General features: G+C 42.1%; 2 protein-coding genes across 3 annotated transcripts; both read right to left on the bottom strand.

Annotated features, from left to right (window-relative positions):
• Window positions 1-32,655: 32,655 nt before the first annotated feature.
• On the bottom strand, window positions 32,656-83,761 carry Gabrr2 (gamma-aminobutyric acid type A receptor subunit rho2). Its single transcript, XM_020173702.2, has 9 exons — window positions 81,584-83,761; window positions 74,667-74,773; window positions 44,377-44,444; window positions 42,684-42,907; window positions 41,894-41,976; window positions 41,596-41,736; window positions 38,580-38,732; window positions 37,079-37,275; window positions 32,656-32,967 (listed from the first exon to the last, which is right to left on the bottom strand). Exons 1-9 carry the CDS (start codon window positions 81,769-81,771, stop codon window positions 32,656-32,658), a joined length of 1,473 nt encoding a protein of 490 aa, XP_020029291.2. The 5' UTR covers window positions 81,772-83,761.
• Window positions 83,762-84,334: 573 nt separating this feature from the next.
• Ube2j1 (ubiquitin conjugating enzyme E2 J1) lies at window positions 84,335-109,442 on the bottom strand. 2 transcript variants are annotated; one of them, XM_020173710.2, is made up of 8 exons: window positions 109,270-109,442; window positions 101,407-101,480; window positions 100,389-100,520; window positions 97,341-97,425; window positions 96,972-97,077; window positions 94,105-94,234; window positions 92,466-92,588; window positions 84,335-86,958 (listed from the first exon to the last, which is right to left on the bottom strand). In XM_020173710.2, exons 1-8 carry the CDS (start codon window positions 109,298-109,300, stop codon window positions 86,692-86,694), a joined length of 948 nt encoding a protein of 315 aa, XP_020029299.1. In that variant the 5' UTR covers window positions 109,301-109,442; the 3' UTR covers window positions 84,335-86,691. The 2 variants fall into 2 exon arrangements, with proteins under 2 accessions (XP_020029299.1, XP_020029300.1); XM_020173711.2 differs by lacking the exon at window positions 109,270-109,442 and adding an exon at window positions 104,379-104,400.
• Window positions 109,443-109,816: the final 374 nt, after the last annotated feature.

The raw sequence follows: 109,816 nt of genomic DNA, 5'->3' as shown, positions 1-109,816 counted from the left end.
AGTTGCTAGGGACTCTTGCTTGGCTCTCCTGCATGGTTCCTGCTTCCTTTCTCATCACGTGACATCTCTCCCTCTAGCATGTGCTCTGGTCGTGTTGCCCTCTGTCTTGTAATATAGCCAGAAGCCCCTTACCAGAGGCTGCAATGACAGAGCCACCCTATCTTGGATCCTTAGCCTCCAAGAAAAGCTAAAGAAACCTCTTCTCCTTGTACATTACTTGGGCATTTTGTGATAGCAGCAGAAAACACACTAATGATTACATAGGAGTGAACAATTGATGAGGGTTATTGATGGGGTTATTTAGAATATTATTAATTTGTCTTAACACTCTATTTTATTTCCTAGCTACAATAACAAGCTCTTCCTCACTTCTTATGCTATCTATAATTCACAATAATAGTAAATTCCTTTTTGTAAGATAAAATGAAACATTTTTAAATGATATATGATTCCCACTAATACAATTCCCCTCCTCCAACTTCAGAAACATCCAATCTCCCTCTCTCTCTCTCTCTGATGGTACTGGGATTTGAACTCAGGGCCTGGAGCTTGCCAGACAGGAGCTCTACCAGTTAAGCCACAGACCTAGCCCTTTTTGCTTCAGGTATTTTTTTTAATAAGGTCACATTTGTGCCTGGGTAGCCTGGACCGAGATCCTCCTATTTATACTTGCTGTGAAATTGGGATGACAGGCCCATGCCACTGCTTCCAGCCTTTTGTTGAGATGGGATCTCACATCTTTTTGCTGGAGCTGGCCTCAAACCTCCCAGTCTGTGGCCTCCCAAGTGTCTAGGATTACAGATGTGAGCCACTGCTCTTGGCAGAAACATTCAACCTCCTTATGTTTCAGAGCGATATAGCTATTTGCATAGGCTCACTTAGAATCTGTCTTACCGTATGCCAGGATATATTTGGAGGAATCAATTATGCAATGAAGCCCTTGCCTGGAATTTCATACTGGAGGACAATGCCCATTGTACTAGGTTTACCAGCCATTTTAAGGATCAAGGTTTGGCTGTATTTATGGAGTAAAGTCTACAAAGTTCTCCCCTGCCCTGGGTCCAGTTGATAGGGCGCAGGCTTACAGGTAATAAGGAAGGTAATTTCCAGCTAATTTCTTGCCAATTTTTTGAAACCTCAGGAAGAAAAGAATTCACCAAATGCAAGTAAAATTTGGTAGATTTTTTGGGCTTTGTTTCCTAGCTTCACTAGAATAATGATGCTTTTAAAAGTCAATCTATAGGGTGAATTTGACCAAAGTGCATTATGTGTATGTTGTAAATATCTCAGGAAACCCCTTTGTGTAATTAATATATGCTTCTAATGTTTTTAAAGTCAATCTAATCCAGGTGTTGTGGCACGCCTATAATCCCAGTTTCTTGGGATTGCAGTGTAAGGCTGACCCTGAGTAAAAATGTATGACACCCTATTCAAAACAAATTAAACAAAAAGGGCTGGGGGCAGGGCTCAAGTGGTAGAGTGCCCGCCTAGCAAGCACAAAGCACTGAGTTCAAACCCCCATACTGCCCCTCCCAAAGAAGGCAATCTGAGGTTTGTTATGATAACTTCTAGACAGAAGCTAATTTAGAATTGTTCCGTATCTCACTGAAGGAGGCCTCTAAGGCGAAAAACAGTCTTTGATGAACTTATGGAAATAATCAGTCAAACCTAAAGAGTCCAGTCTTGTGTGTGTGTGTGTGTGTGTGTGTGTGTGTGTGTGGTCAAGAATAATCTTTTCTTTGAAATTACATACAATTGCAAGGGAAAAGAAGTTAGGAAAAATTGTCAGACTCGAAATGGGTACAAGATATTACTGGGTCATTGCAATGTACCGCAGAGCCATGATTCCTCTCCGTCCCCACACACACCTCCCCACACACACACAGCTTTGGGGAAGGAACCAAGGCCTTGAGCCTGCTAGGCCAGTGCTCTACCACTAAGCTACGCCCCCTCCAGCCCTCTTTGATTTTCTTTGACTAGGCTATTTTACAATTCTGTAAAGGTAGACATTAACACGCAAAAAATTGATATTAATGTATATCTTTCCTATTTGGAGCTATCCTAATTGCTCTTTCTGTCCAGGAGAGAATATAAACCTCTGTAAATCAAATCCTAATTTGAACCATTTATTACATCTTTCTGGTTCCCTCACTAATTAATAAACTAAAAAAATCTTTAATGTCTGTTCATTTTATAGGTAGATGGGAGTCTATCTTCTTATATAAATCATCCTTTACCAGCACTGTTAATAGATGTTGAAAGTAATTCAACATATAGAAATAAAGTCAGAGTATGTGTTGTCTCCAGACGGCCATGCACGGTTAGATACTTAATCTATAGTGTCTTGCTGATCTGAAAACCAAGTGGCAAAGGTGATATTCTGGGGCTAAGTACATCAAAATGTCTAGGATTATAAGGCATTAAGTTGAGGACTAGGGGGCATGAATGGATTTTCAATGCCAGATTAGAAAATGCCTTTCTTTGCTGGTGTGGTGTTACACACCTATAATCCCAGCTACTAGGGAGGGAGACGTAGGAGGATCAAGGTCCAATGCCAGCCCAGGTAAAAGCTTCAAAACCTATCAAAAGAAACAATAACCCTGAAACTAAAATACTGGGGACATGGCTCAAGGGATAGAGTGCTAGCAAGCACAAACCCTAGTACCATCACAAAAAGAAAAAAAAAATGTCATTTTCTTTTTTCAGTGGTACTGGGGTTTGAACTCAGAGATTCACACTTGCTGAGCAGGACTCTATGCCTTTCTTTTTTGTTTAGAGGATCCAGAACCAGCTCACAATAAAATGCATTATTTTGTAGAATTCATACACACTAATAAAAATACTGAAAAAAGTAGGCTGATCTACTTTCTGTGTTCTTGGTTCTGATGGAATGTGGAATGTCTAAATACACTTTGTTTTTAGCCATACTACATGTCTTCATGTTATATTCTGTCCTGGTGTGTACAAAGCAGTGTTTAGCATGATGTGGGGGGAAAGCTGAACTGTACATGGAGAGCTCCTTTTTAAATTTCAGTTTTTATTCATACCATAGCTTGACTAAGACAGCTGAAGGAATTTATTAAGCTCAGTTTTATGTAAGGAATGTTTTTGCAAGAAAGACAGAGAGAAAGAGAAAGCAAGGAAGGGAGGAAGGAAGGAAAGAGGGACGGAGGGAGGAGGAACCTGTGTGCACTTTGCTTTGTGTTTTCAATAAACTTCATTTCCACATGACTATTGCAGAGAATATCTGTGCCCTCTTTGTACAATGAAACCATAGGCGGAAGTTGTAAAGAGGAAGTGCAGCCTGGGAGAAGCAGGCAGGACTCACACCAGAACTTATTGAAGATCCAGACTGACTTCGGATTTCCATTTCAAGACCAATTTATAAAAGTTTCAAGCAAATTCTCTTTCCTCAGTATACCAGTCTCTTCTCTTTTTCCTCTTCTTTTCATTGCACAGCCAGTGCAGGGACTCCTGTTAGCAATTCCTTCAGTGGAAGGAGTGGAAGGAGTCATTGGCTACAGCTGACACCCACAAGGCCTTTAGTGTCCCCTTGCCTCCAGCCCTCACAGCCAGCCCAGCACCAAAGATGGCCTCATGACTGACAGGGCAAGCCTCAGACTCCACACACTGCCTGCCTCTAGGACCTGGCCCAGGTGCTCACCAATGGTTTTCTTTTTTTTTTTTTTTTCTTCTAGAATTTTTATTTATTTATTTATTTATTTTTCATTTTTCTTTTATTATTCATATGTGCATACAAGGCTTGGTTCATTTCTCCCCCCTGCCCCCACCCCCTCCCTTACCACCCACTCTGCCCCCTCTCTCTCCCCCCCCAATACCCAGCAGAAACTATTTTGCCCTTATTTCTAATTTTGTTGTAGAGAGAGTATAAGCCATAATAGGAAGGAACAAGGGTTTTTGCTGGTTGAGATAAGGATAGCTATACAGGGCATTGACTCACATTGATTTCCTTTGCATGGGTGTTACCTTCTACGTTAATTCTTTTTGATCTCACCTTTTCTCTAGTACCTGTTCCCCTTTTCCTATTGGCCTCAGTTGCTTTAAGGTATCTGCTTTAGTTTCTCTGCGTTAAGGGCAACAAATGCTAGCTAGTTTTTTAGGTGTCTTACCTATCCTCACCCCTCCCTTGTGTGCTCTCGCTTTTATCATCACCAATGGTTTTCTAGCACACTTCTAACTACAAGCACACCAGCATTTCCTTCTGGCTCTGAACTCAGGGCCCAAACGTGGTCTCCCAGCACTGGACTGGATTTTGTAGGTGGGGAACCAGTAAAAGAGCAAAGGAAAGGGATCTGATGAAGCGATGGGCAGCAGTCCTCTTTCCATTCCTGATGCAGCCATCGCTGTATTACCTAGCCTGCAATGTAAGGTGCTGCTATGACCAAGACATTCATTTTAGTCAGCTTTCCATCACTATAACTGGTGCGAGCTTTTTTTCTCACTGCTAGTTATTACTGAACCTAACTGGGACTAACTGGGTGGTAAAGGGAGATGCGGAAAGGATACAAAATAGAAAGTTGGGGCCAGGTGTGTTGGGTGCTCAGGTTGAGATGCACAACCCTCATTGCTTCTTTTCTCTATTATTCTCTTCATTTTACTCTGCTTCTTTTCTCTACTTTTAGTCTTTCAGGCCTTACTCCTTTATAGTTCTTTAAAACCTTGCTTCACTAGTCTTTAAAACCTCTTTCCTTAGACTCACTCTGTCCCATGATTTCTCTTAGCTTGAGATGATCTCTCTTAAAATCTTTGCCCTCAGACTTGCACTGTCCCATGTTCTCTCTGTAGCTTTTCTTTAGCTTAGCTTTTCTAAAGCCTATGTATAAAGTTCTCAGTGCAGACTTTCTATCAAACCCTCTTTAGCAATTCCCCTTTGGCAATCCTCCCTTCAGCAATTTCCCTTCAGCCAAAAATCCCCCATCAAAAAGCCTCCCTTCATCCAAAAAGCCCTCTTTCATCAAAAAGCCAAAAGCAAAAGCCTCACGTCCTCCTTCAGTCTTTTATACCCAATGGTAAACAAGGAGGTAGAGCAATGGTTCTCGGGGAGGAACATGAGATCGTAACAAGAGGAACCTGCTTTCTATCTCTCTGAAAGTAAACAACTCAGAAAAAACAGCTGTTTTGCATTTTCCTCTTCTGTAGCTGGGGCTGTACCAATCTCAGCCTGCAGAAACATCTTAGGAAAAGCAGCTGCTCTGCATCTTATTCTTGCCTTATTCTGTGGCCCGGGCTGTGCCGAACTCAGCCTACAGATCATTGGGTACAGCTGTGCTAATGTCCTCATAGGCTTCTCATAATCAGCTCTCAACATATAACAAACACCTGTGATAATCAAACCTGTAAAGAGACAAGGTTTATTTTGGCTCAGAGTTTTAGAGGTCTTAGTCTATGGTCTGTTGACCCTGCTGCTTTGGGACTTTGGTGACACATCATGGTGGCACTACATGGTGGAGCAAAACCACTCACCTCATGGCTGGAATGTGAAAGATAGAGAGCACAACCTCCAATAACCAAAAGACCTCCCACTAGTCCACACCTCTCAAAGATTCTCAATATCAACATGGGCCTTTAACACATGGACCACTGGGTGACATGCAAGGTCCAAATGACAGCAACATTCAAACATCAATAAACAAGATAGAATAAAGTGTTGTACACCTATAGTGCCAGCACCTAGGAGAGAGATCATGAGTTCAAGGCCATGTAGCAGGGAGGAGGATCAAAAGAAAACAGTTTAGGCCTGAGTCCTGAGAAAGTAGCAGGAGGTAGGGATGGCATAGCAGAGAGATAAAACCTGAGAAATCTAAACAGGAGGAAGGTCATGTAGCACTGAGGAGGGAAAAAGTCACATAGCTAGAGTAAAGTAGCCAATAAAATTAAATATAACCATATATGGATTAGACCTTGCTTTTTGCTTCTGTAACCTGCTTGCAAGTGTATATAAGGTGAGACCCCTTTGTTCTCGTGGCTCAGCCTTTGGACATGAGTCCGCTGAGTCTGGGCCAGCACAATAAAATGTTGCTTCCTGCTAATTGCTTCAGAGTCCCATATCTCAGCTAGCAACCTCCTGCAACAGCCAACCTGGCTTATAAAGTGAGACCCTGTCTCAAAACCAAAAGATAGAATATTATTTTTTATGTTCAGACGTGAGTGGTTCAGACTAATGAAAAAAGACTATTCTGAGATAAAGTTCCTTCCATCCTGTCCCTTCTTAGGGTGTGGTCGTTTATGTACATGGTTAAATTTGGGTTGCCACTGTAACTCTAGCGCAGACTATGGGAAGAGGCAAAGAGAAGAAATCAAAGGCAAGTGACTTCCTTTTAAGAAAGTGACATAGGGGCTTCCCTTGTCATGTCTACTCTCATTTCATTGGCAAGAACTTGGCCCCATTACAAGGAATCTGAGAAATTCTGTATATAGAGGAGTTAATTTCTATCTAGCAAAAACTATAGAAAAAAGGAGAACAAACTTGGGGCAGCAATCATGACTGTTGAACTCTCCAGTTTTTCTCCCCATCCTGAGCCAGGCAGCAGTGACTTGAATCCCAGCTTCTATTCCTATAAGCCTGATATGCTGGACTTCTTTTCCCTTGACCCACTTTGTATCTGATCAGTCAGAAGATCCCAATAAAACACAGTGGTGGCATATCCAGCAATCCCACTCCTGGGGATATACCCAAAGGTCTGTGACTCAGGTTACTCCAGAGGCACCTGCACACCCATGTTTATTGCAGCGCTATTCACAATAGCCAAATTATGGAAACAGCCAGGATGCCCCACTACCGACAAATGGATCAGAAAATGTGGTATTTATTCACAATGTAATTTTACTCAGCCAAAAAGAAGAATGAAATTTTGTCATTCACAGGAAAATGGATGGAACTGGAGAACAGTACCTTAAGCGAAGTTAGCCAGGTTCAGAAGACCAAAAATTGTATGTTCTCCCTCACATGCAGATTATAGGCCTAAAACAAATGCAGTAATATTATTGGACATGGGTCACACACTAAGGGGAGACCGTGCATGGGAGGGATAGGGCAAGGAAAGGAAACCAAAAATTTGAATATTTTGATATGCTTACTATATAGAAGTGACTATATAGTAATCTTAAACTGGCAGAGGCCACTGCGGGAAGGGGACCAGGCAGTAGTGAAGAGGTCAGGTAGAGATGAATCAATTCGGGTTGTAATACACATGCATGGAACCAATGCTAGGAATCTCTCTGTATAGCTATCTTTATCTCAAACTAGTAAAAACGCTATGTCTTTCTTATTATCCCTTATGTTTTCTCTTCAACAAAGTCAGAGAACAAAAGGGTGTAACAGGTTCTTCCTGGAAGCCGGAGGCGGGGAACATAGTGGGAAGTAGCCCAAATAACATATATACATGTAAGTAAATGTAAAAATGATAAAAAAAAAATTTTTAATTTTATTATTAAAAAAACCAAAGGGAGCAAAATGTTAGTTGGACCATTCATATCAGATATTTCAGGAAGCTGTGGTATTTATAGTGTGCTTCCAAAGTAGCCACCCCCATTCTGCATCTGCTATTTTAATTCAGATCAGATTCCTTGATCTCTAGGTCTTTTAATGGCCATCTGTAAAGTGCTGTCTTTGTCATTTCCCTATCATTCCTTCCTTGCTGAGTTACCAGTGCAATTAAACCAGCTAGTGTCACACTGAGCGCACTTAACTCACTTAACCCAAGTTACTGAATATAGTGATGACCACAGGCTATTTGGAAACTTACTGCCATCTAATTGAAGTTTTCATGATTTATGGGAAATCTAAAGGAACAAGAAACTCTAACTAACTTTATTTTTAACAGTCTAAGCTTTGTGGTCTGAGCACACTCAGCCCAGTTTCCCACCGACTGCTCTACCCACAGCAACAATGCAAGGATCAATAGCCTTTTGATATCAGAGTCTTGATTTTTTTCCCATCGTAACTAAGGTAGAATGAAGAAAATTAGAGGAGATAAACCAATACATATATACATGGAGATATCACAAGCATACTTCCTCTGTAGCTACCTTTATCTCAAACAAGCTAAAATGTCGTGTTTTTCTTTTTATCTTTTCTTGTTTTTCTTCTTATCTTTTCTTGTTTTTCTTCTACAGAATTGGAGAACAGGAGGACAGAACAAGTCTTGCTTGGGGCGGGGGAGAGGGGGAAGCTGGCATCCGTAGTCGGGGGGAGGTGATAGGGAAAGGGGGTAGGAGGTGAATAGGGTACAAAAAATGTATACATACATGTAAGTAAATGCAAAAATGATATCTATTGAAACTACTCCAGGAAATGGGGGAGGGGGTACAGGAGAGCTGGTAGAGGGGGGGTGAATTCATGTATGATACATTTGATACATTGTAAGAACTTGTGTAAATGCCACAATGTACTCCCACCCAGCACAATGATAAAGGAAAAAAAAATCATCACAAAGTTGGTATCTGATATTTGGTAGAAATCAATAAATATTTTCTGCATGAATAAATATCTGTGTGTAGGTATTTTTCTCTGCTTATGTGAATATCCAGTTGTTCTAGCACCATTTGTTGACAAAGCTATCCTTTTTCCATCAAGTCACCTTTGCGCCTTTGTCAAAGATCAGTTGACTGTATGTGTGTGGGTCTGTTTCTGGGCTCTTTGTCCCACGGATCTATTGTCTGCTTTTTTTGCCAATGCCACACTGTTTTGATGACTCTAGTTATACAGTAAGTCTTGAAGTTGGGTAGTGTCAGTTATCAAACTTTGTTCTTCCCCTTCAGTATTGTACTGGTTAATAAAGAAGAATGACACCATGTGGTTTGAAGGTAAATGAACGCAATTGGAGGACATAATGTTAAGTGAAGGATGCCAGGCTGAGAAACACAAAGACTACATGTTTTCTTTCATATGTGAAAGACAGATCCAAAAGATAAACATACACACAAAAGCAAGCATGATCTTATACAATCTCAGATGTAGAGTATGTTTATAACAGTGGAACTGCACTATGGAACTCAGGGGAAGAGGGAAAGGAAAAGAGAACAATAGAGAGTCAGCAACATTGAAATACATGACATCTACACAGGTAGAGGACATAACAATGTGTACTGAAAACTGTTGAATCATGGAGGTAGGAGGGAAGAGGTAAGAGAGAGTAATGGAAGGAGTTGAACTGAGCAAAAAAGTATACCCACATTGAGAAATCCCTTTTAACACTGACTTTGGAACGAATAACAAAAGACAGGACTGTAAAACAGGTACAGTGTGTGTGGGCGGGGAGGGGGTATTTGTGGGAAGGGGGAGGAAGAATGGAGGAGATTAAGGTGAGGGAATATGGTTGATGGACTTCATATACATACATGAAACAGAATGATGAAATTTCTTGCAATTGCCTTAAGTGGTGTGGGGAAGGGGTTGTGGGGCAATGGTGGGGGCAGGGGAGATGTGGGGGTGACCTAACCAATAGATGTGTAAAGTTATTTGGAGTTGTCACAATGAATACCCCCTGTACAATGAATATATTCTAATAAAAATGGAAAAATATTGTATTGGCTAACCTGAGTCTTTTACCTTTCTATGCAAACTTTAGAATCAGGTTGTCAATATGTTAAAAATAAAAATTAAATTCTTTACCTAAACTTTGTTCTCTGCCCAGCTTCCCAACTTTACCTGGTTTTCTGCAGGTCTCACTCTGCTCTAGACCCTATGCTAGATGTGATGGCTTCCTGCTGTGCTGATTAGTTTAATGTGTCAACTTGGATAGGCAACAGTGCCCAGTTACTCAAGCTTTGCTGTGAAAGTATTTCATAGATGTGGTTAACACCTACAATCAGTTGACTTTACATAAAGGAGATTACCCTTGATAACATGGGTGGGCCTCATCCAAGCAGTTGAAAGTTCTTAAGAGCAAACCTGAAGTTTCCTGAAGAGATTCTGCCTCAAATCTACAGAATCAGCTTCCGCCCAAGAGTTCCAGCCTTCTGGCCTGCCCTGTAAATTTCAGACATGTGGGTCCCACAACCACATAACCAAGCAGGCTGTGTAGTTTATATGTAATCTCTCTGTCCATCTATCCACCCATTTATCCAACATACAACTATATATCTGAGCCCTCAGAGTTACCCTGGCCCTGCCTGGAGCCCTGCTCCCCACTTTGAAGGACTGGCTCTGCTCATTCTTCAGGTCTCCACCAAGCATTGCCATTTCAAGGAAGCCCTCCTTGGCCCCTTTAAGTAGATTTTGTGTGCACTCTGTCACTTCAACCCCCTCATCTCCTTTGAAACGTTTCTAACTGCTTGTGGATTGTCAAGCTTCTTAAGGTGTTAATAACTGGCAAGCTGTGTCTGTTTTGCTCACTCTTAGAACCTTCTCCAGTTTACAGCAGGTGCTCAATAAACGTTTACTACATGAGTAAATCATCTGTCAAATGATTTTTATTATTTCAATTATTTTTATTAATTTGTTTATTTTTGGCAGTATAGGGCTTGAACTCAGGGCCTCACGCTTGCTAGGCAGGTGCTGTATCACTTGAGCCCTATATTTGTTTATTTATTTGTTTGTTTAATTTATAATAACTAAAAGCCTGAGGATTGATCCCAGGGCCTTGTGCAAGCTAGGCAAGCACTCTACCATTTGATCCACACCCCCAGCCCAAAGTCTTTATTTCCTAAGGAAGAAAATATACAAATATATCTTTTTTCTGAGTTGAATTTTAAAGCATTTCAATGTATAAGAAATAATTTCAGATGCCCATGTGATAATATGTTTTAGGAAACTTTTCAACAGGTCTTAAATAAAAAGTATTTCTGATTGAAATTTTTTAAAAACTTAACATCATAATTGTTCTGGTTTTTCTCACCTTCGAAAGTCCATCGAAACCCAAACCAGAGGTAAAACCGTCTCTTTGTGAAGAAAGCTCTCCTGAGCACACAGCTAATTGTGAGCAATCTCTCTGTGCATCGTTGGCACTTATGGGGTCCCACATAACTTTAGGGCTTAATTAGCTACTGCCTAAAATGTTGGCCATTGTGTCACATAGTCTCAATGTTTATATCACCACTGTGGTACACTTCTCAACATCACACCCTACCCAGCACAAGGTTAAGGTATTCTGTTGGGTGAAAATTTACATTTCTTTTTTTTATTCCTTATTTCACATAATTATGGTCAAATACTAGATGTTTTATGACCAATTATCTATCGATTATCCATCTCTTCACTTGGCCATAATCCTTCCAAATTATGCATTCATCTAGGACTAAGTATAAAGAGTAAATATTTGGAGAGTGCTGTGTCAATGAACAGAATAATATGAACAGTTCATAGCTCACAGAAATAATATCAGCCACATCCTCAACAAGTGACCCATGGGAAGTGAATAGTGTAAAGTAAAAAGTAGTGGTTCTCAGCCTCTGTTTCAGTCCACTGTGGGCTTCAGGGAGGAGAATAAGAAGTAAAGTTTGGAAGGAAGATTCCAAGATGTTGGCTAGAGGGAGGAAGCAGAAAGTGGGCCTCCTATAGTGAAATCTTGGAGAGACGCTGGAGACACATTTTGCAGGCATAATCACCGAGAAAAGGCATAACTTTGACCCCTCCACATCTCCAGCCGGCGCAGAGAATCTCCACTCCACGTTAAACGGAGAAACCAGGAGGGCCCCTGGGCCACCACTCGCTGGCGCCCACACGGCTTGGGAAGACGCGAACCAGGTGAACTTCGCAGTACCGTGGTAGCCCCACAGACAAGCCTGGGCCAGAGCAGCATAGCCCCCTGGACAGACTGACCTCCACCTGGGGAAAAAAGGGGAAAGTGAGTAATAAGCAATAAGAACAGTTAAGACATGCTGGAAAGAGGGTGGGGTGCCCTGAGCGCTGAAGATTGGGGGAAGGGACTCCTTCCCAGGACTGTAAATAAGCAAGCCGGGCAGGCCGGAGAGCCTCTGGCGGGAGCGGGGCGTGTGCCCAGCAAACAGGAGCAGGGAAGCTTGTGAGAGGAGGGAAGACCCACTTCCCACGTGAGCTGTAAACAAACATGGCGGCTGGCAGGAGAAGCAGCACCACCCAGTAATCAGGAGCAGGAAAGCTTGTGAAAGTGGAGGTGGGAGGAGAACTGCACAGGAGAGGGAAGAAGACCCACCTCGCACATGAGCTGTAAATAAACACACAGGCCTGAGAATGCGGGTGCAGTGTCACCTTTCCCAGTGCTTGGAAAGGGGAAAGCTTGTAGCAGAGGCTCACGCACAGGAGAAATCTGAGCAAACAAAGCCTACAGGGCCAGGTGAGTGCTAAGCTCACCCCAGAGATCTGCATAAATAACACCTCCAGCAACACCAGGCTGACAGCAGCAGGCAGGCAAGCCACAGTTGCAGATACCATTCTCAGAACTGTCTCCAGACTCTTTTTTTTCCTCTTTTTCTCCCTACCTTTGATGAGAGAACAACCAAATTACACCTGCATGCTGAAAAACTTACTGAAACTGTATTGCATTTGAACTTGGAACACTTGGTGGGGTTATTTTTGTGTGGGTGTGTGTAGTTTTGTTCTATTTTATGCGTCCCCTTTGATGAGACAACTACAGAACAACATCTGAGGTACCATCTCCAGGATTTGAGACTGAGACTTCACTGCATTTGAACTTGGAGGTTTTTTGGTTTTTTAAAATTTTCTATTTTTTCATTTTATTTTAATACATTTTTATAAATAGATTTTTCTTTCATTTACTTATTTTTTATTTTTATTCTTACCTTTTTTTTTCTTTTTGATTTTCAATCCTCTCTCTGTCTCTCTAATGTCTGTTCAGCTTACTGTCGAGTAGTACACTAAAGCTCCCTGTTTATGCCTTTGAAATCTTCTTGTCTGATACCTTGTTCTGTTTTCTCCCTCCAGTCTGTATGTTTGTTTTTCCCATTTCTTTAACTTCTTGCTTTCCATCTCAGCTCACCCTTCCATTCTAAATATTACCATTGTTATTATTATAAGCTACAAAATACTTAATTGCACACAACACAGGGACAGTAACAGCACCAAAGACAATGACGGGAAGACAAAAAAAATAGGGAAACCAGTTTCCCCACAGCAAAAACTTAGTACAGGAACCAGAGGGGAATGAAGAAAACAGGTACTCAGATCCAGACTTCAACAAAATGAAGATAAACTATGCCAAAGGACCCAAGGAAGCCCACAAGAATAATTTAAAAGAAGACATACTACAGGTACTCAATGAGAATTTTATAGAGATGATACTGGATAGGGTCAACCAAAATGTACAGGAGACACTCAAGAAATTCCAGACAACAAAAATAGAGAATTTGAAAAAGCAAAAGAAGAAATAAAGGAAACCATAGAAGCACTGTATAAACACCAAAGTGAAAGAGAGAACACGATGAATAAACAGATAAATGAACTCAGGACAAAAATAGACAACATTAAAGAGGAAAACAGCCAGGATATGGAAAACCTCAGAAAAAAGAATGAAACATAACTGCAAAACAAAACGGAGGGCCAATCCAGCAAAATAGAACAAACAGAAGACAGAATTTCAGAACTTGAAGATGAAATGGTAATTAAAGGAAAAACCGAAGAACTCACCGACTCCATCAAAAGACCAAACCTGAGAATCATGGGCATCAAAGAAGGAGAAGAGGTCCAAGCGAAGGGAATGCATAATCTATTCAACAAAATAATAAAGGAAAATATCCCAAATCTAGAGAAAAATATTCCCATACAGATGCAAGAGGCCTCCAGGACACCAAACAGACCAGATCAAAATAGAACTACTCCATGACATATCATCATTAAAACAACAAGTTCAGAAACTAAGGAAAGAATATTGAAGGCTGTAAGAGAGAAAAAACAAGTAACATACAAAGGTAAACCCATCAAAATCACAGCAGACTTCTCAACAGAAACATTAAAAGCAAGAAGAGCGTGGGGTGAGATCTTCCGGGCACTGAATGAAAATAACTTCAACCCCAGGATACTCTACCCAGCAAAGCTATCATTCAAAAATAGATGGAGCAATAAAAGTCTTCCATGATAAGCAGAAACTAAAACAATATGTGACCACAAAGCCACCACTACAAAGGATTCTTCAAGGGATTCTGCACACAGAAAGTGAAACCCAACTTAACCATGAAAAGACAGGCAGCACCAAACCACAGGAAAAGAAAAAGCAAGACAGTAGAGAGTAACCTCAACTTAGGTACACACAATCAAACCTTCAAACAACTAAGACAACTAAATGACAGGAATCACCACATACTTACCAGTACTAATGCTTAATGTTAATGGACTTAATTCACCCATCAAAAGGCACCACTTGACGAAATGGATTAAAAAGGAAGAGCCAACAATTTGTTGCTTACAGGAGACCCATCTCACTGACAGAAATAAGCATAGGCTAAAGATGAAAGGCTGGAAGAAGATTTACCAAGCCAATGGCCCCCAAAAACAGGCAGGAGTAGCAATACTTATCTCTGACAAAGTAGACTTCAAACCTACATTGATCAAACGAGATAAAGAAGGACATTCCATACTAATAAAAGGGGAAATAGACCAAAAGGAAATAATAATTATCAACCTGTATGCACCCAATGTCAATGCACCCAATTTCATCAAATACCCTGAAAGACCTAAAAGCATATATAAACGCCAACACAGTGGTTGTGGGAGACTTTAACACCCCATTATCATCAACAGATAGGTCATCCAAACAAAAAATCAATAAAGAAATCCAAGATCTAAAATATGCAATAGATCAAATGGACCTAGTTGATGTCTACAGAACATTTCATCCAACTTCTACGTAATATACATTCTTCTCAGCAGCCCATAGAACCTTCTCCAAAATAGATCATATCCTAGGTCACAAAGCAAGTCTCAGCAAATATAAGAAAATAGAAATTATACCATGCATTCTATCTGATCACAATGCAGTAAAAGTAGAACTCAACAACAAAAGTAAAGACAAAAAATATGCAAACAGCTGGAAACTAAATAACTCATTACTTAATGAAGAATGGATCATCAATGAAATAAAAGAGGAAATTAAAAAGTTCCTGGAAGTCGATGAAAATGAAAACACAACCTACCGGAACCTATGGGACACAGATAAGGCAGTCCTGAGAGGAAAGTTTATAGCCATGAGTGCATATATTAAAAAGACTGAAAGATCCCAAATCAATGACCTAATGATACATCTCAAACTCCTAGAAAAATAAGAACAAGCAAATCCCAAAACAAATAGAAGGAGAGAAATAATAAAAATAAGAGCTGAAATCAGCGAAATAGAAACCAAAAAAACCATGCAAAGAATTAATGAAACAAAAAGTTGGTTCTTTGAAAAAATAAACAAGATCGATAGACCCCTGGCAAACCTGACTAAAATGAGGACAGAAAAAACCCAAATTAGTAGAATCAGGAATGCAAAAGGGGAGATAACAACAAACACCATGGAAGTCCAGGAAATCATCAGAGACTACTTTGAGAACCCATATTCAAATAAATTTGAAAATCTTAAAGAAATGGACAGATTTCTAGATACATATGACCATCCAAAACTGAACCAAGAGGAAATTAATCACCTGAATAGATCTATAACACAAAATGAAATTGAAGCAGCAATCAAGAGTCTCCCCAAAAAGAAAAGTCCAGGACCTGATGGATTCTCTGCTGAATTCTATCAGACCTTTAAAGAAGAACTGATACCAACCCTCCTTAAACTGTTCCATGAAATAGAAAGGGAAGGAACAGTGCCAAACACATTTTATGAAGCCAGTATTACACTTATCCCAAAGCCAGGCAAAGACACCTCCAAAAAGGAGAACTATAGGCCAATCTCCTTAATGAACATTGATGCAAAAATCCTCAACAAAATAATGGCAAACCGAATTCAACAACACATCAAAAAGATTATTCACCACGACCAAGTAGGCTTCATCCCAGGAATGCAGGGGTGGTTCAACATACAAAAATCAATAAACGTAATAAACCACATTAACAGAAGCAAAGACAAAAACCACTTGATCATCTCAATAGATGCAGAAAAAGCCTTTGATAAGATCCAACACCATTTCATGATAAAAGCTCTAAGAAAACTAGGAATAGAAGGAAAGTACCTCAACATTATAAAAGCTATATATGACAAACCTACAGCCAGCATTATACTTAATGGAGAAAAACTGAAACCATTCCCTCTAAAATCAGGAACCAGACAAGGATGCCCACTATCTCCACTCCTATTCAACATAGTACTGGAATTCCTAGCCAGAGCAATTAGGCAAGAAGAAGGAATAAAAGGAATACAAATAGGTAAAGAAACTGTCAAAATATCCTTATTTGCAGATGACATGATCCTATACCTTAAAGACCCAAAATAGTCTACTCAGAAGCTTCTAGACATCATCAATAGCTATAGCAAGGTAGCAGGATATAAAATCAACATAGAAAAATCATTAACATTTCTATACACTAACAATGAGCAAACTGAAAAAGAATGTATGAAAGCAATTCCATTTACAATAGCCTCAAAAAAATCAAATACCTAGGTGTAAGCCTAACAAAAGATGTGAAAGACCTCTACAAGGAAAACTATACACTTCTGAAGAAAGAGATTGAGGAAGAATATAGAAAGTGGAGAGATCTCCCATGCTCATGGATTGGTAGAATCAACATAGTAAAAATGTCTATACTTCCAAAAGTAATCTACATGTTTAATGCAATTCCCATCAAAATTCCAATGACATTCATTAAAGAGATCGAAAAATCTACCGTGAAATTTATATGGAAACACAGGAAGCCACGAATAGCCAAGGCAATACTCAGTCAAAAGAACAATGCTGGAGGTGTCACAATACCTGACTTCAAACTATATTACAAAGCAGTAGCAATAAAGACAGCATGGTACTGGCACAAAAACAGACATGAAGACCAGTGGAACAGAATAGAGGATCCAGATATGAAGTCACACAACTATAACCAACTTGTCTTTGACAAAGGAGCTAAAAATATACGATGCAGAAATAGCAGCCTCTTCAACAAAAACTGCTGGGAAAACTGGTTAGCAGTCTGCAAAAAACTGAAACTAGATCCATGTATATCACCCTATACCAAGATTAACTCAAAATGGATCAAGGATCTTAATATCAGACCACAAACTCTAAAGTTGATACAGGAAAGAGTAGGAAATACTCTGGAGTTAGTAGGTATAGGTAAGAACTTTCTCAATGAAACCCCAGCAGCACAGCAACTAAGAGATAGCATAGATAAATGGGACCTCATAAAACTAAAAAGCTTCTGTTCATCAAAAGAAATGGTCTCTAAACTGAAGAGAACACCCACAGAGTGGGAGAAAATATTTGCCAGCTATACATCAGACAAAGGACTGATAACCAGAATATATAGGGAACTTAAAAAACTAAATTCTCCCAAAACTAATGAACCAATAAAGAAATGGGCAAGTGAACTAAACAGAACTTTCTCAAAAGAAGAAATTCAAATGGCCAAAAAACACATGAAAAAATGCTCACCATCTCTAGCAATAAAGGAAATGCAAATTAAAACCACGCTAAGATTCCACCTCACCCGTTAGAATAGCCATCATTAGCAACACCATCAACAACAAGTGTTGGCGAGGATGCGGGGAAAAAGGAACCCTCTTACACTGTTGGTGGGAATGTAAACTAGTACAACCACTCTGGAAAAAAATTTGGAGGCTACTTAAAAAGCTAGACATTGATCTACCATTTGATCCAGCAATACCACTCTTGGGGATATACCCAAAAGACTGTGACACAGGTTACTCCAGAGGCACCTGCACACCCATGTTTATTGCAGCACTAGTCACAGTAGCCAAATTATGGAAACAGCCAAGATGCCCCACCACTGACGAATGGATTAAGAAAATGTGGTATCTATACAGAATGGAATTTTATGCAGCCATGAAGAGAACGAAATGTTATCATTCGCTGGTAAATGGATGGAATTGGAGAACATCATTCTGAGTGAGGTTAGCCTGGCTCAAAAGACCAAAAATCGTATGTTCTCCCTCATATGTGAACATTAGATCAAGGGCAAACACAACAAGGGATTGGACTTTGAGCACATGATAAAAGTGAGAGCACACAAGGGAGGGGTGAGGATAGGTAAGACACCTAAAAAACTAGCTAACATTTGTTGCCCTTAATGCAGAGAAACTAAAGCAGATACCATAAAAGCAACTGAGGCCAATAGGAAAAGGGGACCAGGAACTAGAGAAAAGGTGAGATCAAAAAGAATTAACCTAGAAGGTAATACCCACGCACAGGAAATTAATGTGAGTCAACTCCCTGTATAGCTATCCTTATCTCAACCAGCAATAACCCTTGTTCCTTCCTATTATTGCTTATAGTCTCTCTACAACAAAATTAGAAATAAGGGCAAAATAGTTTCTGCTGGGTATTGAGGGGGTGGGGGGGAGAGGGAGGAGGCGGAGTGGGTGGTAAGGGAGGGGTTGGGGGCAGGGGGGAGAAATGACCCAAGCCTTGTATGCACATATGAATAATAAAAGAAAAAAAAAGAAGTAAAGTTTGGCCAAGAGAGAGTGGAGACTGACCAGATCAAATGTCATACAAGTCCCACCTAGGAGATGCACTTTTCAGGAGACATTGGTTGGGAATGCCCTGGGAATCCCCTTTTTGTGGTTAGCTCAGTAGCTGCTATTTCATGATAAAAGGGGATGTCCGTGCAGAAGGCAAATTCCTGTAGCTAATGCATGCGCTGAGGGCTGGGGAACCTGCTCTCAGATGATTCCTTGAGACCTTCCCCACCCTCCACTCAAATCTTCATGCATATGAACTGCCTCTCACACATGTAGTTAAAACAGAATGCATTATGGGTAGGATCATGCACAGTCAAAAATAAGTTAGACAACATCTTCCTGTCCATCAAAGCTGTCAATCTTCTTAAGAAGGGATGCCCCTTCAGCCCACCCCTCAGTCCCACTTTCAGCCTTAAATTATAATCCTGACAGAATCAGGGCCGCGAGCTTCTTCACTCAGGTCTGCTTCCATCTGTGGGAGTGTATTCCACTTGCAATAAATCGATGCTGTGCCTGCCACTTCTGTGTGCTTTGTCTAAATATTTGTTCAATTCCCCAAAACCTGGAACACTCACAAAAGAGAGGCGGTCAGACCCCCGACCCTCAGACGGTATTAGGCTGAAGACCTCTGATTAGCCCTAGGGGAACGAAAGGAAGGTCATTAATCCACCCAGGCACTGTATCTGCTAAGATATTTTATTTGCCAAAAATAGAGGCCTGACTCAGGAGGCTTGGCTCACACTGACTTCAACAGAAATGGAGTCTCTATAGAAGAAGGATTCCAGGTTACAGGTTGGTTTGATTTAGCAGTTCAGTGATGTCATAAAACTCTAGATTCTTTCCTTCCCTGCATCCCCTTTTCCTCTGTTTTACTCCTGTTCGCAGTATGGCAACAAGTGTCCTCACTTTTTATCCAGTGGGAGAGGATGAGTAAACCTCCTCAGCTGGACACGTAAGGTCACAAATTCAGCCCTGACCGGGGGGATATGTGCTGATTGCCGTAGAGTAATCAGGATCCCGCTCTGGACGAAGGCTGGGGCAGATGTTGAATGAAGCTTGCTCCGTCAGGAAGGAGGACAACAGTGTGATACTGAGTCAGCCACGCCTATAGTAGGTGTGGGGCATTGTCTGGATATGTAACACGCCCTGTGGCTCTCGCGACCAAAAAAGCGTAAAGCCATTTTGGAAGTGTAGCTGAATTTGTAATGACCTCTGCCATGCACTTCCTCCACCAGGAAATATTAAAAGTATGACTGCCGTCAACTAAGGGGAAGAGAAGGAAGAAAAGAAGAAAGCTGTCTCTTCATAATGGAAACTTCTAAGTTAAATCAAATTTCCTGTGCAGTCCTGTCTCCCTCTGCTGGATTACAGTGAAATTGTTGAAGACAGCCTTGACTCATTTCCCAATCTGTCTTTAACTGAAACTCACAGGCTTCTAGGCTCACATCTAACTCCACAAAGTTCCCTGCTTGCTTGTTTTCTTTCTTTCTTTCTTTTTGCTTTTTTTGGAGGTACTAAGGTTTGAACTCAGGGCCTCATGTTTGCTAGGCAGGCGCTCTACCACTTGAGCCACTCTGCCAGCCCTTTTCGGGGTTGGGTATTTTTGAGATAGGGTCTCCCCATCTATTTGCCAAGTCTGGCTTTGAACATTGATCCTCCTGATTTCTACCTCCCAAGTAGCTAGGATTACATGTGTGAGCCACCAGCGTTCGGCTCCCTTGGTTTCTTGTTGATGGAGTTTGATGTGCTTGTCCTGTATCCATGGAGTCTCTGTGATAATACTGTGGTGAAAAGAGGAAATGCCGTAAGATCCACTGCAGTACTGTGAGGAGCTCTTCACCAGGAAGCTGCTGTATGAGGAAGAGGGGGATGTGGAGTTTCCTCAGCAGAGTTACAGGTTGTCCGAGGACTGAATACAAAATACCAGACTTCTTGCCCTGTGCTCCAGAAATACTCAGAAGCTGGAGTTGAGTAATAATGGATTGCCTTTGAATAGTCCTTTGGCCTGACAGGATATTTTCATATCCATGATTTCATTTGACCTCAAAACAAACCCTCCAATTCCTCAAAGAAGACATAATGGGGTATTATTTCCACATCATTGATGAGGAACACACGGCCCCTAACATGAAGTTATTTGCCCTGGACACATGGTTAATAAATGGAAAAATTTGTGCTTTTGATTCCTGGGCCTGTACTTTGTTCTCATCAACTTCCCACTCCCCGTCCCTTTCTGAAATGGCTGGTCTGTAAAATGATCTTATTTGTGACACAGTCTTCTCGCTTACCATGTTGCCCAACAAGGCATTACGATAACAACTCAAATCTTTCAGTTAATTCCAGATGACTCCTTGCTAATTAGAGACTGATTCATTTGAAAGAAGCAGAGGCATTTTGCCAGTGGTAGGGATGAAGCCTGAATAAGAAGCCACATTTGAAACTGTCCAATTTTGAAGAAAAGAAAGAATGTGATTTGATTTCATGATAACATAAACAACAGAATTATAATTAAACTCATGGGTAAATGTACAAGAGAAAAACACTACGTGTAAGACAAACTAACACAATGTAAGCAGTGTGATGTCATGCTTGATTATTTGACTTTTTCAGTAGGTATCTGGACTCATAGATTAATTTTGTGATTTCTTCAAGTTGCTTCATTTAAATTCTATTCTCTCTTTAAATCACTTGAAAAGTAAAAACCAAATAGCAAGCCTCAGGATGTTTTTGTCTTTGTTTATTCAGATGACTTGGTTCTTTGCTTTAAGGGAAAGAGAAAATGCTAGGGACTTTCGTAACCCAGTGAATGAAGGATTTTTGTAATTTGTGTCTTCCCTCTGCCTTTTGAAGCCTAGGGTCACGTGTTCCCTAGAGGCTTCTGAAATCACCCTGAATCTTCTCCAGGCCCTCATACCCAAGAGAGCACCCATGACACTGTGGACTTGACATAAATTACAGGTTTGTGGGCACTGCAGTTGATCATTGATGACTGGAGCTTACCTTAGACATCTTACAGAATCATGTCTATTTTAGCTGGGAGAGGTGTTGGAGCTCCCCAGGTTAATCTATCTCGTTTGCCATCAGAAAACTAGTCTAGATAGGTTATTTGGTTTGGGTTGCCTTTTCCAAGGGACTATAAAGCCGTAGGCAGTTCTTGTTCTACTCGTTCCATGTAGACCTTTGTTCCTAGTCAATGCTAGAGAGAGAGCTAGTGGCTCTCTGGTGACAGATCTCTGGTGACATGGATCTGACTTCTGCTCCTAATTCTGTAGAAAATGCTAAAGATAGCAGCCTGGGTGGCTTTCTCAGTTATCTTTTCTGAGTTGAATGTTCAGTAGTTTCAGGAGTTACTAAGTTTCGCTTAATTTAGAATTTTCACAGTCCCAGCTCTGAACCCTCAGTAATAGGGACTTGTAATTTTTAGATGACCATGATTATTTTGCTTAAAATTGTGTTTTACTTTCAGCTCAATTGATCAGTATTCATTAATGTTTAAATGGAAAAGAAAAAGAAGTGCTGCTCTGTCTGACTCCATTGTCCCCATCGGGTCATGCAAGGTACTTCCTGACCTCAGTAATCTACAGCAAAAGGAGGCAGAGCCTGAGGCACTAGGAAGTCTAAAAGAGCAAGGCCAACTGTCCAGGTGGCAAGGACAGAGAGAGCTGAGTAAAGGACAAAATCCTTGGATGTGAGAATGCTTCCTGCTTAGCAGTCCCTGCCACGGGGCATTTTCCACCTCCGTTGGACACCACACCATGTCCTGGGAAGACAACCACATGTAAGAGTTCATGGATCTGTTCCATCAAGTTGGTGGTTCTGCTTGTCCCTTAAATTCAACGGTGGTCATAGTAAGCACAAAGAACATAGCTGAGCACTTGGAGTCTCACTACAAACTTCCAGAAGACCAAAATGGGAAGTTCAGATTTTAGGCGAAATGATCAGCTCTCTACTGTTATGTCTAGTGGATAACACTCCAATGAGTTTGAAGACAGCCAACAACACACACTAGTAAACAAAGGCTGGTGACAGTTGCCGTGAAGTGGGGATGTCTGGAGGAAGAATGACAGCGTCTTTTTAGACAGGCAGTAGTCACAGCTTAGTCTCTAGCCAGTTGTCCCTATGTCCAAATCTCAGGTGTGCCGTTACACCCGATTGACCCTGGGGAGGTAAACCTGTTCAGACCTTAAATTCTTCAGGTGTAAAATGGGAACCTTAACAACAATATATACTGAGTCTGTTTTCTTTATTTCTCCAAAATAAAGAAATTTTGGTTATTTATACAACAGGGTCTTCCCCAGCAGCAAGTAGAAACGAATTATTAACACATATAAGAACATGCGTTAAACTCAAAATTGCTATACAGAGTGAAAAACAGCCAGCCACAACAGAGTGCAGACCTTAGGATTCTGTTTATATGAAGTTTTAGATATGACGAAACTAATCAATGGTAATAGAAGTCAGAGCAGAGGTGAGGTAAGAGTGAGGTGATGGTAGTGGCTGACGGGCTTGAGAGACCCTTATGAGGGGTTGGAAATTGCCTCTGTCTTGATAGCAATGTGGATTGATGGGTATATATAGTCTTCAAAGCTTACCAAAATGTAACTTAAGATCTGTGCATTTTACTGCAGGCAAAGCATGCATACCTTAGCAAAAATTTTCAACCATAGATATCTAATAGCAGTTTATTAGGCTTGGAGGCTTGGCTCAAGTGGTAGAGCACCTGCCTAGTGAGGTCTTGAGTTCAAACCCCAGAACTACCAAAAATGAAAAATGGTAATAGTTTATTAAAAGGCAGCGTTTTCAGAAATATTGGCGTGATTACACATTCCAACTGCTTAGATGCCCAGTAAAATATGCGCAGTAGAAAGAGCAGAATAACATTGTGGAAAACAATAGGTGTCTTTGTTCTTAGACATGATGACCTTAAGGTCAACAGTAACTTACATCTCAGGTGTTCAAACTGTCCAGACTCTTAACCCATTCGGTCGCACATTGTTATTCATGACAGTGTTTTTAACGTTGTCTTCTTCCTTTTATTAACAAAGAGAATCTGGAATATTAACCTGTAGCTATTTATTTTGCTCTGGGTTCTTCTCATTTCTGAGAATACATATTTCATATTTGCATAGTGACTCAATTTCCTAAAGATGTTCAAACTCAAATGAACTGTGGTCATATTTATAGCCTCTTAGCCAATAGGACTGCTCAAAACAGTACACTATCATTCATAAGAGAATGAGGACAACTCAGGGTGACCTCCTCCCGATCGTGGGAAAAATCCTAAGCCCATGAATCACCTTGGAGATCACAAAATATCATTAGCCTTGCCTTGCCGCCTCCCATCTGGTAACCAGGGCCCCCTGAGGGTGTGGACAGTGCCGCTGCTGGTGGAGCGACCTTCCCAGTGATGACAAGAAGACTTTGGGCTTTCCCAGAGCCCCTAAGAAAACTGCTGTGGATCTGCTGACTCCTTTTTCCTGCCCCCAAACTGGCAGAGTTGAGGGGAAAGAAAGACATCTTACACTCTCAAAATAAACTGGCAGGGATTCAGTGCTCAGGTTCTGTTTCTGGTGCAGAAATTGAGTGTCTTTGAGCTCAGTTGTGACGGAAGCTCCTGGCATCAACACCATGCTTTACAAGGGTGCAATTGATCTCTGACCTTGAGACAGGAGCAAGAAGGTATCAGAGAAGGAATGGAGGGAGCAGACCATTCTAAACGTCTTTCTGTAGACATAAAGCTTCCTGGGGTTCACAGTCAGAAAAACCAAGTCCAAAAACCAAGTGGGAGTGTATTGGGTGCTCTGGCAGGGTCTGTGCGTTCCTCTGCTGGATGTTTTCCCTACCAACAGTAAATGCTTTTCCTAGCATTTTTTTTGCAGCTGGATGTGGTCAATAGGAAGTGTGTTGGAGCCTGTTGGATCTTTCCTTAAAAGATAGCTGGCATGTCCCCTCTGCCCTTCTTTGTTCCTTTAACTACCCTGCTTCCTCCAGGGCAGAAAGAGAGTCACATACCAAGGATTTTGGATAGCATCTTATGGGCAAAGGTTAATGGACAGGAGGATTGTTCATGAGTTCAGGTGGGGAAAAGGTGAGAAATTCTAGAGATGCTTCGGGATTTACCTGTCCTTATAGGAGGTTTTCAGGTGTGTTATTGTGTCAGATGTATGATGGGAACAACCAATTTTGCAAGTCTAGTGAAATGGAGACACCATTAAACAAAGGACAGTCAACAGTCGTCTTGGTGACAGCTGGTTTTGAGTCTTCTTGCTTCTACTGTTAGATGAACACAGCTCCACGGTTGCATCAGCCTCTGGCCACCTGCAGGTTGCCTCTTTTTCTCCTGTGTCTGCCTAGCCTACCTCCATCAGGAAAATCCTTCCCACTGCAGCCGGGCTGATGTGAGAACTGAATTAGGAACATAGTGCTTATAAATCTGGCATTTACCACAGGCCTAGTGCTTGGCCCTTTGCACACTTGGTAACTCGAATGTCTACTCTCATCTTCTCTGATGGCTGAGGCAGTATCCGCCCGATGTGTATGGCTACAGAGGGTGCACAAGTCCTCAAGGTGCTGCTTCCCTAGCTCTGTTCTATAGAACATACTATTTATTTTATTTTATTTATTTATTTTGCAGTACTGGGGCTTGAATTCAGGGTTTTCACCTTGAACTTCTCTGCCAGCCCTTTTTGTGATGGGTATTTTCATGATAAGGTCTTGTGAACTATTTCCCCAGGCTGGCTTCAAACCGTCATCATCCTGATCTCTCCCTCCTGAGTAGCTAGGATTACAGGTGTGAGCCACTGGTGCCCAGCTCATAGAATATGCTAAACACTGTCCTTATACAGCTCATCCAAATTCCAATGTAATAGCCTCGGGGAACCAACCATTAACAATGCAACCCCCTTTTGGGCCAGGTATGTCACCATATCATTTTTTAATCCTTCAAAGAATGAGTTTCTAGCAGCCTTTTCATAATAAATAGCATTACTTTGTCTGATCAGTTTTCCTTCTGCTCATCTAAATCATTTGTGATTGAAAGAGAATCATAATCTTTTCTTTTTTGGAGGTATTGGGATTTGAACTCAGGGCCTCATGTTTGTTAAGCACGTACTCTACCACTTAACCCATGCTCCCAGCCTTTTTGGTTTTTAGTTAATTTTTGGATAGAGCCTTGAGTTGTTGCCCTGGAATCCTTATTATCTCCAACTCTCGAGTAGCTGAGATTACAGATATGACCCACTGTGCCCCGACTCATTCTTACATTTTTTTTTCTAGTACTAGGTGTTGGGTCTGGAGACCTAAGGCAGATGAGTGAGTATACCATCCCCCATGGGGAACACTATGATTCCTACATCTTGAGAAGGAGTTGTAAATCTGCATTTCTGCACCCTGAAGAGGAGATACAGGTTCTGATAGGCCTGTGATGGTGCTGATGAGCAAAATGCTCTCAAGATTATTTCCCCTCCACCATAAAGGGCAAACAGACCAGTTCATCTAAGAAAGCCTAGGAATCCAGGGCCAATGAAAAGAGTTAAAATGCCCATAAAAACCCCAGCCTTCACCTGATCAGCGAGCTGCCTGTTTCCAGGCTCTGTGCATGCTCTAGCTGTAGCCTTTCCTTTCTTTCTAATAAATCCTACTTCATATACTGGCTTTGGTTTATAAGTCAATCAGCTGCTTCACAAGCCAGTTCTCTGGCATGTGAAGGCAAGGACCTCAACACCGACCCTCAACACTTCAAACCAGCACGTAGCATAGGGATCGAGCTTGGGGCCTTGTACTTGCTAGGCAAGCACCCTACGTACTTGGGTCACGGCCGTAGTGAAGAGGAAGATAGCCTTGAAACAGGGTTGTAAAACAGGGTAAACTGTCAATTAAAAGCTGTAACCTCAGACAGAGCTGTGAGGAATTGCCCATTAGAGCCATGCAAAAGTTTGGGACCAAGATGAAAGGCACCATGCAGAGATAAGCACCCATTCCTGCCTTCCTTTTTCTCCACTTGTAAATAAACTTTCCAAAGCAGGCTTCCCCCGCTGCTCTTATCTAAACTTTAGGTCTCTAATCCACTACTAGCCCTACTTTATGGGAGAGCACATTCCTTGTAACCTGATACCCTGCACTGCCTTTTAAATATCCTGTGAATCCTTTGTTCGGGGCTCAGACACTGGTACACGTCTGGGCCCGCTAGCGTAAAAATTAAAATCTGAGTTCTCCACTCCTCCGAGTGTTGCTTGGTTTCTCCTCTGACTATATTGCCACAACAGTAGGATCATCATCTTTACCAAGGACAGCCTCCTGCCTACATCTTGTCACATCTGTCTTTACCCTTCTCAACTTTTATGGTTATTATTTCCCCCAGCCTCACTCTCTTCCACTTGAAAGTCTCCCTCCTCCCAGTTTCTATGACACAATAGTCTTCTGTTGACTGATCTATTTGTCAGTCAGTCCTCTTCCCACTTAGATATATATTCCCAAGCTCCTGCCCATAGGACTGCTCTCTTCAGCAGTTTCATCCACTTTCATAGCTTCATTGCATTTCCAATCTTTGTCCCCTTCCAGCCTCAGACCAGCATTTACAGCTTTTTATGTAGCATGTCCATTTCCTGGTCACACTGCAGCTTCCCATCCGCATGTATAACAGCTCTCTGGCCTCCCACTCCTCAGTGCCATCAGCAAGCTGGCTAAGGCTCTCACACATAACTGAAAGTAGCGTGAGCTTTCTCTGCTATTATCATTCATTTTCTTCTGCATTGGTTCCCTCAAACTAAATAGCTTTATGTTTTTCAAGTTCATGGTCTTTCTACAGATGTTTACGAAAAGATTGAACCCAAAAAAAAAGTGTTTTTTAGAGGTTCTAACTTTCTAAACTTGCCCACAGCCCAGTGCTCTGTCATCTTCAACATACACAGCTCAGATCAGAGCAGTTAAAGTTCTTCACCAGGTTTATTGCAAGTGGAAGGAGCCTTGACGCCAGGGTCACAGGCCCTCTCTGCCTCCCTGCTCCCCACCACACACACCCCAGAGGAAATCTGCCTGCAGTGGGGAGAATGAAGACAGAGAGCTGGATGCAGAGATGTCGGGGACATCCAAGCCTGAAGTCCCCAGAGCGTCTCTGCTTCTGTAAATTCTCTATGAGCTCTTATAGTTTCCTTCCAGTAACTCCGCTTCTGTACCATTTTCAATTGGACTTTCATCCGTGGAAACTAGAGGGTTTGAAGACACAGTAGTTTATATTGTCAAGTTAATTGATTTTCAAAAATATTTTTCCCCAGCTTAAAACCCTTCTTGCTCCAACTTACTTTTCCAATCTTATCTCTGTCATATGTTACAGAGATGTCTACTCACTGTCTCCTGAGCATAACTTAAACTTTCCTTTCCTTCTGCAATGTTTTCCCATCCCTTTTCCAGTAGTTGGATGTATACTTATCCATTGTTCAAAATTTACCATAAAGGGCACTCCTCAAATTTTGTGCTTTTCCCTTCTGTGAGCCACGCTCACTCTAGTGTAAGTTCCTAATGCCTACAGGGTGTTTTCCACTCATGTATTTATCTGCCACATTCCATCTTCAGCACTAGGCCTGAAGACAAGAGCTTAATAAATGCTGGCTCCTTAATGTCAATGAAATATGTACAGCCACCAGCTTTTGTATAATATCTATTTCATTCTAACATGCACATTTTTCACAACTTAATATGGGTGATATCAAGATTTATCTTCTAATCATTATCATGCCATGATATAATTAGTAGCATTTTTTTCTTCCTTAGTGACACATAAAATATGGATTCATCTTCCATTTGATTATATCTTACTTTCTGTGAAATAAAGTATCATTGAAGTACTCCTGGTAACAATGGTGTTTGTACCTCTTCTAGCATGAATCATTCCATGTTCTCAATAGTTCCTTAGTTCTATTTTCTACTCCTACTATTATCTTCAGCTCATCTCCTTTAATTTTTACTTTTCTCAAGTAGAGTCAGACTATTATTCCTCAATGAATTGGTGTCAAGTACAATGGTGTTGTTACATCATGATCCTACAAGATTAAAAAAAAAAAAAACCCTTATTGATTCCAGTTATGTTTGCCATAGACTTTAACTCCAATTAACTATGTAAGCTACCAAAAAATAGTCTTTATTTGTTTTGTGAATAGGCAGCCATGTCAGATGAACCACAATTGAAGAGGACAAATAGACTTACACCAAAGCAATATGATTGTTTAATGACAATGTAATTATCACTCTTTGAGCAGCATTGTGGCCTGAAAGAGAGACTCTAGAGATCAAAGGTTTCTAAACAAACCCAGAAGCCCTGTACCACCCAATTATCTTTGTTTACAATCTTTCATTCCTCATTTATCTGCCAGGCTGAGAAATCCAGTGATTTTAGGAGGTAAATTCATTGAGGGAAGATGTTCGAGGGCTCATTAGCCCTCGAATAATGGGGACGTGCCATTGAGCCCTAGCATTGTGGAAAGAGCTAGCTTCTCACCACCTCTTCCCATAGCCTGGGATTCCACCAAAATGAATGGCTTCTTCCACAGACCGCATTCTCTGCAACTCCAAACTTCCCTGTCCCTTCGTGCCTTTGTGCAGGCTGATGCCTCCCTGTAAAGAGTGCTGTTCACCAGAACTTTCTGCCATTGTAGAAATGTTCTACAGATCTGCACTATCTAACACAGTACCTGTAGCTACTGAGCAGCGCATTTAAAGTGTGAGTGCAATTGAGAAACTGTGTTTTCAATTTTATTTAACTTTAATTAACTTACACATGGCTAGTGATGACCATAAAAGATAGCACAGATCTCGCATGTACCTTGTCACAGTTTTCCCTCTGTAAGTCCCCGACCCTCAAGGGGCAACTCAGGGTCTGCTTTCTTCTCCATGAGATCCGGTCTTCCCAGTGGATTCATTGTTTCCTCCTTGAGAATTCTCATCACACATTAAACCATGAGTACAGCCCTGAAACCTTATTATGGTTTGTATGTGCCCCCTAAAATTTCATATGTTGGAAACTCAATCCCCACATTCATGTGTTAATGGCATTTAGAGGTGAAGAGGATTAGTTGGGGTCATGAAGGAGGATCCCCCCTCCCATGATAGCATAAGTGTGTTTATAAGAAGAGAAGGAGAGATCCAAACCAGCATCCTTGCTGTGTCTTGCCTGTGGTGCCCTCCACCACATCATGATGGGGCACATGGTAGCATAAACCTATAATTTCAGCTACTGGGGTAGGGGGAGTAAGGCAGGAGATGACAAATTCTAGAGGTCAGCCTGAATAATTTAGTAAGACTTATTTTGAGACTGTCTCAACACAAAATAAAAAAGGGGCCGGAGGCATAGCTTAGTGTTACAGCACTTGGTTAGCATATGCAAAGCCCTGGGTTCAACCCCAGAGCACCAATAACAGCAGAAACAGGCTCTCAGCAGAGGCTACCACGTGCTCTGGCCTTCACAGCCTCTAACACCGTGAACCCAATACATTTCTATTCTTTACAAATTACCCAGTCTCAGGTGCTTTGTTTTAACAACGCAACGTGGACTGAGACAAAACTTTTCAACCTACAGCTGTTTACTGTGCCATCCTCTGACAGCTCCCTCTCAGAGCTGTGACTGTGCTTACTCTTAATTGGGATCCCACTATACTGAGTATAGCATTGCTTTAAAAATGTCTGTTGCCTGGATATTCAATAGTAACACACAATTAACATCAACAGTAAGGAACTGACAAGGGTTGTCACACAGTAAAAGATTAATCTTGCCTACAAAAAAGATTTGCACCTTGGCCCCTAACTCCTGGAGATAACCGCTAAGCCCTTGAAATGTCCTGCCTCATAGAAGGGCCTGGGACACATTAGGTAGTCTATGCCAACCATGTGACTTAAGCTGGCGGCCTAGAGCCCAGGTATCAGCTCAATTTCTGGATGGGCAAGAGACTAAGGACAGCCATTGGGCCATCAGCAGTATCCATGTGACCAAACTCTGGTAAAAACTGTCGACTGTGCTGACCTTGGACATCTCCCTGTTTGGCAGTCCTCTATGAGCTTCATTATAGCTGGGAAAACAAGTGCAATCCACATAGCTCCAATGGCAGAAGACAGTTCAGAGTGTGCACCTGTCTCTCCTGGACCTTCCCTATGTACCACTTCCCTTTTCTGATTTAATAAACTGTAACCATGAGCACAGTGGCTTTTCTGAGTTCTGTAAGTCCTTCCAAAGAATTATTAAAACTTAGGATGACCTTGGGAACATACCAAACTTGCAATGTATGCCATAATGGTACCTGGAGTTAGCCTAGCAGAGAGCTCAGCTCCTGCATCCCACCCCATCACACAGCCTCCGGAAGCCACAGTTCAGATCAGAGATCTGACCAGAGGTGACAGGTCTGGGCCTCAACGTTGTCAAGAGACTGGTGAAGCAAGCGACTGAGACCAGGTTTATACAGAGAGTATGTAAGGGAACAGAGGAAATGGGTGCAGGACCAACCCTGAGGAAGGAACAAAGAAACAGGATGTGTAGGAAAACCCCGTGGTCGGTCATGCTGAGGGAGTGAGAGGATCAGGTCGCTACAGGCCCCTGAATTGAAGCTCCTGGAGGTTCTGGTACTCATGTGTATCCCAGTCCTCAGGAACTAAGCCAAGCCCTAGGGAGTCAGGAGCTGTGGAGCAGAGGTCCTAGGCCAGAGCTTACTTGATTTAAGACAGGGTTATCTCCTCTCTTTTGCTGACCATTTTTCTACTTTTGACCAAACAGCCGGGCCCTGACAGTAAGCTGGTAGGAGCAGGGAGTAAGAGAACACAGCAATGGTCTTCAGTGAACAAGAAACCCAAGGTGGGCAGTCTCTCCTACTCCCCAAGAATGGCCTTCTGACCCCAAGTGCTGAGCTCTAGAGAAAGAGCCCCTCATTACAGCGATATCCTTCACCACCTAAAATTCTAATTAGAGATTCACTTGTGTTATCTAGCAATCTCTTACAACAGGGTGCAGAGAAATAGCCATTCACAACTTAGTGCAGATTCAGTACATCAGATTGCCATCCTGAGCTTAGCTGCATTAAAGGAAGATCACTAGCTTGTAGAAGTAAGGCCCCCACACTATGGGTAGGATTCCTGGGGTGAGGACTGGATTTGGACACAAAGGTGATGATGGTGATGATTGACGGTGCTCTGCTGGAAGGAAGGGGAGGAGTCCAGGAACAGATAGGATGGTATCTGAAACAGATTTCCACAGCAGACCCATGTCCCCTTCTCCCCAACACCAAGCTGTACTCTCTCCAACTCTCCAGTCCTTATCCTGCCAGCCCTAGGCTTGTCCCACATGAAGATTCCAGGACAGAAGCTGTGAGCTGGGTTTATGAGGGCCCACGAGAAACTAGAGCAAAAGCACTGGTAAATAGAATAGGCCTAGGGGTGAGTGGGCTTGAGGGAGGGAGAGGAAATATAGAGATTCATTATGATGTGTGTAAAATGAGCACAGCTTCAAGATGTTCTCTAAGAACATCTTATTCATCTCCACAGTTCCTGACACAAGGAATGGTTGAATGGAGGGATGGATGGATAAATTTATTTCCTCTAATTTATAAAATGATGTAGGTTGTCAGATTCATGTAGGCCAAATTATTTCCTGTCTAGGATCTGAGATTTTTTCCTTCCCAGATAGGCACTTCTGTTCCTGATTTCCTGCTCCTACCCAAAAAGTCCCTATACTTGACCTTCATTCCCCCTTCCTCTCCAAAACTGAATTCTAGGCTTCATGGGTGTCTCAGAACATCTGGGAGGCATTTGAGCCTTTTTTTTTTTTTAATAGGAGGGGAGTTCTAAACAAGTTCACACACAAGAACAGAAGAAGACAGTTATATTAAGAGAGATGCAAAGTATGACACAGACCACAGAACGAACAAGAAGCAAACCATGAGGTTGGGGGTGAGAGCAGCTGGAGGCCCCTGGACTCCTCAGAGAGTGGAGTGCTGTCCACGTGATCCAGGAGCTGCTGCTGTGTGTGTGGCATGGGGAGCGTGGGCAGCAGGTCCTTGTGTCCACCAATAACTATCCATGCCCTTTCCTAGGCATAGCCTTGGAGCCCCTAGGAAAACACTGACCAATAAATTAAGTTGAAAAATATGTAGGAAGCAGGGAATATCAGCCGGGAGTACTTGTCGATGGTGTGGGTGTTCTGGAAGATTCGGAGCCCCATCTGACCCTTGAGAAGCCCCTTCTTCCTGGAGGAGTTGGACTCAGTGCCCAGGGCCAGGTGGACCACAATTTTGTCTTGTCTTTCTTCTTCTGGCAGAATATGGCTTCTCGGGTACCCAGCCAGGCTGTTGGCCTCAGACTCACTGCAGCTTCCATCCAGCATCATGGTTCTTGAATGAAGCATCCCACACATGCAAGGAAACTACAGGCAGCAAACACAAAAGGCTCAGTGAGGCCTTGTGAGACAGGCAGAGGAGAGCCAAGCTTCATTGCTACTGAGAAGCAAAGAAGGATCTCCAGAGAGCATTGAGCCTGTGATTGTCTACCCTGGTTGCATGTCACAATCAGCAGGGCCACACCCAGGTTCCACTCTAGACTCCCTGAGTCTAAGACTCCCAGGTAAGTCTACCATGCAGCCAGAATTAAGAACCACTACATAAATGGGCAAAAACTGAGACCTAGACAGCTACGCAGTTTTCCTGAGACACACAGCTAGAGCTGGAGTCAGAGGCAAGAATTGAGGGCAGGGGGTTGTTTTGTTTGAGACAGGGTCTTGTTATGTAGGCTTGCCTTGAATTCTCCAGTTTCCTGCCTCTGCCTCCCAAGTGCTAGGATTATAGAAATGCACCACCAGGCCCAGTGGTGCATTAAATTCCAGAGGCAGGAATTTAAGTCCCTACATTCTGATTCCAGTGTATAGCTCTACTTCTTTGTGCATGAATCAAAAGATAATAATTCGAAATGGCTGGGGATGTAGCTCAGAAGTAGAACACGTGCCTCTCCCATGTATGGGACTCCGGGTTCAAACCCCACCACTGCCAAAAAAAAAGATTAGAGAGAAGAGTGTCTTTATTACAAAGCGTTGCATTTAAGAGTAAGGGTCATGCCAGGCAATGGTGGCTCATGCCTGTAATCCTAGCTACTCAGAAGGCAGAGAACAGGAGGATCAAAGTTCGAAGCCAGCCCAGGCAAATAGTTCATGAAACCCTATCTCAAAAAAAAAATCACAAAAAAAGGGTTGGTGGAATGGCTTATGGTGTAGGTCCTGAATTCAAAACCCTAGTACCGTGAAAAAAAAAAAAGTAAGGGTCATAGCACCTATAATGTATTTTTGAGTAGCTCAATTACACCAACAAAAATATGTTTATTTGGGAAAAGAGCACGCACAAACATGGCATAACATTGGATCTGGGTGTACAGTCTATGGATGTATAGTACCCTATTCTTCAATTATTTCTGCAAGTATGAAAATGTTTATAAGAGCCGGGTGTGGTGGCCCATACCTGTAATCTTAGCAACTTGGAAGGTAGAGATTTGGAGGACAAAACAGTTCAAAGCCAGCCTGGGAAAAAAAATTCCAGACCTCCATCCCAACTAATGGCTGGGCGTAGCTGTGACCATGTACCATCCCAGCTACGCAGGAAACATAAGTAGGAAGATCGCAGTCCAGGCCTGCCTGGGCATAAATGTGAGGCCCTGTCTCAAAAATAACCAAATCACAAATTGCTAGGGGGGACATGGCTCAAGTGTAGAGTATCTGCTTAGCAAGCACAAAGCCCCGAGTTCAAACCCCAATACCACCAAAAGAAAAAAAAGAGGTTTTAAGAAATTCTAAGTTGGAGAGGAAGAGATAGTTCCTCTTGACTTCTCCCCACAGTTGTAGTCAGTGGGGGTGGGGCTCCCAGTGGGCACCTAGACTGGTTGGTGTTGACTGAGCATGAAGCCTGCAGGGTATAGCCATTTGGCCATGGCTCATTCTTCTCAGCCTTTTAACTTTAATATGTTTCTGAACTGGCTCTCCCCTGTCTGGTGACTCTGGTTTTACTATCTGGGAGCGTGAAATCATGACATTTCACAACCTGCTTGCTATTGGTGTGGGTCTTGAAATACTCAGATAAACGCCAGGAAGCTTTCAAAGGCAAAAATGACCTGATGCAAAATCAGAATTCTTCCATTGCAGAAATTATTTGTGATTAATCAGGTATCATGATTTCATTATTATTTCTAAACATTGTCCCATCAGTAACAGTAATTCTGTAACACTTCTGAACAGTGAACAAGACTCAGAAATGTAGGGGAAAATGGTTAGGAAGAGGTCATCTGTTTAAGTTTAATCACACTTAGGTTTATCCACCCAAGCTTTGATGAAATTGTGAGGTACTGGCTTTGGGAGTTACTTGCTTATTTAATAAAGGCACAGGTCTTCTTTTCTTTGCTCTATACTGAAATTTGTTCCGTTAAAATGAAAATAGACTTTTTGCCTAAGGTTTGGAGTTAGAATGAAGAAATACCAAAACTTATGATAAATTTCCATAGCTGCTTGTTCTGAAGGAAGGGTGATCGGCTCCTGAGGTGTTAGACAGGTCTGGAAAAGCAGTCTGATCACCCTATTGGGCAGCTGACAGGAGGCCCAGTCTGTGCCTTCACAGTGCTTATCCCCCCACTGGAAGCAGGGGTGCCTGTCACATCAGGTCTGCTTGTTGGAATTGCCAGTTCCGCGATACCATCCCCAGAAATTCTGAATCAATAGGTCTTGGGGCTTACCCTTGGAATCTATTTATTTTGCAGTGCCAGGGATGGAACCCAGTGCCTCTCTCATACTGTAGGCGTTCACTCTACCCTCAGCCTGAATCTTTATTTTTAACAGACTGGAGGTGACTACAGGGCAGTTCTGCCTGGCTACCACTCTGGGAGCCTGGTCATCTCTGGGAGCCAGTTTAATATCATGAAGAGTGGTTCTCTGTCAGGCAGCAGGAGGGAGATTTTGTCTTCCCACCACTCTGTGCCCTTCCTGCCTTTCAATCACATGCTTGCCCACAGTGGAGTCCATGGAGACAGCCTTAAGGGCCAAGCAGCCTTTCCTCACGGGATTTCCTTGTTATTCTTTAAACTGTTTTATAATCCCTGGCAGAGACCAGGGCTCATAGTATGGTAATTTTTTAAATTCTTTTTGTTTGTTTTTTATTTTCTTGCAGTGCTGCGGGCCAAACCCAGCACTTCCTGAGTGCTAAGCAGATACTCAACACATCCTCCGCCCTGTGGTAACATTTTAATGAACTGCCCGAATGCAAGGTATGTGCAGTTAATGGTCGTGCACCTGTATTTGCCAGATGAAGGCTCTGCTATCTTTTTAAGCAGGAAAGTCTAAAGGATCATAAAACAAAAGTACTTAAACATAACCTAAGGGTATTTGATAACAGCCAAAGTGAACGCTATGGAAAAGTCAAATAAGAACTCACATGCTAAAGTAAAAAAATGAAAAAGACAGGATTGCATAGTTTTAAAAGTAAATTCTTAAACAGTCTAGAATATTTGGAGACATTTTGGAAATATTTGGTGGGTATAATGCAGGCATCAAAACACTATTTTTAAAAAGAAACATATCCTTTTTTCTTAAATTATGTTAAAGGATCAATAGTCACCCAGGGGAGCACCAATGTGGGCTTTTCCTGTTTCCTGATCTCTACACCTTTCAGTTGACCGCCGTTCTTATTATTTATTTATTTTTTTGATGGTGGGACTGGAGGTTGAACTCAAGCATGCTAAGCGTTTTGTTTTTTTATTGTGATTAGTAAGAGTTGGAACATGAGTGACATAGGCTTTTCCTCCCTGGGCCGAAAGTCCCTGAGCATTGCTTTGGAAAATTTCCACTTGCATTGTACCTCAGCATGCAATGTGGTACAGTGTAGCATAGATGGCGCAGTGTCACCAGTGACCCTAAACGTTAGAATACTTAGTCTTGGTGTTTAATGTGGCTGAATTCTCCCTGTGCTAGAGCAGCAATCTGTTCTAGAACTCTCACCTCCTCTAAACACAGGACAAGGACAAATTTTCCTTCAACGTGTTCAATAATAATAGTGATCCCTTCTGTCTGCCTAGAACCCTACGGTTTCAGAACAACTCTCACCCACACATCTCAGGGGTCTCATACCCACCCTGGGAGGAGGGTGGATCAGGAACTCTGAAATCCCTTTTTCACAGATGAGGAAAGTGAAGCCCAACGTCCGTGGCAGAGTTGGGTCTAAACCTGTCTTCCTGTTTCCTAATCTTTGTCCAAAGACTGTCTGCCTTCTGGGATAGTCTGTGGTAGAGACTAGAACTCGTTTTCAAACAGGGTGGCCCTCCTTTGCCATAACTGTCTCTCCATTTGCTGCGTGCATCACCCCTGTACCTCCCCTGCCCAATGGCCCTCATTCACATCCAACTGGTAGCACTGGCTGAGAGGAGGAAATGAACAAAATCTCCACTGCCACAGCCCCAGAACGAGAACAGGCTGCGTCGGGCCCAGGCTCCTCACACCACGGTTCAGTCACCTTCTCCCGCAGCTTCCGCCCCTTCCGCTCCTGCACCGTGGTCAGGTAGTTAACGGCCGCGTACTCCAGCACTGAGAGGAACACGAACACGAAGCTGACCCAGAGGTAGATGTCCACGGCCTTGATGTAGGACACGCGGGGCATGGACGCGTTCACGCCCGTGATGATGGTGGACATGGTCAGCACTGTCGTGATGCCTGCAAAACCCAGTCTTAGTTCTACTGCTGACCGCGACCCAAGCTGGTCAGCATCTCCCAGTCACAATTGCACTTCCCCAGACATGTTTCCATCCTGATACCTGGTAGAGGTGTCAGGATCTGCTACCCCAGGATCTAGGCCTGTCTCCCCCAATACCCACTCTCTTCCACTATAGCCTCCCACCCCTCATTAGCTGGCCACCTGGGAAACAGGGTTTCTGTAATGTGGCTGACAAAGTTAAGAATACTTCAGAAAGAACTGATTCTGATATGAAATGAAAAACAATGACTCAACCGGGTGCAGTGGCTCATGCCTGCAAATCCTAGTTACTTAGCAGGTGGAGACTGGGAGGATTGAGGTTCAAGACCAGCCAGGACAAAAAGTTCTCAAGACCCCATCTCAGCCAATGGCTGGATGTGGTGCACACTTGTCACCCCAGCTACAAGGGGAAGCACAAATAGGAGGTTTGTAGTCCAGGCTGTCCTGGCATAAAGGGAGACCATATTTTGAAAATAACCAACTCCAAAAGGGGTGATGGAGTGGCTCAAGTGGTAGAGTACCTGCCTAGCAAGCACAAGGGACCTGAATTCAAATGCCAAGATTGACAAACAAAAGCCAGTGACCCAAGGACATCTCTGAAGGAACATTCCCAAACTTCAAGGAATAAGCATATTGTCCCTTGTTTAAGACACATTTTTCAAGCCCATGAAGACTATAGAAAGTCATGGAAGTGTACCATGCTAATATCTTCTCCACTGTGCCTTGCTGGTTAAAAAAAAAGGCTGATTTTGTCCAAATCATAATGATGGGTTGTAAGTTCTTAGGAATTCAGGGTCTGAGAGGAACTAAAACCACAGTTCTGGGAGGTACAGCCTTCCCTTCCCGAAATCACGTGCTGTGGGCCCTGCCTTAAAACCCTCAGGCTGTCTAAACACAGCCAGCAAATGAAGTTTTGGTATTTACAGATAAATTTTTGGCTCTTGCAGAATCTTCTTGTTTATCTAAGTACTGAGCTCTAATATCGCCAGTTATGGAAGGCTTTATCCTGAACAGGCTATATCTTTCTGATTTGATGCAATCCAAGTGGGTGTTGTTTTAGGTCTCCATGGTTTACATAGTGTGGTGGGGGAAAATGAGTTTTCATATGAATGGTGCAAACAAGAGGCAGGCAGGAAAAGTGCTCTTTCTGACTCTAACAGCCCATCAGTTAGGACTGAAGAATGACTGTACTTCTCCTTTACCTAGTGATCAATTGAAAAAAAAAAAAATAACCACCCTGCCATATCTTATCAAATGCATTTACCCAGTGAAATTCTGGCAGGCACAGCTCTGTGGTCGATCCAGAAGGACACCCAGGACAGCATGACCATCAGGGTGGCAGGGAAATAGGTTTGGAGCAAGAAGAAGAAGATGTGGCGATGCAGAGTGAAATTAATGTAGAGACGATTGTACCAGCCTGGGGACACAGGAAAAAGTCAGTTTGGTTCCGTGTGGGAGGTGTGAATGGACCCCTTCCTGGGGAGCCCTTCTTCCCTGATGTGCTTCTCACCAACAGCAGAAAGTTAACACCTTTCTTTTCTAAAATCTAGGCCCTCTCTCCCACAAATAAGTATCTGTCACTAATCTATTTACTGTCTTGTGGGGAAAGGTAGAACAAAACAGGTCTAGATTTAGTTTTGTTGGAATTTTTTATTTGCAAACTACCACCCCTGTTTACTGAGTGACTACCAGCTGATCAGAAGCAGAAGAGGTTGGAGTGATTCTATTTTGTTGAGGTCAATACCACTGAGACAGGAATCAGGAGAGCTGAACTCTTGTTCCTGTCTTTTGTATTATGAGGTTGGTCACTCACTCTATCTCCACACCATCACAAGGAGGAACAGGCTGTTCACATGATTCTAATGTCTGACCTAAGTTCTATTCTTGACACTCCATCCTCCTTCTGGAAAACTTCTACCATTTGGTCTTTGCTCAGAAAAAATGGTAATATAGGTCTATTTCGTTGTGGCAATTTGAGAATCACTGATTATTGGTTAGAAAAAGGGACTGGAATGACAAGGTTTCAAATGAACCACCAGATCATTACACAACCACTGGGACCCAAGATGGCGCCAAGGACAACGTGAGCGTGTGAAGCGAATCAAAGCTATGTGCACACCCCACGCCTCCCATCTCAACTCAGCCTGATCAGAGAACATGAGAACTAACAGGTGGTCCCAAAGCACGAAGTACACCGATGGCAGTGCAATAAGATGACTTCAGGGGTAGGAAATAGGCTTTGTGTGTGTGTTCATTACATTTATTATTAAAATCATCTTCTACTTATGGCAATTGACACCAATTTTCTATTGGTCATAGCGATGCAAATTTTCTTGTTTTAGTAAAAATAACAGTAAAGTTTATTAGGAGAGGAATAAGGAAGAGAAAAGAAAAAAAAAAAAAGAGAGAAGCATTTCCTGTTCCCCGTGCAGGAAATGGGAGCAAAGAATGTAAACTTCCTTTTCAAAATAAAATCAATTAAGTTGATGACCACATGGTGCTGTATTAATAAAACAAACACGCAGGGGCGTTGTGCAAGTAACTGAAGCTGGGGAAGCCAGATTGAGTTTCTCTTGTTTGGGACACAAGGAAAAGAGTTGCAGATGAGCTTGGATCACCTGAGCTTTCTGATCTCCAGGCCGCTGGTAGGGTGGCTCAAGTGGTAGCACGCCTGCCTAACAAGAGTGAGTCCCTGAGTTCAAACCCCAGTATCACACACACACACACACAAAACCCTCTTTTTTGTTGTTTGGGGCCTTGCACTTGCTAGGCAGGTACTCTACCCCTTGCCTACCCCAAACCTGAGAAACTCTTGATGATTTTGTTGCTTTGAGGTTGGTAAGAATAGATGAGAAAAGAAAGTCGTGTTGCACACATAAGAAGGAGGAGAGATGGATGGAGATGATGTGAGCAGAAGACAATGCAAGTTGGGGCTCGCTCTTCTCCAGCATTTGATGATACGGACAGAGCGGTGTGGGTGGGGCAGGTGAACCGGCCGTGCCAGCAGGGCAGGAGCAGGAGGTAGTATCAACAGCCTTCCCACTAAAGGGCGTGGGTTTCTCGGCACTGGCATGCAGGACAATGAAAGAAGAAACATATTAGGGTCCCATACCCACTGTAGAGCTGCTATGAGTTGAATTGTGTCCCCTAAGAAGGTATGTGGCCGTGCTAACTCCCAATACCTGTAAATGTGACCTTATTTGGAAACAGGGTCTTTGCAGATATAATAAAAAAAAAGTGAGGTCGTACTGGATTAGGGTAACCCTGATGTCTCAATGACTGATGTCCTGATGGAAGGGAAACTTAGACTGGACACAGGGAGAACACCACGTGGGACACACAGACACAAGGAATGCATGTGATGGCAGACTGCAGTGATGCAGCTGAGAGTCACAGAACACCAACCAGCAGAGGCTGAAACGAGGTGGGAAGGGCTCCTCCCTGGGGTCTTCAGAGGAGCAGGCCTTGGACCTCTGACCTCCAGAATTGTGAGAATAAATTTCTGCTTTAAGCACCCAGTCTGCAGTACTTTGTTACAGCAGTCCTGAAAACTGACTCCACAAGTTAAAGGTAAGATTTGAGAAGGGTTGACAAATGAATCCTCACCAAACTTCCAACATGGCCCAGGATCCAAGAAGAGATTCAACTAAGCACTAAAAAAAGGAAATCTACTGGGACTGGGGGTAGAGCACAAAGCTAGCATGTGCAAGATTATGAGTTCTATCCTCAGCACCAAAAAAAAAAGACCTAAAACAAAACAAGAAAACCCAAGCAATCCATAGTCTCAATATAGATAATAAATACCTGTTAAGCAGAGCAAATCAGGTTATGGAATAGTATGCAGCCAGGCATGGTGGTGCATACCTATAACCCCTGCTACTCAGGAGGCAAGGTGGGAGGGTCTCTAGTTCAAGGCCAATGGGAGCAAAGTTACTGAGACCCTATCTCAGAAACAAAACACAAACAAGAGGCCCTGGGTTCAATCTCCAGTACTAAAAAAAAAATAGTATATGAAATATGACCCCATTCTTGTACAATTGCAAAGTTTTTAAAGCAGGAAGTCTTGAAGAGTGCTTATTAAATTGTCACCACTGGAGGTGAGAATCAGGGGATAGCAACTTTTAAACTCTCTAACTCTGCTTCAAAGCACTGTTTATATATTGGGACTATGCATTATTTTAATAATCAAAATTTATTTTCATCGGGCATAGAAAACCCAATGAAGAATTCTAATGTGTTTTCTTCTACATCTGAGTCTGACAGAGGCAAAAGTTAGCTACCAGTGCTGCTGTAGAAGGCCAGTCTGGAAGTCGTGTGGAATTTCTGAATCAGAAACTGAGACAAGGAAATCTTCTCATCTGTTTTCAGAGATTCGTCCCCGTTCTTCCAATACAGCATTAGGTCTTCATCTGTATACGCATCTTTGGGAAGAGGAAAATAGAATGAAGCTGACTACTCTGCTTCTGATGCCCATGAAGCCACAAGGAAATCCCACACCAGAGAAACAGGTCCTGACACCGGCAGGCAGCATCGGTCAGAGAGGGAAGGAGTGGAAGGAATTACAGACACGATACTTACAGCTCTCCAGCTCCAAAGAGCAGGTCTGAGAGTCCAGGGGAAAGTGGCTGAAGTCCATGTTGCACATGGCTGTCACTGTGATCCTACACAATCCAAATACACATGTTGGCTTGGCCATGTCATCGGCACCTGCACCTGCCCAGAGTAAGGGAGACACAGCATACAGCCTAGGGCAGCTGCCTCCTCATGCCTACTTCACAAGCGGGAAACATAGGTAAACAAGTCACAGAACCTTCTAGAGTTTTGTCTTCTGTGCTGAATCCCCTTTACAGCTATTGGGGAGAGTTGACTGATAATGGCTCACCCCTGCATCCTTCTCTGGGGACCGCCCTCAGTCAACAGGGCCACCTGCCCTGGAGATGCCCGGGGGATACCCACACCCATCCTCCACCCAAGGTCAGGAAGTGTCTGTTTTAGCATTTAATTCTGGTGAACTCTACAGGATGTTGAATAAGCCTGCTAAAACACTCAAGCCTGCCCAGAAGCCAGTATGCAATGGCACTCAGTAAATAGTAGCTATTGCTAGCATTTTTATATCTTTATTACCAATTAACTAGAATCATAGACTCTCAGGGATGGAAGACACATAGACATTCGTTATCTCCATCTACTCATTCAGGCCAAAGTGGTCTCACCCCAGTGATAAAGAAGTCACCATTTACTGGGGCAGTCCTTTCATCTTTAGCCAATTCTGAAGGCTCATGCCATCCCAAGACCCAACCACAGTGACGAACTCTTTAGGGCCAAAGGGACCAACTATCCATACTGGGATGACACTCGACGAAGTTACCTCATGCTGTACAGCACATGCCCATCTGGGAACACCCTCAGCATGATGTTGTCGGTGGTGGTATCATGAATGAATGACCTTTTGGAGTGAACAAAGAAGACGTCGGGGACCCAGATCTTCTTCACCAGCCGGCCATCAAAAGTCATGCTTTTGTTGCTGGTGCTGGGGAAAGCCAGCCTTTCGTCCTTCCAGTAATGCCGCAGGTACAGGGTCATGGTGAAGTCCTGTGGGAGCCACGGGTAAGACCACACAGAAATGAGTTAGAAAGCGTCCTTCCTTACAACGGACCATCCTCCATTGCATTAGAGACCCCAGGCTCAGCCTCCAGAGTTGGAGATGACAGCTCCACAGCCCTGGGCACATGATCAATGTGATGGCAGTGAGGTTGGTGTCAGGAGACAGAGCAGCCTGCCCTCCAGGCTTTGTAAGTGACAAGTGATGCCATCAGCCTGGTCCACTGGCCAGCAGGGCAGGGTTTTCCCCAAAGCCCTGCTCTCTCTCATTAGACTCTGTGCACACGGTTCCTCACATATCTGCCTAACCATTCAATTTCAGCTTAGTGGCAAGTCCCAAAATCCTGGGACTGTCAAGTGCCCCTCTCAGGAACATTTCTACCGTTAGACTTGTAAGATCCTTGAAAACAGAAATGTATTGTGCCCACCCTGAATTCCCAGTTACTGGAGAGAGTTGACTGCTAATGGCTAGCCCCTGCATCCTTCTTTGGGCACTGCCTTCAGTCAACAGGGCCACCTGCCCTGGAGATGCCCAGGGGGATCCCACCCCCATCCTCCACCCATTCACCATGAAATGTAATGCCTGGCAAGGCACATGGTAGGTTTTAACAAATATTTGCTAGCTGAGGGCTGGAGGGGGCATAGCTCAGTGGTAGAGAGCTTGCCTAACATGTGCTTTCAAACTGAAAGGGCATATACAGACTGGGAAGAGGTGGGGTTGGGCATAGAGGGGGGCGCTGCAGGACCGTCAGGAGGTGTATGCCTGTGGTGATAGAGCAGAAATGGAGGGGAGGCCCCTGCCATGGAGCAGGTAGGGGAGGTGTGCTCACAACAGGAATTGAAAATCAAAGAAGGGGCTGGCAGAGTGGCTAAACTGGTAGATCGCCTGCTTAGCAAGTATAAGGGCCTGAGTTCAAACCCCAGTAACACCATAAGAAAGAAAGAAAGAAAGAAAGAAAGAAAGAAAGAAAGAAAGAAAGAAAGAAAGAAAGAAAGAAAGAAAGAAAGAAAGAAAGAAAGAAAGAAAGAAAGAAAGAAAGAAAGAAAGAAAGAAAGAAAGAAAGAAAAAAAGAAAGAGAGAGAGAAAGAGAATCAAAGAGCTGCAGAATTTCCGTCAAAATGTCCACCTCTGGCACTTCTCCAAGCATGGCTTATCTGACTACATGCATCACTTGAGACGTGCTTTCAAATTGCAAAGTCCTGACCTCATTCCCAGAAACTCTGACGTCAGAGTGTGTGAGTGGGGCCCGGGAACCTGCATCTAACCAATTCTTCAAGCTATTTTTTACCCAGGAAGCTTGAGAATGCCACTCCAGAGTCAACTTCCAAATCCCCATCTTGTGGCCTCCAGCTCCCACTCTGCCCCCGACAGCCTGCACCACCAAGGCCCGCATGGCTACAGGCATTCAGCCACGTGGTCCCTCCCTGAGGCTGCCAGCCCCGGGGGGCGTGATGCATACCATGTCCACCTCAGAGATGCTGTCCAGACTCTCCACTTGCACGTCCACACCCACCGGGATGGCAGGGCCTGCGGGAGAGCAAAGATAGTTGGGTAAGGCGCATAGCTGTGCACTGCAGGGCCGGGAGGCGGAGATGTCCCCAACACCTTCCCAGGGCAGCCAGCACTGCAGCAGGCGTGAGGCGGTGGCTCAGATTTCTGTGCTGGACTGTATTCCAGCTAGTTCCTGATGTGTGGGGTACCTGGCCTTTATCACTGAGGTCAAGGACTGGGTCATGGTGGATATTTCATCCATGCTGGATGACTACTTTTTATATCCCAGAACTGCCTTGTCCTCCTGTGACATCCAGAAAGGACAGAAGGACCCAAGATTGGTTCATCGGCCTGCCAGGGACTGGATTTGTTTAATCGTTCTACCCAAGGCTGTGGCTGGGGTACTGTCCTCTCACATCTGTCATGAGACAAGAACTCTGTGCAGAGTCAGGTCACAGTGAAAGACAACACTGCAAGATTGGAAAGCTGTTCAGGGCATGTCAGATGCGACTATGTACCACAGAAGCTAGCATGCTTTCATCTGACTTGTAGCAAAATTTCTAAATCGGTGTTTATCTGTGGGATCCTGTCGCTGTCCTAGAGCTGGATGATGGCTTCATGGACAAGTTCACTTTGTCAATAAACTTGGAGTTTATACAGTTTTCTGTATACATGCTGTGCATCGGTGTAACATTTTTTAGAATTTAATATTAATGATGCTGACATGGTGGCACATGCGTGTAATCCCAGCACTCAGGAGGTTGAGGCAGGAAGATTACAAGTTCAAGCCCAGATATACACTGTCTCAAAATAAAAATTAATTTTTTAATAAAAAGGAAATAGATTTTAATTTTTAAAAATTGTAGAAAGGAAAAAAACCCAAAAATGTGTCTGTCAAGCATGTTAAGTTACCGTTACTATCATCAGCCAAAACATGGTTTCTGGAGTCAGGTGGAGGCCGGGCTGCGCCTTCCGGGAAGAGGCCTTCTGGGCCTTCTGGGTAGTGGTCAGCCAGCAGCACCTGGACCATGAAGCCCTGACCAGGAAGTGCAGCACCAGGACAGTCCAGCCAGCTGAGATCTGAGCAGGACAGCCTTAGGGGACAGGGCGAGTCTGGGGCATAGGGAATGAGAAGACCTGGGGGAACAGAGACTTTGACTGAGGCAGGAAGGAGGGTCAGAGGCCCTGACAAGGAGTAAGTAGGAACTAGAAGTTTCAGTCTGTTACTCTGGGATTCAGAGAATTTTTTTGTGTGTGTACGTGTGCTCTTAAACACAAAAACAAATGAGTGCGATTGCTTTATTTTGTTTTATTTATTTTTGGTGATAGTGGGTTTGCACTCAGGGCCTCATGCTTGCTAGGAAGACACTCTACCCCTGAGCCAAGCCCTCAGCTCTTTTTCCTTTCATTATTTTGGGAATAGGATCTCACATTTATGCCCAACCTGGCCTGACCATAATTCTACTTACACTTCTCACACAGCTGGAATGACAGGTGCCTGCTACCATGCCCAGCGTCTGGTTGAGATGGGGCCTCATTAAGTTTTTGCCTGGGCTGCCCTGGAACAGACATCCTCCCAATCTCAGCCTCTTGAGTAGCTGGGATTACAAGCATGAGCCACGTCGTCACCTAGCCTCTTTAGTTTTTCTTTTTTTGTTTCAGATAAGGCAGGGTGTAAATAGATCTTTCTAGTGCCCCGTGTTCCTCAATTGCTATCTTAGGTCAGGGCCCATGAGAAATTCCTGCTTTCTTCTTACTCCAGGCCCCAAGGGGGCTTTGAAGGTTCTGGAAGTGAATTGGTCAGTGAGGGAGGAGCCCCTTCTCAGGGCCAACTAGCAAGCTCCCTGTCCCCCAGGAGCTTGCAATTCAAGGACTGGTCTGCAGGCAACTTGGCCTGGACCCCTTCCCAGCACCCAGACTTCCACATACACTGTGCTGTGGGTCCCCATCATTGCCACCAAGGAACTGGGGCTGGCTCATTACCTCATGTTCTAGACCTGTAGTCTGAGATGTTAAAACGTCCAGAGTTGGGGCTCTGAACCCCTGGGCAGCACTGCCTCCTGTGGAAAGTGTACTGTGCTCTCCGTCCTCATCCCTTCCTTTCTTTAAGGTACCTGGTGACCTGCTACATGGCTCTGAGAGCCAAAGTGAAGACACGTTAGTGACTGCCGTCTTTGGACTGACTCTCTGGTGACCTGCTTTGTCATATTGTGCACAGTGTTTGTTTGACCAGAGGCTGTCTGGCTCCATATAAAGTAAATAGGCATGTGTGGTGTCTGTCACCGTAGCTCCCTGCTCTCAGGGCCTGGCTTGTTCTGCGGCTGTAGCTCCTGCCACCTTTTTAAGGACAAATTTGACAAAACCCTCAAGGAAGGTGGCAGTATTCTCGAGATACTTCCCACATGGGGTGCAGGGCAAGGTCTCAGAGCCCTGGGCAAACAGCTGTACAATGTGTGTCAGGAGGCCCCAGAGCTTCTTCCAGGGGACTCTTTGAGCCTGGCCCTTCGTGGGCTGTGCCCTGACTTTGGGCCACCCCACTGCCAGGCTCCCTGAGCTCTCCATTCTGTGGCCCTTCCCAACAGGGTTTGTAGAGAAATTCTTCCAAATTAAGGGTCTTTCTTTGTCCATTAACAATTTTAGGTTTTGAATGGGGACAAGTCCTATCGAAGTCAGAAAGAAAATAGTCTTCTGAGAGTAGGCCCCCTTAACACTGCTGAGGGATTTTTTTTTTTTTAAGAGACAGGTCTGGTGAGCCACTCAAAGTCCATGGTGGTGGGGTCTCGGGCAGTACAGCTATGAGGTAGCTCAGGAAATGCATATTCAGCCAAGGGCTCTTGACAGGTCGGTGCCTAACATTTCTTGGCCTCACATGGTCCTGGAAAGCACTTTTAGGGATAGTAGATTTTTGAATAATAACATGTCACATCTTCCCCTCTATCTCTTCAAGAATCAGTGTAAAATAGAATTTTCAGGCAAACTAAACCAGAGGGAATTTGTCATCAGGCATCTTGCCCCCCATGAAGATGACTTTCCAAGAGTAGGCATGTGACCCTAGAGAAAAAGCTACAGGGATAAGAATGAACAAAGAACAATGAAATGACAAACACATGCATGATTTTAAATGATCAGTGGTCACACAAGACACTACTAACACTGTGCTTTTGTACATTACAAAAGATTCTGCAAGGGATCCTGCACACAGAAAGTGACACCCAACTTAACCATGAAAAGGCAGGCAGCACCAAACCACAGGATAAGAAAAAGCAAGACAGTAGAGAGTAACATCAAGTTAGGTACACACAATCAAACCTTCAAACAACTAAGATAACTAAATGGCAGGAATCACCACATACCTATCAGTACTAACACTTAATGTCAATGGACTTAATTCACCCATCAAAAGACACCGTTTGACAAAATGGATTAAAAAAGAAGATCCAACAATTTGTTGCTTACAGGAGACTCATCTCACCGACAGAAATAAGCATATGCTTAGGATGAAAGGCTGGAAGAAGATTTACCAAGCTAATGGCCCCCGAAAACAAGCAGGAGTAGCAATACTTATCTCTGACAAAGTAGACTTCAAACCTACATTGATCAAACGAGACAAAGAAGGACATTCCATACTAATAAAAGGGGAAATAGACCAAAAGGAAATAATAATCATCAATCTGTACGCACCCAATGTCAACGCACCCAATTTCATCAAACATACCCTAAAAGACCTAAAAGCATATATAAACGCCAACACAGTGGTTGTGGGAGACTTTAACACTCCATTATCATCAATAGATAGGTCATCCAAACAAAAACTCAATAAAGAAATCCAAGATCTAAAATATGCAATAGATCAAGTGGACCTAGTAGATGTCTATAGAACATTTCATCCAACCTCTACACAATATACATTCTTCTCAGCAGCCCATGGAACCTTCTCCAAAATAGATCATATCCTAGGGCACAAAGCAAGCCTCAGCAAATATAAGAAAATAGAAATAATACCGTGCATACTGTCTGACCACAATGCAGTAAAAGTAGAACTCAACAACAAAAGTAAAGACAAAAAACATGCAAACAGCTGGAAAATAAATAACTCATTACTTAATGAAGAATGGATCATCGATGCAATAAAAGAGGAAATTAAAAAGTTCCTAGAAGTCAATGAAAATGAAAATACAACCTACCGGAACCTATGGGACACAGCTAAGGCAGTCTTGAGAGGAAAGTTAATAGCCATGAGTGCATATATTAAAAAGATTGAAAGATCCCAAATCAATGACCTAATGATACATCTCAAACTCCTAGAAAAACAAGAACAAGCAAATCCCAAAACAAATAGAAGGAGAGAAATAATAAAAATGAGAGCTGAAATCAACGAAATAGAAACCAAAAAAACCATACAAAGAATTAATGAAACAAAAAGTTGGTTCTTTGAAAAAATAAACAAGATCGATAGACCCCTGGCAAACCTGACTAAAATGAGGACAGAAAAAACCCAAATTAGTAGAATCAGGAATGCAAAAGGGGAGATAACAACAAACACCATGGAAGTCCAGGAAATCATCAGAGACTACTTTGAGAACCTATATTCAAATAAATTTGAAAATCTAAAAGAAATGGACAGATTTCTAGATACATATGATCATCCAAAACTGAACCAAGAGGAAATTAATCACCTGAATAGACCTATAACACAAAATGAAATTGAAGCAGCAATCAAGAGTCTCCCCAAAAAGAAAAGTCCAGGACCTGATGGATTCTCTGCTGAATTCTATCAGACCTTTAAAGAAGAACTGATACCAACCCTCCTTAAACTGTTCCATGAAATAGAAAGGGAAGGAAAACTGCCAAACACATTTTATGAAGCCACTATTACACTTATCCCAAAACCAGGCAAAGACACCTCCAAAAAGGAGAACTATAGGCCAATCTCCTTAATGAACATTGATGCAAAAATCCTCAACAAAATAATGGCAAATCGAATTCAGCAACACATCAAAAAGATTATCCACCACGACCAGGTAGGCTTCATCCCAGGGATGCAGGGGTGGTTCAACATACGAAAATCAATAAACGTAATAAACCACATTAACAGAAGCAAAGACAAAAACCACTTGATCATCTCAATAGATGCAGAAAAAGCCTTTGATAAGATCCAACATCATTTCATGATAAAAGCTCTAAGAAAACTAGGAATAGAAGGAAAGTTCCTCAACATTATAAAAGCTATATATGACAAACCTACAGCCAGCATTATACTTAACGGAGAAAAATTAAAACCGTTCCCTCTAAAATCAGGAACCAGACAAGGATGCCCACTATCTCCACTCCTATTCAACATAGTACTGGAATTCCTAGCCAGAGCAATTAGGCAAGAAGAAGGAATAAAAGGAATACAAATAGGTAAAGAAACTGTCAAAATATCCCTATTTGCAGACGACATGATCCTATACCTTAAAGACCCAAAAAACTCTACTCAGAAGCTTCTAGACATCATCAATAGCTATAGCAAAGTAGCAGGATATAAAATCAACATAGAAAAATCATTAGCATTTCTATACACTAACAATGAGCAAACGGAAAAAGAATGTATGAAAACAATTCCATTTACAATAGCCTCAAAAAAAATCAAATACCTAGGTGTAAACCTAACAAAAGATGTGAAAGACCTCTACAAGGAAAACTATAAACTTCTGAAGAAAGAGATTGAGGAAGACTATAGAAAGTGGAGAGATCTCCCATGCTCATGGATTGGTAGAATCAACATAGTAAAAATGTCGATACTCCCCAAAGTAATCTACATGTTTAATGCAATTCCCATCAAAATTCCAATGACATTCATTAAAGAGATTGAAAAATCTACCGTGAAATTTATATGGAAACACAAGAGGCCACGAATAGCCAAGGCAATACTCAGTCAAAAGAACAATGCAGGAGGTATCACAATACCTGACTTCAAACTATATTACAAAGCAATAACAATAAAAACAGCATGGTACTGGCACAAAAACAGACATGAAGACCAGTGGAACAGAATAGAGGATCCAGATATGAAGCCACACAACTATGAGCAACTTATCTTTGACAAAGGAGCTAAAAATATACGATGGAGAAATAGCAGCCTCTTCAACAAAAACTGCTGGGAAAACTGGTTAGCAGTCTGCAAAAAACTGAAACTAGATCCATGTATATCACCCTATACCAAGATTAACTCAAAATGGATCAAGGATCTTAATATCAGACCCCAAACTCTTAAGTTGATACAAGAAAGAGTAGGAAATACTCTGGAGTTAGTAGGTATAGGTAAAAACTTTCTCAATGAAACCCCAGCAGCACAGCAACTAAGAGATAGCATAGATAAATGGGACCTCATAAAACTAAAAAGCTTCTGTTCATCAAAAGAAATGGTCTCTAAACTGAAGAGAACACCCACAGAGTGGGAGAAAATATTTGCCAATTATACATCAGACAAAGGACTGATAACCAGAATATACAGGGAACTTAAAAAACTAAATTCTCCCAAAACTAATGAACCAATAAAGAAATGGGCATGTGAACTAAACAGAACTTTCTCAAAAGAAGAAATTCAAATGGCCAGAAAACACATGAAAAAATGCTCACCATCTCTAGCAATAAAGGAAATGCAAATTAAAACCACACTAAGATTCCACCTCACCCCTGTTAGAATAGCCATCATCAGCAACACCACCAACAACAGGTGTTGGCGAGGATGTGGGGAAAAAGGAACCCTTTTACACTGTTGGTGGGAATGTAGACTAGTACAACCACTCTGGAAAAAAATTTGGAGGCTACTTAAAAAGATGGACATCGATCTACCATTTGATCCAGCAATACCACTCTTGGGGATATACCCAAAAGACTGTTACTCCAGAGGCACCTGCACATCCATGTTTATTGCGGCACTATTCACAATAGCCAAGTTATGGAAACAGCCAAGATGTCCCAGCACTGACGAATGGATTAAGAAAATGTGGTATCTATACACAATGGAATTTTATGCAGCCATGAAGAAGAACGAAATGTTATCATTCGCTGGTAAATGGATGGAATTGGAGAACATCATTCTGAGTGAGGTTAGCCTGGCTCAAAAGACCAAAAATCGTATGTTCTCCCTCATATGTGGACATTAGATCAAGGGCAAACACAACAAGGGGATTGGACTATGAGCACATGATAAAAGCGAGAGCACACAAGGGAGGGGTGAGGATAGGTAAGACACCTAAAAAACTAGCTAGCATTTGTTGCCCTTAACGCAGAGAAACTAAAGCAGATACCTTAAAGCAACTGAGGCCAATAGGAAAAGGGGACCAGGAACTAGAGAAAAGGTTAGATCAAAAAGAATTAACCTAGAAGGTAACACCCACACACAGGAAATCAATGTGAGTCAATGCCCTGTATAGCTATCCTTATCTCAACCAGCAAAACCCCTTGTTCCTTCCTATTATTGCTTATACTCTCTCTACAACAAAATTAGAGATAAGGGCAAAATAGTTTCTGCTGGGTATTGAGGGGGGGAGCGGGAGGGGGTGGAGTGGGTGGTAAGGGAGGGGGTGGGGGCAGGGGGGAGAAATGAACCAAGCCTTGTATGCACATATGAGTAATAAAAGAAAAATGAAAAAAAAAAAAAAAAAAAAAAGAAACACCTAAACTGAACTAAACAACAAAAATAGCCTTTAAGCAGGGAGGGGGATGGGTGGTCTTAGTGTTTGATGTCTTTGCATTGTGGTGTCTGTCATTGTGCCACTCTGCAACAGGAAAAGTAGCTGGTTGACAAACATGAGAAGCCAAGAATTCAGGTTGTTTCCTGGGGAACCACAGAGAAATAGTAAGAGTATGCACTTTCCAAATTAAGGTAGAAACAACCAAAAATGACCGGGCACCAGTATTTCATGCCTATAATCCTAGCTACTCAAGAGGCAGAGATCAGGTTCAAAGCCAACCTGGGCAAACCATTAGAGAGACCGTATCTCAAAAATATCCAACACAAAAAAGGGTCAAGTGATAGAGTGCCTGCCTAACAAGTGTGAACCCCAGTGCTGACAAAGAAAAAAGAAAAAAAAAAAAAAGAAAGAAAGAACCAAAAATAATCCAAAAGAAAACAGGGGAAAAGAAAGAACATAGCACTGGTTTGCTGGACAGTAGAAATGACATAAGAGATTAAAAAGCAACTATATACTATGCCGTAAAGCAATCTCAACAATTTTAAAGTGCTGTAATTTATCTGAGGTATGATATCCAATGATCTTTGGAAACTAATAGTAAACTTGTAACTAGAGCCAGGTGCACTGGTGCTCACCTGCACCAGTAGGTGTAGGTACTGGGAAGGCTAAGACAGGAAGATTCCTTGAGCCCAGGAGTTCAAGGCTAGTCTGGGCGACATAGAGATTTCTTGTCTCAAAAAAATAATCTCTGTGTATTTGGAAATTAAACAATATACTTCTGAAAAACCCCTAGGTCAATGAAGAAATCATAATGAAGATTAGAAAATTTTAACTAAACAAGTTTTAAAAACATTTATCAAAATTTATAGAATGCAGGCCAAGTATTTCTTACAGGGAAATTTGTAATCTTAACTGAATATATCAAGGTGAGGACAAAGCAGGGAGTTAGGAAGCCTGATAACTGAGAAGATGGCTTGCATGTTAATGGAATGACTTGTGACCTGATCAGGGTCTTGCTGACTTGCAGTCCCTGGAGCCCACTAAAAAAAAAATAGCCCCAGTCTAATCATCTGAGGCCAGTCCCCTCTCCCATCCAGCATGACAAATGGGAGAAACTGACATGTAGCCCAGTCTCAGAGTTAATGACACATAACCCAGTTTTCCAGCCCCCATCTCTGCAGACTCCAATAAAAGCTTAAGGTCATGGGACCCACAGTTCAGGCTTCTTCTTGAGCCTGCCCACTTCCTGTTGAAAGCACGCTCTTGCTTTGTTTTCACTTTTCTTCACATACATAAACCCACCCCAACCCTCATTACAGCCAGCTTCACTCTCTGTGCTTGGCTGCTGACTGCTTCTCTGGGTCCTGATCAACTTCTTGCTGTTTGTCTCAGTAGATTCTTTTAGCAACCTATGGCACCAGAGATCCCTGAATAGCAGAGAAGAAGAAATGCTTAAATTTAACAAGCTTATCACACATCTTAAAAGGAAAAGAACAGCAGATCAAGGTAGATGGAAGGAAATCATAAAGATATGAATAAAAAGCATTGAAATAGAAACAAATATGCAACTGAGAGGATCATAAAGCCAAGCAATTCATATGCATATTCAAAATAGAGTGATGAAACCTCTTGCAAATGCTTTAAGTAGGATGTGTGTTGGGGGGGCATTGATGGGAACAATGTAACCAATGTACAATGTAAGGCTCTTCAGAATTATCACAAAGAATCCCCCCTGTACAACAAGTATATCCTAATTAAAAATAAATAGACTGAAGATTCCAAGATGGCGGCTAGATGGAGGAAGCAGAAAGCGTGCCTCCCAAAATGAAATCTTGGAGAGACGCTGGAGACACACTTTGCAGGTATAATCACTGAGAAAAGGCATAACTTTGACCCCTCCACACCTCCAGCTGGCGCAGAGAATCTCCACTCCACGTTAAACGGAGAAACCAGGAGGGCCCCCCGGGCTGCCATTCGCCGGCGCCCAGACGGCTTGGGAAGATGCGGACCAGGTGAGCTTCGCGGTACCGCGGTACTCCCACAGACAAGCCTGGGCCAGAGCAGCATAGCCCGCTGGACAGACTGACCTCCACCCAGGGAAAAAAGAGAAACTGAGTAATAAGCAATAAGCAATAAAGACACACGGGAAAGAGGGTGAGGCACACTGAGCGCTGAAGATTGGGGGAAGGGAATCCTTCCCAGGACTGTAAATAAACAAGCCGGGAGGGCCGGAGAGCCTCTGGCGGGAGCGGGGCGCGCCCAGCAACCAGGAGCGGGAAAGCTTGTGAGAGTGGCAGAGGGAGGAAAACTCCACAGGAGAGGAGGGAAGACCCACTTCCCACGTGAGCTGTAAACAAACATGGTGGCTGGCAGGAGCAGCAGCACCGCCCAGTAATCAAGAGCAGGAAAGCTTGTGAAAGCGGAGGTGGGAGGAGAACTGCATAGGACGAGGGGGAAGACCCACCTCCCACATGAACTGTAAATAAACACGCAGGCCTGAGAAGGCGGGTGCAGTGTCACCTTTCCCAGTGCTTGGAAAGGGGAAAGCCTGTAGCAGAGGCTCCCAACAGGAGAAATCTGAGCAAACAAAGCCTGCGAGGCCAGGTGAGTGCTAAGCTCACCCCAGAGATCTGCATAAATAACACCTCCAGCAACAGCAGGCTGACAGCAGTGGGCAGGCAAGCCACAGCTACAGATTACATTCTCAGAACTGTCTCCAGACTCTTTTTTTTTCCCTTTTTCTCCCTACCTTTGATGAGAGAATAACGGAATTACACCTGCAAGCTGAAAAACTTACTGAAACTGTATTGCATTTGAACTTGGGACACTTGGTGGGTTATTTTTTGTGCGAGTGTATGTAGTTTTGTTCTACTTTATGCGTCCCCTTTGATGAGATAACTACAGAACAACATCTGAGCCACCATCCCCAGGATTGGAGACTGGGACTTCACTGCATTTGAACTTGGAGGTTTTTTGGTTTTTTTTAAATTTTCTATTTCTTCATTTTATTTTAATACATTTTTATAAATAGATTTTTCTTTCATTTACTTATTTTTAATTTTTATTCTTACCTTTATATTTTTTCTTTTTGATTTTAATCCTCTCTCTGTCTCTCTGATGTCTGTTCAGCTTACTCTCGATTAGTACACTAAAGCTCCCTGTTTATACCTTTGAAACCTTCTTGTCTGATACCTTGTTCTGTTTTCTCCCTCCAGTCTGTGTATTTGTTTTTCCCATTTCTTTAACTTCTTGCTTTCCATCTCAGCTCACCCTTCCATTCTAAATATTACCATTGTTATTATTACAAGCTACAAAATACTTAATTGCACACACTTACAGGGATAGTAACAACACCAAAGACAATGACGGGAAGACAGAAAAAACAGGGAAACCAGTTTCCCCACAGCAAAAAATTAGTACATGAACCAGAGGGGAATGAAGAAAACAGGTACTCAGATCCAGACTCCAAAAAATGAAGATAAATTATGCCAAAGGACCCAAGGAAGCCCACAAGAATAATTTAAAAGAAGACATACTAAAGGTACTCAATGAGAATTTTATAGAGATGATACTGGATAGGGTCAACCAAAATGTACAGGAGACACTCAAGAAATTCCAGACAACAAAAATAGAGAATTTGAAAAAGCAAAAGAAGAAATAAAGGAAACCATAGAAGCACTGTATAAACACCAAAGTGAAAGAGAGAACACGATGAATAAACAGATAAATGAACTCAGGACAAAAATAGACAACATTAAAGAGGAAAACAGCCAGGATATGGGAAACCTCAGAAAAAAACAAAACAGAACTGCAAAACAAAATGGAAGGCCAATCCAGCAGACTAGAACAAACAGAAGACAGAATTTCAGAACTTGAAGATGAAATGGTAATTAAGAAAAACCAAAGAACTATTAATTAAACAACTCAAGACCTGTGAAAAGAAAATGCAAGAACTCACCGTCTCCATCAAAAGACCAAACTTGAGAATCATGGGCATCGAAGAAGGAGAAGAGGTGCAAGCGAAGGGAATGCGTAATCTATGCAACAAAATAATAACGGAAAATATACCAAATCTAGAGAAAAATATTCCCATACAGATGCAAGAGGCCTCCAGGACACCAAACAGACCAGATCAAAATAGAACTACCCCACGACATATCATCGTTAAAACAACAAGTTCAGAAACTAAGGAAAGAATATTGAAGGCTGTAAGAGAGAAAAAACAAGTAACATACAAAGGTAAACCCATCAAAATCACAGCAGACTTCTCAACAGAAACATTAAAAGCAAGAAGAGCGTGGGGTGAGATCTTCCGGGCACTGAATGAAAATAACTTCAACCCCAGGATACTCTACCCAGCAAAACTATCATTCAAAATAGATGGAGCAATAAAAGTCTTCCATGATAAGCAGAAACTAAAACAATATGTAACCACAAAGCCACCACTACAAAAGATTCTACAAGGGATTCTGCACACAGAAAGTGAAACCCAACTTAACCATGAAAAGACAGGCAGCACCAAACCACAGGAAAAGAAAAAGCAAGACAGTAGAGAGTAACCTCAACTTAGGTACACACAATCAAACCTTCAAACAACTAAGACAACTAAATGGCAGGAATCACCACATACCTATCAGTACTAAGACTTAATGTTAACGGACTTAATTCACCCATCAAAAGGCACAGCTTGACGAAATGGATTAAAAAGGAAGAGCCAACAATTTGTTGCTTACAGGAGACCCATCTCACCGACAGAAATAAGCATAGGCTAAAGATGAAAGGCTGGAAGAAGATTTACCAAGACAATGGCCCCCGAAAACAGGCAGGAGTAGCAATACTTATCTCTGACAAAGTAGACTTCAAACCTACATTGATCAAACGAGATAAAAAAGGACATTCCATACTAATAAAAGGGGAAATAGACCAAAAGGAAATAATAATTATCAACCTGTATGGACCCAATGTCAACGCACCCAATTTCATCAAACATACCCTGAAAGACCTAAAAGCATATATAAACGCCAACACAGTGGTTGTGGGAGACTTTAACACCCCATTATCATCAATAGATAGGTCATCCAAACAAAAAATCAATAAAGAAATCCAAGATCTAAAATATGCAATAGATCAAATGGACCTAGTTGATGTCTACAGAACATTTCATCCAACTTCTACATAATATACATTCTTCTCAGCAGCCTATTGAACCTTCTCCAAAATAGTTCATATCCTAGGGCACAAAGCAAGTCTCAGCAAATATAAGAAAATAGAAATTATAACGTGCATACTATCTGATCACAATGCAGTAAAAGTAGAACTCAACAACAAAAGTAAAGACAAAAAATATGCAAACAGCTGGAAATTAAATAACTCATTACTTAATGAAGAATGGATCATTGATGAAATAAAAGAGGAAATTAAAAAGTTCCTGGAAGTCAATGAAAATGAAAACACAACCTACCGGAACCTATGGGACACAGATAAGGCAGTCCTGAGAGGAAAGTTTATAGCCATGAGTGCATATATTAAAAAGACTGAAAGATCCCAAATCAATGACCTAATGCTACATCTCAAACTCCTAGAAAAACAAGAACAAGGAAATCGCAAAACAAATAGGAGAGAAATAATAAAAATAAGAGCTGAAATCAGCGAAATAGAAACCAAAAAAACCATACAAAGAATTAATGAAACAAAAAGTTGGTTCTTTGAAAAAATAAACAAGATCGATAGACCCCTGGCAAACCTGACTAAAATGAGGACAGAAAAAACCCAAATTAGTAGAATCAGGAATGCAAAAGGGGAGATAACAACAAACACCATGGAAGTCCAGGAAATCATCAGAGACTACTTTGAGAACCCATATTCAAATAAATTTGAAAATCTTAAAGAAATGGACAGATTTCTAGATACATATGACCATCCAAAACTGAACCAAGAGGAAATTAATCACCTGAATAGATCTATAACACAAAATGAAATTGAAGCAGCAATCAAGAGTCTCCCCAAAAAGAAAAGTCCAGGACCTGATGGATTCTCTGCTGAATTCTATCAGACCTTTAAAGAAGAACTGATACCAACCCTCCTTAAACTGTTCCACAAAATAGAAAGGGAAGGAAAACTGTCTAACACATTTTATGAAGCCAGTATTACATTTATCCCAAAACCAGGCAAAGACACCTCCAAAAAGGAAAACTATAGGCCAATTTCCTTAATGAACATTGACGCAAAAATCCTCAACAAAATAATGGCAAACCGAATTCAACAACACATCAAAAAGATTATTCACCACGACCAAGTAGGCTTCATCCCAGGAATGCAGGGGTGGTTCAACATACAAAAATCAATAAACGTAATAAACCACATTAACAGAAGCAAAGACAAAAACCACTTGATCATCTCAATAGATGCAGAAAAAGCCTTTGATAAGATCCAACACCATTTCATGATAAAAGCTCTAAGAAAACTAGGAATAGAAGGAAAGTACCTCAACATTATAAAAGCTATATATGACAAACGTACAGCCAGCATTATACTTAACAGAGAAAAACTGAATCCATGTCCTCTTAAATCAGGAACTAGACAAGGATGCTCACTATCTCTACTCCTATTCAACATAGTACTGGAATTCCTAGCCAGAGCAATTAGGCAAGAAGAAGGAATAAAAGGAATACAAATAGGTAAAGAAATTGTCAAAATATCCCTATTTGCAGATGACATGATCCTATACCTTAAAGATCCAAAAATCTCTACTCAGAAGCTTCTAGACATCATCAATAGCTATAGCAAGGTAGTAGGATATAAAATCAACATAGAAAAATCATTAACATTTCTGTACACTAACAATGAGCAAACTGAAAAAGAATGTATGAAAGCAATTCCATTTACAATAGCCTCAAAAAAATCAAATACCTAGGTGTAAGCCTAACAAAAGATGTGAACGACCTCTACAAGGAAAACTATAAACTTCTGAAGAAAGAGACTGAGGGAGACTATAGAAAGTAGAGAGATCTCCCATGCTCATGGATTGGTAGAATCAACATAGTAAAAATGTCTATACTCCCAAAAGTAATCTACATGTTTAATGCAATTCCCATCAAAATTCCAATGACATTCATTAAAGAGATTGAAAAATCTACCGTGAAATTTATATGGAAACACAGGAAGCCACGAATAGCCAAGGCAATACTCAGTCAAAAGAACAATGCTGGAGGTGTCACAATACCTGACTTCAAACTATATTACAAAGCAGTAGCAATAAAAACAGCATGGTACTGGCACAAAAACAGACATGAAGACCAGTGGAACAGAATAGAGGACCCAGATATGAAGCCACAAAACTATAACCAACTTGTCTTTGACAAAGGAACTAAAAATATACGATGGAGAAATAGCAGCCTCTTCAACAAAAACCGCTGGGAAAACTGGTTAGCAGTCTGCAAAAAACTGAAACTAGATCCATGTATATCACCCTATACCAAGATTAACTCAAAATGGATCAAGGATCTTAATATCAGACCACAAACTCTAAAGTTGATACAGGAAAGAGTAGGAAATACTCTGGAGTTAGTAGGTATAGGTAAGAACTTTCTCAATGGAACCCCAGCAGCTCAGCAACTAAGAGATACCATAGATAAATAGGACCTCATAAAACTAAAAAGCTTCTGCTCAACAAAGAAATGGTCTCTAAACTGAAGAGAACACCCACAGAGTGGGAGAAAATATTTGCCAGCTACACATCAAAGGACTGATAACCAGAATATACAGGGAACTTAAAAAACTAAATTCTCCCAAAACTAATGAACCAATAAAGAAATGGGCAAGTGAACTAAACAGAACTTTCTCAAAAGAAGAAATTCAAATGGCCAAAAAACACATGAAAGAATGCTCACCATCTCTAGCAATAAAGGAAATGCAAATTAAAACCACACTAAGATTCCACCTCACCCCTGTTAGAATAGCCATCATCAGCAACACCACTAACAACAGGTGTTGGTGAGGATGCGGGGGAAAAAGGAACCCTCTTACACTGCTGGTGGGAATGTAAACTAGTACAACCACTCTGGAAAAAAATTTGGAGGCTACTTAAAAAGCTAGACATTGATCTACCATTTGATCCAGCAATACCACTCTTGGGGATATACCCAAAAGACTGTGACACAGGTTACTCCAGAGGCACCTGCACACCCATGTTTATTGCGGCACTATTCACAATAGCCAAGTTATGGAAACAGCCAAGATGCCCCACCACTGATGAGTGGATTAAGAAAATGTGGTGTCTATACACAATGGAATTCTATGCAGCCATGAAGAAGAATGAAATGTTATCATTCGCTGGTAAATGGATGGAATTGGAGAGCATCATTCTGAGGTTAGCCTGGCCCAAAAGACCAAAAATCGTATGTTCTCCCTCATATGTGGACATTAGATCAAGGGCAAACACAACAATGGGATTGGACTTTGAGCACATGATAAAAGCGAGAGCACACAAGGGAGGGGTGAGGATAGGTAAGACACCTAAAAAATTAGCTGGCATTTGTTGCCCTCAACGCAGAGAAACTAAAGTAGATACCTTAAAAGCAACTGAGGCCAATAGGAAAAGGGAACCAGGAACTAGAGAAAAGGTGAGATCAAAAAGAATTAACCTAGAAGGTAACACACATGCACAGGAAATTAATGTGAGTCAACTCCCTGTATAGCTATCCTTATCTCAACCAGCAAAAACCCTTGTTCCTTCCTATTATTGCTTATACTCTCTCTACAACAAAATTAGAGATAAGGGCAAAATAGTGTCTGCTGGGTATCGAGGGGGTGGTGGGGGAGAGGGAGGGGACGGAGTGGGTGGTAAGGGAGGGGGTAGGGGCAGGGGGCAGAAATGACCCAAGCATTGTATGCACATATGAATAATAAATAAATAAATAAATAATAATAAATAGACTGGTAGAGTGGTTCAAGCACTTAGAGCATCCGCCTAGCATGTTTGAGACCCTGAGTTCAAACCCAAGTGCCGCCAAAATAAATAAATTAATTAATTAATTAATAAAATAAACCTAAGCATTGATTCTTTGAGAGGATGAATGAAATTAACAAACTCTGACAAGATCAACCTAGCAAAGAAGAAAGGCAAAAATAGCTAATATCAGGAATGAAAAGGGCATCACTGTATGTGCCGCAGGTATAAAAAATGACGAAAGGTGGTTACTCTGAGGATAGATGATATGGACAAGCTACCAGAAATATTCATGTCAATCAACAGACAGAGAGAGAGGAGGGAGGGGTAGGGAGAGGAAGACTTCCATTTATTTTATGGAGTCAGCATAAGGACTACATGAGAAATCAAAATTACAGATCAACCTTACTTAGCAACATAGAAAAAAAAATCCTAAACAAAATACAGTATAAACAAACAACATCCAGCAATAAGTTTTAAAACATAGTAAATCATGTTTAAGTCAGGTTTATTCAAGGAATGCAATGTTCATTTGAACATTAGGAAATCAATCAAGAGCTTCTACCTCCAGTAATAGCAAGCTAAGGAATTCATGCTAAATTTTCTATTGAAACTAAAAATCAGGGTGTGGAGGTGGGGAGCTGTCTTTTTATTTATGTATTTATTTATTTAGCAGTGCTGGAGATCAAACCCAGAGCCTCACCTGTGCTAAAGAAGCACTCTACCACTGAGCCTCAGCCTGCTGTCTTCATTTTTTTTTTTGGTGGTACTGGGGTTTGAATTCAGGGCTTTTCATTTGCTAGGCAGGTACTGTGCCATGTGAGCCAAGCCTGCAGAACTTTTTTGCTCAAGTTGTTTTTGAGATAGCGTCTTGCTTTCTGCCAGGGCTGCCCTGGACGACAGTACTCCTCTTTATACTTCCTGTAGTGGCTGGGATACCAGACACACACCACTGCACCCAGCACTGGTTGAGATGAGAGTCTTGTGAACTTTTTGCCATTATTTGTGTGCTACGTGATTAGGTATTCCATTTTTTGTTTTTCTTTTTTGACAGTCCTGGGGTTTAAACTCAGGGCCTTGCACTTTCTAGGAAAGGACTCTACCACTTGAATCACAGGTATTTCATTTTGTAATCATCAGATAGATTATTAATCTTAATAATAATTTTTTTAGTGGGACTGGGATTTGAACTTGGGGCTTCATGCTTACAAAGCAGACATAACAAATTTTAATAAGGTTGTTGAATATAAACTCAATATATAAAAAAACAAAACAATGTATTCCTTTATGCTAGAAAAGTTAGAAAAGGAATTTTTTAAATACGTAGTTAGGATGGTACCAGAAACATCCAGGAATCAGTACCTTAAAATAAATCTAACAAACTATTTAGTTCTGTTTAAAGAAAAGTGTGAAACATTAAAAGAAATTAAAGAAGACCTAAATAAATGGAGACCTGCATCAAGTTCACGACCAGAAGCTTCAATATTGTAAAATATGAATTACCAGATATTTAGCTATAGACTCAATACATTTATTTTTTGGTGTGCTGAGGTTTGAACTCAGGGCCTCACACTTGCTAGCCAGGTGTTCTGCTTCTTGAGCCCCTCCACCTGCCCTCTTTGTATTGGTTATTTTTGAAATAGGGCCTCAGGCTATACTCTGGCCAGTGGACCAGGGTATTTGTGCTGTCCCTCCTAGCTGGGATAATGCCCAGCCATTGGTGGAGATGGGGGTCTCATGAACTTTTACCCCCAGGCTGGACTCAAACGACAATCCTCCTGATGTCCACCAACATGCCCAGCTTAGATTCACGGCATTTCTAATCAAAATCCCATGGAGCTTTCTTGTAGAACTTGGCAAAGAGATTATCATGGAATTCAAAGTTAGACCTTCCTGAAGAAAAAGAAGATGAAGATTTGTTCTACCAAATGCCCATACATGTAATAGAGTTATTAAGATAGGAAGGGCTGGCATAAAGACAGAATTGACAAACAGAACTGAGGGGAGAGTTCAGAGACACACACACACTCAGGAGACTTAGCTTATTATAAGGATATCACCACAGATCACTAGAGAAGACACAGTATCTTTAATAACTAATGCCAGGACAACTGGCTGTCCATATGAAAACCATCCAAAATACCAAACAACTCCAAGTGAGTCATAGATCCAAATGCAAAAGGCAAAAAACACCACCAAAAAAGAAAAAAAAAATAGCATGGGAAATTTTGGACACAAAAACACAACCATAAGGAGACCAATAAATAAACATTTAAAAAGACTACCTAGCAAAACTAATCCTTGTTGCTAGAAATCAGGAGAATGGTTACCCATGGTAGGGGGCTAAGTGGCTGGGAAGAGAAGTGGGCTTTTCTGGTATTCTGTAAGTAATATTTCTTGATCTAGATGTTGACTACACAAATGTGTTCTCTTTTCAATAATTCACTAAGCTATACACTTATGACATGATTACTTTTCTGAATGCATGTTATAGTTCATGAAAAATTGACATTGGAAAAATCAGAAACTATCAGAAGACACCATAAAGAAAGTGAAAAAGCAAATCATAAAATGAGAGAAGGTATTTGCAGTACATGTAACTGACCAAAGGCAGTTTATATACAGAAGATATAAACAATTCTAAGAGTTCCTTTAAGAACAAGTCAGACAACTCAATACAAAAATAGGCAAGAGAAAGTTCAATCCACACTTACCACCAAAAAATAAATAATCAAAAGAAAATAAAGAAAGAAAAAGAGAAAATAGGCAAGAGACTTGAATAGGCATTTCAAAAACAGGGAAGCAAATAATGTATGAAAAAGCATTCAACCTCATTAGCTCCATTAAAACTACAATGAAGTATAATTACGGTCTAATAAGAAAATTGGCTCAAATGAAAGAGTGACTACGCCAAGTGTTGTCAAGGAGGTGGAGGAATTTTCATACACTGCAAATGAGAGGGGGTGCAAAATAGTACAACCACCTTGAAAGACAGTATCTAGCAAAAGGGAAGATATACACACACCATGACCCAGCAATGCCACTTCTAGAAATATATGCAAATGTCAACTAGGAGATATGCGCAAAAATGCTTATAAAACATTCCTTGTAACGGCTAAAGCTGGAACCTCCCTCGCGTCCGTGTGTAGTATAGGAAGAGAACATCGTGCTCTATTCCTACAGTGGAGTATTACAGTAACGTGCACCGAAATGGATTACTCTCGTCTCATGGGTGAGATGTGCAGTATGGTTCCATTTATCTAAAACTCCAAACACGTACAAAGCTAAATTATGAAGGTTATGCATATTGCTATAAAAGCATCAGACGAAGGAGAAGCAATTACCTTGAAGTAACCGGCTAGCAGGGCATGTGGAGAGGGGGTGGGGTCGTGGGGAAGAGAAATATGCTTTGTCTGGAATGAGGGATGGTTACCTTGACTTTAACCATTTCACTGTAATAGGTTCAATACCCTTTTCTCACTGTGAACTATGGCTCGAAGTTCTAATAAATAGTAAAAAGATAATACTTATTTGTATCATGAGAGACCAATATCTGGAAACAGTGGCTTAAATGCTTGTCTGGGGCTGGGATGAAGCTCAATGGTAGAGCATTTGCCTAGCATGTGTGAGGACCTGGGTTTGATCCCCAGCACCAAAAAAATAGAATAAACAAACAAACAAAAGTTTGCCTGAGAGGCGAGGCCCCTCAGAACCTTTCAAATCTAATCAAACTGGCCTGTCTCGGCTTAAATAGCACCTTTCTTCTAGGAAGCTTTCCCTGATATCTTACATGAGATTTCTCAGCCCCACAGTGTTGTCTTCTTGTCCTCCCATGTGTTATTCAGCTTTCTGTTGCTGTAACAAATACCTGAGACAATCAACTTATAAAGAGAAAAGGTTTATTTTGCCTCACAGATTTGGAGGTTCTGTTCGTCTGTGATCAGGCAGACACCTTGCTTTTAGACATCTGGTGAGGATGAAGCACATGATGGCTTGTGGTGGAACAAAACTCCTCCCCTCGTGCTTAGTGAAAGACAAGGAAGATACCAGGGTCCTACAATGTCCTTGGAGGGCACACCCCCAGTGACCTAAAACCTTCCACGAGGCCCCACCTCTTAAAGGTTCCACTCCTCTGAATAGCACAACGGTGGGACAAAACCTTTGACACTTCAGTCTTTGGGGGATTCTAGATCCAAACAACAGCATCTCACAACACTCCTTCATTTTCCCCATCGTGCTCCAGAGAGAAAGCCTGTTCCTCCATTCTTCCACCTCCAAAATCTGCCCTCAAGAAAGCATTGCCCCCTCCCATATCTGCCATACACACTGTGTGCGTGGTGGGGGCAGTTACTATGAGAGCAGAGAACAGCAGCATGGCAAGGGAGGAAGAGAAGGAATAGACACGTGGCAGGTTCTGGTCCCACAGTTGGGGATGAATACAATCACGCCTACCTGTAAGCAGACTAGGGAAGTGGCTCCTGGTGTGCCACTCTTGTCTTCACCAGCCAGTTCTTTTGTGGCTTGAGGAGACTCTTCTGTAAGAATGACCCAGATCAGAGTGGAAGACAAGCCCAAGAAAGCCAGCAGGCCCTTGTGGGGGCTGAAAGACAGCTGGGCCCCTGCCTAGGCTTGCATCCCACTCCTCTTGCTGGGTGGGCTTCATAGCACCTCCCAGCTGCTCCTGACTGCTCATCTGTGTTCTGTCACGCTCCACAAATGTCCTCATGCTGAGATCAGCTGTGTAAGGCCTGTGGGGGGTGGGGCATCCTGAGTCCATGGAGCTGTGGAGGGATGGTGCAGGGATTGTATGTCTGTGTGTTCACTCATATAGTGTGTCAGGGACAGAGAGATCGTGAGTTATCCTCATTCTAAGAAACAAACAGACTTTCAAAGAACTCTGAGATTCAAAAAATTTTAATAATTAAATGAGCCCATTGTTACACTGCCTGGATCTGAATTTTGTCCTCATCGTTTACTGGCAGTGTGACCTTGGTCAACCATATTTCTCTGTGCCTCAGTTTCCTCATCTGTAATATAGGTATAACAATTATACCATCCTCAAATGGTTGTTATGAGGATAGATTGTGCTACTCTCTGTAAAGCCTATAGAAGGGTTTGTCATATAGAATCGTAACTGAGAAAAACCTTAAATAAGCCCACTAGGTTCACCTGCTTTTAGTTTAGTTTAGAGGTCACTAATTTTGGAGGCCACACTGCTGGGCAATGTATTACTAGTCTTCCACTAGTTTTGTTGTAGATAAGAGTGTGACATGTGGATCATGCTGTTAACCATTGCCTAGGTTACTTTTCAGGGACTTGAAAGCCACTTTTGTTGAAAATCCTGACTCTTTGCATGGCCTGCAGAAGTCCGATGGGTGATAAAACAGAATGAAAGAGTTTGGCCTCTCTGCCTTCATACTGAGTGTGTCTCCTTTCCTTCTTGGGTCAGATTTCTGCTCAACTCTGCATGTGGACATATTAATCATTTAAGAAATGCTTTATCCAGAATGGTAATACAAGCTTGATTTGACCTAAACTTACCTGGTATCTCTTCTTCCCTTCAAGGCTGAATACACCAAGCTACAAGTAACCACAACAACGTCCCATTTCAGGCCACTGGAGCAGTGCCTAGAAGTTTCCAGTCATCAGTTCTTTCTTGCCTGTTTCTCCTGCTCCTCCTTTCCTTCCTTATAAAGTCCTTTCATGCTCCTGAGTTCCCTAAGATGGTCTTTGTTGGTGATAGCCTCCCACCATCTATGATTTGTTAGCTCTCCAAATAAATCTTCCTTCCCCAACAGCTTGTCTTCTAGTCAATGGCCTTTTCAAGTGTCAAGTAAATGGTAACAGGATGTCCTCCATAAATTGTTCCATTATCATGCCATTATTACCTTGGCCCCATCTCACCTGGAGGGCAGAGCCTGAACCTTACTCCTTCTTCTAGCTCCCTCAGCACTCACTGAGCAGAGACATCGGCCTGAAAAGAGCGAAATCCACACAATGTCTCTGCCAACCTCCTAGCATTGGTACCCACATCACTGAGGAGCCACCCTCTACAAAGCTGGTTCCCGAGATGATCACAGGCACCCAGAGTGGATCCCTGCCACACCATCACTGCCCACTGCACCTGGACCCCTGCACCCAACAAGGGTCCTGGGTTATCACCTGACCTCGGGCTCTAAGGCTGCTGTCCTGGAGAAATGTGGTTTCCGTCACCTCAGCCAAGTGGGCAGGACAGAGGGTTCCAGATTGTGCCACAGAATAAAGTGGGGAAGGCCAGCAGTAGAAAACCTGTCTGTGGGCCACACACAGGAAGGGGGTGACCGCCAGCAGTGTGTGCACCCAGTTACTATGGGGATTTAAAAAGACTGTGAAGTTCACTATTATTAGTCCAGGAGAACTTGTCACATTAAAATAAACAAAACAATTGCCAAGGTTGGCCACAGGAAATGCCGTGGGTAGTGAAGTCTTCAGGCTCTTTTACACAGCTTCCTTTTATGATGAAATAGTCTCAAATTTATAAAATTAATTGAAACAAAAACCAAAATGGTAATAATGATTCCTTATTATTCCTCTCAATTTGATATTTTAGGTGACATATATTTAAAGAAATAGATCATGGCTAGGGGTGTAACTCCACGGTAGAGCATGTGGTTAGAATGCACGAAGACCTGGGTTTAATCCCCAGCTCCAAAAGGAAGGGGAAGGGAGGGGAGGGGAGGGGAGAGAACACAGAGACAGCTTTCGAATCTGGCCACAGGCACTGAAAAGTCATCACCAAAGGGCCATCTCTGAGTTACCTTTGGGGCACTGATTCTCCTAACAGATGTGGGAGAAAATCATTTCAGGCCATGGGAAAAGCAGTGTGTAGTTTATCAAGGTGAACATTTAACCCACTCTTCTCAAGATTGCAGAATAGTTTTTTAAAGGCACCTTTCTTGCTCTTTCTCACAGCCCTTCTGCCTCTTAAGTGTGGGAAGCTCTGGTTTACCAGTTAGCAGCAGCTCAGCATGGTCCAATTTTCATAGCATTTCAGATTTCCTCCCACCTCAGGTGACCTTGTGGCATAGGAGAAAGGGGGCCCTCAGAGCCATGCCACTGGGTCTCTGTCACTAAGCACTGGCTCTGGACGGGTGTCCGATGTAGAACAATGGCTCCATCTGCCTTGGCAAATTTGTGGTCTTTTGGCCTCCAGCAGGGACATCCTCCCACACTGCAGCCTCTGAGCCCAGACTCAAAGCCTATGCTGGTCAGCCACTCACCTCAATGCCTGCGTCTTCTCACTGGGCATGCATGACTTCCACAGGTTCATCATGGTCCCCAGGCCTGGGGTGACCAGGATCTGGGTCCCAGTTATCCGTTCAGCCAGATTCCTGAACCATGACTGCACACCACCCCTTGTCCACACTTCATGTGGCAGCAAACAAGTACACACACACACACACACCCTCCTCATCTTGTGCCCGGCATCTGGTTAGCAGCCTCCCTTCCCCACCATACCCTCAACTTCCTGGGCTCCCTCACACCTGTCAGGATATTTCTACTGACCCCATGCTCTACAGGGAGGTGGGGACACACGCATTTGACTTCTGTGTCCTGCCTGTTTGTCTCCTCTCTCCACAACTCACCAGGGCCTGCTTCCCTGTCATCTGTCTATCTGTCAGGAGCTCCTCATCTAGTCCCCAGAGGCACTCCGTCCACGATGACTGTGGTGGTATTCTGTTTTCACAGGGAGCAACTCAGCTGACTGAACTGGTGTGGCTCTGGCTCCGAGAACCCAGGATGACTCGGATTAGAGACTGGTGAGGCTGACGTCCATGGCTGTAACACCCACCATGCACCTGTCCCAGTCAAGCAACAAGGAGGCTTGGGTTTTGGGGGAACTGGGGACAAAATACAGAAGTGGCACTGGACATGTAAAAGTTGGTTGTTTGCAAGAAAGAGCGGCATGGAGTCTCTACATCCATCCCCTGCATGAGGAGCAGAAAATGTTTCTCCCTTTCGCCCTCATTTCTCCCCATTTTTGTCTTGTAATACTACATTTCTTGCCTAATAAACTTTACTATTACTTTCACTACAAAAAACAAAAAAAAACCAAAAGAGTGACAGGTAAGTTGAAATGAGATCCTAGAAGGTCCCTCTGCCAACAGTGGCCTGGCCCTCTACCTGCAGTCAGCCTGCCACCCCAGTGGCACAGGCCCACACAGAGAGCAACCCTTCCCTGACTCCCAATCTCCCCCCTCAGACATTCAGTTCCCCAGCTGCTCCAAGAAACTTCCTGTTCCCATGATCCCGTAGTGGCTCTGTGTTTTATTTATTTATTTTTTGTTGTTGAGACAGGGTATCGCTTTGTAGCCCAGGCTTGCCTAGAACTCACAATCCTCCTGCCTCAGTCTCCCGAGTACTGAGATTACAGGTGTGTACCACCACATCTATAGACTCTGTGTCCTTAATGTCCAGAGCCAGGGTCCTGGTGACCACAGTCACACTCACGGACCACACAAGGGCTCCTCCAAGCCTAGCACCTGCCTCCACTTCGCATGTTCTAACTTTTCAACGTTTGCCTCTCTGATGGAGGTAACGTTGCTTCTCAGTGTTGTTTTGATTTTTATTTCTCTAATTAGCAATGGCTTTGAGCATTTTCAGGTAGTGGCTTCAAAAGTGTTTGTCTGTCTTACAGACAAAAGCGTTTTACTTGGAGAACCTGACCTATTTATTGCCACCATTTTTTCTGACCATTCCAACAAATTACTTGGATACATTTCAATAGAATCCTTGATGTTTCCATATCCTCCCTCTAGCTCATCTGTACAGTTTGGATTAAAAATCAGCACTGCACTCACAGCAATATAAAATGCTGTAGCCACTGTGCAACACAGTATAGCAATTTCTCAAAAAATATAAAATTACCATGTGACCCAGCAATTCCACTTCTGGATATGTACTCAAAAGAATTGAAAGCCTGTTCTCAAACAGATTTTTATACACCCATTGTTCATGGCAACATTGTTCACAAGAGCCAAAGTGTAGAAGCAACACATATGTCTACCTGTGAATGAAAAGATGAGCAAAAATATGGTACAAACGTACAGTGGGAGATTATTCAGCCTTAAAAAGAAAACCCTGTCACAGGCTTGAACATGGATGAACTCCTAAGACATTATGATGGGTGAAAAATCCAGTCACAAAAACTACTCAAAAACTGTATGATTCCACTTACATGAAGTATCTTTGATAGTCACAATCGAGAGACAGAAGTAGAATAATGGTCATCATGAGTTTCACAGGAGGGATGGGGAGTTATTGTTTAATAGTGATGGAGTTCGGTTTGGAAAAATGAAAAAAGTTCTAGAAATAGATGGTGACTGTGGTTGTACAACAATGCAAAGACGCTTAATACTAGAACTGTATACTTAAAAATGGTTACGATTTTGTTATGTGTGTTTCACCAAAAGTTTATTCATTTTCAGCTCTTTTGTGTTATGACTGACAAAACTGTATAAATTTAAGGTCTACAATGTTTCACCACAGAACTGGGGATGTACCTCAGTGGTAGAACTTGTCCTTAGCATATGTGAGGCCCTGGAATCAAATCCCAGGGCCCTCCTCCCCAAAATTTTACAACTTAAAATTTTTTTAATTTAATTTTAAGAAGTCAGATTGCAATGCTTCTCTTAAGAAGGGGAGGAGAAACCCTGGGACTCTGCAAGTTCTAACCTGGGTGCACAACCAAATCCGGCCGCTGGCTGCTTAAACAAGGCATTTTTGTTTCAATTGATCCCTGGGATTAGGAAATTGCTAGATTTTTTATCTTTTCTCTTCCCAGACTGAAAAGTCATTAAAGGAGTACCTAGTCTTAGACAAACTGTTTTCTATCAATTACTTTTAAACATCAATCCATAAGGAAGTCCATCTTTGAGATGTATGATGGGAAAGACAGACCCAAAACAATTTGCTTCTGCAGGATATCTTTGCTCAGTGTCTTGCTTAGTGTTGTGGGAGCCAGAGGAAGGGGTTGCTGAGCTGGGCCCACACTCAGGGCTCTGCTTCTAATTGGGAGCCATCTTGGGGGCTGCCCCCCGGGAACAGGTCCCTTCTGTTTCTTGCATAGAGTCACCTATGTGCTGTCTGTCCAGCCTCCTTCCTCACAGAGACCCACCCCATACTTTGGGTGGCACTCCCTGCCCTAGGAAGAGGTACTGAGTAGAACAGGGAATATCAGGAGCATCTGCAAGGAAGGGCTAGTCATCTAGGCTACCTCCAGATGTTTCTAGGATAATAGGTTACAGTGTATTGAAGCCACAGATGGGAAGTCCCCTCCTGTGACACCTCATCTTACCTGGTTACCCAGGACTCAGCAATGCAAACCTTGTTTATGGGCTTTGGAGGCATGGAGCCCAGTACTCACTCTGTGCGTCCCCTCCCTGTTTCCAAGTGACAGCTGGACATCCAAGAAAGCCAAGGGAAGGTGGGGACCCGACTCTGTGTTTTAGTGACTGAGATCTTGACAGTAGATGTTTAAGAGCCTCAGGTCTTACTGAAATTACTGGAGGGGACATGTCCATCTCTGAAGCTTCCCTACTGGGTCAGAAGCTTGCCAGGTAGAGACAGAGGACTATCCTAACCCTCCACACTCTGGGTTGCTGATGGGCCTACCAGGTACAGTGCTGAGACCACAGGAAGTCCAAGTCACTCCCTGAATGTGGCTTGAGCAAGAAGCACCTGACCAGGGCTGCAGCATGTCACAGGATTCTGCTCTGAGCCAGAGTTCCTGGGGCTGCAGATGTGATGGCCCTTCACCTGCCATTCCCCAGTGCTACCTCCTGCTTTCTCCCAAAGGAGGGACTGTTTCTACAGGGCTTTCAGTTCTGCAACCAATATTACAAAAAACACCAAAGTTTGGCCCAGCTGTTCTGTGGCCATCACTTAACCCTGGATCCTAGGCTGTTCTACTTAGGGTATTGACCAGGCGATTGCTCAGGCTCCTGAGAACAACGACAGCTTCAGGTAGGACACTAAAGGCACAGCAGACACTCATGCCTCCCCCACAAAACTGTGCGATGAGGCAGGACCATGTTATGACTTCTGAAGATGGTGGTCCTTCTGCCTTCATGGACCTCTTCCTCTACACAAAATAGAAAATATGTATATATACAACTGTGTTAGTATAAAGATTATTTCTACCCAAAATGTCACCTCTTTTTCTCCTGATTTTAAAATAAAACCTTTTGTGGGCCCTAACACTGTTGTGGCCTCAGGCAGCATGCATCCTCTGCCTGATGGCTATGTCATCTCTGCATGGAAGGACACATGAGTAGGAGATAGAAGGAGACCTGGCCAGGAGGGCACAAGCAGCCTCAGCAGGAGTGATTCGCATCACTCACTCCATCTCTCTGTGCCTCAGTTTCCTCACCTGCGATAATAATAGCATCTACTTCATAGCATTGATGAGAGGATTACTTTAAGACTATATCTATGAACTCTGGTAAAGTGTTTGCCTAGCATGCATGAAGCCCTGGGTTCAGTATCCAGCATTGTAAAAAAAAAAGTCAGATGTGTAAGTTCCTTGGTCAGAGTGGTGTCCAGCACAGAATAATTACTATGAAGTAGTAGCTGTCATTCATTTTTTGGGGGGAGGGCCAAGGTTGAAAGGGTGCAGGGGTTGGGATAGGTTCTCACTAGGTAGCCCAGCCTGACCTGGAATTTATGATCCACCTGCCTTGGCCTTTCTAGTAGCGTGTGCCACCACTCCTGGGCATCTGCTTTTTCTTTTCCATAACTGCAGAGATCAGCTAGGTGGCTGGAAAAACAATAATAAGATTATGAACAACAGGCCGGGAGTGGTGGTACACACCTGTAATCCCAGGAGGCTGAGGTAGGGGGATCATGATTTCATTTTGTTTTGTTTTCTTGTGGGACTGAGGTTTGAACTCAGGGCTTCACACTTGCAAAGCAGGAGCCCTACCACTTAAGCCTCTAGTCCTGTGATTTTGAGGCTAGGCAGACTACATCTTGAAGAAAAAAGAAAAAAAAAAAAAGAAAAATGGAGCTTCCAGCTCATGAAACATCTCACTTAGACTCCCTGGAACAGATCCAGCTATTTTAAAGCTGGTCATTCAGTAAAACTTTATCATTATGAAATTCCTTGGCAGAATTGCCCAAGGCAAGTCCCCAAGGAAACCAAGGAAACCAGAACTACCAGAAATGTGGTGACTTCCTATAAACCTGAGACAGGAAGGAAAATCAGCCATGGGACTGTAATCTGATGCGCATGCTTGTCCTGTTTAGCAGGTGTCAGCGCTCAGAGCATTTAGTGCCTTTTAGCACTAAATTCTAAATACTAATACTTTTAGTATGCAAAGACCTCTGGGATAAATTAATTTCTTAATCCCTTAGCAGTCACACAGCGCGGAAGGTCTGGCAGCTGGGTTTTGTGAGGGGACATGACCAAATATGTGTCAGGGGATTTACATATATTATCTCTTTAATCTGGATGGCAGCCCAATACATAGAGATTAACTACTGTCCCATTTTATAAATGAGCAAAGGGAGGCTCAGAAGGGATTGGTGACCTGCCTGAAGGCCACCCTACTCCTTCCTACCACCCCTGGAGGGTGATGGGTCCTGAAAGGGGATTGAGGGAGGGCAGGGATAATAGAGAAAGGGAAGCAGCCCACCTGTGTCTGTCTTGGCCATACTTGCTCTGGGCCTCAGTTTCCCCACATGCACGAGACTGGGGTTGACCCAGGGGATCCCAGGCATTCACTACTCTCATCTTACTCCCTACCTGGTCAGAGCAGACAGCTGGCTCCTTCCCAGCTGCTGTGGTCTGAATGTTTATGTCCTCCAAAATGCATATGTTGAAATCCTACCCCCCAAGGTGACGTTATTAGGAGATGGGAGGTAATTAGGTCATGAATGGAGCCCCCTGGTGAATGGGATTCCTGTCCACCCTCAACCCTTCCATCATGTGAGGCTGAGGAGAAGGTGCTACCTGCGAACTACAAAGTGGGCACTTCACAGATACAGTATCCGTCACTGCCTTGACCTTGAACTTACAGCCTTCAGAACTGTGAGAAATAAATGCATTGCTTCTAAGCCATGCAGCCTATGATACTCGGTTATGGCAGCTCAAAGCGACTAAGACACAGGCCCCTTCCCTCCGGCATTTCTCCAGTTCCTAAGAAATACCCCTTCTTGAACCTCCAAGTGGCCATACTACTGGGGGAGAAAAGGGGCTGAGAAGAGGCTTTTTCATGAGTAAAATTACTGCTGCATTGGAGAACAGATGGCCCCTCACTAGAAGTCCCCAGCTAGTGACCAGCAGCCAAGCAAAAGGAGCTGTTCTGTGACCCAACTCTCCTTGCACAAGCTTGTGTTTTTAGCAAAAGAAAGTTGGCAGCCAGCTTGGTCTCTTTTGTGCACGTAAACAACTGAGTCACATGCAGACTCCCTCAGTCACCAGCCCTCTCCCCGGCTCCCTGCTGGCTTGACTCTCCTTGGGAGAACAGTGACTCCAGAAGCCCTGACGGGTTTGTGTGGCTGTGAGGGGGATATCACGCCCACCACCCAGGAAGGGCTGTGGCTCAGAGAACCGGACAGGGCAGCAGTGAAGGCAGGGCGCAGTCCTACCTCCAAAACCCGGCCTCATGGTGAAGTCATGGTTGTCCACTCGGAGAAGAGGCTGAGGTTTTCCTGCTCGGATTTTGGTCACATCGAGGTTCTTTTTATGTAAGTGACTGCAAAGACAAACAGAAATGCCTTTCTACCCACCCAGCACACTGATTGGCTTACTCTCTGCAGAACCTACCTGTTAGTCACCTTTTCCCCATCCTGCCATCACCCCACACCCTCACGGGAAGGCCCACCTGAGTCCCAGGCCCTTCTAGAACCTTCCTAAAGCAGATGCCCTCCTGTGCAGAACAACATTCCATCTGGCAAGGTCTTAATTATCTTGCCAAAAGTTGTGATTGGAGGAAAATGGTTGGGTTGAGTGATGGGGGGATTATCATTTTTTTTTCTCTTTTTAAAATTTCTCTCACATTATTATGATATTGGTCTTTGTGATAAATAGACTTCTGAGACAAATGCAGTGAAAGTTTTAAAATGCTGATTTTGTCGTAGCCAGACCCTGTGCTTCTTTGGCCAGCCCAGGTGGCAGGTCTGGCAGGCCTGCTCTGAGGGAGAGTCTCCAGCCCCAAAACAGATACTCTCCACTGCCGGCAGGGGTCCAAGAGGTCAGGGCCACGTGAGTGGTGGGCACATTACTCTGGACACCCAGCAAGCAGGACAAGTGGTGGCAGCCAGAGCTGGAGCCCAGGATGCAGCTGGTTTAGTCCCTTCCTCTCTACACAAAGGAGTGATTCTCTCTTCACCCTCTTTCATATTCCCAGAATATTTTCTTCAGCACAACCCATACACCATGCTAAAGCAATCATATCTGAGCTATCTAAAGTAATTATCGACTGACAAGATTGTCACTGAGCAAGAAATAGGAATGTAAAGGGATTCTATTCTAGCATATTCAGTCAAAGTTATCTCTAAACCAGAGGGTCCTCAGCCTTACCTGCACATTAGGATCACCTGGGCCTTTCAAAAATCCGGATACTCAGGCCACACTTAAACCAGTCAAGTCCACACACCTGGGAGCATCCAGCTGCCATCAGCATTTTAAAAGTTCCCCAGCCGATTCCCATGCAGCCAGGGCTGAGAACCACTGAGCCCGCTGAACTTTTGTAGATCAAGCAATACCTTAATGTTCATAAGCTTTATCTGGCTTGGTGTTGTGTTGTCAGACTAGTTAATTCTCAAGTCTAGCTACGACTGTAATCACCTGGGGAGGTTTTCAAACTACTGATCCCAAAGCCCTCCAGAGATTTGAATGGATTTGTTTTGAGGGAGATCTTGGTGCTGGGAGCATTTTAAAAGCCCCTGGCCATTCCAGGGTACAGCAATGTTGAGAACCATTAGGATAGACTTTAACCAGACACCTTTGGCAGACTCCTGAGAGCCACCAGAACGCCTGTTGGTGCAGACCGTTATGTGTAATGGCGAGACTCACACATGGACGGAACCAGAGGCTTTCTCAGGGCCTCTGTGATTTGCCATGTGCAGTAGAGTGAAGGCTTTTTAGAACTGAATGAAAAGTATTTCTTTTGACTGTTTGCTCTTCCTTTGTGTCTACCCCTATTTTGCCCTTCACATCCCTGTCACACTTCATTCACTTTGAGAGAAGCAGGTGTGTTTCCTGTTTAAACTGTAAAAGGGAGGTGACGTGTTTCCTCCCTTGAGATCTTGACACATCTTCCTATGAAACCTTAACTTTAGCTCTCTACTGGCTCTGTCCTGAAGGTATAATTAGATGTGCTGTGGGTAATGTAGCCACTAGTCCCATGTGGCTGTTTGAATTTTAATTACAATTAAATGAAATTAATGCTCAGTTTCTTCATTACACTAGCCACACGTAAGTGCTCAAGAGCCACTTGGGCAGGTGGCTACTGTCTTAAGCAGTCAAGATATATAACATTTCCACAATTACAAGCTTTTATTGCACAGTCAGTGCTAATGTAAATGTTGATCAGCCCTTAGCCCACATAGATTCCTGTAAACTGGGCCCTCCAGCTTAGAGGCCCTCTGGGGACTGCCTGGCCACATCTCACAGATCCAGACCTCTCAGTCATTCCCCCACTTGCAGTGAGGGCTCTGGCACAGCCTGTTTCTCTCTCTTCATCCAGTTCCTCTGGTCAACCTTGGGGATGTCAGCATCCATATGGACAGCCATCCCACATCTGGTGGCACAATCCCCCAATTTCTGAGCTCACAGGGCTTATCACCCAGAGCGGAAGATGACACTAAACAAGTAGACAGATAAATAATATGTCAGGAAGTGCTAAGTGCCATAAAAAATGACAAAGCAGGGTAAGGAGTAAGAAAGAGATTGGGTTGGGAGACAGTAGCTTACATGGGTGGCTGAGGAAGGCTTCTGAGGCCTAGAGGGAGGTCTGAAGGAAAATGTGCCCTGAGAGAACAGCAAGCCCGACTTCCTGCAGCCATCTGAGTCCATCCAGTCTCCAGCTCACCACTGCCTCATCCTTTGACCTGCTACTGACTTCAAGTTACCCCTTCCCTGTTTTCTCATCCTTCTGCTGTAAAGTTCAGGGGAAATTGGGCACTCAGCAGAAGTGCCCATCTTCCTTCCCCCAGAGCCCTTTGAACTCTCCCTCAGCCCCTGCCCTGTGCCCCAGCTTCTCCCTCCTTCACTGCTCATTCCCGTCAGTCTTTAAACTGAACTGTCCCTCCCACCTTGAGCTAAAAGGAAGCAGCAAGCTTGTCTAGACGCGCCCCCCACCACGTCCTCCTCTAACTCCTATTTCATGCCAAATTTATAGAAAGTGCTAGCAAATAGAGGTGGGTTATAGTCTTCCATTGTGTCCTTTTTCAAAGCAATATTAAAGGCTATTCTTCAGAGTTTTAGGCTCACAGTAGAGCTGAGTTCCCACTCACCCTCTGCCTCTGCACACACACAGAACCCATTATCTACATCCGCTGATGAACCTGCACTGACACCTCATTGTCACCATTGGCACGTTCGCTCTTGGTGTCAGACATCTATGTTTTGGATAAATGCAGAGTGACATGGAGCCACTAGATAATATCATACAGAGTAGCTTTGTGGCCCTAAACATCCTCTGTGTTCTACCTAAAAAATAGTCTTCCTCCTGCTGGGCGCCGGAGGCTCACGCCTGTAATCCTAGCTACTCAGGAGGCAGAGATCAGGAGGAACACAGTTTGAAATCAGCCTGGACAAAGACCCTATCTTGAAAAAACTATCACAAAAAAGGGCTGGTGGACTGGCTCAAGGTGAAGGTCCTTAGTTCAAACCCCAGCACCACAAAAAAAAAAAAAAAAAAAAAATTCTTCCTCTTCCCAATAAACAAATCATTCCTCAAAGAGCTGGGCTTCAGAGGCAGTATCACCTTCTCACTCCCCTTGTCCTTCGCTCCCAACCCCAGGCCCTGCGGGTGCTCTGATGGAACACAGAGTTTCTCTCAGGGCAAGGCACCCCCACCTCTCTGTCCATGCTCCACTGTGGCCTCTCCTCCTTCTTGGCCCATCTTTTAAATGTCAGCATCCCCAAAGCTCTGGTCTAGAACCTTCTTTTCTCCCCCTGCACTCTTTGGCAGCTCACCCATGCCAGTAGCTTGCCTTGTCTGCAGCATACCGTCATTGTCCCTAGGCCTTTATATCTGACTGCCTGACTGGACAGCCCATCTGGGTATCCACAGCATTCAAACTCAACACATGGGCTCCACGTGGACACACGAGTTTGAAGTGATCTCGGCTGTAGAGTGAGTGGGTGTCAGGTGAGAAGGGGGAAGGGCTAGGTGTGTGGCTGGAGCAGAGGGAATGAGGCTGCAGGGACCCACAGGCAGAGCCTTGAAAGTCGTATGAAGTCTGTCCTACCCAAAGGCAAGGGAAAAGCAATGAAAGGTGTTATGCACATGGAGGAAGGAGTCGTGATCAGATTTGCTTTGTGATCAGATTTACACACCACAAAGGACAGTCCAATTGAGCTTCCTCCCCTAGAGCTGGACAAGGGATGTCAGTCCAGTCCCCTGCTCTGGAGCATGCATAGTCATGGCCAGGTACTTCCAAGGGGCTTCTCCACATCCTAGTCTCTTCCCAAGCCTGGCTCCAGGCGTCAGCAGGACTAAGCCTAGTTTTCTGGACCGTGAGTGTGAGAGGCCATGACAGACATCCCAGCAAAGACGTCAGAGAAGACAGATGAAGAGCTCAGCCAAGGGCTTAGCAGATCACAGACATTAACTCACTCCCCTCTGCCTCACAGGGAGCAAATCCGTCCTGTCAACACAGTTTCCACATCTATGTAGGGGAGGATTAGGAACCGGAAGTCCCACAATGCTACCACCCTAGTAGGGGAGAGGAGATTTCAATCCTGCTGCCATTGACAGCTCAGAATTACTTTTAAGGGACCCGTTATTTGATAACTCAAACCACTAAGATCCTGAGTCTTGGGCTATTTGTGTGGCTGAGCTCCTTCCTTTCATCAGTTCACAGGCATGATTGGGACCTGGTGGACAGCCAGGGCCCTTAGACCCCAGCCTCTTAGCTCCACCCCACAGCAGGGCAGCCAGAACCTTCAGGTGACCTCAAATCCGGCATTTTGGAAGAAGAAAACTGTGATCTCCGTGCCTGTGGAAGCAGGGATGGAGCCATCATGCTGTGGTTTATTTGGCAATAATATTGATCATAGTTGCCATGCCCCCAGATTGCACCCTTCTCAGCACAGGCACCAAGCCGCAGGCTTCAGACACACCTCACGCCATCATCACAGCTGGAGAAACTGAGGTTCAGAAGATCAGGAAACACAGCCACATGGCCAGAGAGCAGCAGAACTGCTCCAAACCTGGCTTCCCTTTTCCTTCCTAGGACCCTCAGCCATAGGTAAGGGTAACTGGGGGGCAGGAGGCCAAAGCTGCTCCTGGGTCCAGTGAAACAGAACCGTGACGCAAATCCAGAGAAGGATGAACAAGAGCAGATGTCCCAAGGAAGCAGCAGAAGGGAAAGGAAAATGACAGAGGGGCCAGGATCTAGAGGGGCCAGTTTCCCATGGCCCACATTGGGCTTATTTCCAGATCTTAAGGGACTAGGGCCTTGGTGGGCAAGTAAAGAAAACAATCACACGTGTCTGGAAATGAGGCTTCCAGGTGTTTTGCGAAGTGACAGATGCTGGGCCAGCAGGGCTGCTCACTGAACCCTGCATCATTCTCAGGGAACAGATAGCTTCAGATAATGCTTTTCCTCCAGGTTTAAGTGAGGAACCTACATTCCAGCCCTGTAGTGCCACCCACAAGTCATGTGACTGACCCATGTTCTAGAACCCCGTTTATGCATCTGTAAAATGAGCCATGTGGGCAATTTTCCAGAGTGTGCTCCCTGGGATAGCAATCTACACCCTCTTCAAGGTTCACCATGCCTATTTTGCATCATGAATGTTCTAGAAGTTCTACTGTAAAGACATGGCTTAAAATGGCTGAACCCAGAATTTCCCAATCTCCATCAACCCTAGAACCCCCTTTTCATACAACACTTCTTCACATTTCCCAAGGTTAGAACTCAAGGGAGTTTCTGCACCAGGTGACCTCCAAGGTCACTTCCAGTTCCAGCCTACGCTCCTGGCCACATGGCCAGTGTAAGTCCTCCAGGACAGTGCCCTTCTACCACCTGGAAGATTTGGGTCTGTGCTGCTGAGGGGACTGGTCCTCCGATCGCATTTCCATCTCCCAGAACAGCAGAATCCACTGGGGTGCCAGGAGTAGAGCTTGTAACACTTATTTATCTTTAGTTGCTTCCTAAAAATCGGGAGCAGTCAAGCCTAAATTTAATACACATATTTGTAACAGTACACGTGTATCATTTGTAAATACACGTATATTGGAGGAAGCTTTTCCAGAATATGTTACTGGTAGCAGTGTGTGATCAAAAAATGTTGGGAGAACCCTGACCCTGGAAAACTTGCCTCAAAATAATGCTTTAGTGCTGGGGGTGTAGCTCGATGGTAGATGGCTAACCTAGTCTGCTAGGGGTCCTGGGTTCAATTCCCAGCACTGAACACAAGCACAAAGTGCCATCATTAGTTTATATTTAAAGTCAGTAGTTCCCTCAATGCTTACGATGGAAAATGGGTGTGTAACATCCCACACCTGGCATTTGTATCTTAGCTGCCTGCTCTTTTCTTGTTCGTGCCTTACGGCCCTTATGTCTGCCTCTGCCTAGGGAATTATGCTTTGTACAAACTAACTTACTAAGGAACTCAGATTTGTAATGTAGTGGTTTTAAATGCAAATTCAGAACTAAGCCAGTATTTCTTGGAAATGTCTCCACAGTATCCATGAAAGGGTCACACACATAGACATAACTGCTAACCTGACAAATTCAAACACTTTTTTATAAGATTCAAGTATAATAAAACCCAGTATCATGATAAAGCTCTTCCCTATCAAATAATGGAAAGAAAGCAATATTCAATTACATTTTCTCCTTTTACTTCTTTTTGTGGTACTGGGGAATCTAACTCAGGGCCTCACATATGCTAGGCAAATATTCTGCCACTGAGCTACACCCCAGCCCTACATCTTTTGTTACTAGTTTAGGCTAAATTTCTACACTGTTTCCCCTACCCCCAAAAAAAATACTTGACTGCAGTTCTCTAGCTGGCCTCTCTGGTCCCTACAAGACGTGGTCCTGAGAAACAGAGCAGCTCAGTCCGAGATATACAAGATTTTCCCCCATTGAGTCTTTGACCATCTGCCAAAATAATTTGGCTGAACACAGGCATCAGAGTGAAAGGCCAACCTCATCTCACAAGCATCTCCGTGCTTGTGACAGAGTGTTTGTGTTTGGGTAAGGTAGAGGTCCCTCTACCTCAGGCTCGGAAAGGGACTCCGGCAGGACTTCTTGGGGCACACTGTGCTCAGCTGCTGCTTAGCTGCCATGAGCATCCTCCCTCCCCACCCACCAAGACCTACCTCGGCTGGGGCACTTCCAGCTGGCCCGTCCATCTCTTCCTCCTGGGCCTTCTGCTGTCCACAAGAACCATCAGGCAAAGCAAGAACAACATGAGTCTTGTAAAATAAAACATTCTGTGGACGTCTATGATGTAGCAGGCGGCTTTCCAGTAACTTTTGGTGGCACAAAGGTACCCTGGCTTAACCATTGGCCCTGTCCTTGGCCTGCTGCCGGTGCTTGTCGGAGTCTCTGTGAGGGCATGGCTAGCAAGGCTGATTTTCCCAGTTTACTGTTTGATACTGATGCCTGTCGCACCCGCACACCCCACCCTCAGGGTCATGGGCACAAACACCAAGCTTTGCCCTCCCCACTGCCTAGAGATTCGTCATTCATCTAGAAGTTTGTCCTCCTGGGAAAGTCTGCTTCCGAGCTGAACCCTAGCACAGCTTTGGCTAAAACCGTTACACACATAGAAAAAATAAAATCTCTCAAACACACCAGTTTTTGCTGAGATCATTAATCCATCTCTCTGGCTGCATAAAACCAGTCTGTCATATCCAGCAGGGAGCCGGCTTGGATTCCGAGTGGATTTGCACATGGAGAGCACATGTTCATTGAGAACACACAAATGACCTGTTTTCAAAGGCTTGCTTTATTTCTTATCTAAGAGAATATGCTCTGCCCCTGTTGCTGAGAATATCTGCTCTCCCTCCAAATATTCACCTCCTTTTCTTTTCTTTTTTTTTTTTTTGTTTGTTTGTTTTCAGTGAATACTTATCAAAGCATAGAACACTTTTCTACCTTTTTTTTTTTGGTGGTACTGGAGTTTGAACCCAGGACCTTGCACTTGGTAGGCAGGTGTTCTACCACTTGGACCAAGCCTCCAGCCTTTTTTGCTATGGCTATTTTGGAGAGGGATCTCGCCTTATGCCCAAGCTGGCCTGGACTGTGATCCTCCTATTGCACACTTCCCACAGTAGCTAGGTGTGTGCCACCACACCCAGCCATTGATTGAGATGGGGACTCAGGAACTCTTTTTGACTAGGCTGTCTTTGAACCACAATCCTCCCAATCTCTGCCTCTCAAGGAGCTAGGATTACAGGCTTGAGCCACTGTACCCAGCTAGAAAACATTTTGATTTTGAAGAACAGCCTAAACCAAAAGAGAATTCATGATTATGTAAGCTCCTTTTCCTATCATGAGCATTAACTTCAATCTTTGACCCTGAAATGTATAAAGTCAAACATCATAAATTAGGCTTGATTCCTGTGTATAAAATGTATAAAGACACTGAGCACCAGTGGCTCAAGTAACCCTAGCTACTTGAGCAACTGAGATCAGGAAGATTGAGGTTTGAGGCCAGCCTGAGCAAATAGTTTGCAAAATCCCATCTCCAAAATAACCAGGGCAAAATGAACTGAAGGTGTGGCTCAAGCAGTAGAGTACCTGCTTTGCAAGAGTGAAGCCCTGAGTTCAAATCCAAGTTCCACCAAAAAAGTATAAAAACCACATATATAAATATGTGGTTATGTTTAACCTATTAAACAGAATACAGTATGTTGTAAAAGCACTTATTGTGATTCCGTGGTTCCCAGATCTGGTCCCTCCTCAGAATTACCTGGGAATTTTTATTTTCTTATTTTTTTGCAGTAATGGGGAATGAAACCTGGACCTCCTGCATGCTAGGCAAATCCTCTGCCACTAAGATTACACTCTTCTCCTCTCAAAGATTTCAGGGTGAGGAGCAGACCTATGAAAGTTCTTTTCCACAGGATCTGCTTAAAAGACCTCTTTTTCTTTTCTCCATTTGGAACAAGCCAATAAAGGACCAGCTGGAACCTAGACTTAATGTTTGAATGTTGTTAGGTTTTAAGAAATAGCTGTTGTGGGAGGCATTCTAGACACAACTCTAAGGTTCTGCCAGTTTTCTTTAAAATTCTATTATCGATAGTTCAATTATCCTGAGTAGGATAGGGAGAAAGCCAGTTGAATGGCACAATTTCTTATCACAATTTTATTGAAATATTACTCACATACCATAAATTCACTCCCTTAAAGGGTACTTTTTAGTATATTCAGAGTTTGCAACTGTCACCATTACCACTTTAATAGCAGTAACAGATAGGGTCAGATGTGTACTGGAGAAGACTGGCTGCAATGTAGGAATGGTGTAAGACTGGAGCTCTAGTAAGAGGTAACTGCATTAACGTACAGGAGAGCAGCTAGTGAGGGTAGCAACAGAGTATGAAGAGAAATGGAAAGATCTGGAAAGGACAGTCAAGGAAGGAGATAAGATCAGATGGCAAAGAATACAACCTTTGGTCAAAGACAAAAAAATGAATACAGTCACTGGTTTTATTGAGCAGTTCAAACTAGTTCTGAAGGCACCTGTTCAAGAGGCATTCCAAATAGCTTTCAGGTCATGCACAGCCTCCCACGAGGGCTTCAACAGACATATGTTAATATGTACATTATTCTTGGTTAAAGTCAGGCTCACTAAATGTATTCATTTTACATATACTTACTTGCATGTGACAAAACAATGTAGGTTTTTCAGTACTTCACCCTAGGTTTCTGCTCAAGTAGGTCCAAATGAGTAAGGTTTACTTATTTACTGGTTCTGGTCTACAAAAATGGGCATTGTCAAGATACCAGAATGTTTCTTCATAAACCCAAAATAACAAAGCGTTCTTATTCTCCTGAAACAGGAAACATATTTTAGTCAAAACAATAATCAATTTTAAAAGCTTTTCAGAAATTAGCTGAGAATCTTGATGAAATTCATTTATTTCAGTAGAATAAAACAATGAGCAGCATGGAGCTGTAAGTGCTACATAAAGCCTCACATTACATAAAATCTGAAGGTTCCTTGGCTTAAACAGTAACAAGCAAAAGACATTTTTTTCAAACATGCTGTCTTAACTACCTTGATATATGTCATGTGCTGTGCTGGTCAAAGAGAAAGCCACAAGTTGCCTAAATGGGAGAATTGGGGAAATGAGCCCCAATACTTTACCTACCAGATCACACATCCAGTTTTTCCCTTATGCTGGAATTAAGAGGTTAAAGTAGGGTTTTCCATATAATAGTTTTCAGAAGCAACCCTTCAGTGGCCTCATTAACCCCACAATGGGGGTCAGATGGACAATTTAAGATTTTGGGGAGCGAATGTGAGGAGCAAAACATGTCAATTTGAGACTTAAGTACTGGTGCTAAAAATTCCAACACAAACAAGCAGATGACCCACCACTGGACAGGTGAGGGAGAAGCAAATCTGATTAAAGCAGGATCTGCACAATGCTTAACTTTAAAGCACAGGTTCACCCCACGGAAACATGCAATGAGGTCAGGGATCAAGAGGCTGGCTTAAGTCTGACTGAGAGCAAATGGGAGACTGTTCCCAGCACACAATTATAGCAGAGGCTGAGGGCATGGGGACTTCCTTTTTAGGTGATAGCACTACCTCATCTTTCCAGTTGGGCCAACCATTATAAAATGGTAACCTATAATTTTCCTAATATGAAGGCATCATAAAGTCCTTAGGTTTTTTTAAACTTTTTCAACTTCAGCTATAGATATAATAGAAACAATTTGTGAACAACTTTAAAATGCTAAGAGTTTAAAATGCTTAAAGCTTAAGACAACTCTGTAATGGCATACAATGTGTCTTTATTTTAGATGCAGACATAATGGGAAACTATCAAGTGAAAACAGAAATATGGCTGATGGTTAATAGGTCCAAAGTACCATAACAGGAATAAAAATTAAATTTGCCTTTAAAACAATCTTACAAATTATTTTTTATCTTACTCATAATTTCAGTTAGTTAAAAAAACATAAGGACTTTATGAACACCCTCCCTGAGATGCATCCGGGCTAAGTTTTGTGGACTGGTCTAGAACTAGATGCCATTTACATTGTTTGACACACTTTTAGAGAACAACATGTTTGAAAGCTAAGGACTGTCTGTATCTGAAAATTAAATCGTCATTAGCAGAGGCCTTCAGAGTGCCTTCAGTGCTGCCAAGGGAACATCTGAAGACAATGTTTTCTGTGATTATATGGTCTCACCAGGCACTGTGACAATAAAGTTATCTACCATCATCTGTGGAGTCGGCTAGCACTAAACAATGTACTGAACTTTTTTTTTCACTGAAAATCTTCCTTGGGCTTTGATTAGGGGGACAATTCTAAGTAGAGGTTGGTCTACCTTCTATCACTGTTATTGGGCCCTGAGTTTTTCCATTAAAATGGTACATGAAATAGTTCAACATTGTGCATATTCCTGGAATAATTAAAATTTATAGTGATTACAAAGCTAGGCATATAATACATTTCAAAAGATATACAATTCAAAGCAGAGCAAACATTAAAATTTTACAATCTTCCTACTTAACTTCTGGGAGAAAATCAAGCAATTTCCTGGCTTGGACCATTTATTCCTTAAGACAAAGCTCTTTGGAGGACTGTTTTCTTTCTTTTTAAATTTGTTTGTGTATCAGAAAGAGGCTTGATAACAGCATATCCAAGTGGTTATAAAGTACTTCCTCTTCAAGTAACATCCAATAACAAAGACGTAAAAAGATCCTTGTATTTCACTGAAATAATATTTAGAACACAAGGTCACAGGAAGGGCAATCCGGTATTCTTCTATAAATGATATTTTAAGGTAGCTACTTGGAGAAGTTTTGCTTTCCCTTTCAACTCTTCTATCCCTATAATAGTCTACATAAGTAGAAACAGAGTACTCAATAAATGATATTGAGTAACTAGTAATATTCACGAGAACTTAAAACACCATCTTTTATCAGAAAATTTCAAAGGATTATATAGAAAAGTATTGCAAATTTACAGAAAAAAAAGTTGAGACATGAGAAACATGTATTTCTCTCTAAAGCAGATAAAATAATGAGACAGGAACTTTGACTTCCAGTCTCTTAAGCTAAACAGGACACACTGCTGGACATAGCCTGAATGTCTAGCTGTATTTATATTGAATTTATAAGGATCAAAAAAGGAATGAAGGGTAAATACAAAATAATCTTTTTGTAAACAATTCTTAGATTATACCCAATGCAGAATGTTGAATGAAGCAGCTGAATCACAGCTCTTAAGTCACAAAGCAGTATTATAACTCAAAGTCAAATATGTACTCATTGGCCAGATATATTCGCCGGAATATAAGAGCCGCCAAGGCCAAAGTCAGGATGACAATCAGTACAGCGGAACCGCCATGATCGGTGTGGTTGTCTCTTGGCTGCTGGCCCTGGATTACATCCGGTGAAGTGGATGACCTTCTTTGACTCTGCTGCTGGGCCCGGCGCTGCCGAGGGCTCATGGAGGTATTCTTAGCTACAGGTTGCGTAGGTTGTTGAAAGGATGCTGCAGATGGGTTCTGGAAATGCAAAGAAACTTAGTTTGAAATTGGCAAAGAAAATCTACATTATAGACTTATCTGTCCAAGAATACACAGATTCTCAGAGAATTAAATATGACTAAAGGCAAAACTACCAGGAATTATGTAAATGCTGAGACTAGTGACCAACGCTGCTGAATAAGCCAGCAGTACAACTTATCTGAGTGCCACCAGGTGGAGAAGGAATTTACCAGCAACCAAGTAGACAAGGCAGAAATTTACCTATTTTCTCCACAGATGGCCTTCCTTTCTCCCTCGGGTATAGTTCCAGCAGCCTCTGCTAAGCACTTGGGTACTTCACCTCTTTTAGGAGTCCCAAGGAGAGAAGCAATTTGATTTCTACTTTAGGCCTGAAAATGATCCATTTTAAATCTCAAAAAGGGAAACTCTTAGTAGTGTGCCTTTCATGAACCAGCTTTCTTCCAGTTTTATCTTACTGTGTCGAAATGCTTCCACCAGTAATCCCAGAGCACAAGAAATTTCAAACTGTGAATTCTTCATAGCCAGGCTTACTCATCCCCCAATCCCCGACTAGTGAACAGAGCACGAGTCCAGAAGTACATCATTTAGTATGGGCTACTTTATGTTATCAAGAGTTCTCCGGATATGTGCTCAGGAAAGTATGAGGTACTCACATTCCATCCGACGTATGCTCTATTTCAGCATTGGTTGTTCCCCCAGAGCACTGGATGACAACTGCAGTGACTTGTTAGTCATAGCATGACCACAATGTGACACCAAGAGGTTCAAAATCTTTTTTTTTTTCTTTCATTTTTCTTTTATTATTCATATGTGTATACAAGGCTTGGTTCATTTCTCCCCCCTGCCCCCACTCCCTCCCTTACCACCCACTCTACCCACTCCCTCTCCCCCCCAATACCCAGCAGAAACTATTTTGCTCTTATTTCTAATTCTGTGAGGTTCAAAATCTTAAATATGGTTTATAGATTAAAAAACTGATAACATAGTCAAAGAAGCTGTACAAAATATGAGTTCCACTTTATTTATATAGATACCTGTCCTTTAATTCTCTTATTGAAAGCAATTTATACACTGGTTATTGCCAGTACATTTGGTTTAAAAAAGAGCATGTTTTATTCAGAATGATATTAAATTAAGTATAAAACATTTCAAATATTTTCCATTAAAAAACATTTAAATATTTAGGAGGAAAAAAATCTAATAATATACTTCAAATGTTTTTTCTAAAGGCAAAAGGATGGGGGCTAGCAGAGTGGCTCAAGTGGTAAGAGTAAGGCCCCGAGTTCAAACCCCAGTACTGCCAAAAAATAAATAAATAAAAAAATAAAGGTAATGGGGTGGGCTTTGGCCAGCAATAGTTTTAAACATTAGGGGGAAATACTGCTGACCTAAGTCACCTGTAGAAAAGTATTTCCATTTTAAATCTGACACTCATTTCAACTTTAAAAGGCTTAAACTAGGCGTGGTGACACATGCCTATAAAACCAGCACTCAGGAGGCAGAGGCAGGAGTATCACACTGAGGTCAGCCTCAGTTACATAGCAAGACCATGCCTGGAAAACCCAAGTTCAGTGGTAGATCACTTGCCTATCATGCACAAAGCCCTGGATTCAATCCCCAGCACTGCAAAAACAAATATAAAAATAATCTGAATTTCTTAAAGCTATCTTTTGGAATCTCTCAAATGTAGTGACCTCTAATACAGAGGTAGACAGGAACTGCTGATGACTTTAAGCTAAAAATAAGTTAGTAAGGCCAAAAACAGTATGTTCTCCCTCTTATGCAGATTATAGTCCTAGAACAAATGCAGTAACATTACTGGACATGGGTCACACACTCATGGGAGAAATAGGGAAAGGAAAGGAAACCTAAAACTTGAATGTGGTGGATCTGCTCCTTATAGAGGAGCAAATACAGTAATCTGAAACTGGCAGAGGCCACTATGGGAAGGGGAGCAGGAAGTAGTGAAGAGGTCTGGTAGAGATGAATCAATGTAGGTTGTAATACACATGTGCATGGAAACAATGCTAGGAATCTCTCTGTATAGCTATCTTTATCTCAACTAGCAAAAACACTATGTCTTTCTTATTGCCGCTTATGTTTTCTCTTCAACAAAACTGGAGCACAAGAGGGCAGAACAGGTTCTGCCTGGAAGCAGGGGTGGGGAGGAGGTGGCCCAAACAATGTATACACATATGAATAAATATAAAAGCAATAAACAAATTAAATAAATAAATAAAAGTTAGTGTTGATAATGAATTAGAATTGCATGTACTTGGACCTTTATGACCCAGGACTCCAAGGAGCAATCTGCTCACTGAAGAGCGCAGAAACACAAAGCTCAGTGATTTATTAGATCACACGTCATCACAAATGTCATAAGGTGAGTGAATGGAGTTATAGAAGCATTAATTACAGTTGCAATCTCTCATTCTTCTGATTATTCAGCCAAGAAGATAAAAGTACTTAACATAGCCAAAGGACTCATGCTTAAAGAGAACAGGTTCTTAAGGAATTTAAAAAATGACAGTAACATTGATCCATATTTAGCATAAGCGATTGACTCAGATTAAAACCTTTATTGTATACCTGTTACTGTTTCCTTAGTTTGAGGGGAGATTATCCTGCCCATAAACCTGAAGCAGGAGCCTGTATCATTACCAGGCGGGTTTTGCTACTTGGAAGATGTGTGACCTTAAGCAAGTTATTTAACCTGAGTCTTAGATCCCTCATCTGTACGTAGATCTGAATGAGGGTAATATCTAATTCCACAGCTGTGAGGATTAGATGGGATAATGTTATAAAGTGCTTAGCACACAAAATTGCTTATTAAATGTAAGTTATTACTAAATAGTTATTATTAACATATCCCTTTGGAGGCATCTAGATCTAAGTTCAAAAAACAAGTGAATTTACTTAGGACAGCTTTTTGGTTCTTTATTAATATAATTAATATATTTAGAAAAACAACCCTTTAAAGTACTAACCACAAACCAGTCATGGTAGCCCACACCTGTAATTCCAGCACTTGGGAGGTTGAGGCAGGAGGACTGAGAGTTCAAGGGCAGCCTGGGCTACATAGTCAGACCCTGAGTCAAAAAAGACAGTAACTAGCAGAACAAGGCTGCGGGTTCAATCTCCAGTGTCACAAAATAAATACATAAATAAAATATTGACTATAGATACTTATTACATGATTTAGTGGAAATATTTATATAGATACAATGTTTAATTAGGTTCCTACATTTCAGATGCCTTTTGGATGGTATAGCACTGGCTAAAACCCAGTCCCTTGATAATATAAAATTATGAAATTTTTTCCTGCTTAAAATAGTCATAGCCATAGTTAAGTTCCTTAACAATATATATCAATTTTTCTATAATAACCTAGAATAGCCAGCATCTGTGAGGGAATTCTGTGTTTGCTTTTTATTATAAAAGCAAAGAATACAAAACTACCATCAGGTTATTTTCCCCATTTTTACATACCTAAAAACTCTGCATCAAAGCCCAACAGATGGCCTCATGTTATCTGCTGTATTTACTTTCACCAATCCCTCACTCCCTCGATGCTGGAAAAACACATGGCTTATCTGGGGTTTAATGCATGATATCTCAGTGAATTTATGTTACATTTGCATTGAGTGCACCTACCCCTAGCCAAAGCAAGTTTCAGTTATTTGCGTAGTGGTCAAATTATACAACCACACTCCAATGTGATGAAAAGCTCTACTTGTAATTATAGACAATTTATTGCTTATGCCTATTTTAAACAAAATTGTTTTCAATTAATGACCTATATCTATGATAAAGAATTTTAAGTTACATGCACATAAAAGTCAAGTGGAAAACACTACTATAGTAATAACATTATTCTATACTCTAATTTACTTAAACTTCTTGATTTCTTTGCCTATATTCCTAGTATTTTTTAAAAGTATCAACCCTAGGATTCATTCAGTCAGTCAACAAATATATATTGACCACCTACTATATGCAAAGCACCAAGCTAGTCCCTGATTAGTCAAAAGAGAGCCCTGACTCTCATGGAACTTAATTCTACAATATGAGATAGACAGTACATAAATAATTACAAAATAAATTACAACTGGAGTACGAATAACTGGAATATGTAACAAGGTCTCTTGACATAGACTTAAAATACATCAAAGACAAACTGAGATACATAATAAACATTAGGAGACTGTCCTAATAGTTAAAAAAGATTACTACCTTCATATTAGTAATAGAATGACTCTATATTTTTAAAACTATTTATAAAATACAATTAGAATTAATCAGAATGTTTTAACATTTCAAACCAAGATATACTGACTTTAAAATTAATTCATTATATTCCTCTGTAATTCATAAAATTATACTGAGATCATGTAAAACTAACTTAAACTCATCTACACACACTTTATTTCCTCAAGAAAGAGGAACCTCTTCCCTGCTCTTCTCCAATCTACTTTTCTGTATCCAGCTCACTCTCTGATGGGAGCGAGTCATTCAGGACTACTCAATACCACTTTATAGCAGGTTATTCCTGGAAAAGGCAAATCTATATTTGGCCAGCTTCTTTTTTTAGTTTTTCTGATCCTCCAAAGTCTTCTATAATCTAGAAGAAACCAATGGATCTAACTACTTAGCCAAACAATCTGTAATCAAAAAGACCCCAAAAGACTGTTTTGACTTTTATATATAGAAAGGAAAGTCTTTGTCTTTCCTATAATCCTAATTATGTAGCACCAATCCAGTCATACTTTTTAGATCAGTCTTTCTGACAACCTAGGCCTACCAATGTTTTCAGACAATAGGTCAGGCACGACTAACATCACCCATAACAGTCACTCAACAGTTATTTATTGGACACTTAACTATGGTCAAGGCAACACTGTCCAACAGAACTGTGCAATGGTAGTGAACTTCTAGATCTAAGCTTCTACATATGGCCACCCCAGCCACATGTGGCTATGGAACACTTGAAATGTGGCTAGGTGACTAAGGAATTGAGCTTTGAATTTTACTTAATTTTGATTAACTTAAATTTAGACAGACACAAGTGACTAGTGGCTACTGTACAGAAGAGAGCAACTCTAGGCAAATTATGGCTCCAGCTGTTTATCAAGTCTCTGCCTTCATGTAGTTTAAGAAATATGCCAAAGACAGGATCTATTTGAAAAGTGGCTAACATATTTTTATTCAGAATCTAGCACTATCTTGAAACTAACTTTAGAAACAAATCATAGAATTCTGGAGAGAAAATTATTTAGTCTAGCCCCACTTAACAAGAAAACAAACTAAAGCCCAGAAAGTGTGAATAATTTGCTCAAGATAATATAACTTATTAGGGAGTCACCTGGGCTAGAATCCAACTATTAGGAAAAACAAACATTTTCAGATATTTGATCTAGGATCCTATCCTATTCCAAATAATGGTAACAATATAGATATACATATATATATATATATATATATATATTAAAAGGTAAAAGCCATACCGATGTGCTGGCTGTAGCACCCTGGAATGTTGTAGGTATATTGTCCTGTAAGTCACTTAGTGAAAAAGACTGTTTGTTAACGTCTGACTCAGTAATCGTCTTTCCAGATGAATTGACTTCTGCCTAGAAATAAGACACACCCAGGAGCAGTGTTATAAGAAATGTACAGAATAACACAGAACCTACTAAATTCCCACCCCTGTATTTATTTTAATTGGTCCTTTAGTATCTCCTATCAATCATTTAGGCTTTGTGCACTCCTGTGTCTGACACCATGCTAAATATTTAGGAAGAAGCATAGACAATCCCTGTTCTCAAGGAGCTGCTAGTTGGTGAGGAACAAAACCAATATTCATAGGTTCACAATCTACAATTCTAAAAAAGCTCTAAAACCTAAAGGGTTTTTTTGTTTGTTTTTTGTTTTTTTGGTAGTATTGGGAGTTTGAACTCAGGGCCTCACGCTTGCTAGACAGGTGCTCTACCACTTGAGCCACTCCACTAGCCCTGTTTTGTGTTGAATTTTTTTCGAGAAAGCTCTCAAATTATCTGCCCAGGCTGGCTTCTAACCACAATCCTCCTGATCTCTGTCTCCTGAGTAATTAGGATGTAGGAGTTAGTCATCAGCGCCTGGCTAAAAACTAAAGTTTTTTTAGTAATTTTTAGGCAAACCCTGAATGAACTGATGTGAGGCAAGTACACCAGTGTCCACAGTCCCAGGTTTGCGGAGGAAATCTTAATGGATTTGATTATGAGGTGCTACTCAAGTTAGCCACTGCAGTTAGTTAATATATGGTATATGTAAGATAGTTTCTAAAATCTGAAAAACTCTGACATAAATACATCTGGCCCTAAGAGTTTTCAGAGAAGTAATTTTAATTATATCAAGAATCCTCAGAAGAAGCAACATTTACATCTTTTCTTCCAGGTACTACAATAAACTAGATGGTCTAGTTCTCCTGGTCTAGTAGACCCAGGAGGACACATGGGATGAGATGTGGAGAAGATGGAGGAGGAATGTGTTGCATAATGTGAGCTAACATTTTTTTTTGTGGAGCTAATTAAATTCCAGAAACATGAATGTGACTACTCAAAGTCATAAAATACTATATAAATCTTATCTTTGGGTAAAACATGCATTAAAGAGGGATAAAAGGGAAATAAGTCAAAAAATTTACAACAGTTATTTCTTAGATGTGGTGTTTAGGTATGAGTATAATTTCTTGTTAAGGCTTATCTATATTTTCAATAATAATAGCTAGAATTTATGGAGCACAGGGGCAGTTCTAAATGCAACACACGTAGTAATGTATTAATTTACTTTATCCTCACAATATCCTGCAGGGTAGGTACCAACATTATTTATAGATAAAAAAGGGGCATACGGTAGTTAAGCAGTATGTCTGATATGATACCTGTCATAAGCAGCAGCAAAGTTGTTATTTGAACCCAGATTTGCTTATCAGACCCTTGGTTTTACTGCTATGCTATAATGCCTTTATGAGTGTAATTAAGAATTTTATAATAGGAAAAAAATCATTTGTAAAATCTTACTGCAAGAGAACTATATAGCTTCCCTTGTTATCCAAATTCAGTAGTAAATAAAAGGTGATGTAAGTAGAATGTATTTAGGAATTTATACCTTAAAACTAATTTGTCTAGCCAGTTCCTTGGCTTCCTGGTCAGCCTGGCTTGAATCACTTCCAGATTTTAAAGGCAATAGGACATCCTTCATGGCAGAGCCACATCCTTCACAACAGAAATCCTGGGATCTGGTAGGGAACAACTTTGTTCAGTGAGTATAAATCAAATTGGTGAATATTAATTCTCTTTTACTGAGATAATCAAATATTGTGGGGTGTTTTTAGTTTTTTTTTTTTTTTTTGCAGTTCTGGGGCTTGAATTCAGGGCCTACACCTTGAGCTACTCCACCAGCCCTTTTTTTTTTTTTTTTTTTGTGATGCTTTTTTCTGAGATAGGATCTCGCGGACTATTTGCCTAGGTTGGCTTCTAACTGTGATCCTCCTGATCTCTGCCTCCTGAGCAGCTGGGATTACAGACATGAACCACCGGCACCTGGCCTGTATGATTACATTTGGAAGGAAAGAACACTGAACAATTCCACACCACATTTACCCACATGCAGTGATTAAGACAGCAACTGCAGTTCTAAGTATGAGTTCATAAAAATACAGAGCTTAGATTCCATTTTTTAAATGTTATCTAAAGAAGAGTAAGTTTTAGGTCTATACAATGACAAAATAGATGAATTGTCTACAATACTGTTCTCAAGATCCCACCTAACAAGTCCACTTAAAGCCAGTGGAAAAGATCCATTATAAAGCTCAAATTATCTTTTTAGCAGAAACATAAAACAGGAAAGACAATTAAGAATAGAATTGACAGATATTTCTTTAAAAATGATTTACAAATCCTACTCTTTTAAACAGAGTATAACTTGGAAGACTTAGAAGAACTTGTAGAAAAAACTAAAATTGAATCCACCACTGGTTATATTAAACAGACTCAAGATAAGTCTGGTAACTAGATGACTTCCTTAGGTTTATTTGTTTTTCCACTGTCCCCTTTGTATTCCAGATGGAGCCAAAACTGCCCTAAAGCGCACAAGAGTGCTACAAGGACTTAAATGACTGAAACACAGTATGTATAATATGTAGAAATACAGTTACATAGCTGACCATTTTTTTTGTTGTAGCCCAGGCTGGCCTGGAATTCTCAATCTTCCTGTCTCAGCCTCTTTGAGTGCTGGGATTATAGGCACATGCCATCACTCCCCCAGCTCTAAACTTCATTTTTAAAAATTATTTTCTACAATATTTCTAGATGAATATAACTTAAGATCTAGAAGAAAATGCTATTCAAGTTTATAAAACAGCATCATATAAACAAAATATATGTAAAAGAACCATTAATTTAGTATTTATTGATGAATACTTGTTTGTTTCACAAGAACAGCATTACTGTCCATATCCCTTTGGTAACCAATTAAATCTCATTTATTTGCCCTAGAATACATTCACTTTTACCGAGCAGTCAGATGAAACGTATATACTCAGCTACCTAGAAGAATAAGAGTAAGAACAAGAAACCAAGTTGTAAACTGGGCTTGGTGGTGCACCCTCAGTCTTGGGAGGCTGAGGCAGGAGGAGTGTGAGTTTGAAACCAGCTGAGCTGGCCCTGTCTTGAAAATTAAAAAAAAAAAAAAAAAAATCTAGGCACAGTGGCTCATGCCTGTAATCCTAGTAACACTAGAGGCAGACAATGGGAGGATTTCAGTTTGAGGCCAGCCCAGGCAAAAAGTATGTAAGATCCCATCTCAATCAATCAAAAAACTGGGTGTTATGGTACATGCCTGTCATCCCAGCTACGTTTAGAGTACAAATAGGAGGATCATGGTCCAGGCTGGCATAGGCAAAAAAGTGAGCTCCTGTTCAGTGAAGTAATGAACCAAAAAGAGCTGGGAGGTGGCTCAAGTAGCAGAGCACATGTTTGGCAAGCATAAGGCCCTAATTCAAACCCCGGTACAACCAAAAAAAAAAAAAAAGGTTTTTTTTTTCACCTGTACATGAAATCAACTGGATATCAAGTGTCTAGATAGAAAGCCAACACAGGAAATCAAATGAAAATACATACTGTGTATTCAAAAAACACACTGTGATGTGCGAATAGTACCTGCAAGTAAGGTATAGCCCCAGAATCAGGGAATATGGTTTTAAAACAAAAAAAAGTTGTTCTAAGGCCAGAGCATTTTCCAAATCTCCCAACACTAAAATCTAACTATTTGACATAACAAACATCTGTGGAGGGCCTACTCTGGGCTGTGCTAGGATAAAATATGCTCTAACTTAATATAATTTGTCTGAAGTATGGCAGGAAAATCGTCAAAATCAAGAAATAAGACTTTAGCACTATTCAAAGGCAAGGACACTTTGAATTGAATGACTAATCTTGGTTATCTAGACAAAAATGCACCTGAAAAAAGAGAGGACAATACCACTGAGCAATCACAAGTTGATGAAATGTCCCTTTATTTCAGATCACTTATTGAGTACTTGCTGTGAGCTATATCCTGTAGATACAAAGATAGATAAAGTGGATTCCCTCCTATCTCCAAGGAGTTTCTAATCTTTTAAAAAGCTATATATAAATAACTATCCTGATTCTTTTCTGTCTGTAATACAATCCAAGTGGAAACAAATGGCCAGTAATATTTTCCAGGAGAATATATCTAGCACTTTAGTAAAAATAAATCTTAAGTGGAATATTAGCATTTGCCTAGCATGGGCAAGGCCCTGAGATTGAGCCCTACCAGCACAAAAAAGAAAAAAAAAATCAAGTGTTTAGATTCAGGTCACTCCAAGGAAATTAGTAGAACTGGATTTCTAAGGTAGCAACGGTAAGACCAGATCCTGTAGCCAAGGCCAAAAGTAAGAGAGACAGCCTGTTTTCTAATACCATGAAGCACAAGAGTATTTAAGCCCAACTTACTTTTTGGCAAGTGCTCTTCTCTCCTCTGGTGTGTAATCTAGAGAACCTATCGCTCCCTCTCCCTTCGTTGGCATAAATCCAATGATGGCTAGTAACGCTGTCCTTACTGAAATAAAAATGTAAATGTTAATCTAAGTTGCTTTGTAAAAGGAACTGGATTTGCTCTATAAAGAGAAGAAAAAAAGACTTGGAGGGTTTCACAAAAGACATTACAAGTGAGGAATGTCACAAAAATCTCGACATAGAAAAGCACTTTATTTTATTTATTTAATGGTATCAAGTTATCCAAAATAGCTTCAATCTCAAGCAAGCATTACTATGAACTGAATAAAGTTATAAGATTTATATTCACTTGTAACTAATACTTACTACTCCATGATGGCTGCCATGTTTCAGGATGATGTCCTGAGATGCTCAAACAGATTTTCTTGCCCACTTCAAATCGCCCATTAGCCTTAAAAATAAATAATGCATTTTTTAAATTACATAGGTATGTTTAATGTTTTATACTTTCCAAGCATAAATACATTTTATATTTATATCTGAATAATAATTTTAAGAAAAAATTTTAAAGAATGAAAGGAGACACAGATTTTTGTCTTTTAGACATTCCAAAAATATTTTCTAGATGCTGAATGAATGGTAAAAGCTGTTTTTGGAAGGTGTATAGCACCTTTTAGAAACTGAGTCAAACAACTGGAATCTTAATAACAACATTTGACATGTGACTACTACAGAGGTAGGCATTGTTAAAGCATTGTAAGAGCCAAGCTACAATCTAAGAACATGGTGTCACACAACTAGCTAGTGAAGAAGGACATGGAGAGCAAGACTTAAGGCAAGGGTGATTTTCAGAGGGATGATGCCATTTAATAAGACAGGAACACAGAAAAGGAAGCTGGAGCTAAGGATTCAGTCTTGGAGTGGATCTGATGATTTTATAGGAAAGCTACTGACAATGACTAACAGGCAGGTACAAATATAAGTATGCTGATGTTAGAAAAAGGATACACTTATCGACTTTTGGTACCTCTTCACAGAGGCAACCACTGAAGCCATGTAATAGAAATAACAACAGCTAATGTCTGAACTGATAGAATACCCACACTTGAGAAAGAGTGAGTAGGAGGCATGAAGTTAGAATATATGTGCCATTTGGGCTAAGACTAACTTAGTCTCTGCCACATCCACAGGGCGCCCCCACAGGACACGTGTTTAAAAAGATTTGCTGAATGAAAGCTGAAGATTTTTTAAAAGAGAGGAAGTGAACTCGAAACAGTGCAATGCTGAATATCAGGAACACAGGACTGGTAACTATGTTTGGAACACAGTTTGGTAACTATGACCATACCACTGGGAATAATGGCTCATACCTATAATCCTAGCCACTCAGGAAGTAGAAATTGGAGATTGAAGCCAGCCTGAGCAAAAAGTTAGCAGCCATTAACCTGGGCAGGGTGGCACGTTTAGAGGGTCTCAGATACCTAGAGGGGGGAATTGCAGACTGAGACCAGCCCCAAGCAAAAACATGAGATCCTACCTGAAAAATAACTAAAGCAAAAAAGAGCTGAGGGGTTGGGAACCAGTGGCTCATGCCCGTAATCCCAGCTACTCAGGAGGCAGAGATCAGGAGGGTTACAATTCAAAGCCAGCCCAGGCAAATAGTTGCGAGACCCTATCTCAAAAAAACCTGCCACAAAAAAGGGATGGTGGAATAGCTCAAGGTGTAGGCCCTGAGTTCAAACCCCAGTACCACAAAAAAAAACAAAAGGAAGGGCTGAGGGAATGCCTCAAGCGACAGAGCACTTTTCTAACAAGTCCAAGTCCCTGAGTTCAAAATTCCTGTACCACACAAACACATACATCTATATTAAACTTACTGGTAAAGAGCTGCTGCCAACTGCCCCCTCCACTCACATACACACACCAGTTTCCCCATGAACCAACCCCACTCTCTAGACCAACTGGCTCTCCCTGTGATCTGGAAACTAAATGAAGTGACTCCTGACATGGTAGGGGCCTCCAGAACTCTGTTCCAGCCTTCCTGCCAGCATTAACAATTGTCAGTAACACCTAATTCTTGTTAAGCAGCTTCTCTATGCCAGAAACTTTACAGTGTGATTACACTGCCCATATGCGACATTCCTTTTGACTGATGAGAAAACTGAGCCTCACAGACAATGCAGCATGATCCTGCACACAGTGTGATGGAAAGAACACTGGTCAGAACCTAGTTTGTCAGCTCTCGTTCACCATTTGCTTGCCCTATGGATCAGGTAACACGAATGAACAGGGTGAAGACTGAGAAGAGGCATGGGATTTCTGACTGGCCTCTGAGTTAGGTGGAATAAGCATATTTCCACAGAGGACTACGTGTGGAAGCCAGACTGTAACAGGTCACGCTAGAGTAAGAAGGACTTGGAGGTTATCAAAGAGAGGAACAGCTTAACAAGGTAAACAGAAAGGTTCTTGTGTTTTGTTTGTGCATTTTTCAAGATTGGGGGAGAATTAAAAACACTTATAAATGAAAGGAAATGAGTGAAGGAAAGCCTAACAAGAGAAGAATTGGATCAAGAGTTTTCTTTCATCTGAACATAGACTAGGTAACAATGGAAAGCCTGAGACACAGATAGCACAGACAGGGATTCTGTGTCAGGCCCTACTCTAAAAGCTATCCTGTTAATTCCACGTCAGTTCTGTGAGGTAGGGGCCATTTTTCTCATTGTGAAGATGAGGAAACAGGAAAACCGTGTAAGGAAGGTGGGAAGCTGAAGGAGATGATGTGCCCATGAGACACACTAACATTACAGTGCTCACCATGCCAGGCACTATGCACACTCGACACTAACTCACGAATCCTAACAACCTATGCATCCATCAATACTACTACTACTTCTTAGACACATCAGTTTCTTAGGGATTAATTTGAGGAAAAAAAAAATTGCAGTCCCACAGCCTGGACTCCAAAGGTAAAATTATAACTATGTTTCATTTTATTTCTAAATGAAAATGAGTGTACTGATTATATTTTACAGCACCAGGAAAAGCTAACCCATGGGCTTCCCAAAAAAGCCAAAAATTTTGCCAAGTGCAGTGGCTCATTTCTATAATCCAAGCTACTCAGAAGGCAGACACTGGGAGGATTATGGTTCGAGGCCAGCCTGGGCAAAAAGTTAGCAAGACCCTATCTCAACAAACAAGCCAGGTTGGAAGCATAGGTAGGAAGGAGATCATGGTCCTAGGCTAGCACTGGGCAAAATCACAAGATCATACTTGAACAATAACTAAAAAGCATACAAGGGCTAGGAGTGTGGTTCATGTGGTAGAGTACCTGCCTAACAAGCACAAGGCCCTACATTCAAACAAGTACCACCACCACCACCAAAAAAAAGGGAAAAAAAAGTCAACAAGTCTTACCGTTAGAAGAATAATGCTTGGTGGTTTCATGGGATACTCTGGAGGCAGCACTATTCGTCCATGATAAACTCCTCCATCAAAATCAGAATCTGGGGGTCCTCTAACTGTGAAGTGCCATTCAAAAAGGTTATCCTGAATAAAAGCAATAACCCATTAAAAGATTATTTTTATCAAAATGAATGACAGAACTATTATCAGGTAAGAAAAATCAAATGATTTATATTATTGCTAAGATAATTTCTAATGCACAAAAGTCTCAAAAATAAAAGTTATAAATAAATGAGATAAGTAACAGCTGTCTAATCTAAATTTTATATCTTATTAGAGCTAAAATCTTTTATAATTAAATACATTAAAAAATTCTTAGTGCTGTTATATATTCATAAATAAGATGACAAATTTAATTAAATTACAAAATAATCCTTGAAAGAATACTACTGGTAATAATTATAATCTAGTCAAATGATTACTATAAATTTGGATTATTTTAACATTTTAAAAAATTACCTCTTATAACATATTTACAAATGATCAGTAGTATTAGTACATTTGCTATTAATGTCATGTTAGAGTTACCAAGTACTTTTCAGCTTGCAAAATTCATGCACATCCATTATTACATCTGTATCCTCCATGAAAACCTGACTAAGCAATTTATTAACCTTTTACAGATGGGAAGAGTGAAGAGAGGTAAGAAACGTTAGTGTAAAGGGGCAAGGTAGCTGCAGAAGCCCCTCCAGGGACTGAGTCTGGGGCTCTGTCCAGTCCCCCCCTCACGCTCAGGACGTCATACCAACTGAGCATCTGAGAGCCCTTAGAGTCCAGAAATCTACTTGGTCCACAATGTCTGGTCCTGAAGGCTAATGAAACACTCATGTAACAAACGGACTAAAATAGCTTGAACAACTGTATCAAACACATCCATAATGACTGGAAGCAATTAAAAGGCAATTTTAAAGAAGCTGTTTTAAGTATTAAAGGACAAAAACCCAGATGAAGAGTAGAGACAGGAACTAACCTCTAAAGGCTGCGCATGGTAATGATCTGTTGGGTCTTTCAATTCTGCTGCTTCTTTCATTAAACGTTTAACAGCTAAAATAAATTCATAAAACAGATATTTAAAAATACTTTTCTGAGTGATTAGTACAGACTTACAGTCCTAATCCAAATGTTCCTACTTTAATGAAAAATGTCTAATTCGGTTAAGCATATAGCAAAGGTTTAATTAGGGGGTAACAGCAATAAATGGGGGGAGAGGAAAGAAGTGGTAGCTAGACATTAGAAGAATGGCATACTTTAAATAATTATATATTAAACTGAATGTTTAGGGAAGACACTATCTTTATTTAATAAGCATTTATATATACTTCCTATGTGACAGCACTTTTCTAAGTGCTTTATAAATATTAACTCATTTAATCCTCAGAACACTATCAGCTTGGTATTACTTTTATCCCCATTTTCCAGATAAGGAAACTGAGATGGAATAACTTGCTCAAGGTTACACCACTAGGAAATCACACAGCTGGGGTTCAGCATAGGCATTCTGACCCTACCTTGCTAAAATGTCTGTATTAACCCTCTGCATCTCACACTCAATGAAAAGAAAACCCCCATATCCTCAACCTCTTGGGTCTTTCCACCCACTACCTCACATTAACTTAGTGGTACTGCTCCAAAGTGCACTGAATCTCCACAGCTCTATTTAAGTTCCTTTCAAAATGACTACTCAGCTTAGTTAAAACCTCCAATCCACGGACCCCCACCTATACCTACATTTCCTTCCCTCTTTGTGCACACTCTTGGCTCTGAGAAGTCCCTCTTTCATGTCCCCTAACAAAATTCAACACTGGCTGATTCAACTCAACCATCTTCTTATTTGGTATCTCTACCCAAAAAGCTAAGTATTACTGAAAGAGGAGGAAAATCATGATACTGGCATACTGATGTCATTATAGAGTTATTGTCAACAATTTACACTGGGATACAATGCACCTAATACTCCTATATTTCCCAGGTAAGCCACCAGCCCACTCTGTCCACCTAGCACCCTACAACTGTTTCACACTTATCTTCCTCTCTTTCATCTCTCTCAGCTGGTGGCAACAGTCTTTTATTTCATACGTGACTATTAGCAGGAGTGTAATTGAAGCCCAGCACAATCTATAATCAATCCTATCTGTATCTGTACCCTTTTCCCTTCCCTACTGGCTCTCAAAGTTCAATTCTTTTGATATATGTTCTGGATCCTACCCTTCTCACCTCAAGCTTAGGTGCTATAAAAAAAAATGTGAGGATACTGGAGTAGATGACAAAGCCACAGAGAAGGCTTCTTAAAACTCTGTTTTAAGAAAACAACATAGCTCAGAGGCAGAAGCAGGAGGATCGCGTATTCAAGGTCAGCCCAGGCAAAGTTAGCCAGACCTTGTCTCAAAAACAAAATTTTAAAAGAGGTGGGAGTGGGGGGGTGGTTCAAGTGGTAAAGTGCTTGCCAAGCAAGTTGGAGGTTCTGGGATCAATCCCCAGTGCCACAGACACAAAAGAGGTAGGTACCAGATGTCAGGAAGACCAGGTGGGCCTGTAACTTTACAGCAGAAAAGAGGTCAGGTACATGACACTTGGAAGAGAAACAGGTAGTTACCCAGGTGAGCATGAGTAAGCAGGGGAATAATAGAAGTAAAATGTATTGGAATGTTATGGGCAGAGAGGAGAACTGAGAAGAAAATTCCACAAATATACAACCACAACAGCTTCATATCACTTTTCCACAAAACACATTTGAGTCAAAAGTCCCTAGGCTTTAAAAAAAAAAAGGCTTACCTGGGCATAGTGGCACATACCTGTAATCCCAGCACTCAGAAGGCTGAGGCAGGAGGATTACAAATTTGATGCTAGCCTGGGCTGCTAAGCAAGACCTGTCTCAAAAACAAAACAAAACAAAACAAAACAAAAAATCTTCTTGAGTTATTACCTTATTTCATAATTATTAGTGTTCTTTTCCATCTCCTACTGTAAGCTAAGCCCCTGTAGGCAGAGACTTTGTTCACTTGATCATCAATTTTTTTTTTAATTTTTATTTTGGTGGGACTGGGGTTTGAACTCAGGGGTTCACACTTGCAAAGCAGGTGCTCTACCACGTAAGCTACGCCGTCAGTCCATTTTGCTCTGGCTACTTTGGAGAGGGTTCTCATGAACTATTTGCCCAGGCTGGCCTTGAACTTCGATCTTCCAGATCTCAGCCTCCCAAGTAGCTAGGATTATGGGTGTGAGTCACCAGTGCCCAGATGTCATCAAATATTTTTTGAGTTCCTACTGAGTGCTAGGTGCTACAGCTACCATCAAATAGAATATAGTTTGGGTCATCAAGGAGTTTAGAGTTGGGGGGGGGCAGCCAATAAAACAGCATAATAAATGCTGTCCTGGAAACATACATACTGAGATACTCTCTCCCTCCATGCTTTAAACACCAGGCTTTGTCAATTCTCTAAACACACTCCACCTTTTCCCTACTCAAGGCCTTCTACATGGGGTTCCTCAGCTTGCAAAGCTGCTCCGACCTCCAGCATCACTTAGACTGGTTCCCACATTCAAGACCATCAAGTAACTCCTACCTCAGAGGAGTGACTAGAGAGTTCTGTCTGGGCAGGTAAATGTCTGAAGAGTTCTGGGCAGGAGTAGAGACTATAAATGCTCTCCAGATGATTCTAATAGTCAGTCAGGTTTAGAAACCACTGCCAAGGAGACAAGGTTGAAGCTGTTGGTACCATACCATCATGACACTGTATTCTACCTTTCATGATAGTCTCTCTCTTATAGTTCCATTTAACATCTGTCTTTCCTGCTTAAAAAAAAAACAAAAAACCAGTAAGTATCTACTTTTACTTGGCTGCATTCTCTTCAAAGCTTAAATACTGGCTGAACTGAATGTTAACATCTTCTAATATATCTCTTTCCACGAATCTGATTAAAGAAAATTGTTTTCAAACTTACTTGACATAAGACAAATTCTTTGCTCAAAGAAAAGCTGAATGAGAACCCCTGGTGGCTGAAGGGTAGGGTGGAAAGGCCTTCAAACTCTACTCCCCTTCCATACATTTCACTCCTGCAAGGGCCCATGGAACAAAGATTGAAAACCCCTACTTAAAGCCACAGAAAATCTCATGCTTTTAAGTTAATATTACCTAAGATAAATAAAATCAGAGACGTTCTTACAAAGTTAAGTCGTTTGGCTGCTGTCAGCAATCAAAAATGCCAGATACTGTTTTCCTTCATTAGCTACTTGAATACAACAATGATTAAGAAGCTGAAGAAGTCATGTTTTACCACATTTGTTCCTTCCCACCCAACAAGGTTCAATAGGAGAGAAGAAAATAAATACCCAATAGTTATACCAGATATTATGAAAGATGTATGAAAGGGTCTTTATTGTTACAATGCATTTGTTCCAATCCTGAAAAGGAATAACCATCATTGACTCAACAACCAAATATGCTGATTTTATTAGTTCCTGGACCACATAGGCAAATACCATGAGACAGTTACAGCCGCATAGCCAAGCAGGTAACATTAATCGAGGGTGTTCATAATCTATTTTTTCCAGAAATAAGGTATTATGAATACCTTAGGGAACAAGAATAGAGATTCCAGACTTAGAGCTGCATTACAATTCTGACTTTGACATTTTGTAGCTCCTAAGTCCTTGAACAAGTCACTTAATCATATTGTGACTCAATGTTTACACCTGTCAAATATAAGTCAACAATTCTCCTTTTCTTCCCGCCCCTTCTTAAGTTTCACCCCCTCCCTATGCCTAAGGTCATGAGTTATAAAGGTTAAAAATGGACTAGAATAGGGTTGGATAGGGTTGGAGGGATAGGTCAATGGTAGAGTGTTTGCCTACCAGGCCCTAGGTACCATCCCCAGCACAACCAAAAAAAAAAAAAGGCAATCACTTCTTCGTGGTTGTCCCTGGTTCAAAGTCAGGCCTCAACATAGCTTATGGCATGGCTCCTCTGGCTCCTAAGGACAATTTCACTTGTCCTTAGTCAAAGTTCAAGGTGCTGCCTGGCAACTAGGGCCGGAGCACAGTCTGCTCCTCCTGATATCCTATCTCTACCCCCACATGCTACAGAGGAAACCTTTTCACTCTAGCTCCTCGTCTCTTTGCGAGATTGTTTCCATGGAGGCTTCTCACTATGGTGGGATAAGATAAGCCAAGGAAAGAGCAGGATGGCACCTCCATCACTACATTTCCTCTTGCTTCTTACAGAAGCCACATGATCACTATGAATCAAAGCTCTAAGCAACATGCGTCTGGATCAGCTCGCTTCATGTGCAGGGGTTAACTCACTGAGCTTGCATTAAGGTTTGGAGCTAGCACCACTTAGAAATACAGGAATCTTTTATAGGTCCCCGTCTCCCTAATATCAGTTTCTCTTGGAAAGCAAATATCTTGATACCATCAGTTCCCAAGGCATGCATGAAATTGAGGAAGCAGCAAGTCGAGGAGGATGTGAACCCAATGTGATTCTTCTCACCTGCCTGGTCTTGCTTCCACAATGAAGCACGACAGCAAACGTTAAGGACTAATGTTTCTGCCCAGAAAGACTCTGCACAGGTTTCCATTCGACAAACATCTGGAGTATCCCAGTGTTGGAAACAGAGAATGACCCAAACCTGCTTCCTGCCCTCAGTAAGTATATGGTAAGTACATGAAAGACATGAAAACAGTTACAACACAGTGTAGATCTGATACTGACCAAGTATCGGATACGGACTACCTTAGTATGCCTAGAGAAGCTAAGCACCGCTGAAGCTTAAAGAAGTTGAAGAATTAATAGTAATTTCAGATGTATTCAAGGGAAGGCATTCCAAGCAGAGGTTCCAGTCAGAACCAGAACCAGAACATGGAAGTGAGAAAGCCACTCCATCTAGAGAGTGGTTCAGGCAAAATGGAAAGTGTGAAAATGCCAAGGCGTCTAAGAGAGGAGGGTAAGGAGGCTGGTGAGGAAGGCAAGGATCAAATCTTAAGCAGCCCTGTATACTGTGTTAAGCAGTTCACTTTGAACTTTACCCACAACTATCAGGACACTACTGAAAACTTTCAATTTGAAAAGTGATCTAATAAGTTTTTGTTGTAATTGATCTGGTGAAAACGGACGGTACGTGTATGTGTGCTCCATGTTTCACAGTAGAAGTGGAGCAAAGGAGTTGAACAAGAAGTCAAGGTATAGCTCAGTGGCAAACTGCTCTAGGCCTTGGGTTGGAGGGAAGGGGATGACTCCCATAGATGCCTGAGTGGTGCCAATCCCTGTGGTAAGGAGAATTAGGTGAATGAAGGCGCAAGTTTGGAGGAGTTGAGAAACCCCATGAGTTTGCTTTTATACACCTTTTTCAACCTATGGAAATCTGTGTGAAGACGCTGAGTCAGTCACCATATGTCCATAGTTGGAAGACGGGTCTCAGTTGAGCAGAAAAGCTTAAGGATGATTCCTATGAAGGTGCAGCTGATGGCAATAGGAAGGACAAAATAACTCCCAAGTTTCTGGTGGAGGTTGGGTACTTTTGTACCTGTCTCCTATGCACCCATCACCTACCTCCCCCTTCTGAGAAAGCTGCCAAAGGAGGTTCTTTAAACACTCATCTCCCTACTTTGTACTACTTGACTCTACTATCTTGGTCAAAGGAGACCCAGTTGATCCAGAGACAGTCACTGATAGGTCAGTCGAGGTTTAGGAAGTGGCCTTACAAGAGCTCTGTCCACAATCACAAGTCCATTCCAGAAAAACCGTAAGTACTATAGTTTTCCCACCTATGAAATGAACATTTTACTGCCTACATGCAAGTATACTGCCCTTTAACCAATTATCTATATGGATTTCACTGAATTTTCTCATCTATACCTTTAAGATAGCAGACAGAAGATGTGTGATGTTTTTAATCACTTCCTTTCACGTAGTCATTACTCTAAAAATACCAAGGTCTGAAAATAAAACAAAGGGAGGAAGCATTTGCACTATGTCTCCCAGTATTTTCAGAAAGTCCCATATCTCATCTAATTCACCTTCTCCATGAACACCAAATGATCCACTCAATAAATAAAAAATATTTGTACAAAAACTGATTTTAGAACAGCAATACCACCTTCCAGGAAATGAAACCAAAAAGAGGATGCAATTTCTGAACCAACTAAAGAATGTCAACCAAGGCTCAACTAGTTGGTAGTAGGTCACATATTTGGCAAATGTACAAAATTCTGGAGGACTTTAAAGTTTATCATCAGAATCTCAACTATGACAATTAAAACTGAGCAATGTCCTCTGACAACCACCAGTTCCCCATCCCACTACTCACACTGCATTATCCTCTGGCTAGTCCATTAAGTACCTGTTCCAGTCTAAAGAACCATGTGACCAAGGAGTCACAATTTTACCACATAGTTTTTATCACGATCCAAATAATTCAATCATCCTACCACTGAATATTAAAAATTAAGCTTTTCTTTCCCTTTCTCTTTGACCTTTTTTCCTTCCTAGGGTTAAGTGATGGGCTGGAGGTAGATTGTGAACTCACTGAAATTGAATTGTAGAAATGTCATTCTTGCAGAGACCACAGTCTTCACCAAGTTTTTAAAAGAATCTATAGTCCCCAAAATATTATGACTCAATCTACATAGTTGGTCATCTAAGACATTTCTGACCTGACAGCACTCAGGCTAACAAACCTCTGCTCAATCAGTATCCTCAGGCTTTTCTGGACTAACTGTGTATATATACACACATACATATATATGTATACACACACATATATATATGCATGTGTATATATAATATATAAATTATATATATAATTTTATATGCATGTGTACATATATATAAATTATAGTTTTATATGCATGAGTATATATAATATATAAATTATTATATATAATTTTATATGCATGTGTATATATAATATATAAATTATTATATGTATAATTTTGGGGCGGTGCTTGGGATCAAACCCAGGGCATTGCACATGCTAGGCAAGCACTCTTAACAGTGAGCTACATCCCCAGACCCGTAATATTTTTTAAAAATCAGATATTCACAGTGTCAACTCTTTCCATAAGGATGCTAGTCTGAGCAGCAGTTTTTGGGGGAAGACATTAAAGCAGCTGCAAGAGTTGATCAAACTGTCACTAACATTCTAGAATTTATCATTCCGAGCTGACCTGGAGAGTTTCTTCCTCCTGAGAAAGTACAAATCAAGTAAATGCCATTTAATAGAAGCCAGTGATTCATTTCAGTCTTCATATGAGAGAGCTGATTACTTTTCTTCCTCTTTTTTTTTTTTTCAATGCCTCCTAGCTGAAGACTAGGATTGCTTGCTGGGGTCACCGAATGCAAGGAAACAGCTCTCTAGGACTGAATTCATCCTTATCACATTAGCCGCTTTAGGACAAAAATCATGGGTAGTTCTCAAGTGGTAGAATCAAACTAGTTCAACTGGTTAGCTAGTTTGGCTACGGCATCTTTCCTTTATGTCTGAAATGCTACAAATGGGATACTTAAAGGACGAAATCCTCGATGTGAGTCCAACAACTAGCACCCGTCCGGCGGCAGCGGCGGGGGAACCTCGGCCATGCGGAGGCTGCGGTCCAGCGGGGCCGTCACCTTTACACCTGTTCCGGGGCGCGAAGGCGCGCCGGCGCGGAGGGCGGGCGGTGCAGAGGGGCGCGGGCGGGTCGAGGTCCGGCCGTGTGGGGTCCACCGCGCCCTGCGGCCTGCAGCTCGGGGCAGGCGGCGGCCTAGCGTAGAGCGCGATACCGGGGCGCCGCCGCAAGGGGCGGACGCGCTGGCCCCGGAGCCCCGGTCCCTCCCGCCGCCCAGCCCCTGCTCACCCGGGCTCTTGAGGTTGTAGCGCGTCTCCATGGCGGCCCGCGGCCCACTCTCGGAGGTGCCGCCGCCCGGGTCTCAGTTCGGGCTCCGGCCAACAGGGCCTGGCCGAGGAGGCCTCGGCTCACGCCGCCCAGTCCAGCCCGACTGCGGCCGGGCGGTGGGGGTGTGAGCGCGGCGCGGGCTCCGCCTCCTCCGCTGCTCTCCGCCTCCCGAGGGCCGGCCGGGCAGGCACCGGCGCCGGCCGGGGCGTCGCAGAACGGGGCGCCCGGGCTGCAGGTCGGCCTGCTCGTCTGGCCGCGGGCCCAACCCCGCCGCGGCCGCCCGCTTGCGTCACGCGCCTCGGCCGGGTTTTGTGAAGTTGTCCTGACGTGGCAGTCGCTTCGTGGCGGCCGGCGAAACACCCCCGGCATCTGCAGGGATGGGCGGCGCCCGCCCGGTCCCTCGGCGCGGCCCGGCCCCCCGCGCTCGCGGCGTCGTCCGGGAACGGCGCGGCGCGCGGGTCCCGGACGGGGCTCGGGCGCGGGATGAAGCGGGGAAGGGGGAGTTAAG

The sequence above is a fragment of the Castor canadensis genome, chromosome 1 (assembly GCF_047511655.1).
Source record: "Castor canadensis chromosome 1, mCasCan1.hap1v2, whole genome shotgun sequence".
In the NCBI taxonomy this organism is placed as follows: domain Eukaryota; kingdom Metazoa; phylum Chordata; class Mammalia; order Rodentia; family Castoridae; genus Castor; species Castor canadensis.
This window is presented reverse-complemented; position numbering and strand designations above follow the sequence as displayed.

Bases quoted from the DNA above. Each gene is read 5' to 3' on its own strand.
- Ube2j1 (XM_020173710.2), bottom strand. From the start codon at position 109,300: ATGGAGACGCGCTACAACCTCAAGAGCCCGG. The intron at 101,481-109,269 runs GTGAGCAGGGGC...AATTTATTTTAG, and splicing joins CTACAACCTCAAGAGCCCGG to CTGTTAAACGTTTAATGAAA. The intron at 94,235-96,971 runs GTAAGTTGGGCT...GTTCCCTACCAG, and splicing joins AGAAGAGCACTTGCCAAAAA to ATCCCAGGATTTCTGTTGTG.
- Gabrr2 (XM_020173702.2), bottom strand. From the start codon at position 81,771: ATGGTTAAGCCAGGGTACCTTTGTGCCACCAAAAGTTACTGGAAAGCC. The intron at 42,908-44,376 runs GTATGCATCACG...TGGCTCCCACAG, and splicing joins GCATCTCTGAGGTGGACATG to GACTTCACCATGACCCTGTA. The intron at 37,276-38,579 runs GTAAATGCATTT...TGGGTTTTGCAG, and splicing joins GCCTGCCAGAATTTCACTGG to GCATCACGACAGTGCTGACC.